General features: G+C 33.7%; 2 protein-coding genes across 11 annotated transcripts; both read left to right on the forward strand.

Moving 5' to 3' along the window:
• Positions 1 to 3,952: 3,952 nt before the first annotated feature.
• LOC124370829 (hexokinase type 2) lies at positions 3,953 to 66,804 on the forward strand. 6 transcript variants are annotated; one of them, XM_046829161.1, is made up of 10 exons: positions 3,953 to 4,089; positions 54,037 to 54,199; positions 54,899 to 55,041; positions 56,762 to 56,977; positions 57,746 to 57,845; positions 58,920 to 59,109; positions 60,319 to 60,474; positions 62,859 to 63,135; positions 64,203 to 64,294; positions 65,547 to 66,804. In XM_046829161.1, exons 1-9 carry the CDS (start codon positions 4,063 to 4,065, stop codon positions 64,290 to 64,292), a joined length of 1,362 nt encoding a protein of 453 aa, XP_046685117.1. In that variant the 5' UTR covers positions 3,953 to 4,062; the 3' UTR covers positions 64,293 to 64,294; positions 65,547 to 66,804. The 6 variants fall into 6 exon arrangements, with proteins under 6 accessions (XP_046685117.1, XP_046685099.1, XP_046685110.1 ...); XM_046829143.1 differs by lacking the exon at positions 3,953 to 4,089 and adding an exon at positions 27,912 to 28,088; XM_046829154.1 differs by lacking the exon at positions 3,953 to 4,089 and adding an exon at positions 37,376 to 37,432.
• Positions 66,805 to 76,374: 9,570 nt separating this feature from the next.
• On the forward strand, positions 76,375 to 102,474 carry LOC124370863 (putative transmembrane protein INAFM2). 5 transcript variants are annotated; one of them, XM_046829170.1, is made up of 4 exons: positions 83,370 to 83,537; positions 89,314 to 89,974; positions 96,592 to 96,826; positions 100,249 to 102,474. In XM_046829170.1, exons 2-3 carry the CDS (start codon positions 89,689 to 89,691, stop codon positions 96,822 to 96,824), a joined length of 519 nt encoding a protein of 172 aa, XP_046685126.1. In that variant the 5' UTR covers positions 83,370 to 83,537; positions 89,314 to 89,688; the 3' UTR covers positions 96,825 to 96,826; positions 100,249 to 102,474. The 5 variants fall into 5 exon arrangements, with proteins under 5 accessions (XP_046685149.1, XP_046685126.1, XP_046685144.1 ...); XM_046829188.1 differs by having other exon boundaries at positions 89,547 to 89,974; XM_046829181.1 differs by having other exon boundaries at positions 83,389 to 83,455.
• Positions 102,475 to 107,349: the final 4,875 nt, after the last annotated feature.

Raw genomic sequence — 107,349 nt, forward strand, 5'->3', positions numbered from 1 at the left:
AAAGATTGTTTGAAATGTCATTTAAAAATAATGTGCTCATGGTGGCCCTGCTTGTCAACAGGAAATTTCGTGCAAAACCCCGGGTAATTGCTAGTATTTTATAAAAACCAAATCATTATAACAGGACACAAGTATGTTTATTGTGTTAGTATCAAATAAAAAAATAAGCTAACATACCTGGCAGTAACAATACAATTACAAAAGGTTACTCTCTATATCAGAGAGCTGACTGAAATCACTTAATTTTGAAAAGGAGATTTGTTAATTACTGATTCAATATCTTTCGGGTTGATATGAGAACTCAGTCATTCCCACCACATATCTGATATTTAGAATTGCACTCCTTAGAATTTAGAAATGCACTTCTTAATATTTAGAATGCATTTCTTAAATATAAGGCTATAATGTATCGTTCCTATCTCAAAATAAGCACACACACACACACACATATATACAAAAACAATTAGTAGTTAACATACTACTGTTTAAAGTCTTTACCACGTTTAATCAGTAAAGTGTTTTATAATCTATTCAAGAACGTCAGAATGTCTGCGACAGGCTCCGCCCGGTGACAAGATTGTGTAAGCCTGGAATTCAGGATATTTGAGAACATTTGAGCCTTGGGTTCTTCAGCCTCGACAAGAGAATCGTGCACACAAGTCCGGGATCCCTGTGGTATAAATAACGCTACTATTTTACTGTAGCTGGAGTAATAGTCTTACTGGCCAAAAAAGGACTTACTTACTTATCAAAAGTATTTGTCTTTGAGGTACTCGTTGTTTTCATCGTGAAAATTGGAATATGCAAGTCTTAAGCCCTTGTACAACAAGCCCTAAACAACTAAAAAAATCCTTTCTTGCACCAGTTTCATTTTATGAAAATGATTTAATAGGCTCAGATAAACCTATTTTATCTGATTTTGAACTGATCTGATCAGAAGTACTCACGGGCCTGGGCACTATCTTGAGTTACATACAGTGATATTTAAACCTATTCAAACATTTTGTTTTTAGTATACAATTATTCAATTAGCTTGCTCCGATAATTAAAAAACAATCAATCAACAGTTTGATTAATTAGACCAATTAGTGAGCCTTATCTAATTCAAATGTGTTCAGGCGCTGCAATCAATTTACTAAAGAATAAAACTAAACCATATTAATCATAAACTTTTAATGTACTTCACTATCTAAACTTACTAAAGTCAATCTTACCTAATATGACAAGCACATATATCTCATATATGAGCGTTGTATATTAGGTTTGTACTCAGTTATTATGTGTTACTGAACTGAAAAATGTACAAAACTTAAAAAGTCAAAATTCTAGGTACCAGGAAAAAATAAGAATATGAATCTAATATATTAAAAAAATATTATGTAAATTAGATGTAATACAATAGAATATGTGAGGTGTAAATATTCTGATTATAAAAAAGCTCTTAGTTAAAATATATTTTGTAATAAGAACCCAAAACATGCTCGATGAAACATTACAGATCTGAAACATTTTAAGGCATACGTGAATTGGCGTTAAATATAACTTTTACTGAGTACATAAATACACTAAGTATATGAAAAATGTTAGAAAGTTATGGTTGGCTGAGCGTATAGTATTTAGTAAAGTTATTAGTAATAGTATTTCTGCCCATCTTTGTGTACGATAAATATAAAACGAGCTCACCTCAAATGTTGAAATTTAGTGTAAAACTCTAACTCTACATCACTATTTAAAATGGTAATCATCAGTCCATTGCGAGCTCACTTCTTTGTGTCACAAAAGTGACTCTGGTTACATTGATTTTATGACTATCGATGTTGGCAACGAGGAAAACACAGAATAAATAAATTTGTAAACAGAGTTACTGTGCAGGATAATCACAAAATTTTCCAGTAATGTATCAACACACGTGATGAAATCACTTCGTTGGATTGGATTCATACAAACTTTAACATTTTAGCTTAGCCTGCAATGCCATTTTCATGACAATGTTTATTGCTGTTTTATGTTTACTGGTATCTCTGACGAGAAATGGAGGAAGAGTGGATCTTATAAGTGGTAGTTCGTTAGTCTATTAACTACTATCTGGTCTGTCTGTTTAGTACTACCTGATATTTTGTTGATTTTATACTAATTTTGTGAGGACCTGATTCTTAAAATATGGAATACAGCTCAAAACCGGATAAAAGTGAGTTAATATGCAATTTTCTGCTTTACATAGTAAACACTCGTTTGTACCTATTTGAGTGTTTGCATTCTTCTAAGACAATGCCTTTAAAATAGAGTACAGAATAAGTACAGATGGTGTACAAAGAAATGTCTGCATAACTTAAAACAGAACCTCCTGCTTCCTGAAATTCAATAGATGTTTGTTACTGGATAAAGGTGTTTTTATTTATTTGCATGGTTTTGCAGACGCATGTGAACTCTGTTTGTAACTAATTGTATACGAATGCACAACGAAATGTAACTTTGAACTTAGCCATTGCAAAATCTGCCCTTAAAACGTGACATATTCAAAATTATACAAAACCAAGTTTAATTGGCTGAGCATTTAACGTTATTTCCTTCACTAGTTGGTGGTAAAAGCAGTATTTGTGTGTCAGTCTATGTACACGATACCTTTCAAATGGGTTACTTGATAGATACATTTTGTTTGAAACTCCTCTTACTCGTATATTATCTCTATATCGGATGTTGTCCGCTGCGGGCGAACGTGAAGCCTCCTACACTGATTTGAAAATTTGTCAAATATTTTAAAAGAACTGAAATAGATTTTAAAATTTCGTATAAAACTATATTTAATTGTTATAAATATATATATATATATATATATATATATATATATATATATATATATTCAACTTTATTTTTGAAATAGAATAGCGTTATAAGTTCAAAATATTCAAACAATACTAACAGTTTCTTTTTTAACGTATTTTTTACATTTTGCACGTGAAAATGCACTCACGTTATAAAAATACAAAGATTTGGTTAAAAATTGTCCCATAATGTTAAAATATGCCCAAAAAATTAATTATAACGAACATTTAAATGTTTTAAAATATTCCTGGATTGGATTCCAGAATAAAGATTTCATATTCTTTTTAAATATGGAAACGTATTCAGATCTTTTTTTATACACGTTTTAGCTAACTCACAAAGGCCCAAACATGACAAAAGTATGACCGGTATTTTAGAAAAATGTAAATGTCTTTAAACACTGTTGAATAGAATATCAGTTCAAAGATGTGTTCTCTTAGTAAACCTAAAATTACACTCATGTAATTAAAACCAAAAAGCTGTGGTTGCTAGATGCTCAAATATTCTCAATATTTATTTGTTGCAGGCTTACAGTGTGTGAATTACTTTAATGGTGAATCAAAATACCATTTTACAAAATATATTCCTGAATTCATCTCAAAATCTCTATACTTCAAAAATGTATATATTTCTTAGTTTTATGCAATATAACCCGGTAAGCCCGATACAATTAATACGTGGAGAGATTTACTATGATAATTTTGACACCTTGATTCTAATCAAGAATACAAGTAAACATACTTATAAATAATTCCTTAAAATTATATTAAACATAGTGTAATTGTGCAGTTATCAAAATCTATTGTGTTTTATACAATTTAATCGTACATTGTGTTATATGTATATTGCATATACGAATGCAGTGGTGGTACCGTGGTGATATATGAATGTGTAGGAACTATCTATTTAAAACAATAGATAAAAATAAATACCTTTACCTTGGTGTTGACTCCCTATACTTACGCAAGAACCATAACGCTAACCAATTAGTGACTCGGGAAGAAACAGCCAAGGCTACTCCTCATTCATCCATTACGCTGATCATTCATTCACAGCTGGAAGTCGGTACTTCCCCTCTACGACGTGTGACGTCATAGTCACAACGTCATCTTATCTGGCCGAGGTAGTTGGCAAGGCGGCAGTAACACGTCTTGGAATAGCTCGGGCCATCGCCACCGCTGCCGTGATCGTGTAGTAACCTCGTGTTCACGTACCCGCGCTCACCGCTCACCGCTCACCATGTCTGCCCTCCAAGCTACAGATGCCGTGAGTTTAACTTGCCCTCTACTTTAGTTTTTGAAACTAACTACTGGAACTAGATTTGACAATATTAAAAAACAAAATCAAATATATTGTTCAAGTTTTGATATTTTAACTACTCTGATAAGAATATTTTTTCAACCACTTTAAAAAAACCATATAATCAAATAAAATGTTATATCCGAAGCTGATATTTCAAATTATAAGACAATCCGAGCTTTAAACAGTTATCGTTGTAGCAGTTGGATGTCCAACATTAGGTCGAGATGAATAGAAGACACGGTTGATTATTAGATTGAATATTAAGATCAGCTGTTGAAGATGCCCTCTAGTCTAAATCCATTCATGTACACAGTTGGCAACAACACAAGATTACTCTATGTGACAGAATATAGAAACGCACTCCGATGTCAAACGTGACACAACCAACATTGTCGTCTTTGAACGTCCTTTACTACACGCCCACAAGCGTCCAGTTTGTTCTATTCTCCTTCTGGTTTTAGTTTCATTCATTTTCTTATATATATATATATATAGGGAATTTTTTACAGATCTTCATAGCAAGAATTACAATTCGTCTCTGGTAAAATACGAAAACGTTTGAATCGTTCCGCGAAATTATGATGTATGCAATAAATTATAAATATACTAATGTACATTCAGTAATTTCTTATAGGCCTATAAAAACCCCTATTTTCGTCATATATATAGTTCAAATTTTATTTTCACTTTATTGCATAATGCGCTCTTTTATAAACTTAAAGTTAGTGGAAGCAAACTTTAACTGGGTTACGAGTTCCTTTTCTTGACGGTACTTCTTGTAACATAACCATAATTTCAATGTTGCTGCCAACCTGATAACGTTGCCACTACGCTAGGCTCGTATGTTATCAAATAGGTATAGTCACATAACATTCATTTGGGTGTTTGCTTTCAGTTTTACACCTCTCTATGTTTATAGATGGTGGTTTCGTTTTTATCACGGCAAGATAGCGTGTCAAATGTCCCTGTTATAGAAGGTAGACTATTAATGTTTACGTATATATATATATATATATATATATATATATATATATATATATATATATACTTACAATAATAATTCATTCCAATTCTTATGTAAACCTTTCTGATATTTTTTAGATAGTGTCTTGTTTGTCTCCATTCTTTGCGGAATTGAAGTCGTATCTGTTAATTAATTAAATTTACCGTTATTCTTTACTTTGGATGAGATACAAGGTATTTAGCGTGTTATCGACATAACAAGATACGGGTACGCTACACAACGTTGTTTCGGTGCTTAACAGGCTTCACCGAGTTTGCGTGCCAAATTTTAAAGTCTATAGATCATTTCATTCTCAAGATGTCCTGCAGACAGAAAAGACATATTTTACATTCCCCGGCAGACAACCAAGAAATTGTGTCAGCCTACTGAGTGATAGGCTTCAATGACACTCATACCCCTTGACAAAACCTATTTTTGTGTATGTAGAAATACAGTTTCATGCAAAGACTACAGATAAAATCCTTCTCTAAATATCTTATTACATTATAAATCCACATTTTTATTCATTAAGTTGGATTTCATAGTAATGTTTAAATAATACTTGTTTCGGTGCCTAACAGTTCCCCGCAGCTTTGCACGTAATTTCTTAGGCTTTGCACATACACACACTTCTGGTTCCTGTGATTTATATTTTGGATGAGTTTGTCTGGTAGTCGAGACCATGAAAATATGTCAAATGTGTATATTCATGGCCATTGTAATTTACTTCGGTATTCGTATATTTTTACCCACAATTTATTTATCCTTGATTCCCCGATCAAGAAAACCTGTATACTGTACATACACAGGTCTGAAAAGCCTATTTCTGTCAAAAGACAACTAAGATTGGTTTTATAACAGTCTTGAAATTTATAGTAAAAGTTAGATAATAATTTGTCTTTGACATCTGCACAACAGTACTCAGTAAGCACCGCATACTTAATTTTGAATTTGCTAAAGTTTACAGACAGTAAAGTTAAAAGAATATTTATATTAAAAACCTTTAATTTTCTTGTCTAGATATTTTCTTACTTTGTGCTCAACAGCGGTTGTGGAAGATACAGAGTGTATCAAAATTCTACATAAACTTTAGGATATTTGTGCATGGGCAAAAACTAAATTACACCAATGGTCTATCTATTTTAGTTTAATGTTTATCTGTCTGTGTGTCTTTCAGTTTTAATTTTTTTTATTCCAAAACGAGTAAGATATAAAACTAAAATTTGGTACACTTATTTTTATTACAGTCTCAAATCAAGAGAAAAATTAATATTTTATTATTTTGTAAAATTTCAAGATGACAGACGGTTGTTTTTAAAGGATTATGGACATGTTTAAAGAATAATAAAAGTTACTACGTATAAATTACAAACTTTTTGACACTTGGATCATAAAGTTCGTCTGTAAATAATGTAGCGTTTAATGGTTGTAAGCTGTTAATGGTTAATGGTGCCGTAAATATGTAAATAATGACAATTTTGCCGTTCATTACAAACGCCAAAGCTTGTATATAGATTAATTACAGACCAATATTCATGATCTAGGTGTCGAAATGTTTCTAATTAAATTTCACATCTTTTATTATTCTTCTAATAAGATGTCATAATCTTATTAATTTTTAAATTAGGATTTAAAAATTCAACCACCGCCATCTTGAAACGTGATATGATAGTACAATATTAAATTTTCTCTTCCTTTGAACCTGCAAAGAAAATATTTGTACCAAATTTGAGTTTTGTATCCTTACTGGTTTCTGAAATAAAAAATTAAAGCTAAGAACACATACATACAGAGACTGTAAACGAAAGGATATAAAGACAGGCGGAATTTCGCTTAACCTGTGATCCTCCTGAAATACACCATAAGTGCTTTTACTAAGAAGGCAATGAACCTCATTTTTAAAATTACTTGCCACGGCACGGGTAATAAATAGTTTGTAATGTAAGCTACAGATTATATTGTGATTTTCTGTAATCCGTACTCTAACTGTATATTTAAACGTATATACAGATTTATTAATACTATTAATAACAACAATTAGTAATTAATAAAATGAAATAATGAACAAATAAAATAATAAATTAATAATATTAATACTCTAAACAAGATTCCAGTGTAAACATGGTAATAGCTATGCTATGTAACTATCAGTGGTTGCGAGTGTCGTGACGTAAGTATTGTAAGTGTCGTACTTGTATTGTCACAAGTCAAATATTGTATTCATATTCGCATAGCTGGGGGGACGTGGTTAGTTGAGTTACACCATAATAAACTAGGCTGGGCCCGTCAATTAAAATTTAGTTTACTAAGTTAGGGCGAATATGATAGTAAACTATTTGGCAATATCTCATAGAGAAAGGAAAGGTTCGGAAAACGTAAGAAATCTCAACCTTGTTGTCAGTGGAAATTCTCTGACAGGATATCTGAGATTGTAAGCAATTTCCTTTTCCTCATCTTTGCGGCTGAGGTTAGAAGATTGGCTGAATGAGTCATGTTTGTCTTGGTTCGACTGAGCTCTGTTGTCTTTTAAGCTGCCAAGTTTCCCACCACAGACTGTATATAGATATAGCCTGTCTATTATTTATTACCTTAATGGTTATCTCGATACTGCGCCTTTTCCGCAATACATCTCACACAGGAACGTCACTTACAACCCGCGTGTCAACAACAACAACATTAGGTTTGCCTTCCAAGATCCTATCACAATTCTGAGTTTATAGTGATCATGCCAAAATAACTTTTTAGTCCTCACATTTGTGGAGCCGACATTTGTCACTTATTCTCTATTAGTGTTCATGGTCTGGCCTTTCACCTGGTCACCTCTGTAGTCCTGCTATCTTCTATTCAGGGAATGCTCCTCTGTTTTCTTAAGCCCCGACACTTGTTCCACACCCCAGTGTACTAATCAATTTCTTAAGTTTTATTTTCAGCTTCTTCTTAATCTTCCTTTCTACATAGCTGTTCTATCGTACTTTAAAACTACCCAAATCAAAAGAATCATACCCAAAACACATGAAGACACTACGTGCATTTACGTATTTCCAATAGTGGTATCCTAAACAAACCTACACTATACTACATATTTTAGGATATACTCAAGACATTTCCAGCCATATCCTGCTACCTAATCCGTTTGTATCCTTTTTAATGAAGTTACTAAGTCCATACTTTCAATCCTTCCTCCTTAATAGTATAACTACATTACGCATAACACAGCTATGGTGAGAAGGGTTGATTCATTGCGAATATTGGGTTTAGTTCAGACAAACGTGGATATATTCGTTAAGTTTGTGGCAGTGTCAGATATCAGACAGTGCACAAGTGGAAGATGAAGTAGAGCTAAACTCAACATTCGATTAATTATTGTACTTCACTTAATCATTGGACCTAGTCCTGCCCCTCACACGTTATTGTTTTATCTTCCTACTAACTTCTCCACATCTCTGTCAACGGTCACGTAAATCACGTTTTCTGCCATTGCAAACCGTTTCTCCCAAAAAGTCATACTCCACGAAGCTATCTTCCCACCTCTATGGTCTTCACTATCTACCCTGTCGCTCATCAAGAAATTTTTACTAATGTGCCACACTCATCTCCCATATTATAGTATCAGTATACGTTCCTATAAAGCCTTCATATGTCTAAAATTTTTAAACCAAATTTTACAATATATTCAAACATTACCTTAATGAATGGTAGAGTACATTCGCATTTAAAATATTTAAGGTGAGAGGTAAAACTGGAATCATGAATAGAAACTAATAATCTAAATTAAATATACAATACATGATATGGCATAAAATTTCTCAGAACTTTGAGTGACATAAAAAATGTTTTAATTTACTTTTAAACAAAATTTTCCTGCTGTTTTCGTAACATCCAACTCATGAAAAGAATACTATTAGGGTTTTAAGTTCCTTTGTATCACATAACGTTATCAAATTTCCGGATTCCCTTTATGATTTCAAAATCTATTGTTAATTAATACGTTTTAGACAAAGAAACAAACGATGAAATCTCTTAGGTGGTTGACTTTGACCATTGTAAAACAGAATATTCAAGAATCGAACTAAATATCCTGGTTTTGTCAAAATTCTCCAGAGTTGATATTTTAATGTATTAAATTTGTTATAAAGGTTAAGAAGATATACCGCCCATTCTTTATTTTCTATCTGCAACAGTTATACAAAGTGTTCTGTAACGGAGATCATTCCAACCAAGACATTTATTCCAGGAAATTGCTTCCGGATATCACAATTTTAAGAATCAAATGGAGTAGGCCTATATGTTCTAAAATTCTTTGATTTCTCTCTGCCTATATGTATGTGATTTGATTTGTATAAAACTATTTTTACACGTTGAGCTATACTTTAGTATCCTTAAGATTTTTTGTTAAAGTGTATTTTTGACGATGAATCGTTTGAACAAATAACAGACTTTCGGTCATTAGCCAATGTTATATTTTACAAAATAGAAAACTGTTTTTCCTGGATTGTAATATATCCTTTTCCTCAGTAGTAAAAAAACCTTGAAGCATGAGACCAAACAACATGACATTTAAACACTCTTCAATGTATGACAATGAACTCACTAGTTAAACTTAGCAACAGAACAAGTTTACGGCAATGTTCAAGTATATAATTGTAAGTTAGCACTGGTAAAAATAATTCCAAACAATGTCATGGCACAGAACCAGGAGCATTGCATAGCACAATCCGCACGCACAAGAGAAGATGAGACTCATCATCTGAAAAACAGAGACCAATAATCGGAGGAGGTTACGGGGCAGACGCAAGCGCCTTGCATTTTTCTTAATATGCCTTGCATTTTTCTTAATATTAAAGTCCGTGACGTGTGTTCATATTTTATTACATGTTTGATTGGTACAGTTGGTTTAGATCTTTTAGTTAATTCTTTTTTAATACTGGTAACGGTCGGCATGTGTTTTTTTTCGAAACGTATTGTTTCGAAATGGCAAGTGTTTTAAACTTTTAATAACTTTTTTCTGAAAATTGAAGGATTTTTATTAATGCATAATACATTGAGAAAATATGTACGATTTAATCACAAAACCAACTATATAAAATGTAATTTAATGAATACAATTTGTCAAAATCTCTGAAGGACTATTATAACTAGGAAATCTTACTACTCTATTGAAATACTATTACTTTACAAATCTTACAAATGTTGCCAATATGTAATAAGAAGACAAGTATAAAATATAACTGTACTTCTATGTGGTTTTAATTCACAAAACAATATTACAACCATTTACAGTATAAGAATCGTGTTAATTTTATGGTAGAATAGTATAAGATAACCATTCATAAATGTTATCCAGCTGAGTTGTTCTTTACAAAAATGTCGCTTTCATCAAATTAAACACGATACTCGGACACTGATGGTGCAATGATCCTTTTTTGTTTTGTAAATACCCTTTTAAGAGAACATATAGGTGGTAATTGAATGCGTCAACTCGAGTCTAGTGCAGTAGCTGAAAGTGATTGTTGGACATCAAATTTGAAATATTCCAAACCGTGGAAATAAATCAACCGCTATATTCCAACGTATTGGTGTATGGATTTTTACTAAATTACTTGAAAATTTTCACTAAATTTTCAAGCCGTAGAAAATACGCTGCCAATACCTTACTGAATGAGAACGAGGCTGTAGGGTACCCGTGCGTATGAGGACAAACAGACCTTTAAATTTATTCCTTATCAGTTATATCTATATTAAAGCATATAAGAGCTCCCAGCAAGGTTTAACACTCTGAACCTATCCAGGTCAATATCACTGGATGCTGAGAAAGTGAACGTATATCGACTAGGGGATTCCCCGTGGTTTCCCCCAAGGTACTGTGCTACTTCTTGTCCACCAGGAAAAAGGGAGAACCGGTTAGCGGTCATTCCTCCTTCTGAAATTATACGCTTAGTCCTTTGCACCCATCCTGACTTCAGAAGTAACGCAAAATAAACTATATCCGAATGAAATTTTCATTGCGACTACCAAATAACAAATATATGTTGTGAATATTCATGATATTATTCAGTCAATTTTTAGGCGTTCAGGCAAAACAAGTGTGTTGTAAAATTACTAGTTTGTGTAATAAAAACGTGTTTAATTTATGTTTCAAAACAGTAAATGGGCGAATCCATTACAAAACGAAAGATAATATAATTTCCATTATTAATATTCTGTCTTGTGGAACAAGAAATCAAAGTGACTTTGCATAATATTATTTCTGGTTATACATTTTTAAGAAAGGCCATATGGTTAGTTATATAATTATTTTTTTTGGTATACATGCTCATATAAAAGTGCTCATATTTGTTGAAAAAACGAACGAGCATTTTACTAAAATCCCACAGTACTTTAATTATTGAAAATATAAATTATTAAAAGAATCTACTGAAATCTACTTTAACAATAATACTAAAGTCGAGTTATGTGTAAAAGATGAGATCTGAAATGGATTTAAATTTATGTTTAGAGTATTCTTATATATAGGAAAGGAAGTTTCATAAGAAACCACAATCTATTATGTGGAGTGTAGAATATTTACACCTTGGCTATATGTGCAGCAATGTCTTCATAAATTGTGAATAAATTCCATGACTCAGAGAAGAAGACACCCTGAGTCCGTTTGCTGTGAACAGTTATTGTGACTAAATATGACACAAGTAATCATCACAAATTAGATAATGACGAGGAACTTGCTCAAGGGCATGATGTACTTAAGAGTCACAAAATACAGTACAATTGACACACGTGAACCCATTGTGTTTTCCCTGAGATCCTGGCTAGTAGACAATGTTAGGAAATATAACATTTGTGTGTCACTTTTGATTGGGAAGGACGCAACTTTTCGCCAGTTATGTTGCTGTCATTTCCGCCGACTGACGTGGCCTCAGCTGTCATTGAAGTTCTCCTGACAAGTCTCAGACAGGAGTAAACCACTCTGGAACAGTTGAACTACCCGTGAAGTGAAGGAAAGTCAATCAGGAAGAAACCATGCTAACAAGATACGAGTATGTATTGTAAATATATGATTCTGACTTGGACTGTGAAACTTCGCTTCCCATGAGAGATCTAACGTCCACTTCTGCTGTGTACAATTCTTCCGCTCCTACTTCATCTTTACCATGGTTTAGTACTCTGTTTAGTTTGGTGAATGATATGACAGCTGAGGATGTACATATGAAATTTGTTCATCATGTAGCAGAGAAATTAACAATCTCACTTAAAAATAAATACCCAATAACGACTTAGATAGATGGAAAATTAAAACCTCAAATACCCAAACAGTTGTGGACTATGAGTTTTGATTCGTAAAACCACATGAAGCTTAGGAGCCCGCCGAGAGGACATTAGCAAGATAAGAATATTTACAGTTTTTTATTTGCGATAGGTAGTTTGAAAGGGTAACAGTTTTTCGTATACTTTGTCTTCGTTAATATTACAAAACAGAGCACTATGTTTCGATGACATTAATCTATCCTCTTTATCTGGTGTCAAAGAAACTTAATGTATAAGGTTAATTATGTAAAATAATTAAAAACTAATCCATATATGGCGATGAGAACTAAAGTCATGGTTAAAAATAGAACAAGTTCCACGCCAACAAGCATATACCTGAGGGCGAGTGTGATCAGAGCAAGTACCAACTATGTCACAGCACAGAATGAGCGCACTGAATTTGTCCTCGTATCCCAACCCACCAGAGAGTATGAAAGACTATCGAGGAATAAATAAAATTACAAAATTAACTTTATAGCCTAATGCAGGGGCAAGGCCTCTGCTTCTGAATTTGCTACCCAATTTCTGTAAATGTACAATGAGTAACTGAGACTGAGTTAAAATACTTGTGTTGGAAATCATAGGTACGAGTACTTCACCATCTATTCGTATTTATACAGCATATATATATATATATATATATATATCATATTACAATTATAAAAATATGATAAAACTGATAGAAATAAAATTCAATTCAAAATGTAACCTTCCAGAAAAAACCTTTCCGAATATCACATTCTCTTATTCCGAAAATAAATTACAAAAAATTACAAATTTTGGATTTCGAAATAAATTGCGCGAATTTATATATATATATATATATATATATATATATATATATATATATATATATATATATATATATATATATAAACTCTGTGTACACACGTCACCCGACCTTATGCAGAGTTGCTCATTACAGTCAGAGAATATGGAAAAAACTCTACCCAGTATCCTTCAAACTGTACTTTGTTCATAACATTGAAAATTAAAAACTGTTTTGTCTTAATCAGTTAATACCTACCGGAAAGTAAATAATTGCATACTTTAAATTTGTCTCTTAAATATTCAAATATGTAAATGATATCGTATTATTATTGCCACAATCGGTATGCCCTTGCTACAGTACCGATAGTATTCGATAAGGTCGGTTGTTATTCGATTGTTTGGCACTATTGCCCCCTTATATAAATCGCTCAAAGATAAAAATTATCTCATATTTTAATTGCTAAACGTAATCACCTAATCTATTTTAATCCGCTCACAACCACGCTACTCCCCGCGATAAGCGCGATAATCACCGGCTTCCCTCGAGTGTTTACGCGGTTTGCGATGAGCCAAATTAAAGGATTACTTGTGCGATAACGTGGGGCGGCGCGGCGGCCGAGTCCTTCCCCAACAATGTGGTACTCCACTGATAGCGATGGCTTGTTTATGCCAACATTATGGCAGCAATTACTGTTAGCGTTGAGATTAATGAGGCGATTAAACACTTGGCGCGTTTGATAGTGTCAAAACAGATCTTTACTGACAAGGTTATCGATATCATTATAATGTTTATGAGAATTTGGTATCGGTTAGCAGTAGACTTGCACCGTAAATTCGGACATTTACTTGTATAGTGACAAGACAGACAGTTATTTTTTTCTGCAACTAATCCTAATTAAACAATAAAATAACAATGTGTACAGGTCTTCAAAAACCAAACGAGCCGTGGGATGATAATGAACAAATCACGACCTAATAGGGCACATTGAATTATAGTGATGATTCTGAAGTACATTAATATCACAAATAATTTAAACTACTTAACATTCAAAATTTGTATTTTCTCTTAATATTTTTGTCATGAATATAACAAAATCAGATTTTAATTATTTGGTTACGAAAAATATGTGTAACAAACGAAAAACGGACATAAAGTTTATAGTATAGGAGTCGAAAGCTAATTTGCATTAAATAATCAAATAACTTGGTTTTTCATAAAATTGATATAGGAAATTGCAATATGAAGGACATTTATCGTCAACTACATTAATATTAATAAGAGTTGAATGGACCAGTATACTGGTCCCCGGTTTAAACAATCAAAGGGTTATTTTTATCTGATGACATATTTTAGATTAATACACTAAAGCAACAGTCAGACACGTGAGTATCATTTTCAGCCAATCATGTGAAGACTATTTGTCTTAAAACTTTAATTAACCCCGGCTGGATGTGAAGAAATGGGGATCTGCTCCCTTGGCTTCTGAGGCGCTCATAAACCATTCTCGTTTGACATAAGTTCCATAGAACGTCCATATGCATTGTTTAAACAAATAAACTTGTAAGTCCTGTTCAGTAGTTTTATGCACACATTTTTTATCTCCGCCCATTTGGCGCAAAAGGAACTGAACAAAAAATATGAGCCAAGACTTATCGCATAGACTTTCCGTAGCAATCTTTCACAACCAAAGATCACTAGAACCCTCAGGATTGTTGTGTAGAAAATGGGTTTGATGCAGAAGGTCTAAAGTCGTTTTCAAATTATCCCCACTGGTTATCTGATATTTGAATGAATCTTTTATGTCAATTTTAGTTAACATACTTATAGAAAACAAAGGCGTCTACAGTGGTTGTTTAGAACAAGTTTTCTATGGATCCCCCTCTTCGATCCGTCTGCCTCAAAGAAAAAAATAAAGAATTTGAACTTGCGATTTAGTTTTAGAATGAGCCTGCCAGTTTTTCGTAAATGTTTATTAAGAATGTATAAAGTAATAATAATAGGTATAAGTACGCCACACCACGTGTCGAGGAACTGGGTTGCATTTCGCTGAGGTTGTATGCTATCCTCTCAATGTATCCTCTCATGTAGCCTAACTCTACCTAACAGGCTATTATATAGCTAAGGTACATATGTCACATGCTAAGATGTTATATAATTATACTCAGTTTACGAGTTAATTTGTCCTATCATTTTATCGTTAGCATCACAGTTACAACATAAGACCAATATAACTTTTTTCGCGAACGCTCAGCCAGATCCCATGATGTGCAAAATTTCACACAGGTTAGTTCATTCTAGAAATATAGTGTGGACAGAGATATACAGACAGACAGAAATTACATTTTGCCCAGCGAGGGATAGGCTTTGGTAATGCTCAACCAATAATATACAATATATCCATTAAATTTGTATAAATGCCAATAACCTAATTTAAGTTCAATAAACATTGAATCACAAAAAGTATTTGCTCCACCTCGAACCCGGATATCGCATTTGCCCTTATAGTATACTTATGCACATACTGTACTACCAAGTCGAAGGCAAGCACAAGTTCTTCATAAGATCGGTTTATCATACTACACGAGTCTCAAATTAACACAGCGTTAGACACGATTACATCATATCTTCCTCCTGATGTTTGTTTTACCAAGTAGAGGTATATTTGCCACTTTCTGCTTTGCTATTTCTAGATACAACGTAGCTGTGCTTACTCTTTCTTATCGTGTTGTTTTTAGATAGTGAATTCATTTAAGGGAATGGAAATACAGGTATTTTAAGAGTTGAATGTATAATTTTAACATAACTCGAGACGCTTAAGAATTTTTTCTGGATGCGTTTACTTACGCAAACGCAGGTCTTAACGCAAACTTTTATCGAACTTCCATGGCATCAGCTATGTATTGAAGTGCACAGTTCATAAATGTGTTTCAACTAGAAACTTTTATGAGTATGGAAAGACAATTTTTGGCAGATTATAAGTAAGAAGAATTCAGGGATTTGTTAGGTTGTTATATGTGTTTATAAATAACACTATTTATGTCCAGTTCCATGGTTCCCCTTACACCATAAATCCAAAACAAGATGGACAAATATAATAGTAATTAATAGAGAATTATTCTCAAGACTTAGGTTTTAATTACTTTAGAAGCCGCTAACTTATTGTGATGGTTTACTCCAATTGTTGCTGCGTTTCTGGTTAACAACAGGCTCGGTTCATTCATTCACATTAAGTGACCGTGTCATGGGTTCATATCCTTTTAGGTTATGAGTAAAGAGCGCTAGTTGGGTCCACTGTCGAAAGGGACGATAGGCACAGTACCTCATGTTAGATTTGCTGATGACGGGAATGTTGAGTTTAGCTCTGCTTCACCTTCAGCTTACTGCAGCGACTGAGATTTGAGACGACTTCTGATTCAATATTCGCTTTGAATCAACCCTTAGCACCATAATTGTGTTGCGTTTGGCTGATTATGTTCCATTCTTAATCTTAAGGTATTGACTGAGTTAAATTAATGAATACTATTAGTCATTGTTTACATTATTTTGTTTGCATTACTAAACTGAGTTTATTCACATTGCCATAATTGCTCTTATTTTTTTTGTAAATGTATTGTAACCCACAGGTAACTATACTTACTCAAATTGTTTGTCGCAATTCTCTTATCTTCACTGATACTATCTATGAAATAAATGTTTAAAAAGCAGTAAGCAAAATTAATGTAGTAAAACTAATAGAATATTGATAAATTTTAATTTGGTGCCATGTGGTATATGACGCATATTAGAACCCTCCGTTTCCGGTGAGCTAGAAAGTGTACTACAACGCGAGAACTTGTGATGGCCAAAATGTTCGTACCGAGTTTTAAAACTGACTTTACTATATTTTTTGTTAACTCTGTGGGTAAAAGTGTTGTCAATAAACATACACCACGAGAGGTAGCACAAGTCTCTAATACGACGTCTATGAGCGCAGCGTGAAACTCGCGTAGTTTATTCCTTCTCCACGATAAAGCAAGTTGCACTCAATTACTCTATAACCTTTGATTGTATTAAATTGTGTTACTAATACAATGCAGCAGTGTGCCACACCACGTGTCGCGTAACAGACTTTATAAAGCAAACATTTCAAGTCTATAGCTCATTTTATTTACGTGATGTTATGCGAAAAGATCGACAACCAGGCAACAAAGAAAGAAGAAACCCCAGTTTTCTTGCAATGACTCGCAGTCAAGTACCATGGATACACACGCATCAAGGCAAAATTTAAAGTTTATAGCTAGATCCATTCTTGAGACATCACCCTGCGTCAAAGGCTTTGCTGACGCTCAGTCAAATCCCGTGGATGGACATATACCACCAACTACCACTATCTTGTCTCTACAGAAATAAGAGAAATACGATACGATGGGGTATCGAAGAACCCGATAGAATGTAAGTAAACTTAAGTCTTATCGACCAATCCACCAAATTCCAAATATTGAAATGCCATACGATCGTACTTAGTTGATAAATTTATTTATTCTTTTATGTTTTCGTTCCCAACATGGTTACCCAAAAGACCAATGTTAAGAAGTTCACTAACGCTCTGCCACACCAATGGTGTGACGTGGACCATAATCGAATTCGAAATTGCCTACATAGATATGAAGGTTTATGCAAATTTCTAATCTATAGCTCAATTCGTTTTTGATATATCGTTCGGACAGACTGACAGACAAACAGACTGAAATAAACTTTTTCTAGTCCTCCAGGGCTTCACAAACGCTCAGCTAACGTTCGATGATAATGTAAGTAGTGTAAAAATGTACATTCAGTTATCGACAGTGGCGGTCCAGGGAAACGGTCATGGGGGCTATATGCCCCTCTAAGATCTTATAAAAAGACGCTTCACGAAAAAATAACCACTCTGGTTTTGTAACAAAATACAATTAACTTAACTTAATAGACGTTAACTCAACTTTGAGTATGAGTAAATTTCTACGTAAAAATTGTATATAATGTTACATGAAACGCGAAATCATCTCTTACAAGTTCTGTTGTAAATATTAGGAAATAATAATGTTTGCAAGAAACGAGATTGGTGTTGAAATGTATATAGGTTTGTTAATTAAATTACAGGAAAATGGGATTCTTTTTTACATTTTCTTGCGTTTTAGGTAGCCTATTCTAAGACAAAAATTAGGGCTACTTTTTACTCCTTATTCTTGAAACGGGCTATTGCCATAGTGAGATGTGGCTATTCATACCACATTTTTAAGCCGAACAAATAAACATATGATAGGCTACCTCATTTTAAAAGTTTTGGTCAAAAGAGAAGCCTCGTTGAAAACCTATTAAGTAACCAAACAAAAACTAATTAAGAATATTTCAACCATAGTTCATACAAAAAGGGTTGAAAAAAATATTTGCGTAATATTTTTAAATGTTGGCTTCATGGGATCATTTAAAAGTAGTGGAAATCAATAGTGCAGATTTGAGGGAACAATGCTCGTATGGTCTGTGGTATTTCCGCCTGCAGGATATCGTTATCTCTGTTGTGACTTAGGTACGTGCCTTATCTCAAGGCATGTTATCTTTCTTTTATGTCCATTGTTAGCAGAATTTTGCCCTATAAATCTCGCCTATTATAAGCTTTAATGTTGAATGATTCACTTAAACAAAGCGCAACACCACTGATAACAGTATGAATATGGATATATGGAAAAAGCATATGGATCGCGCATGTTGGAAGTAACAAAAGACGTGTTTGAAATACTAATTTCAAAAATGTATTGATAAAGAGACGAGGAATTAAAAGATAATGCCTTTGGAAATGAACTTTAAATTTATTCATATTTATCTCTAATCACATTGCATTACATTAGGAATGTTCGCTATCCTGCTTTAATGAAGACTATGTATTCGATCATCATTGGGTTACTTTTATTTTAATAGTCACAGCTCTTAAGTATACTTTACCAGATAAAAAGTAATGTTATCATTCAACTAGCAGTTGTATTTAAAGCAGTATAAAACAGATGAAGATAACGATATGAATATTGAATGAAGAGAATGACGTGTTTGTGCATTAAATATAGTTTTCTTTTATTGGGAAAACATGCGGATTCCTTAAATTATACTCTATATATGAGGTATCATTTAAATTATTCATATCCATACGTTAAGATCTTTTCTTTGGCCTGGTTACGGAAATAACTAAAATTACAACTTCTCTACTACATTATCTTGTGCAGTGCTAAGAAATCTATTACTGTCTAGGAAAAAGACATGTATAAAAATGATCACGGTCAAAAACCGATCGCCCCATCTTCTGTAAAGTCCACGGGGTCAGTATCGACCCTCTACAAGTACGACACTTATCTAGCTACATAATTTGCTCCAGACTCTGGGTATGTCAGGGTTAGGTTAATGTCGGTGACAGGCACTTTGTAGTTTTATTTTAAAACAATAAAGTTATACGTTATGTTATATATGAAGTAGTTATTTTCATACTTACGATGAGTCAATTTTTAACAGTTTTAATGCAAAAATATCAACGTATGTAGTTTTATACTTTCGTAAATAAAGTATTTCGAGCATTGTCAAAAATATTAAAAAAATACTACAAAATTGTGACTTCAAAATATTTGCGTATACAGTACCACTAAAACTATGCATAGAAATAAAACATTGTAATTGTCATTCTAAACACGACTAGAAATGTATACTATTTCAAAATTCTACTTCTGCAAAAATCTAATGATACGTTCAAAAGTATTAGTTTAAGTTGTGTCGTTTCGAATGTGGGATTGTAAACTTTGTAGAATTTGAAAAAAAATACTGTGAAATGTTAGGACTTCGTTACTTTCGCTTACAGCGATATAACTGCGTTTATGCTCAAAACAATATTTCATGTTGTGAAATATGATTAGAAAACTTTCAATCCTGAATATGATGTCTGTGTTTGATCATTTCTGAAACAACGTGTCGTCGCTTACACACGTTCAATCTATTCTTGTACTTTAATGTTTTCTTGTGTTTGCAATTAACTATGGACGTACTCGATTTTATTTTACTTAGTATTCACACTAATAAGTGGTTCATATTGAAGCCTGTTAATTAGCAAGTAAAACACGACTATGATATTAATACTATATTTTATTATTTCTTGGGGTATTGTATTTAGAAAATTCTTTTTACTATGGCAACATTCAGTCAAGCCATTGCCTCTAATTTTTTTTATTAACTTTTATTAATGGCTTGGTGTTGATATAAACTTATCTCGGATCAAAGGTATTCAGCACCGGTGTTTCAGTATAATAGACAAACTACAGTACTGTAATGCCATAATAAAAATAACGAGACAGTTAAAATCAATAATTGTATTTAATTTGCGTTTTATCCATATTTATAACAAGTGAATTGTAATGGTAAAGGAAGATATTTATAGTTTTCTCATTGCAGTGAATACGTACTTCGAAAATGTGAAAATTTACTTGCATGAAATTATGAAAAAAGCGTACGGTTAGCAGTAACACAGCATTTAGACCGCGTCAAAAGTCTCCCTTTATACACACTGAACTTAGAAATAAAAAAAATAAAAGAACTCCCGGTATAACCATAGAGTAGAGTACGTAACTGAATTGCACTGTCTTCCTCGTGGCTCTGAAAGCACGTGATCATAATTACTGACTAAGCTTCTGGGAACCCAAACCACTCAATTTCACGTTGCACTGTTGTGAGCGAAATTTCCTTGTTGCGCCTGTAATAGCTTAAGTGGCTTCTCTGGAACTTATCAATGTAAACACATTGGATATTTTTAGCACTTACAACGTTATAACTAATAACAATTGTACAATGTGTATTTATAAACACTCTTTTTTATACCTTGAAACTAGTTTCAAACTTGAATAATTGATCATGTTTTAATATAATTTTGTAATGAGCGTGGATTACTGAGTCTGTAAGAGTTTTATTCAGGATATTGTAATTAGAATCGTTAAACAGAGTGTTTATGAAAGTTAGCACAACTTCTGATAATTATAGTAAACACAAAAACGTTCGTACGAACATAAAGTATCCAATATCTCATCTTTAATGTCTGTCCATAGGCTATATATTTTTAATTTGTTTTAATCACATCCAAAAATGGTTAAAGCGTGTATCTGATTGTTATATTGATGGGTTGTTACAACATTAAATAAATAATATTAGTTTCGTTTTAAAATGTCAGCATATGAAATTTTTCAAAATCAAATATCCCAAAATTTAATTATTGGTTGAAAATGTAATGACTAGTATACCCTAACACCTTATATTTGTATACTTATATTTATGTATACTTATATTTGTAAATGTGTACATAAAATTATAAAATTTAAGTTGTATTTAAACCTGAAATAGTCACTGTACTTAAGTTAAGTCGAGTCCTTAGGTATATAACACGTGTAAAGTGTAGTTTAGATTCAACTAGGCTCACAGAAATATTTAATGTTTTACCTTTGTAACATTAACAACTGTTTTCTGATTAATAACTTAAAACGATTTACTGTTACCAATAATAGTAGTCTACGAAGGTTGTAAACAAGTATGTGGTACTTGGTGTTATTATTATTTTTTGAGGTTGGTTTGATTGATTTTTGTTCATTAACAGTATTTCTTCAGTAAACACTGTAGTAATAGAAACCAATACAACAGAGTACTGAACGATTCGATAGAACGTAACAAAAGTATTACCAACCAATCCACCAAAGTAACTTCATCACATTATTGTGTTACTAGGTCAGATCACAAAATAGTATATGACTGTAACCAGTCTGTTAACAAATCTGTTTATTCTGCGATATTCTCGGTGATATCATTTACCAGTAACACCAATGTAAAATGTTAGACTTATTTTTACTTAATTACTTATTATACTTAATAATTAATTTTGGGGAAAACAGTGCTGAAGCGAAGAGGACTTACATAGAGCGCTTTCGTGACATATTCCTAATCGCAAGGCATTTGATAATCTTCATCGGTAGGTACATTTGTAATTACTTCTAAAGAAATACCTGTTGGACTAAACCTCAAATTTCTAATGTTCTGAACGTTAACCAAACTGCAGTGTGACACACCATTTACTCCAATGACATGCCCAACTTCACCTGGCTTAAATACAAAAATTATTCCTGCTAGACCATCCTCCTACGATTGAATATTGACACTACAAATAGTCCTAAAAATCCAAATCATTTTAGTAAAGTCTTGTGTACAAACGATGCTACACTTTCCAGGGATGTAAACTGTCACAACTATCGAACTTCGGGCACCAAGAAATCATCATGCATGTTCTTCTCCCCGTGTTACCGGAAACGTGTATTTAGAATTTTCGAAAAGAACTTTGCCAGGCTTGTACGTTCAATGTTAAATATGACAAGATATGTCGTTCATGCATCATGACGCGTCGGATCATGCCAACAACGTTGTGACAGATTACCTTGGTGCTATTCGTAGGCTACACAGACTTTGAAATTTATTGGGCATGAAGAACTATTAGTTGCCCAACTAGATCTCAACTCTGAATTATTTTTGGGGGTCACCTGAAGGTTTTAGTATATGGGATACCTAATATACAAGAACTGCACGAAGTCTGGTGGAAGAGGGTGCAATAGTATCACTGCTTCTCTAAGACAAAAACATCCATTGAGCGACACTGGCAAAGTATGTCCGCGGCAGAACCAACCATCCATGAGGAAAGGGCCTCTCAAATCGCTTCCACCGCTGAACTGAAACATTTATTATTGATAGAAGCGATGTGAAAATGCACTGAGCAGATTTATTATTTTAATTTGCAACATGAATTTCATTTGAAATAAATTTCCTTCTTTGTATGTATTTTTATTTTTATTATAAGCACTTTTTAATGATAAAATCAAATTAGCAGTTTCATCTAGGAGCACACTTTTCATATGTATGAAAATGTAAACGACCACTAACTAATTATAATCGTACAGCTATTTATACGCAACTCTTTTATTTTAACAATTGTGGATAAAAATGGTATCCTTAGATTTGTCATTACATTTTTAACAAAACAACAGTTTTGCTAATCTTTCGTATTATTAAAGCTTCTTTTAAACTCTTCAATGTCACCAATTAGGAACGGAAAGTAAACAGTAATTTCAGCTTATCTCAGCAAAGTTGTGATGACGATATAAAATTAAAATGCGACAAAGTACGTTATCTGACAGTCTGGCAAGGAACCAACAATCGTTGACGTCATATCGCCGTTGTCACGTGACCCAGAAACTCAGTTCCATCATTGATAGACTTCTCGGTCTTTATCCTAACCGCGCTGCAGTAATAACATTGACCGATTGAGTTAACTATAAACAAACAATAGGACATGTCGAATATAATAGATGAAGTAATTTATGATTAAACGACCCGAGTAAAAAAAACTCATATTTTTTTACTAGGTTGTGGTAAATTATCTTCAGTTCCGGTATAGATAAGGTTATCTCTTACATTGAGAATTACGAATGACCGTGTCAACCACACGCCTATTTTCGTAACATTGCACTCTTGTACGCGTTGCATTATATTTTAGATTTTTTTATGATTTGGGTACGAATGTAAACATAAGTAGGGTCCCTATATGCACAATGCTACTTATTCTTGGAGGTTTTCTATGTCCAGTATCTTTTGGGATAACATTATTTTGAGAATTCATTATTGTATAGCTGTTCACGAAAGTTAAAGCAGTCAAAGTCAATCGGAACAGTATTTTTGTAAAATTTAAATTGCTTTAAAGTTTTATTGATATTCGTACAACCTCGTATATTGCATTATACAGATGACTTTATAACTTTTAAACAACAATATATCACAACCATATTATGCTAAATTTGGTTGTGATATTTCTTGTCGTTTCAAAGTTATAAGGTCGCACTAGGCGTATAGTATGTTCAAGTAACATATGTATGTAGACGGATAACGCGTTCTCACATTGGAGAAATGGAAATGTGATCATTTCAGTTGCAAGCATGAGATCTGACATTAGAACTGATAAAAATGTATGCACTTCCACTGACTATTTTCTTAAGAAAATTTGATAGTTTTGTTTAACTTTGAATGGTAGGATATTTTTCTTAATTTCAATATAATCTTTAATTTATTAAGATTATAGAGACTGGTAAAACTGAGTTCATGAAGAGAGAAAAGTTGTGTTATACTCAGTTTGAACGTTTCGATAACGTGTCGATAAAGCAGTTGTAGTAATTGATTGTTCCGTCGCTAGATGCCAGTGGCAGTCTGGTGTTGGCGGGTGTAAACGTAACATACACACTGCTGAAAGATAAACGACTGTCACTAGGCCGTGGCCAAGGTGTGTCTCGTGACCTTGCCACTGCCCGAGGTCATTTGGCGGTAACTACTCCCTGTGCAAGTTCTGCTTCTTCTGTACTGCGCAGTTAAATTAGTCTGACGACGTGAAGGTGCATACGAGTGAATATACCAGGCTAAACTGTTACTTTATTTACTTAGAAGATAGTAAGCCCTTTATATACAGGTATATATATAAAACCAAATAATATTGGTAAACTCTTTATGAATTTTCGTACGTCTTTAGCGTACCTCTTCAGACGTAACATTGAATATTGTATAAATATTTACAAAGTTAAATTATTAAACTAACTAAATATAGGCCTAAACAAGAAAAAAGAACTGAAAGAGAATAATAAACAGTGGAAAATACCTCACAGCTGATGTTTCATTAGAAATACCAAAAAGTAAACATACCTAATTTTATAAATTATCGAATGTTGAACCCAAACAAATAGAATCCAAACCAAGAATTAATAACATAATCAAAAAGAATATATGTATGTGTGTAAAAAAATAAAACAAAACACATTTCTTTTACTTTCTGCCTAATAAGCGTCACTTTTCAGGAACAATTTCAAAAGCATAATTTTAAAATAAATACAATTAAAAAGAGAAAGAATGTTATGAAACATTGAGGATAGCCGTATCATATGGTATCCAAAAAAGTAAATGAAACATCTAAATAAATTATACATTACATATCAAGAAATGTCAGAAATTACTTTACCAAAGAATACTATGTCATTTGGCATTCAAGTCACTTCAGAAACATAAAACACGTATGTTTGGAATTCGACGTAGAACTTCGCGCAACTGTTACGGTACAAACTCACATTTGTACATATTTTTTACTTTTAAGTAATTGATAACATATTTTTTTTAAGATTTCCTTAGTCTTGTACTCGGGAGCCAATATAAAAGCTACGACGTTTCAGTCACAAATAACTCTGATATTTTGTGAGTTTTGGTAAGGAATGTACCACAAGCTTGTACTATCTTCAAGTACAGTGTATTATTACAAGCAAGTTGCTATTACAACACATGTTCTTATTGTAACAACACAACGCCAATGATTAAGTAAACAAATGTTTAATTTTATTCACTGTGTCTTTATAGCTGTTGAACTTTTTTCACTCTTTTTCTAATTCTATGTCTACCAAATTCTTTCTGGATTGTTTTTAACAAAAACAGAAAGACCGACCTACATTTTAGCCTTATTCCACTCGTCATCATGGCAAATTCCACAGACTTGTGCGTAGATCATAGCAAATACAATAAAACAGAGAGGCAAAAATAAGTAAAACAGACATTCGTACTATAACATGGAATATGAGTAGTAGTATAAATTGATTATAATACAAGTTTTATGTTTCACACCGCGTCGAATAATAATAACTCTTAACAATTGAAATCTTGAGATACGAGAGATGAGACCTCGTAGACCTCGCTAGAGAACCAGTAGTGCACATTCGCAGACGACTAAAGGGGTTGGCCTTTCATCGTGATTCGTCGAAGATAATTAAACGGGCCGATTTGATCGGCCATTGGTTAAGCTTCAATGATACATTTAAATCATAAATATTTAAGTTGTTTAGTTTCCTAATACCCCTTCTCCATGTTCCCGACGAATACCTATCTTACTATTTCGTATTTACAAAAACGAGGGATTGTTAGATGCATTTAAACTATGAAAACATTTTTATGTTGGCTGTCGTTTTAAATTAGAAATAAAATTACATACATACAAACAATTAAGTCTAACATCCATCAATTAAAATTTCTCCCCTGTGTCAGGTCTGCGTAGTATTCTCAAGCCATAGTTGTTGAAATTAGAGTAACTAAATGACGTGTAAAATATTCTCTTTTATGAAACGAGTGTGGTTTTGAACCAAAATAACACTAGGTGATACAAATGTTTAATTAACTTTTTATTACAAACTCACTGAACACCTCCTGTGTGTTGTACGGTAATAATTTTAGTCCCAGTTTTGCCTGTAACCAATATCCGTTTTGATTAGAGCAGGCAGCAAAACAAATAAAAAATTTAAGCAGTTTAATCAACGTTCTGATCACTTTTTATTTTATGTCCGTTAATATACCGGTTGAAATCAAGATTTATATATGTTAATATTGATTAAACCTCCCAAAATGTCCAACTGTTGTTTTTTATATATAGTACAAACAATTTTGTAAACTGCATCAAATGTTGTTGTGCTTCTTCTGTGGCTGGTTTCAAAATTAGTGTAGCCCCTTACAATTTTGATTCATCCCTACTCTCGTACACATATTTGGAAAAGCAAAATAAAACAACAACAAAATATCTATTGAATATTGTCCAAAAACGACTATTATAAGAGGCCCTGCATAGTGTACGGTCAGTTCCAAAAATCCTTACCAGGCTGGAAATATCAAAGTTATAGGGAGTTTTCATAACCATCCGAAAAGGAATAGCATCCTTCAAGTCAAAGTTTAAAAATCGTTATAGTTATATATAATTAGTTATAAAAAGACATTACAAATCTGCGCATATAATATGTTTATCTCGAAAAACAGACTTTCACAAGTAAGCCATTTATAATGAATGACTTGAGTAACTATTTATATAAAATCACATGTTACAACGCGCTCGATGTAACGTTTGAAATGAATGTTTTGCATAAATTTTCAGTGTGTTTTTACGTACTTACAGTTTGCCAATAAAATAAATATACATTTTATTAACTATCCAAAATACTGGATATTTGAAATTGATATAAAATTAAATTGCATTAAATTGTGTTATTGTGACTATTTGAAAATTTTACATTTATAAAAAAGGGCATGTCTGAAACTTAAATTTTTCAACGAATTTATAAATTACCAACGAAAGGAATGCCATTGAGTGATAACAAGTTATAGGGTACATTAAACTGTTGAAGTTAGGATTATCACGCAACGCGAGTTATAGGAGTTTTCTCTGAATGAATTGCAGACTATTACCATTTTAAGATGTGTTTTTGATATTCTTAGACTTAGACACAAAGGTTATAGTTAGCCTATAATTTAGTATTTTTAAGTACGGTACGCTTATATACTGCCAGGCCAGAACACGTAGTTAAGTGTTGACCCTAATACAGTAATTAATGTTGATACCATCTACAATGTTTCCTTTGTAGTCATGCTCAGTACCCCTGCAGTGGACAGTAACTTGATAACCTGCCGGCACTGATACGATTCGAAGGCAATATTAGACAAGTGGGGGTGGACACGATATTGCACACGGACAAAACGTCTGGGGCGCTCTCTGAAACTGAACAGGTTCGGTTCCTAATCCAGTCCTGGAGGCTCGAGAGGCACGTGTATGACGCAAACGAAGAGGGGGAAACGTGAACAAAACCTGGAGAAAGCCGCGGGCTCGTCCCAGTCAGTTACAGCTAGTTGAGTGAGGTTAGGTTAACCATGCGGCCGACTCCTGATATTTTGGCCGCCCTCTGCGAGCAACAAGTCCAGTGCTTCTGTGATTTCATCGACTGCCACCATCAAACAGTCTCCCCTCAGGTATACACATTATATGTCATGTATATTTTCAATAAAAAATTACGTATTTTGTTTTAAAGATTTAAGCAATTGGAATGACAATGTCGTAATGGAGTTGTTTACACATTACGAATTTTTAATTGATAATTTTGTAAGGTACAGTTTTTATTAGACTTGACCTGCTAGAGCGAATACATTACAACCCATGATTAGCACTAGCCTCTATTTAATCATATTTACTGTTTACTGATCGAAATTGGGCATGCCTGTTAATTGAACTAGTACTTTGTTTACCTGCCCGCTGCCGGTTCCATGATTACAACCAAACATGTCTGCGCTACTACGTTTAGGTCGGATTCCTTGTGAATGACCAGCCGTATCTGCCTCACGAATATAACTATGCCGTGTGTACTAATCCGTAAAAGATTCCTAAAATGTAATGTCGCACTTATAAAGTTCTTATCTTTCTGGAGAGAGCATGGAGCTGAACGTGTGTAGTTCAAGTGGACACAAAATGCATTCGTATATAATTGTCAATTGTGGACACTTGTCAAATCCACTGTTCAAAGAACGACTATTATTTGGACGACATTCTTTATTTCAAATTTTCTATAGTTGATATTGAAACTAGATTAAATGTATTGTGGTGGTACTTAAGGTTGAAACCTAAAGCGCGGCTATAAATACAGTAGGAGTAGGCAATTAGATTGTTGAACTTTTTAAAATGATCACTGTGCTTAGATCCTTGAAATATATCGAATTTTGTAAGTAGACTAATCTCAATTGTGTTTTATTATGCGTCTCGGCTACCTACCGGATATTTATTATTACAAATTTTTCACGACACATCCCTACAATGTTTATTTTATTTACCTTCGGATCATAAAGCATTATTTGAGAAAGTTTAGGTTGAGAGTAGTATACACAAAATACTTAGTCCAAAATATACATTAGTTCAAAAGTGCAGAATATTTTCTTTAAAACTGTTGAAATCAGACTTAATTATTTATTTATTTATAATAACGTCAAACTCAAGCTGCATTAATGAGCTTTTTTCATTTTCTTATCTATATAATAGTTCGTTTAAAATCCAACTATTACAGTTACCTTTATATCAAGTTACGTAACTAAACATATGTTGGTTAAGCAATAAATCACAGCATTTTAATTGCCGTAACAATTCTACGCTGAAATATGAAACAAAAAGTGATGTACCGTTAGTATTGCAATGCAACTTGCAAAAATATTAACAAGTTTTTTTTTGTAGCTCTGTTGCGGCAATCTCAGGTGGTTGCGTGGGTTAGCGACAGTCACAATCACATGTATTTATATTTCCTGGTTGCCTCGCGCCTGGGTGAGCGCGGGATAAAGTTTTTTCCTCTATGGAATGTCGACCAGTTTCTGTGCCAAAACACTGTCTCAAGGTCGTGGGGCGGGGCGCGGGCGAGCCCCTCATCAACCGGCTTCTCCCACTCACTGGAGCCTGGATCCAGTAAACTTCCGTTAGTATCACGTGCAGTGGACAACACTGGTCTAAAGTTACTTAAAACCATTTTACGTGTAGATGATTTAGTAGATCATAGTTCATCATAGGATCATAGTTATTGAGAAATAAATTTAAAGTATGCGTAAATATAAAAATAGAGTGCATGGTTCATATTCCAATGTTACAATCTTTTACAACAAAATCTGCTGATCTGCAAAAACGCTCTTATATTAAGCAAATATTGTATTAGTTTACAATAAGACCTTTTTTAAGGGAGATTGGTCACTAAAAGTGGAACCAGTATTCTAGATATGTATGAATTCACGCAAATAATAGGTCACATAACTCACGGGTCTCTTGATTTGCGCAATACTTTATATTCCGTCTTATCACATCAACGGCGAAACTGCAGCCACGCAACTACTGTAATTTGTATTACTGGGTTAAAGTACACCGATAACATATGTTTATGGTGCATTTTAATGAACGCAACGAATACGTACATTTTAGTTGCTCTGATAATTTTCATTGTATCATAATGTAGCTACAGTGAAAAATTGATGTATATTTTGTATATTTTAATGTGTGATTTCAAAGAAATTTAAGGTTTCTGATTAATTTGTCTAGAAGTAAGGAGATATTAAAAATTATTTGTAGCTTAAATTTTTGTTGTAGGTATCAAGATTTACACGCGCACACGCACAATATAAACGGAATAATAAAGTATGTTTATTTGTATTAGCATTAATCAACTCTTGATGTTACCTACGGACCAGAAAGCGGGAAGAAAACGAATAGTCAATAATTATCGTTTCAAAAATACTGCCCAATAAAATGCGGGTCTATTGTAGAGCGAAACACGCGTGTAACATACATCTCAAGCTTAGAATATAGTACAACTCACATAAGGACAATTGGAACGTGCCTTATGGGTTCGCACGTGAGGAATGCGTTAGTAATAGAGCAGAAAGGTCGACGACATCAGGTGCCAGTGCTGCAACATCGCTGCGGTGTACCACACTACCGCTCGCTCATCCGCTCGTACACATGTTGTGGTCATGCAAGCGGCAGCAGCCTACTCACCTTACCGCTGCTGAACATGCCTACTCACTGTTTTTCACAAACCGCTACTGTTTATAGAAAGGGTGCTCAGGTTTCTGCAGTAGTAGGTACGTAACAGCTGGTCATATTTACGATGTCCCTTACTTTATATAGCAATTTTTAGGCATGTATCATTTTCCAACTCCGGTTTATGGCTATCCAACTGTTTGTTTGGTGTTGTTTAAGTATTTCAACGGTATTGAATCCACCACCAAAGCACCGACAACTTCGTTTGGATAATTCGTTTTCTTACAATCCATTTGAGACACATAATATGAAATACCGTGTATATAACGATGACAGATGTTAAAATGCTGTTATTCTTTTAAAATATGTTCTCCATCGTCAACAATGAGCTGAATGATAAAGAAATTAATATTAAGTTGATTCTTTAGTTATTATCCAAACTCATTTATAAACGCTGTTGTTCCTGTTGTCTCGTGCAATGCGGATTTACACGCAATACTACAAATTGGGTTGCGTTCAATTAATACAGGAGCTGAGAGCCAATTTGCATTATATAAGTACACAAGTTGGTATTTATTGAATTCTCAGAGAAATTTCCCTTACGAAAGAAATCAATCAGTTGCGTTAATTTTGGTGGTGGAAATGGGGATACAGTGAAGGATTATATGAAGTGATAAATTTGTTCTAGGGTTGTAATTGTATTAATTTATACTTTTACAGGCTCACTATTTAGTTGAATATGGTTACTTTCGATCTCTTTATCTAGATATCTTAACGGGGAAATAACTATTGTTTGCGGGTCTGGCGGTAAGTTTTAGGTGTCAAACTAAGAAAAGTATGATGAACTAAGAAAAAATGTCGTTTCATACTTTTAACCCTATATGTTATTTTTATGCCTGCCCAATTTCGACCTCCACGAACACTAGCGCAGCTTACGATTTATTTCCTGATTTAGATGAATTCCTTTATGATTTCAAGAAAGGTTGTATGATTTAAAATGCAAATCGATTCCCAGTTCATAGACTAAAAGTACGCACAATATTGTACTTTCGCCATTGACCTTACATCTGAGAAAGAGCACAGTTCGACACACAAATAATCTTTCCATTACAAAACTTAACCTATGATCAATATTATCATCCATTCTACCTACACAGAGGCATAATGTTTTGCTCGATTACTTGTGGTACATATTGCGTGCATTATAAGGATGTAAATTTAATATTTTCAAAATTTTAACTAAGGAAAGAAATCGCACAATTTTGGGCTATATCATGCACTCCGTTTGTGGAAAATTTTGTGAATTGAATTTTCCGCTACTAAAATAGTGTTTTAAATTACACACTGAAAATCTCAATAGTCAGCTCAGAGCTGATACGCAAAATTAAATTAAATTAATCGATATATAATTATGTAGAGTTTCAAATAAAAATAATTTAGTCCTGTCGGGTTTTAAGACATAAATAATTAAACTGCTTTTGAGACTAAAGGCGAGTATAATTACCGCCCCATTTATTATCACTACAGAAAATAAAGAGTAAAACTGTTGAAAAGTTACATTTATTGAATCACAATTATTGTGCGATAGTTTTAATTCACACACGGATTCTCACTTTCTAGTGTTGTTACCGAGTAATTTGAACTAATATTGCAACTTCTTTTATTTACCACAAGGACAAGAGTTTTAAAGATTATTTTTCGTGTGAATACCGAAAGATGAAAATTTCGTACTATATAGTGTGGAATCGGAGGAGCGTGATACCTTACACGCCTTATAGTTGAGCCTGAACACTTAGACTAATATACACTACTGTACTTATTAACTTGCAATTCACAACGGCACATGTCAGCACACATTGCGTGGACTCCAGTTATGGGTAAGGGGGAGGGGAGGTGGAGCATGCGTCACTCAATAATCGCGACAACCACACCAAGGCTGGGTGTTTCCGACGGTCGTCACTTAACTAATTAATTGTACCGGAAGTCACAACTCACACACAGACAAGAGAGCCCAGATGTGAGCGGTGTCGGTGTCACCGTTTAATTGACTAATTGAATATTTTCCGGTTGAAACCGGATAAATCCAGACGCTTTTAAGAAAACGCCCTTCCATACGTTTACCAAGGTCTAATATGTGTCTTTGCCTTTTGATCGAAGTATCATCTGTCACAAAATTGCAGGATGTATCCCTGAGAATCTACGAACCTTGAATAATATCAAAGAAGGAATCATTTTATTAGTCGCCCCGTAAAGCCTTTTCCTTAAAGCTAGCAGATAGATATTCATCCTAAAACGTATACAATTTGTCAATGTATTCTACTCCAGCAAAGAAAATATTTTACTTATTTGGGGTTTCTGTTTCCATAACTATATTTTGTACTACCCAGAGACGATTTGTATAAAATTAACAACTTTTATTGTTTGTGAACATATTATAACGATTGCTGTCAGGAGTTATGCAGCGTTGAAAATCACCCGAAATATTATATTTACAACCCTGAAGGTTACATGCCGTTTTCAAAATTCGTTTAATTTATAAGAATAACAAGGAGATCAAACATTTTCTATTACTGATTGTATTTATACTAAATTAAATTAAACTATATTAAATTAGATGTAAAGCGCGCGCGCACACACACACACACACACACACACACACACACACACACACACACACACACACACACACACACACGAGCAATGATTTTAAAGGATAACAAGATAACGACCGTTTGCCATCGTCATTCACCACGTCTACTACTTTTCATAATTTGTGGTCCTGTATATGTTAATAGGCAATATATATATATATATATATATATATATATATATATATATATATATATATACAAAATGTGAGATGTTTGATTTGCCTTTGTTACGGTAGGTAGGATTATACTTTTCAGATTTGATCACTTACATTCTCACATTTTTCAAAAAGGATTTGGAGGAACGTTTTGTGCATATGTTTTTGTAATACCTAAATACCTAGCTTTAAAAGGGATTTGCCTAGTAAAAGCCGTATTATTTGAACTGTGAGCCACTAAGTGTGACCATTTCTCTAGGCTACTTCAATCTCAACATTAACTCCATAAATGTTACTACGACAAACAGTGCTAGTAATTCGTAATTACTTTTACAATTACTTCTTTTATACAACCTTAAAAAAATATCCGTCTTCAATTTTTTATTATCTAACGCGAAACTAAAATATAAAAATGTATTTCTCAGTTTAAAAAAGAACTTGCGTTACTGCATATTATAAGGCATTTCTACAGCAATATAATTATAACTTACATTTGTGCGTTATACCTATTATTGATTTTATATTATCTCTAGCGAATCGTCATAAACGTACATTAACGTCACAAGAATGTTAGTCCGCAGTATCCAATTTTGTAATGAAGAACGACAGATCTGTAATGGTTTTATGAAGGGTTTATCAATCGAAGTGTCGTATCGTCGCGTCGTGACAGATGGAGAGGTCACTCATCATCACTATAACAGTACTGTCTCGAGTGCCCCACTGTATCACTGTGTCTTGAGTCATTGCAGAATTAGCCTATTCGCCTAGTTTTGTGTTGCGCAATTAATACGGTTACATTCTCAACCGTCCCCACAGTATTAGCCTACACGATATTCGTAACGTACACGTTCCAATGTAACTGTTCTATGGCCCAAAATGACTCTAAATGCAAAGATTGGACAGCAAAGCTCGAATCTCATGTTTTATTAGTTTAGTTTACGAGAATCTGTATACAGTATTCTGTTTACAGTAACATTCTCTAAAATGTCGATACATAAAAGGCTCGGTAACGGTAATATTCTGCATTTCATCATAAACAATCGCGAAAAACTACATAACACTTACGTAAATGAAGTCACCGGTAAAATTCAATATCTCTATAAATCTTAGAGTTCTGTAGAGGCTCTGACTGTTGTATTTTGCATTTTATCTTAATCAACTGCTAGAACACGCCGCCGTGGAAACCAAGATATTACTTATTTATTATAGAATACTTTGTAAATATTATGCACGTGTAAATGTGCAACGTAGTGTTCGTTACCAGTGTTCGGTAAGGAACTATTTCATCAGTGTGGGAAAGTAACTACAAAATCAGCTGATGTCTTTTAACGAGAGTATTCTTCACATTGAGAAATGAAGATGAAGAGCCCAACAATATGCCTTCTACGGAAACTATATGGTGGCTTTGTTGGCACGCCGTCATAATCAATCTCGGGAGTAGATAGAAAACCGGAATAATTGCACTCACCCGAAACATTGTAAATATTAGCCGCCGTTGCTTCTTGAGTTGCAGTTTAAAACTTTGACGAACTTTTAAGGATTGCTGCCAACTGCGCTCATATTATGATTCCTTATTGTCTTATATGATGTGTTACAAGAATTTTGTTTGTTTGTTTCCATGATCTACGTGGGTATACTAGAGGGTTATATATCAATCTTATCAGATACAGTCCATCTTATATAGCGAATCTAGTAACGTGGTATTGCCGCACAGATGCACACTTAACAACTTCAGGGTTCCAGCACACTGATTTTTATGTATACATTCCAATTTTGGAGTAGCTCTGAGGGCGGTAAAATCAACAGTACCATAACACAAATATACACAATTGTCTGTATCTTTCAATAACGTTAGCCTAACTTATTTGTTGTCTGTGGAATGTCGTTTGAAAGAAAGTTCTGTCAACGTTATACTGTGGAGGAAAGCTTGTGCAGTTAGTAATAAATAACTGCACTTATCCCAACATCTGTGTGTTATGTATGATCGATGGAAAACTATTAAATGTGAAGTAAAATGTATGTATATCAGTAGTGAAATAGCTCATCCTATCGATTAATAACGATTCCAAAACTACTGAAGTAAAAACCAAGATTTTATTTATTAAGTAAGCCTACTACTGGATTTAAAACAAAATGTAAATTAATACAATATTTATGTAAATAATTCAGTGCGCCTTACAATATTGTTGGTTTTTGCATTTACATGGAGCATTTCCTTGTAATTTACTTGAGGAAATAGCCACACTAACACTAGTACTAATATTGTACACTCCTTGTACTGGGGGCTATCTTGATTGGGGGCACTTAAGAACAATGTTCACACATTTACAACCGTATTCAGTTGTTATCGTTTCACTAATATCAGTTCTTAGAAACTCGTGCATTAAGAAACGTTAGTGAAACAGTCTTGAGCGTTTCTCCATAAAAAAACGTTAATTTTGTTCGTAAAACTATCGATACGTTTCATTTTATAATTAAATATTTTTCAGACAATTTTGTACGTTCATAGATATGAATTTTGTTACCACGTCATATAATTACAGTTCCGTTTCAGTTATCTTGATCTGAATGACTATACGTTTCCAATAAACAGTTTGTCTATAATTTTGCACCTTCACCCTCTCATAGTGTAATAGGCTGCAGCCAGGGTCAGTCTGCAACGCAGCGCAACGGTCATCTCCTGCCCTTGTCTCGGCGGAAGTGTATCGGCCTTCCTGTCAAGGCGCGGCCAGTTCCAGGGTCGCCTCACCCTCGACTCCGCCCCTCTGGTCCCTAGAGCACTGTAGTGGCGTGCCTTTCCCCTCGGAAGTCCGGCCTGGCCCGGAGGGCTAGGTCTCAGAAGTGCTGCAGCGACCTCTGCCGTGACCTCGGCGTGTCTGAATCACAGCTGATTGTGGTGGGCTCGCTGCATGGGAGCAACAGATGACGGACGTGATCTACATCCAGGGCAAGGTAGCGCGTGGGATCAAGGGAACGACGGAATTAAGGAACTGTTGTAAATTGCTATTGAAAACTGCTGCTAAATTATTTAGGTACTTTCACTCATGCAAGTACAGACAATGGCTTTGAGGAGCTAAAAATATGCCCTTTTTATGGACGACGATTACAGCCCATTGAAGGGAAATCAAAGTTCATCTTATAATACCGCCGAGGTTTGCGGACCGTGACCATCCCATATTTTATCTTGAAGACGAAAACTGATAATCAATGCGCCTAACATTACTGACGTCACAACACGCGCGTATGTCACGTGACAGTCTATGTGCTATTGCGCATAAGCAAGGCGTGTCCCAAGGTCACCTTCACACCTTTCCGTCAGTCCTCCCCCCTCCCGAGTCCCGCCAGTCACGTCTACAGACTGACGACTCATTATCTGCGGCAGCGTGTCAATTTTCGCATCTCCTTTCGCACATTAGAATAAACGTCATGGTGTTATTTGTATTTAGTTTATTTTCCTATAAGTCGAGACTGTAATAAATAAATACCAGGAAAGGAAAACTTCTTGTTTTACACTAAGTAATCAATCAGTCACGTGTCATATTCTAAACTGATTCTTCTACACACGCAGATAACGTTATCTACTGTAAATTACTTCAGTTTTGCAGTAAAGCTAGATATCTTCAACTGGTTTACGTCAGTGTACGATAATAGCAAGTCGCAGTTCTTTCAGGTCTATACAAACACATTTTAGTTCTGGTTTGAATCATTTCCAGAAATAAACCCATTTACGAATGAGTGTAGTACCGTTCTTTGCTCAACAATATAAATGCGTATGCTAAGTACCTTATCTGAAACATATTATAGGATCATAACTACTAGTGGGTTAGTTAGGCACCTACAGCAAGGAAATTATACAACCATAAATGTTTAAAATTTACTCTTTTCCATGGAAACTTATTATTCGAACAGGTTTTTAAAATTCCTTGTTTAAAAATGTTAGTAAAAAATACTTAATAATATGACATGGGATCATGTTTAGCTCGCTGCAAGAAACCATCTCCCCAAGTAAGACAAACATCTTTATTTTAATTTTCATTATTATTTTATAATATTATCGTTTAAAAGGAACAATAACTTGCTATTCGTGTGTCATATTATGTGGTGGATGAAATGACATTTTCCTTTCGTCACTATGGTAACACACTGGTAGTTTTATATTTTAAATTTTCTCACAGTTTTTTAAGTTCAAATTTCAGATTGCTGGAATACTATATAATACGCGTATAATACAAAACGTATTATAAATAAGTTATACGGTCAATGTAACATGTTTGGTAAATTACGTTATTGGTTGTTTTTAACGTAATTATTGTGGTTAGATTGATAAAAATCTAATGTATATTAAATTCTTGCGTTAATTGAAATAATCTAATGGCATTGAATATAAGTATTACCCTTGATTATACATCAGAAGGATCTATTATCAAAGGTATTACCCAGATATAAAAAGATGTATTATTCTATTCCCAGTACATTCGCGATTGAATCGATTCGTCGTTGACAACAGTCGGCCTTCGTGTATTGTGTGGTATTCATAACGATTATGGACGAGGTCACGATCGAGGTTGTAAAACATACAATACATCTCAGTTCAGTCGTCCAAGCCCGAGTCTAGACCTACGTGACCTGACCTTGGACCTGCAGCTCATCCTCCTACAACCGACGGACCACGACGGCCTCCCCTGGCCAGACACTCTCGTGTTACCCTGCTCCTGACCCACTCGGCCCAAGGGCACAGGCCATTGTCGGTGCTCACGCGTGTGAAGTCACCGAGTGCATTTATCACACTAGTGATTTCCATCGTGCACGATCACTGAAGCGGGATCTAGTCGTTATAGGCAGACACAGTGAGGGTTCTCTGAGACACTAGAGCAGCTGCAGGTACAGCTGGGTATCAGAGCCCTGAGTGAGCTGAGTTACGTCATCTTGTATTACCTTCGATCCCAGCAAGGACAAAGTAGTATTATATGACCTAATACGCATTGGCCTCAGTGGCTTCTATCAATTACCTATTCTCCGAGACTCCACAGTTGCAAGGTACTGCCTGGGTATCAGAATTCCTGTAAATACATAAGCCCTGTGTTAACTGAGTTACGTCATCTTGTATTACCTTCGATCCCAGCAAGGACAAAGTAGTATTATATGACCTAATAACGCATTGGCCTCAGTGGCTTCTATCAGCTACCTATTCTCCGAGACACCAGAGCTGCAGGTACTGCCTGGGTATCAGAGCCCTGAGTGATCTGAGTTACGTCATCTTGTATTACCTTCGATCCCAGCAAGGACAAAGTAGTATAATTTGGCCTAATAAGCATTGGCCTCAGTGGCTTCTATCAGCTACCTATTCTCCGAGACACCAGAGCTGCAAGGTACTGCCTGGGTATCAGAGCCCTGAGTTATCTGTCATCTTGTATTACCTTCGATCCCAGCAAGGACAAAGTAGTATAATTTGCCAAAATTCGCAATGGCCTCAGTGGCTTCTATCAATTACCTATTCTCCGAGACTCCAGAGCTGCAGGTACTGCCTGGGTATCAGAGCTCTTGTAAATACATAAGCCCTGTGTGAACTGAGTTACGTCATCTTGTATTACCTTCGATTCCAGCAAGGAAGGACAAAGTAGTATAATTTTACCAAATTCGCATTGGCCTCAGTGGCTTCTATCAGTTACCGTCTGGCCAGCCGTGGTAATAGGACGAAGCGCTCTTACAGCCCAATCGTTAACTGTCCTCTGAACCACCAGTTTAGATTCATACTTGTCTGGACTAGTTATATTAATTCGTATTTAATTCTTATAATGTGATCGCTCACGTCACCTCCAGGAAAAATCAAGAAAATTAGTCCACGACTGTATTTTTGAAGTAGTCAAGCTGACTGTTACATGTATATTAACTATATTAAAATTATTTCACTGATTCAAAACAGTTATTACATTTCATATGCCTTGTATAAACTAAGTTCCTTCATTTTTCATTAATGTACGTAATATATTTTATAGTATAATTTAAATTAATACATTACCAAATGAAGTAGTTTCTGTACGCTATGGTGTCCAGTAATCACATCAGGCATGTAGTACGAGTATGTAGGCGACTCTCGTGAGAGTGTGCGTAGTGTTAAGGATCTATAATCAATCATACATGAGCATGAGCAACTGCATGCGCCGGACAGTGCCTCTGGTACGGTATAGAGTCGACAATTTTGTCATTTTTCTCGTACACTACTTCTGACAGAATCTCCCTAGTATAGAGATAAGTTGAATGTGTGCTCTCGACTTGACTACAATATCACTTCTTTTTTCATCATATTTGTGGTGAATTAATTATAAATGAAAGTAGTTCACACAGGTATTATCGGTGTAATATAATTTCATACACGATTGTTTTCTTAATTCATATTTTCTCATTATTTCACTTATATAATATTTAATCAACAACAACTACAGTGTGTCGGTGCTTGTATTATGTGTAGGCTATGTATAGATATGTTTGAACTCTTGTACTGGATGATCATCTAATGGTTCGCATCAATTTTGTTTTATTTCTTTATATTTCAAAAATGTACTCTATGTTTCACATAGATTAGTTGAAGTTCCAGATATTCATGTGTTTATGAATTAACCTCCTAGGGCCGGTGGAATGTGTCTAAAAAATGTATCAAAACTATATTTGCGCGATATTTATTTTATAAGAAAACATTATTACTGATTCTGATATAATACACTAATTTTTCAAGACATGGTGAAATTTTCATAACATTTTAGCTACAAGGTGTTTCGCCTTTGATTTTAATACTTTTAAATCAATTCTTCCGTGCTACATATTCATTTTGGTACGTCAAATTTACTTTGTAAACACTCATTTTGATACTTCCAGATCAATCCTCTCGTGTACATATTAATTGTATACTTCTATATCAATCCTACTGTGCTACAAATTCATTTTGATACTTCCAGATCAATCTTACCGTGCTAAATATTCATTTTATACTTCTGTATCAATCCTACCTTGCTACATTTTCATGTTGGTACTTCTATATCAATCCTACTGTGCTACAAATTCATTTTGATACTTCCAGATCAATCTTACCGTGCTAAATATTCATTTTCTGACCACGGACTGGATCTCGGAATGTGGTCGGCGCCAAGGCGATCAGGTGACTGTAATTCCTTTCCCGCGACCGCTCCGGGCCATTTCGACTCCGACTGTTGGTTATTCTATAAAATAATATCGTAACTACGTGACCGTATATAGAAGCTTAACCGCCCATACACGCAACTCAATATCGATCTTGCTAATAATAGAACTACGGGTTGTAACGTACTTTTGTAGTACAGGGGGTTGAACACACGCATATACTAATTGTGAACTGATGTGTGTATTTTAGGATAAGATGGCTTTATCGTTACATCAATTGGACTAAATATACAGGGCGTATACTTCCTTTAAAACTTGTTCATTGCCGTGGAGATCAAGTTGTAATGGTAAAGGAATCGTAGTAGGTTTTGTTTCGCTGCAACACGTATGTTTGTACTACCAACACAAAAAAAAGTAAGGAACCATTTGTCCTCAGATTCAATCACAATACTAGCGACGCGAGTGAGAGACGCCGCGCCGCGCCTAGTCGGTACCTGGTGTTGAGTCAGGTGTGTAAACGTAATAAAGTGCAGGTGCTGTTCCATATGACCTTGAGCATTCGTGTACTACTTACCGGTATTTGACAAACTCTCAATACTTAGAGAGGTTTTCATTCATTTTCTATATTGTTTATTGAAATGAATAAGTAGTCGGCATTTTCTTTTTACACGACAGCATTTAATTTTTTTAAATTTCAATACGGATAAAAAGTTTAGTTGTTTTATTTCTTAAATAATTCTCTACTATTTCTGTGTCAACTGTAGTAAATATTTGTACTATTAAAATATAAAACAAAATGGACGTAATAAACATTGGAGACGATTACAGGACAAAGGCATCGAAAAAATTGAATAAAACAATAAATTATTGTAATTCAAAAATATCGTATGAAGTAAATAAAGTAATTATCTTTCTCTGCCTGCTATTTGTAGGTAGCACGGTAGGATAGATACAGAAGCACCAAAATGAAAGTGTAGCTTGCACGACATTGTTGCTTTTGTAAAACGTTCAATAAATATTTTTTCTTTGTAGTTTGCTCTTTAAAATATTATCTTTAATATCAGGAAACTCCTATTTCCGCATGTTTTCCACCTACAGAATTGCGGATGGTGACGTCATCATTTGAGACTACAAGCTTATATAATAGACGTGTTAGTATTTATTACTAAACTTTAGACTACAGAAAGCATTTTTAATATTGAAGTAGCATATCATTTGAGACTATAAGCTAGCATTGTAGGTTTGCGGAATAGTGCTACAATCTACAACTAACTTCTGGCAGCTATTCGAATAATTTAACCATGAATGTTATTTTTAAATTTTATGTATTAAATATGCATTACATATATCACTTTATTTCAAGAATTATTAATGAACGGACTGCTTATCCACTAACCGCCTTACCTAGTATATAATATACTCGTATAATCCAGATATAGAGATCCTACGTGTTGTAACCAAATATAGTTTTGCAGTCAGCAATTTCACATTTCTCCGTGTCTTACCAGCGCCCCTTGTTCTGGAGGAACGGCTACTTCTGCCTGAGTAAAAAATGTCTGTCGCTTAACATTCCTCATACATCCCTATATCATTTGTATTCGTTGGTAACAACTCGAAGGTGACGATGTTGCAAGACTTACAGGAATGGTCGCTAAGCCATACTGATAATATCTTGTGTCACAAACTAACATATGCATTTAGATAAAGGATAAAGAAAAACGGGTTTCAGGAAATGCGTCACAATGACCGGAACATGGAGTGATAAGTTCTTGTCGCTGATACCATATAACATGCAAATCTACTGGGGCATCATCAGAACAAGGGCTTATCCCAGGACCCTCTTGAATAAAAAATTAAGAACATATAATTGATTATTTAACCTTCCGGGTGGCAGTGGCAATATTTGTGCCAAAACTTAGGCTACTCATAACATCACCGTACGTTTGAGTTTTCCTACAACATTGTTCATACGAATAAATTCACAGCTATGCCGCAGGTTACTTGCTTTTATAGTGCAGATTACCTGAGTTTCTTATTTCACATTTTAAAATTTCATATTTTACCTGAGTTTTACGAGATTAGCTGAGATCTGGCGAGTAATAATTAGTTCTAGAGATATAAACACACTCACAAAAATGTTAAGGCAGTCAGTGGTTGAGGAAATATACAGCGTGAATTTTAAAAGATCTCCATATTTTACATGTATTTTTTTAATTAAAAAAAATTTATGAATACAAGTTTTGACACAAAATTTCGGAGTACTTTGTGGAATATTTCGTTCTCAATCAAAGTAGAGGGTTTTGTAAATAAATGAAAGCCACTTTACGCCAATATTACTTTTTATTCGTTATCAAAATAATGATATAGAAAAATACAAAAATGTTATTTTTATTGATTAAACACCTTTTTTACCCTTTTTAATACTTACAATTTCCGTCCGTCGTGATTGAGAGCAGTCAAAGTGCTCCTACTAAATAATCTGGAGATAATAAATTTTAACGCCGACAAACTTAGGCATCCTCATTTACTGTGGTCAGTCTAATTCATTATAAAGCAATTGAATTTCAATATGCTATAATTTTTGACGTATTTTATTATATGTTGTTCTACTGATAAATAATGTGAGGAAGCTTTGATTATATAAATCAACAATTAATTGAACTAACACTACACTATTTTTCTTTATGCTGTACTAAAACGAACGTTTAAGACGGGAGATACCAAAGTGCACCAATGGCCAGTTTTGTGATGAAAAGTCGGATGAATTAGGTTAAACTTTGAAGTGTTTTTATTGTACATTAAATAACAAATAATAATTTGAACTGCAACGCTTTAAAAGGCTAGTATGGGTTGGGTGGAACGTGTCAAAGAAAAGGGCGGTGGGGTGGCCCGCCCAGTGGTCTACGTGGCGAGCGGCATGTCTGCCTAGTGCCTTCGCCTCGCCTTACACATGTGGGCTGTTTCCGTTTCTGAGATATTTCCACCTCTTTCAAACATCTTAACTTTGGAAAGTTTAGAAAATATTGGGATGCTGCAAGACAATTTTGAGGTTAAAGCACTTCTACGATGTGGAGTAAATTGCAAGGTAATGTAATGGCTTTTGCAATTATTGGACATGGAACTGGAAGAGACATGTCTGATGTTGACATATTTATAAGAGCACCATTCCTATTTATGTAGCAAATGCTAGAAACATGCGGGTTATTTTACACACGAACAGTATTCTGTTAGTTTGGCACTTCCAGCCCAGTGCGCTCCGAGGTCTAGCCTAGACGTTACAACTAGTGACCCAGATAATTAGGCCTACGCTGGAACGCCAGTCTGACGTAATCGAGGCCCCAACTGAAGTGTGAACGAGGCTCAGGTCTCGTAGACCGGCCCCTCGTGGCGCGGCATGCGTCACCATTGACTCCTGCACACCCTCCCGCCAGCCTGTGACGTCATCTGTAGATAGCGTAATATTTGGGTTCTCATCGTTGTACACGACAGTGACGTTGCAAATCGTCCAGTTCCCGTAGGCTATGTTAGTTTTGTCTTTTGTAATAGTGCTGACTATCTCTTTACATGCGTTCCTTTTTTACGATGTATTATTGTGTTGTAATTAGAATTATAACGTGTTATCAATGTTTTTAGAATTTAAATAAACGTAATGTTTCACATTCGTGTTCTCTGGACATTCAGGCAAGGGACGTCAAATTCATAAAAAGAAGAACATGACTTGAGTTTTCAATCTCAAGACAGCCTGACACAAGCTTGCGGATAAAAAATTTTGTATTTTCCAAAGACAACTGTGTCCATATGTAATGGTACTGTTTAAACTGTAGAAATGTTTCATATTACTGTATTACTGATGTAAAAAAAAACAAAATATTTCTTTTTAGCTATTCTTTATATTTGTTTAGTAATGGTAGGTATGCAATGGAATGTTCTCTATATGTAATTTATTGATTTCGTTTCTAACTTCAATAAGATATAACTCAATTCATTTAGCATTTAAATGTTTTGAAATTTTCACTTAAACGTATTTGTTGCCATTTTCATTATCTGTTAAATGTGGCATGGCTTCATAAGTCGTTGTGTAGGTTCATTATTTCTATATAATATCATTGTTACATTTGTATTTTTTCTTAATTTTATACTTTTACGCTTGACGCATTTAAAACTAAACCAGCCAGGTAAATAATTATTATATAGGCCTAACCGTCACCCAAAAAGATAAAGATATTAGGGGGCTTCCAGTTCAGTAAACAATCGGTTTTCATAGTTGGCTGACAAATTAATTTTTATTTGCGTCTTTGGAGGTTAGTTTTAAGTGTATCAAGCTATAAACTTGATCTCAGAAAAATTATTTGATATTTTTAACCAACACTAGAAAGGCTGATGATAATCAATTTCCTTCTTAGGGAAAACAGCGAAAAAAGTAGAGTGCTTAAACAATACCGGTTGGCTCCTAGACTACGATTGGTAGTTCGAGAAGACTGAACTAAACAGTCAGCCAACATCGATTATTCGAATGCCTTGCTATCGTTCTCGAATGGGTTATCTAATTATTCTAATGTTCATCTCTCCAAACGTCACGATAGTTCAGAAGCACTCTAAATAGTCAGGTTGATTGTGATTAGAAAAAATAGAGGCATATAGGGAATATCATAAATCTGTAGGCCCTGGAATTTATATGGAATGTTATCTATCACTGGTAACAATTAAATATTGGCTGGCCTAGAGTCGTTGCATGTGACCTATTCGGTACGGAAAGTTTTGCATCTTCCATTACATTACCATACATTTTCTAAATTCAAGTTTAATTGGCTTAATTCTTACACGCTTCTTCAGTCTACAAAAAATATAATGTAGCCTATTTATTAAAATAACTTGTCTAATAATCAAAATGCGTCGACCCGTGCCTACTAGCTCACCGTAAGTTAATTTTTATTGCAGAGTTATATTGTATATAAGAAAATTGTTGTTTTCGATTTCTTTTATAAGACTTGTGTAGTTTTATGACGGGAGTCTAATTATAACATAAAAAATAATACAAAAATAAATTAACTGTTCATAAACTCTTAAATTAGCTACGTACGACTGTAGGCAAAATCCAGGTTACCCTATAAAGCGCCACGGGCCGGTATCCAAGATATTTGCAGAGCTTAGGAGTCAAATTGCAAAATTGTCAAACAAACATGTTCGTCCGAAGGGCATCTGCTGTGTAACATTCCGTTTTAAGGACATTTATTTTATAACGCTGCGCCATTAGATTGTCTGCCGCGTATGTTTTATGAAGCATGCGATTACGATTACTTTCCTCAACTGTATTATATTCAGTCCAATCCGATGAAAGTAATTGCGGTTGTTTGAGCTACTGAACAGGGTGTCAAGGCAAATGAAGTTAACAAATTGATTATTTTAATTCAAATTCCTGAGTGTAGAGCTTGCCTTCATCATTGTATTGCCTCTCATTTTCACTACGTGTAAAGTATGAAGTTTTTATTCGACACTACATTGACCGCCCCTTTTCTCTATGTGTAAAGGAGGGATATATAGTGCTTATTCTTCACCATAACGTAATCATAATTTTGTCTTTGCGTATACGAGAGCCTGAAGGTGTTTTGTTCATTTAGGAAGACATAAAGATGTGAACTTCGCGGTCATTATATGTATTGTTTGGTTGAACTAAAAACACCCATGAAACCATGTTGGGGTGTATTTCAACTACTGTATTACAATACACTCAGTTTAGTGGGTAGGGAAATAATGTCACTCTAGTATAGAAAGATATAAAAACATCTTTTAAATAAATCTGGTATAAAACTAATATTTTATTTTATTTTTAAAGTCCGTCACGTTCTTTGTATAACCGTGTTGTCCGTCTGTCCGTATCCATCCGTGCAGGTCGTAGAGACTTGAAACTTGGTGTACAGGTTCCTCTCAGTCATATGAAGGATTTTGAAGACAAAATGAAAGGTAAAAATCAAATTCAACATTTAGAATTGATTTTGTTCATGATGGCAACAAGAAAATCACAGAATAAACAGTTTATAAATATACAAACTGAGTAGTGAGTACAATCATATAACATATCATTATGTGTCATAGAAATACATACCGTAACGTGATGAAGTTATTTTATTGAATTGGTTGGTAAGACTTTCAATAGGTTCTGTCCGGATCCTTGGATAAACCGTTATATTGGTTTATTATTTACTTATAACTCAACTTTTACTATTATACCTACTAGAAAAAGATACGTACAGTAGGCCTATTAATATATCTATTAAATTTACACACGCTCATAATTCAAACAGATTACCTAAAATTAAGAGATGCATAATATCGAAAAATGGCCAATTCGGCCTTGTTTTGACCAATTTTATCTATTCTGCACAGCACATATGCAATATAAACACAAGATTTATATTAGGAAAGAAACAGTATCGACGTTCTCAGTATCAGATGCTTTATACCGTTTCGACAAAGTTGTATAATTTTATAGCAGATATATAAAGTGGATTGTCAAAATCAACCACAAATTTCATTTCAGTTCCTAAGTGATCCGATAGGTTTGGCAAATTGGATTAAATTCGTGATTATCCTGCACTTGACTTATTGAATTGTTAACTTGAGTTATATCTACTTGTGACATCACTTTCCTCTTTTCGTCGGGTATCTCGAAAAGGAAGTGCCGAGTCATTTGTGTAGGTGATGAAAGATTTACAACGCTCGAAGGCAGACAGATAGTAGCAATAGTTAGCTTTGTTATCAACGCGTTGTGTTGTGCAAGCGAAGAGACAGAAGAAGAGGTGTGTTCGCCGCTCGCGTGGATCGATGTAGCACACCTCCCTTTTCAGCCAATACGAGCGCGGAACGCGCGGGCTCGCCTGCTCCCACCCTCTATCGGCCAGTCCAGCAACCTCGCGCGCCAGCTACGTCACTTGTACATAACCTCTGCTCTCCCGCCTTCGCTTCGCACTTCAGTGTTTAGTGTTTGTGACTTCTCTCGGAGCGAGTGTCATGTTGATAGCTACCATGGGTTTGAGGAACCTCTTCAGTAAAACACCGGCGCCAGTACCTTTGGTGCCTGTTGAAAAAGTTACGGTAAGTGACGTTCTTCAGCTTCAATACTCATCCTAGATTTGCTCGGAACTTATTTATATAGTTTCAACTTTCAGTAACAGTTCTTAGTTCTTAGATAGTTTAACAGACTTCAACTGTTTTCCGTATTTCACCCGTTTTCCAGCTTAGGGCGTTTCCCAATTTTCAATTGGTCATAACAATTTAGGTTACATGACCTTTCCTACTGGATTCCGTGTTGTCTTTATCATACGTGTTACATCGTCTGCTAGACATCCGGGTTTCTCTCTAAGTTATCTACTAATCGATTATTCTGTTGCCAAATGCATGACTGTTAGTTCTTTCAGTTAATTGCATAGCTATTAATTGTATTCATACATGAAAATCCAGTCAAAGTATGCGATCAGCTACTGACAGCAGCGATAATGTTTTTTTGTATAAACAGACCATTGAGTTTCTGTGATGACGTCACGAGGCCGGTTGCTGGGCAACGTTACCGCTCGTACGTCTTCAGAACTTAGCTTACAGCCTATTGACCGATGCACGCTGGTAAATTTTATAGAAACTCTTAGCTGAGCAGGTGGTCTTGCTAAAACATTTCGTAAAAAATATAATATGGACTGCAGATTAGAAATGCACATCATAAAGGCACCACGCCAAAATAATAAATTAGTTATAGATAATTACAACAAACTGTCTTCCAAATACCTCACGTTCAACAGCAAAATAGCGTACAGTACTGTAGTCCTGAATCATGCCATGATATTTTATTAAACAATGATCAGGCAATATATATTTTGTTGTCAAATTTCAATTTCACTATAATATCATTTCCTCGAAACATAACCACGACTGTCGCAGTTAGTAAATTGTATTGATAAGTTTATATTGTTATGTTTAATCATTGATAGTATTGTTGCAAAAACACCGTACATCGCCTGCAAGTGGAAAATAACCCCAAACGAGATAAAAGAAAATATGAAGAGTTTCTTGATTTGGAATTCCTAGTATTGGATTATCTACTCCCAGGTGAAGTACACGTATTTTCCTCAAAACGAACAAAGCAGTGAATAGACTCTATAATTCAGTTTGACCTACTGAAGGTCACACTTTGAGTGAGTAGGCTGCATTCGCCTTTGTTGTTTTGTTAGGCATGGACCGGGCGTGGGAAATCGATTTTCCGTTCACACTAAAGAGTAATTTTCGCGAGTGTTTTTCTATAGTTGTAGAAATTCCTTTACAAACAATGTTGCGAATAATACGGTATGCGAACTGTTTTATTACAAAATAATTTGTACTGAAATATTTTCGTAATTGTATTATTAATAAGTACAAAATACAAGTCAATGATGTTTAGTCGAATTACTCTTCGATTAGGCTTCTAATTTTTACTTTTTAAAATTAAAAAGTTTCATACAGTGACTGTTCCTGAGGTGGGATTCGCCTGAGAACGCCGGTTTTCAGATATCCTTCCGTGATGTGATCTAAATTACGAGCTAATTATATTCTCTCTTTGGTTCATGGACTAAAAAGAGTCGATTATTCTGTCAATTTTTATTTTAAAGTAAACATTGGTAGCTGTTTCAGCTATAACTTTGTTATCTACAACGTTATACTTATTTATGTTTATTTTCTCACACTATTGGTCTGGTTACCTCTTGCTCAGGTATCTTCACATTTATACAAAATCTTGTAACATGTGTTAAAATTGTGTTCAGTTTCAAATTCGCTGCTCAGTTCGTACCTGTTATGTCATCAGCTAGTACCATGGCGTACAGAAACTACTTTTAAATGGATTTAAATAATTTTATGACTATGGCCACATAGACTGTAATTCAATGCAATATTACAATATAAGTATAAAACTATACTCTGTCCAGTAGACTTTGGCCCCTGGTTATATTACGACCCACGCCAACCCAAACGCACTCACACGCGCAATCGCAGCCCAAGTAGTCTGGTTTTTCAGTTAATGACAATTTATTGCACAGACCTATGTGATCTTCCTGTCAAAGTAATGAGTCCAAATTTTGAATTGTAAAACTGACATTTAAATGTACTCGTATCGCATGTATGCCTGTTTAGATTAAATTTCCTATTTTTTATGGAAATAATAATTTTCAAAATATATTTAATTGTATTTAAACACAGTTTCTGTACGTCAGTTGATGTCTGGAGTGGGCAGATGGTGAGGGTTGCGGCGATCTGCTGAGGGAGTGTGTGAGGTGGTAAGGGTCTGTAAATCCTTCAGGGAGATCATGGCTCTCCGGACAGAGTATAAACATCTTGAACTTAATTTATCATTTAACCATAATTGTTTTCTACAGAACTTTAAGCTTTTCGTCGGTGACGGACTTACCCCTTCCACCAAGTTCTCACACTCCCTGAGATGTCCACAATCCTTTCTATGACCCGACCCTCTTTGGGTCGCTTACCTGCCACTCTTCTTAGAACCGCCCCAAGTGTCCACAATTGTCACTGTAAGCGTTTGCCAGGACATGATGTTAGGCGTATTTGGTTTAGTACTCAGGTAAAGTATGTCCTACCTAAACTTTGTAGTTACTTCCTGAACCTGGCGGTTTCCCTACGATGTACTCCGTCACATTTCTTGTAAAGGTTAATTAGTTGTAATGGCGCGATATATAGGCCGCAGTATAACATGTGTAGATACAAAACAAGTTAGGATATTTAAACTCCTCTAGAGTAAGTTAAAGCCTTCAATATTATGTGATTAATATAAGACGAACTGTCGTGGACTGCCTGTGGCCTGCAAACCTGGATGAAGGGGTAACACTATCAGGCTCATGGTGACGTAAATGGTCACCCTTAATCATTTACGTGAAAATCTCGTCCCTGGGGAACAATCAAACCTCTACAAAACTATGGACGAGGAATATTTAAACTATACTAAACATAAGAGGATCGGAGACGGAAGATTTGGATCTCAGGCTTTTTCGGGTGCTGCAAATTTGAATATAAAAGTACCATATCATTATTGAGTGGACATAAATATTAAATTACTTGTTTATTGCAGTCTAGAATAATATAACTTACAGTATTAAAATTAGTTTATAATAATACGTATAACAATTAAAAATTACTTACAACGACACATTAATTTATTACCGATAGGTCTACTTAATAAAATGTTAGTACGTAGTTTCCGTAAAAATAGGTTACAATAAAATTACACAATTACAACATAAGAACACAATGCCTGAACTGCTAAGAGTCCCTGATAATTTTATACTATCTAAATTTAATATTACTTTCTATATGCATGGGAAAAGGAATTATATGAACTGTTTAGTGAATTTTATGTTACAGAATGAATAACTATCCATGTATATCTGCAAAATTATTTACGTTTATTATCCTTAGCCTATCTCAATCTAAATAGTAAATCTTGCATTTAATGTAAAATTGTAAACAATGAATTGGTTAATTTAGCACAGTTGTTTGCAACAGACGTTGCGGATTTTTATTTTGATTTCGTGATAAATTGTATTTATAGTAATGCAGGCGTGCTCTAGCTTTATAATGTTTTGTAAAAAATACTGAACTCATGTTGGCCATAGGCTATACTAGTAACAGGCCAACATTATTTCCATTTATTACATGTATTTTATATTTACCTTATTTATATGGAAATAAATCATTTATTCATTTATTCACTATTATTAGTTCTTAACTCTTATAAACAGTGGGAGAACTAAACAGCCGGTAGTCCCCATAAGCAAGGCGTACAACTACAGTTTACTTCACTATCTGCTGTAGGCGTTGTTAAAATTTACTTGTCATATTAATCCAATACTGCTTTCTAATAAGCAACGCTTCTACAGCAGGGACGGCAAACATACATCAGACATTTACATTTCCTTGCCACAGCAGCTGCACGTCCACAAACTCGATAACAAAATCACATGACTTCCGGTTAAGAGCTCTAAACGGCCGCAACGTCAAAATGCTTAAAACTATCAGTTCAGTACAATAATATTGTACGTGAAAACTGAGTTCAGGATCACGCTTATATTTATTTTGTGTGTGTCTTACATGCTGTAATTTTTGGATGCACCCACTTCTTTCTGTAAAGTTTTTAATGACCGAGTTTGTTTATCGTATGTGTTTTATGACCTGTGGCTCATAAAATTAGATGATTAGACTGGGTTAAATCAAATTGAAATTATAAAATACTTTACAAAAAAACTAATCATTGCTTAATCTATATTTATGGCATTTTTTGGCCAGTTTGATAAAATTAGAAGAGTTGTAAACAGAACTATTTTCTATATGGTTGGTATTTTATGAGGAATATCTGTTGACAAGGAATATTGAATCGGGATCTGGAGTCTATGGAACTGGTAGGTTATATTGGCCAAAATACTCTTACGGAACAATATCTAATATGTCAAGGTCCAAGGTCGGTTAATACCGACTGTTATAGTCACTGTTATGACAACACTACTTAATTGATGACATTTATGTATTTTAAAATCATAACAACTACAAATTTATCATATCATATCATTTTAGTTGTATACAAACATGATACTGTAATGCCATGCAACAAGTTCTTGTGATAGTAAAAATAAATTTTTAATGTGGATAGCTATTGCCTTCTTTTATTGGCCTTTTAAATCATTTATTACATCTCATTATTTCGGTTATTAAGAAAATTAAAAAAAGTGTTTAAAAGTTTAATGAAACAGAAATATATTTTTTTAAGCTTCAATGTAGTACAAGAAATTCTTGAAATAAAGTGGCAAGTGATGTAAAATATTTGAACACTTATAGGCCTACTTTTAATGTTTACTTTGAAATTCCATTGTACTAAAAATATTGTAAATATTCTCAACAATATAACAATTTTTAACATTGTATTTTAATATATTTAATTTTAAGTAAGTTAAATATTGTTTCAACTCTTGTTCTTATGTACTAACCACTCTGCCATGGTTACAATGTGAAATTTGAACTTAAGTCAATTAAATCTATTTTAGCTTGGAGGCAAATTGATTGCACTATGGATGGAGGTGCAAATCACCACAGGTTCCTCTGTACTTTTAAAGCCTGTTGACTTAATCAGCTTTAAATTGTAATGAGGTATTCAAGAGACTAATGCAATATTTATAATCTGCCCCCAGTGTTTGCAAATGTTGCTGAGAGTTGATTTTGGAATCAGTAAACTTTTCTCTGTAAGCATCTTTTCTCTGTTAATATCATCTAACTGGTTTAATTAAAATGTAAACTATGAAATTTCTGCTGAACATCATTTAGTATATTCAAAATTATTTCCAAATTTGTTAGGTAATTTGCAAAGTTTCAACTCTGGTCTAGATCCTGATTTTGAATAGTAGGCTATTTTTACCGTTTGCTTATGCTGAAATAATAAAATACATCATTGCTGAAATAATAAGATACATAATTGCTGAAATAATATGTTTCTCATGTTTACTTCTATAATTCATGTTACATCATGAGTGTTCTCACTAAGAAAGTTAACAGGCTCTGATTTTAGGATTCCTTCCTCTAGCCTAACATAATTCAAAAGTTACTGAAATATTATTCAATGCAAAAATCATAGAATGTTGCACAGATATTATAATGGAAATATCTTCCAATGACCAGGGCACCCACATATTGGCAAGAGGGATAGTAACTTTTTTCAGGAGTGTTATACCATCTAGAAAACATATGCGTGATGTCTCTGTTATTCAGAAGGGAATAGTGTATAAAACCATAGGTAACGGCTAGTCACTCTACAAATGTTTTACTTTAGTTTAAAATTTGCCTTTTATCTTAGAAAAGTAGTAAATGCAGGAGTTGCTAGGGGTAACAAATTCTTATTTTAACTAATGTCTTTTTTTCCTTTTTACACAAAGGTATTATGTGTCATCAGCATCTTTTCTTTCTGAATCAACATCACAGCAATTCATACAACTAATGTGGGCAGATACAGATCCTTGGGGTGTCTTTGTGGCAGAACATTAGGGTCTTCTATTTTGTCATTACATTAAGAGGCAGTCTTAGAGCAAGCTATTTCTATTGTTTACCACTTATTTGCAGAAAATGTTTTACCATTAAACATATTATTTTCGTCTTAAATACAATTGCTGTTATATTTCATGTCTTCCTGTTGCAGTAAAAAATTCTGTAGGTAATCAAGAAAAAATATATGCTTGTAAATATCAAGATCAATTAGCATCAAGTGCTTTGCAACATTTGTTTATCATACTAGCCTACAGTAGTTCTTGTCCAGATCAGAGAACATTAGAAGAAACTGATCCTGTCTGTCTAGGTGCTGGAGGCGATCAATTTAGAACTGACCAAGACTATCAATAAGTATACCAATCTCGTGTTTTATTATCTTTATTTGTCTTTACTAATCAATAGTATATCTTGTGCAGATCAGAGAACAATGCAAGGATCTGATCCTGTCCGACGAGACACTACACCAGGTGAGGGACAAGATGTTGGATGCTATCAAGCTTGGACTGGCCAAGAGCACCAACAAGGATGCTAGCGTAAAGTGCTTCACCACCTTTGTGCAAGATTTGCCCAATGGAAAAGGTAATTTTATTTATAGAATATTAATATATTAAAAACTAATGCCAGCTATGATAGCTGAGTAGTTAACGTGTTGGCTTACCTACCACAGGTATCCAGGTTCTGGTCCTGGTCTGGGGGAAGAGGGCAGGTTTTCATACACTTTAAATAATCATGAAAAGCTATAAGTAATCATAAAGTTTCAGATCAAAGAATTGCCTTAGGATCCATTCAGACTAAAATACAAGAAATAACCCAATAGAAGTTAATCAGTTATTGCATACAATATTTTATTAATATCTAAATATTGGTTAAGAGTGTGAAGAGATATAAGTAAATTTTCTATTCTATAGCTTACACATTTTTAGAACCAGAGAGTATATTTATTTAGCATGAAATTCCACTTTATTTGAAAAGACTCAAATTACATTAATAGTATAACTTAAAGAATTTTGGATTAAACATTTGTGGTGTCATACAATGCCTTTGTGTTAACTGGTAGAACTCAGCTGAGTTATTTTGCTGCAGGATGATAAGCAATTAACTTTTAAACATTTCAAGTAGGCCTACAAAAAAATTAAAATATAAAAATATTATTGAATTAGTTACAAGTGGAGTGATATACCTGGCTTTGTTAAATACTGATATAACAAACTTATTAATTTATTGCTATATCTGTACAGTTAATTATTTTCCAACTCATACGCCATTTGAATTTTGCAGAACGTGGCAAGTTCCTGGCACTTGATCTTGGAGGAGGTACCAATTTCCGAGTGTTAGTGATCTACCTGGATGAAAATCACTTTGACATGCAGTCCAAAATCTATGCAGTTCCTGAAAATATTATGACTGGATCTGGTGCTCAGGTCTGTATATGAAAATTATGCTGGTAAAGATTAATTGAATTTAGAAAAAGAACATTACATATAAACAATCTACAAAGATGCTAGTTTGTCTAAGAAGTCACAAACAGTTTCTTAATAGGCTGAACATCACTTGGATGTTTGTAAGGCTCACACACAGAGCAGACATAAACAGAGCTAAAATATCAAGAGTTTCTTTAAATTATGTTCATATCATATTTGTATAGTGAGTCTCACACACCCAACATGTACCTCTCCAATCTTTCTTTTGGTGAATGGTACCTGATCGTTAGAAAAACCAAGTGTCCATGTGTGGTCCCTGTGTCCAAAAGTTACATGACATAGTGTGTACGTGTACAAAGTACTTTACAATAATATTTTATTTTTTCTTGTTTCTAAAATTTTGTGTCAACCCTCCGACAGCCATTCAACAGATATCTGTTATTTTCGTTCCTTAAACACCAATCAACAGATATCCGTTGATTTAGGCTGCCCGCATAATTTTATTTGATATAATACATAAACAATCAAGTATCAACCTCATTCATATACCATTGGAACTCTTTAGTTGCCAAACACAGCACAGGTTTTTTATTATTCTGTGAAAGCTGAGTAATTTTAGAGTAGTGTTGCTGTTTTGTCTTTGCAAAAAAAAGTTCCACCTACTTTTTTGTTTTTGTAATTGTTTTATAGTTTTATTACAAAATATTACTATATCTATACATGTAATACTGTACTGAATTTGTGACCTTTATATTACTATTAAATTTTACAAAACCACAAAACATTATTAGAATAACTGTTTTTTACAGGTCATTACTCCTTTTTTAGATACGTATTAAAAAATTTTTGATTTCTACTAACCATAAAAAATAAAACCGTAGAGGTTTTCTCTCAATATTTATTATTATAATGTTTCCCATAATAATGTTTATAGCTTATAACTATTTATAAACATTTTTACAAATTTATGTTTTTGATAACGAAAACTATGCTTCTTGTACTACTTTTAGTTTTTGCTCCAAACTAATTTATTTACTTACAGATTCTAACAAAACTATAAATTTTCTGAAACGAGACTAAATTTGTGACCTTTAGGCTATCTTGGAATTTGAATTTTATATATTGAACTATATTTTCCAGGCACACCTTTCCTCCTTTTTTACATGCAAATAACAAAAACATTTCTTCACTCACCGTAAAAAGTTCAAATTAAAATATTTATCCTAGTTACTTATGACCATTGTATTATACTGTTCATTGTAAACAAAATGATACCGTAGAATACAGTTAGGTTTGCAGTGAAAATACGTTTCTTACAGATAAAAAAATAGCTTGCAAAACATTTAAAAACTACTTGGAGTTTAAGGAAAATACTAAGGGCAGTTGGACGGTAAAAATATTGTGTAATACTAGTATGTTTTGAAATTTTAAGATTATTTAATAGACGTACAATAATTATTATCTTTTTAAATTTTAAGCTTTTTATGTTATTTTCTAACAGGTTTTGAAAAAAGTCATACTATTATTCAAAAACTGAACTGTAAAAGTTAGGGCTATGATTACCTAAAACTTGAGCATAATAACTCTGAACAAAATTAGCAAATGTTAACATTAGGTGGCAAACATTAAACATACGTATTTTAAAACCGAAGGTTAAAAATAATCTATGGTAGCTTACCTAGTTTAGTGTATGGAGTATAAATAAACTGTTTTTCCTCAGCTATTTGACCACATAGCCGAGTGTCTGGCCAACTTCATGTCAGAGAATGACATGTACAATGAGAAACTTCCCCTGGGCTTTACCTTCAGCTTTCCTCTGCAACAAGTCGGGTTGACCAAGGGTATCCTCAAAACTTGGACCAAGGGGTTCTCCTGCAGCGGTGTTGTGGGGCAAGATGTGGTCAGGATGCTGGAGGATGCCATCAGACGTAGAGGGGTGAGTGGATGTAGGACTCTCTTCTGTGGAGCAACATTCCAGTAGTTCTTTGTCCGAGTTACATCTGTGGTAACTTCACATATCAAATCCCAGGCTTGAGTTGATATACAAATGAATTTACATTTAAGCATGGATGTATTTCTTAACAAGTTAATCATAGAGACAAGTCATCAATCTGTATCAGATTTGAAGTTTACACTCTTTCAGTAATAACCCAGTCAAAAAAGTTTAAAAAGTTTGTAGATAGTTATAATGAAACAAATTTTACTTTAAATTTCAACAATTTATTTAGAAAGCAATTTCATTAAATGCAGGTCTAATTTTTGAAAAATGGCAATAAAGCGTCAATTATATTTCTATGGTATTACTCAGGTAAGTCAATTTTTTTGGAATCTAATAGTGCATCCATCCATCTTCCTTGAAATATATGTTCAGATCCAAAATTTTCTCTAAGCCTAATAAAGAGGATTATATCACGTATTGATGCAGTTATTTATGACTACCTATAATTTTTTTGGATTTCACCAGTAATTTAATACTTAAGTTTACTATCATAAAATCCTTACTTTTACTTTTTACTGTATCCAAAATGGATTTACCATACATTTTCATTACAGTAGTCAAACTTTTTAACTAGATGTTATGTAAGAGTGATGTACAGCAAAATGAACTTTGTTCTTTTATAAAATAATATTTCTTATATTCAATATTTAAACAAATTATACATTATCTATATATAACTGAATTTGTTTTGAAATGTTTGTGTAGGATATTGAGATAGAAGTTTGTGGTATCCTGAATGACACAACTGGAACTCTGATGTCCTGTGCATGGAAAAATCGAAACTGTCATGTTGGAGTAATTGTCGGTAAGTAGAGTTAATCCCTAGAGAATTAACTAAACCTTTTTGGTTCTCTTAGGACAAGAGGCTGAGAAACCTCTCATTACACGGAGTGACAGGATATTCAGGATGGGTAAGGTTGAGATCCATAAGGAGGGATAGTGGGCACTATCACAGTCACTCAACCTTTGATGAAGGGGAAACCAGCTCTAAACCAGCCTCTCCAGTTCAGTCCTTATGTACAGGCTAGCAACTGCCTTTAACACTTAGGGAGCTCCATTATCTCCAACAGTCATTCTCTACAGTGGACATCGATACACCCCTGCACCCCAATATCTTGAAATTTTTAGTTAGTGATATGCCGCTCCTGAAAATGGATAGATTTGCCTATATTTAAGTTATCACATCGGTTATACTTTATCCAGTATAGGTTCAACTGAAAGGTATAAACCAGCCAGAAGTGAACACTCATTGGGACAGAATATAAACTTAGTATATGGTGAAGATAATCAGTGTTATCCTGAACAATACAACCAAAACTCTAATAATCCTGTGCATGGAAAAATTTTAATTTCCACTTTGGACTGATTGTTAGTAAGTCATTTAAGGCTATAGAGTACATAAACTTAGTAAACATCGGAGACAGAGCAATGCTATTCTGAATACTGCAACTGGAAGAGTGATCTTTTGTATAGAGAAATCGAAATTACCTTGGGTTAATTATCAGTACTTGTTGAGTTAAAGCCATAGAGAATATAAACTTAGTATATAGAGGAATTACTAATAATAATAAGTTTTCTGAGTACTAGGTGGGGATCTAATGTGATATGTAAAATCATAACTTAGGGTTAAAATTCATTACAGTTTGCAAATTTAATTGTTTTCTTTCTCTGTAACCACTACGTTCCTCATCTTTTCTTTTCTCAATCACTCCAGTTCATTGCTTCTTCTTCAATGTATCTTAAATGAGTGCTACTTTGGATACACTTTAAATAAACTCGTGTTATCTCTTAAGTTGCGTAAAAGAACTAACGTGACGCCTTGTTCTTGAACAGTCAATGAATGAATATAATACTAAGAGAAGATTGTGATGTATTTCAGGCACAGGTTGTAATGCCTGCTACACTGAGAGAGTGGAGAATGTGGAGATGTTTGATGGTGACAGGAGCAAACCTCTCATGATCATCAACCTAGAATGGGCAGCCTTTGGTGACCATGGCGAGTTGGACTTCATCATGACAGAGTATGACAAAGAAGTTGACCGTAACTCCATCAACCCTGGCAAGCAAGTGTAAGTTTAAAAACTGTTCTTAGCTTTGTCACTGCTGTAATATGATAACTGTGATCTGTGATATAAACCAAATGTGGTCAGCTACAGTTTTCCAGACCAGGTTAAAAGTACTAGAAATTCACCCTTCATTACACTACACACTGTAATGACTATGCCATTAACACTGAAAATAATTTGGCAAGATCACTAATACATCAGTTCATTTACAGTTAATTGGTTCACAAGGCATAGAATGCTATGTACAGGATCAATCAACTCTTAGCTCAGAGCTTTTCAAATTTTCCTTTATATCAAAAATTCTTTGAGGCAGAAAAAATGGTTTTTAGATTTTATTGGTTTTATAATGAGATTGCCAGCTTATTCTCCGTTTTACCTGGTCCATTAAATTGCTGGCTTATTCATAGCTTTTTCATTTGGGTGTTAATTATTTGAGAGTTCCAGCTTATTCTCCGTTTTACCTGGTCCATTAAATTGCTGGCTTATTCATAGCTTTTTCAGTTGGGTGTTAATTATTTGAGAGTTGTACATATTTTGAATAACAATTAAGATGCTACAAAATTGTATTACCATGAATTTGGAAAATAATCGAAGCAAATGTATCAATGTTAAGTTCCACCAAATTGTAAATTTGGTATCTAAGAATGTGGTTGATTTAGTTTATTTACTTGACAAAATCATATTCTCACATAAGCACTCAGTGAACCTAAACATAAATCATGTGATGATTGTTAGGTCTGAGGTAGGTTATATTGTAAGTTAACTCAAAGCTAAGTAACTAAGATAAAATGAGGGTGTTTATTATATTGTAGAATAAACTGATTAAATGTAGTAAGTAGGTGAAACTAAATGTTAGTAGAGTATTTCCTTTTTATTTTCTTTCTATAACTGTTTACTTTCTTTTTCTGTTGATTGGCTGTCCACTGAACAACACAATGTAAATGTAATTATTTTAATTAAATAAACAATGTTAACTAAATAAACTTTCTTATTATTCTGACCGTTAACATTAACAATATCTAGTGAGGTGATGACAGGTAAACTAATTTGCCAATTAGAATATATTGAAACTGTGTTAAGAACTCGAACTCAATTATCTAAATACTGTACATTGGGAGATTGCATGACATTCTCTGGACCTATTTCTCAGTTCATTATTTAGCAGTTTAAGAGTAAACATGGAATGATATTCCAATATGGTTGTAATTACAGGTTTGAGAAGATGATCTCCGGAATGTACATGGGTGAAATTGTGCGACAAATTCTCATCAAGTTCACTAAGGAGAAGCTGTTGTTCGATGGCAAGGGATCTGCCCCTCTGTCCACCATTTGGCGGTTCAAGAGTAAATATGTGTCTGAAATTGAAAGGTACTTTTTATTATTGTCATTTCTCTTATAACAATGAATCTATAAAACTACAGTACATAAGAAAAGTGCATACCTGATATCTGGGAAATAAGGTTTATCTGTACCATTAACAGATTAAAAATTAATTTGAATTATACTACAGGGTTTGTCTATAAAGTAATGTAACTTGGTCTGATAAAAATATTTATTGCTTATATCACTAGATCTTTATCTGTTTTTGGGTTAACATTGGTTATGTAAAGTAAATAGGTATTGAGTTTCCTCATTCGATACCTAAAAGTATCAGTTACCCATATTTTTACTAGTCTACAGAATCATTGGGCGTGAGTATACTGCTGCCAACATATCCTCACTGTTTATCAACTTCTTTGACAAGACTCTGTGGCATTTTGATAGAATCAAATTTTAATTTATTTTATTTTAACAGTGAAAATTAGGGTCTAATGACCTATTTTTACATTGAATATATATGTAATTTAAATAAATAAATCAATAATAAACGAAAAACTTAACAATTTCTGGATATAATATTAATAATATCAATGTCTTATGCAATTATCCACATACACACATCTTTCAATGGCACAGTCCAGGGCACTTAGTACGAACCAGTCCCAGTCATCTGTTCAGTTTTATGTTTTACTAACCATATCATTGACACAATCTAAACTCTAAATGCTCTGCCGAGAAGTTACAAGAACATTCATTTTGAAAAATCTAAAATATTTGTATTTAATAATCTGAACTCTAGTCTAATGTAATCTTAAATTTGAAAACACAACAGAAGAGTTTATAACTAGACATGGCAGAAATGGATGTATGATGCAATGGTCTAAGTGGCAGTATAGTAAGGTTACTTCTATGTGTATTCGTCCACAACTCTCAGTAGCTTAGCCACAAGTGCATCAAAGGTATGCGAACAAACAGGATGTTGCTTGACTGTTGGGGTCAGGGATTTTAATGTTTGTCTTCAGGTACTGTAGACGGCAAGAGAAAAGAGTAGTGAGATAAGGAGCACACTAAAGTTTTATTACCAAATTGCTGACCTGTAGTTCTGCACCTAAAGGTCAAACAAGTAGTACTTTAACTTACTATCTATAGTACAACAAAACCAAAAATCTTCTGGACATTCTAAAAATGCATGAGCTGATGCAGATAAGTGTTTCACTGGTAGGTGTCATCATCCCCACTCATCACTCCTGGATTGCCAGGAATATCTTCAAAACAGTGAACTTTCAGTTTTTTATTGAGCATTGGAAACAGGAAAAGTTTTGACAAGCTCACATCAGGTTTGTATGGTGGCTGGGGCAAGGTTGAGTGAACCCTCTATGTGGAGCAGGAGGCGTTCACAACAAAAGTGATGTTGGCTAGAGTGTTGTCATGGTTTGCTTCCAGCCATCAGAAATCTCTGGATGAAACAGAATTGATGGCTCGTCCGGGGATACAAATTCTTTGTATCTCCACTCCAAGTTTGTCAAAAAAGACAATGAAACTTGTATGAAATTAATATTTTACTTGAATATTCTCACTTTCTTAGGGTGTGGGGATTTCAAGATGGGCCACGTCAAATTTTTGCTTTCAGTTTTGGTGTTGTATTGGGACATTCGTAATTCAACACATTTTATTACATCACCTAAATATTTCTGTTCATTTTCTAACTACTATATCGCACAAAAATGTCCTCATCACACAAACCTTTTTGTTCAAAATTTCGGGTATCATTTTGTAAACTTTCATCTTTATATTTTTGAAATTTTCAGCAGTTTTACTATAGTGGCCCTTTTTAATACTGTAAAGACAAACTCCATACAGTTATATATGATTTAGAGAAGATTTTTTGTTTAATTTTAACCTATATCAATTTTTATTTTTTATCCTATCATATCTTCTGTGATACAAAAATAATATAAATAAACTGGACAGTAATAAAAGTAAGTTGAAACGTGTGACATACATAATATATTTGATGAAATACGTTTTAATCCTCTTAATTTTTAAATGTTATGTTTTTTATTAACACTTAATAAGTTTTAAACTTATTTTTAACACATTTATCAATTAATTGCATATTTTATTTAGACATCAACTAACTTAGATTGGTCTGAGCACATGAAATTTAACTTATAGTACTAAATATGGGAAAGGTATATATCAAGAGATAAAAAAGGATACAGGGTCCACCCAGCTCTGATTGCTCACGGTAAATAGTTTTCAGTCGTCTTTCATATAACTTCATATAACGTTTTTGTTGCCTTTTTCTCTCATTTTATTAATTACGAAGTGGATCTACCTCAGTCAGTCAAACAAACAAGAGTTTGGTGAAGGTGAAATTGTTCTTAGCTACAGTTTCAGCAATTTTTACTTAATCATGGCTTTGTTTACAGTGAGAAGGCAGGTATTCACACGGCCTGTCGCACCGTACTGAAGAAACTGGAGTTGGATCATGCTACTGAGCAGGACTGTATCAATGTCCGATACGTGTGTGAGTGCGTGTCCAGACGTGCAGCCTATCTGGTGTCGGCAGGTACTGCCACACTAATCAACAAGATGAGGATCCCCTCAGTGACTGTGGGCGTTGACGGCAGTGTCTACCGCTTCCACCCGTTCTTCCATGACCTCATGATGGAGAAGATCGCCCAACTGATCGACAAAGATCTTAAGGTGAGTTTGAAGATTTAAAAAATCTGTAAGTGTTAAATTAGTAACAAAGTTGAAAGTATTCAAACTGCTGGAAAATATTATTATTTTATAGTAATTTATAAAAGAACTGAAATGGGAACAACTGGACCACAAAATAAGACAACAAATTAACACTGAAAAGAGGGTAGTTATTTTAAATTAGGATGTATTTTTAAATCTTGTAAAATTCTAATTTCATTACTTTTTAACTCTTTCTTTGTTGCTAGATGGTGATTATACTCTGTTTTGAGTATAAACTTTATTAAATAGGAAAACAGAAAATAAAAATAATTAAAGCACCTACTTGTTCTTTTCTTTCTAAAATAGTAGCAAATTATACTATTCATAATGAATGTTCCTAATTATAAAAATAGTCATATGAGGTAAACAAGCTCTTTTTTCTAGTTACACTTTCTATGGAGTTAATTTTTCTTGTTACCAGTAACACAAAGAGGATGACACAAAGGGGAAATGTTGTCTTATTCATTTCCCCAATCTTCCAAGTATGAGGTATGAATTAACTGATCCACAAAGTGCTTGCAGATGTGGTTGTCATCGTGCTTTAACTGCTCTTTTTTGAATGGCCCCTGTGAGAACCATAGTTGTGATTCATCCCACACCAAGTGATAATTGTGCACTATGAGACAATGACGTTATTGGCCTCTATCTTTATATTTGACCCTCTACTTTCACTGTTGTGCCAGGCCCTTGGGGTGTGTTTTTTGATCATAGGATTTCTAAGGCCGGTCCAACTCAGAGAAAAAAAAGAATGGATGGTTATTTCCTGAGCTCGTAGGAAATATGAGAACACGAAACCCAAAATCTAATTAGTTTTTTCAGATGCCTTAAATTTGAGAGATTATGGGAGGCCCAGAGGCCCTTTAAGGACAAATGCAGGGTTTTTGACCTATTCCTCAGAAAGAAAAACACCACTTTCAACTGAATTTATAAAATAAAATACCTTATTCGGTCTTCATCTAAACATCCAGCCTACTAAAAGATTTCTTGAATTTTCTCCACTAGCTAAAAAGCTAACTATTGTATTTTAGTGTACCCTGATGTTGTCAGAGGATGGTAGTGGCAGAGGGGCTGCATTAGTTGCTGCTGTCGCCGTCCGTTGTCGCAGAGAAGCTGCTTAGAAGTATGGCCATGTAACGCATGGTTTTTTAGCATTAGCATGTCACATAACAGTCCACAGTGTTAACTGTCAACTGTGATGCTAGCAAGGATTTCTCCCTTACAGACAAGTGATATGTCATCGTGATGTCAACCTCTCTTATGTTTACCTTACTATCATGAATGTCAGTCCCTCTCCTATCCTTACTATCATTTGGATGTCAACTCCTTTCTTACCTTCACTATCATTGAATTTTTAACATTTTTATTAAAGTGCCGTTCGTATACTTTTGGATAAATTGCATGGTGTTTAAGACAGTTTTAATTGTAAAGTTATGTTTTTCATAGTCTTTTAAGTCTACTTGAAAATGCTTTGTTGGTATGTTACAAATTTGGCTGTGAATTTAATGTAAAAAATTACTGTTAATTGTTTAAACATGATTTGAGACATTTGTAATCGATAACTTATATGTTTCAAAAATAGAACAGTGTTTTGAGAAATGGAGTCTGTCACTCTATCCTCTTCCTTTGTGTTCAAAAACTTAACACGTAAGACTAAGCTCACAAAAATAATGAAATACCAACTAGTGTTTAGTGATGAACTTGCCAAAGCAAAGTCAAACTAGTAATTATTCCAACCAGTGATATGGATTATGCTTCTTCTGGCCACTTTGGAGTTTCAGGTGTAAGCTTGACTTTTTGTTGTGCAACTTGTTCTGTTGTAAATTTTGACTTTGGCCATTGTCATTTTTGCGTGTACAAGATTTTGTTTAATGAAATAAATGTCAAAAGTACAGTTAACTGAAAAAGTGTGTAAGATTTTAGTTGTTTTAATACATACCTGTTTTTTTCCCCGTAATTTTGAAAATTTGGATTAATATCATGAATAAATAAATGTATGAATCAACTCTCTATTTATTTATGGAAAGTTAGAACCCATGGTCTATTTTTATACTTAACATGAAAGAACCAGTACTGGTTTTTTTATTTTGGAAAACTCAAATATTTTTTTTAGAAAAGTAATTTTTGCAGTTTTCTGAATAACAGGTTTAATGTATAGATTTCTATCAGTACATGTCACATGCACCAGGGTAATATTCTGTCTAACTATGGTGAATCAAACCATACAATTATCAATCTATAAATGTAACATGTATTTGACCTAATTTTAACCCTCTGGCTGCCATTAAACGGATATCCTTGTTTTCTTTTTCTTTTTTGTTCCTTAAATGTCAATCAATGGATATCATTATAACAATGTGTGTGACATGTTTCAGTTTGACCTGATGTTGTCAGAAGATGGAAGTGGCCGGGGCGCTGCGCTTGTCGCTGCCGTTGCGTGTCGCTCTCGGTGAGGACCCTCACACAACTCAAGTCACGTAGAGCGCTCGTGCGCTGTTGTTATGTCTCATTATGAGGCACCTTGGCCCATTTCATTTTGATAGTACTTAATATTTATATAATTTTGTGTGATAATTGTGTTAATATGTCGCTGTTGAGCGTCTAAAAAGATTTTATACATTATGTTTTCTGCGGTGAAAAACTTATTTGGTTCAGTTTTGAAAAGCAAAATTGAATCAAATCACTTCTAGCACATTTATGTAATGAAGCTTTAAACGTGATTTCATTTCACTTTAAATGGAACTATCAGATTTAGTTTTTGAAGTACTTGTACTTATAGCTTTCTTTAAAACATTAGTTTTGAACTACTCTTGTTAACTATTAGCTTTGAAAGTGACTAAATAATTCACAAAAATATTTTCTGTTGTTGTTTCCTATTCTATATTATGCTTTAGATTTATGGAATTCAGGAATAAATACCAAGAAGACAATACATGATTACAGCAGCCTGTGAGATGATAGCATAACCTAACCTAGACCATTATTTGTATTGTTCAGCAGTACAAACCACATTGTGTGTGGGCTTGCTACTCCATGTACTCTTCTACTGCCAATTTTTACTTCTAATTTATCTCTATACATTCCAAATTTCTTTAGCCATACACGTTTTGTTTCATTTATAGTAAATGATACAATATTTCATCCCACAGCAATAAAACCAATATCAAAGTCTTTCTCGTAGAGTTGCATTAATACATGTGCTACTCATTTTCTCTTTATTTTTATAAATTCTTGATGCGTGTATGAATAGTAAAATTTATATTTTAAAGTAATTTTTCAGTTATGGAAACAACTGGTGCAATTGGTGTAAAAAGAAAGGTACAGTACGAAAAAGAAACAAGCCTCCCCAACCTCCCCAACAGACATAAATTTGGTCACCACACCTTGTGCTTTTATGTATTTTTTTAGAAATAAAACCCTTACTAGTTTTAGAATTTTGATATTGTAAGCTATTTTCCTACGGCTAGTGTGATCGTTATATTTATAGATGATAACTTTAAAAATATTGTACAGTATTTGAAATTATTGTTGATTAATCAGATATTTTGTTATAAAAATAGTTGTTGCCATTAGTAAGAACAGTTTCACTTTTAAAAAGTGAAGAAGTGGTAAAGTATTAAAAAGAAAAGTAAACTACTTTTATGTGTTTTATTTTCCACATCCCAACCAATTTTCGATCATTATTTCAAAGTGCTTCAAACAGATTTTACTCATAAAATTTATTAGGTAATTTATTTTTTGGACAGAAAACCAAGTTGTAACAGTCAGTTATGTAGCACATGGATAAGCTGGATAAGTTGCACAGTGAGCATGGCATTTAATAAAATGCTGAATGGTGCTTTAATAACATTAATAAAATGCCTTTATAAATTCAAGGTTCTCAAGTACACTGGCTTTTTGAACAACTCATTTCACTGAGAGATCCATAATATTTTTGTACCAATTAGGGGCTTTACACACAATTTTCCAAATCGAAAGCGATAGCTTTCTTAGAGAAAGCATTTGTGATGTAATATGATGGAGCCCTAAAATCTTTTTGAACATAAATAGACATATCAGGTACATATTATTTCAGTATCCATGGCTAAGAAGTTCAAAATGTAAATACAATTTTGACTGGTTCTATTTTAGGTTTTGTTGTATACCTAAAACCTAATTTGGTCGAAAAACCTAAAATTGTTAACTTCCATTTGTTTAGATTACTTTTTTTATCTACGGATTGGTGAAAAACCTAATTTGGTCCAAAAACCTAAAATTGTTAACTTCCATTTGTTTAGATTACTTTTTTTATCTATGGTATTTCAATTACCATAGTTGAGTTTGACTTGTGCATCAACCAAGAGAATATATACCAACAAAAAGAAATGTCAATTAAACAGCGTCTACTTTCAGCTAGCTCTTTTAATTTACTTTCTAATATTTTCCAAGTGCCATAGTGATAGTTTGCTTTTTGTCCCAATAAAGAAAATATGTAACACGTACAACTGAAAATATATTGTGGTCAAAACGAATCAGGTATCACCGATTAAATTCACTTCTGCTATAATTGATTTACGGTTCCACGGTTGAGTTTATGTTGTTTCAGTGACCAAGAAAATGGGTTTTGACATATGTCAGTTTTGGATTCCAAGTTAGATTTAAAATGGTTTATTTGTGGTCTGTGATGTTTCTTGTGTAATGAGTAATATTTGATTTTACCCCGATTAAGGAAATATGTGTGTATGTATGCTTAAAATAAAAAGACTACTTTACTCAAAATGCATGTACTTTCGCTTTTCCTTTAACTACAGTAAAATTGTAAAAGGAGACAACTAGTTTCGATGACCTTATGTGAAAAACATTCACGGCTTTGTTCATCAAGGTGGGATTTAGAACACCGTTAAAATATTATTTTCAATGAGTTAGATAGTTTATTCATCACTGGTGCAATCTAAAATAAATAAAGTGCAATAAAAAGTAGATAGTAACTTTATCTTTGCAATCTGCATAACACTACTGACCAAGCACAGTATAATTATTCAATATTTTCTAAAATTTTAATGTAAACTAATGTTTCTGCCATATTAGTGAACTGAAGCTGAAAGTGTCTAACAGTTGTTTAGGGTCAGTTAACTTTAGATTACGCATTGTAAATATTATAATTATTTTCTAGCATTATAATTATTAGCATATTATAAGTATATTAAAATTATATTACAGTATACAGTATATTATAATTATTAAATACTAGCAGTTACGGCTTTGCACTCAATTTAGTAGGTTTTGTACCTGTATGAGCACTTCTGGTTTGAGTGAATGATATTTCCGACGCCAATGTTGAGTTTGCTTCTTCCCGTGATCAAGAAAATATGTTTAAATATATATATTTATGGGCATTTTTATTTACTCCGGCCTTGGTATTTTTGTTCCAAAGTTGATTTTGCCTCTCTCCCAATCAAGAAAAAAAATTACATACACAGCTCTGAGAAGCTTACTTTTTCAGATAGGTTTCATAAAACTTTACATATAAGAGTACTTTGTATTATTATCTATAATATTTATTACTTTCATATATAGTAAAAGTTTCAACTACTTTGCCTCTAATTTTTGTACTACTAGCAGTTACCCGCTGCTTTGCATGCAATTTAGTATGCATGGCATGTCTATGACTACTGCTGGTTTGAGTGAATTGTATTTCTGACACCAACTTTGAGTTTGCCTTGTTGCCACAGTCAAGAAAATACGCCAAAACGTTAATAATTATGGCCATTGCGATTTACTTCGTTCCATAGTTGATTTTGTTTTGTTTCCCGATCCAGAAAACACAGATCAGAGAAGCCTACTTCTGTTAAAAAAGAACTAAGATGGGTTTTGTATCAGTCTTTAAATTTATAGTAAAAGTTTTTTAATATATTAGAACATTTAGAGCTGAAATTAGTACATAATTCAAAAGAACAGTCCAGTGAAATTTCATCTAGCATATTTCTTTTCAGCTGCTTTAAAGGGAGTCTTTGGAGTCATATTCTGAACTTCTTATGTTTTAGGACAGTTTCTAAGGTGAATTAGTACTTCCCTAATCGCTGAAATCCAAAACATTAAAAATTAAGGTTACTTATTAGAAAATGTATGCACTATAAACGTAAACAAATTAAAAATAATAAACCATGTTTACACAGAACAGTTGATTACATTTCGCAGACTCATTTAATTAATATTACACAACTTCAGAGACCAAGAAAAGATTTTCACTACTTTAAAGACCAGTGGGGCGTAGCCTGGATTTTTCCAAAAAAACATGTTCATCCCAGGAGTACAATTGGTTGAGTAGTTTATGCATGAAAACAAAAACAAACAAAGGTACTTTCGCATTTATAATGTTATTAGGAAACTTTTCCAATGTTTCTCACCTTTTAAACCTTCCTTTGACTTCTACTAATATTTTAAAACCTAAATTAGCCAAATCGGTCCAGCTGTTCTTGAGATTTAGTGAGACTTATAAACATAATTTCATTTTTATATTATAAAGATACATTTATTTATATATGTTCTATATCTGTATCATAAAACTGAATCATTTGTTTCTGATTAGAATTTAATATTGTAATTGATTATTAAGAAATCGTTTATAATGTCATAACCAAATATCACATAAAAGTAATCTTTGTTATAAACTTACTGTAATGTACAAGAAGATAAACACTTTTAATATATTTCTTTTTTTATTTATGAGAAAGAAAATTTTTTATATAATCAAATTAAAATATCACTATAACCAGTATAATTACTACAAAACTAAAAACATTTGCTCATTGAGAGTTCAAAATGATAGCTTGATTTGCTTAAAAAAAATAAATAAAGAAGTTCCATGGTCCTATCTCGCTCATATTAAATAAATTGTAAGTACCTTTAGAAACAAGTTTTATGTACCTTTTTTACAAAGTAAAAAAAAATAAAATGTTGGTTTATATTTTATTTTAAAGTTTGGGCCCTTATCTTTAATATGAGCATACAGTGTTTTATCATATTACAAAATGTAAAAAACAATCTTTTTAAAAAAGTTACTTTTTTAGGTAAAATTTGAGATAAAATTTACTACTAACTTTTAACTTTTCTTTATTTTGGGATTTCCACTGCATAAAATGTGAAGCATAATTTTCTGAACAAAAGTTACCTTGTTATCTTGTGAAAGCGTACTTTCACCGTAAACATTTTTGGAAATTGAAATTTTTGTAAAATATATAAAATTATGAAAGTAAAAATCGTATTTAGTACATTCCTGGACCGCATGATGAGTTTTCCTGCTCTTCATAATGATCCTCAATTTTCCTTTTAGCCAATGTTTGTTTCTTCTGCATTTTTTCAATAACTTGTACCGCTTTGTCTGCTTTCATTCGAATTCTAATCTCATCAACTTTCTTCATTCGCTTAATGCAGTTCTTCCTAGGACATATTCCAATTTTCTTCAGAATCTTACATTTTATAATGTTTCCTCGGTTGTATGAAGCTATGGCTTTTAATAGACACCTAATTCAAGTGTACTTTTTTTGTATAATAGTGCTTTTTGGCACCTGTGGCCATATTATACTGTTTAGCGACTCTGCTGCATTTTGAGTTCCACCATGTAAGCAGCTGCAGAGTACGGCCAAGTCCTTGAATATATGCTTCAATTGTTCCATCCATATGCTCCCAACATAGCTCTACAGATATCTTCCTAGAGTAAATTAAAAGTTTACTGTGTAAAACTTAAAAAATAAACATCAAATTTTCGTGAGGATATGCACTTCCATTTTAGGTCATATATTTTTTAATTAGTAACGGAATAGATTAATCTTTGTGACGTATTTGACCTAAAATTATGTATATTCAACTAAGATAAGAAAAATAATATAGAAGTTTTATGCAGTTTTCACTATCGGACTCTCCACCTTAAGACATGTCAAGTTAGATATTTTAAAATTCATTTTTTGAAGAGGATATACCTTTTTTGAGACATTCAATGATGCAGTTGTGCATTGCCGGGCCAAAATTCGAAAACCCAATCTCACTTGTCACCCTGGGAAAGTACTGCTTCCAATTATTGCAAGTACTTAGTTGAGATGAAAGCCTCAACCAGAATGTAAGCCTCTCAATCAGGTACTGAGGTTCCTCTTAGAGAAAGACCATTGTGGATCAGCAGCTTGTAAGCATCGCATCCTTTTTTTCCTTTGGTAACATGTTAACAGTACATCAATATACATGTGATTGAATTGCCCAAGATTGAAAATATACCAAATGGTCATTTTTGTTAGTTTATGTATTTCCTTTTTAGTTCTCTAGACACTATAAAGTTATCTGGCAATAAATTCTGTAAAGATCTTCTAGCTTGTGTCCAAGGCACAAGGCATGCTGCATAGCATGAGTAACATGGTCAGAGAAAGTAAGGTTGCGGTCCAACACAAGACCAAGAGTTTTGACTTTTCCACACACTACCGGACTCACCATTCAGCAAAACTATCACACCAATTTTATTTAGAATCTGCACTAAGGGGCATAGTACAGTATGAAGAATCATACTTAACCAACATTTAGATTCAGTCCATTAATAACTGATCACCCAAGAACTTCATCTAGATCCAAATTCAGCTGATCAGTGGGTGTTTCCATTTAGCATTGATCGTAAGAGATTTAAAGTTGAGAATCACCCACATACTATAAATGAGCAGTGAGTAACTGCAGATAAACTAAAATGTTTTAACAAATTAGGCAAGTTCGTTACAAGCGTTTAAAAACATCTTTTTTCATGATTAACTGACCTGATGTTTTAACTTCCTTGTCACCTGTCATTATAGTGCATTTTGTCCATAACATATTATGGTGCAGAGAGTCTAGAATAATCTAGCATAATCAGAGAACTAAATTACCTATTGTCTGTTTTATCTAACATGTTAACAGGTTACTAACAGCATTAAGGATACTGTGGATCTTTCTAAAATTTAATTTTAGCATTGTAAACATTTCAGCACAGTTTACATATTTCATAATAAGAATAACGTGTTCGATAGCAGCTGGAGCAGTAGCTTTTGGTATTGGTCATAGTATTTAATTTCCAATAATTAGAGACTGACTGTACCACTTCATAGATTTATGTTTATGAGATTCATAACAATAATTTCGGCTCTAATAACAGAGGGCTAACGAATTCATCTGGATCAAATAACACTTTTTGATCTTATCTCAATCATAGCACCTTTTACTTTACTTTTAATAACTTTCTTAAAACTAAATCCATTCATTAACGCATTTTGTTTGTTGTACTTGAAAATTGCAAAAGCTTAACATCATCACTGTTACATCCAATTTCAGAAAAATATTTATAATCATTTTTGCTCTGAACTAGGTGCAAGATTAACATCTTTTTCGTATTCAGATATAATTTCAGATTTTTATATAAAAGTTCTACCTAGACTAAGAGAAAGTTAAAGTTGCAAAATGGGTATACATGTACTAGTATTGACAAGGAGTAAAATAGAGGATATTATAAAGTTTCCAAATCAATAGACAGGATGAGATATAGAGTACCTGGCAGAGAAACTACTGGAAGTGAATTCCATATGATGAAAATGAATAAAAACTTTAAAGGTCTTCAAAAATTTACTACAGTAAATTTTACTTTACTATAGTATAAAATATCATAATAAGGGCCAAGAAACAAAACTATTCAATTAGAAATAATAGGCTAAGGAAAGCTACCTTAGTGGATAGAGGAATTAGAAAAACTTAAAAATTAAAAGGGGAATATTTTCAGGTGAACTACCTATGTTGAAATTTTAAAGTCCATCTCAGCTTGTCATAGGACCAATCAGTCAGATTAGTCTGATCCTTCTTGGTAAAGACTACAGTACAGAAAAAATTCTAAATAAGCATATTAGGGATGAAACCTTAATAGTATGCCCACTGAGCCTGTTTCAATGTGTCTGTTGAAGACAGATCTATAACAGCTCTATAGTTTTAGTGGACAAATTAGAGAAAACCCTCAAGAAGTGGAAAGCTCTAACAAACTTGTTTATGGATATTGTATATAAGCTTTCGATAAGGTGGCATATGCTTAATTGGAAACAGTAAAGAGGGGAAGAGGTGTTCCTCTAAAAACTATAACTTTCTTAAACATGCCCATGACTAATGATGTTTCAACATTAAAACTGGTCTTGAGCATAAAAAAACAGAAAAGCAAAGATTATTAATGTAAATGACTTTTTTATTATGCTATTAAGCAATCCAGAGGCTAATAAACATGAATAATCAAAGATATATGCCAGGTGGGGATCTCCTATTTCCCAGCAGTTAAATAGTCCTTTGAATTAAACCTATTTAATTTAATTTAAATTTATTTTATGCTCTTCCAGTGTGGTATGCTCTTCAATAATGTAATTAAAGGAAATCAATATATTTATATGGACATTCTTTGTACAAAACCACAAGTTAATAAATGACATTATTATTACATAAATATCATATCATATATATATACGGGTGTACATAAAGTCTGCACTGGTATAATATATATTTTCTAAAACGATAACAGATAAATGAACAAGATTTGGTACATCAATACTACACTAAAAATCTACCTTTTGAAGGAACTATCAGTTTTCTGTAATATCATGGGGACGTCCCGCAAGGAGTCGGAAGGAAATCTTAAATAGGAGCATAGGTCAATATGCACATCATTTTAAAGGGCTTATCTAGCAGAGTTTAATGCCGCAAACCGCACTCAAAAAGATTGATCCAGTACAAAATGGCGGCTGTTCAAAGGTTTTTACTTGGTTACATTTCATTAGTAGCCATAACCCCGGTAAAGCAAAACTGCAACCAAACGAATACTGCAGATAAATACTACATTATGATTGTCAGTTGTACAGAAGTGAATTATGACGTAGGTTATCCTCAAGGGGTACAAATATGGTCCTAATATATTGATAACGGGAAAACCTGATAACAGTAACAATTAAAAAGCTCTTATCTTTGGGTCGCAGTTTGGACTTTCCAATTAGCCAGTCTATTCATAGTAGGCTATTCTAGTTTACTTGTTTTAGTAGTGCTGTCCAACCTTTCTATCAGTGCACTTTAGTACAAAAGAGTTTGTCGTATTGCTTGTAGTTCTTCAACTACACTATGTTGCTTGACGAACGTGAACGTATAACACTTCTTATGATGGTTGGTTGGGGAAACAACAGACGATCACACGAGGAAGCATGCCATTTATTTTCATGACTACTTTCACGAGAGGCAGCCAATTTCTAGAACAACTGTAGGGAGAAACTGTTCAACGCTTTATGGAAACAGGAAAGTGTTTCCGATCGTCATAGGACAGGAAGGCCCGCTACTGCGACAACTGAAGGCAACTCTTTAGATGTATTGCACTCATTTATTGAGAATACGCAAGAGTCCCTACGCTCAGCAACACAAACTCATGACATCTCTGTTACGTCCTGTTTAAAAAGATTCTGAAAGGGTCTAATTTTAAGCCTTATAAAGTTCATTTGGTGCACGAACTCAACGAAGTTGATTTCGATCGACGTATAGAATTTTGTGAAACTATGATGGCCAAAATAGATTGCAACGAAAATTGATGCAAACAATATTGTGTTTTCAGACGATTGTTCATTTATGCTGAATGGAAGTGTAAACAGGCACAATTGCCGTTACGTAACTAGAGTAGCGAAAATCCTCACTGGATGCGGGAAGCACATACGCAGTATTCACTAAAGGTGAATGTCTGGCTTGGTGTGATAGGTACCCAGTTGGTAGGTCCTTTCTTTATTGAAGGAAATTTAAGTGCAATATCATATTAACGTTTGCTAGAAAATGAAATTACACCAGCACTTCGAAACATGTTTGGAGAACATTACCAGAATATCTGGTTTCAACAGGACGGAGCACACCCCCACACTACGGCATTGACGTAAGAGCCTATTTAAACACTGTGTTACCAATATATTAGGACCAAATTTGTAACCCTTGAGGATAACCTACGTCATAATTCACTTCTGTACAACTGACAATCATAATGTAGTATTTATCTGCAGTATTCGTTTGGTTGCAGTTTTGCTTTACCGGGGTTATGGCTACTAATGAAATGTAACCAAGTAAAACCTTTGAACAGCCGCCATTTTGTACTGGATCAATCTTTTTGAGTGCGGTTTGTGGCATTAAACTCTGCTAGATAAGCCCTTTAAAATGATGTGCATATTGACCTATGCTCCTATTTAAGATTTCCTTCCGACTCCTTGCGGGACGTCCCCATGATATTACAGAAAACTGATAGTTCCTTCAAAAAGTAGATTTTTAGGTGTAGTATTGATGTACCAAATCTTGTTCATTTATCTGTTATCGTTTAGAAAATATTATACCAGTGCAGGACTTTATGTACACCCTGTATATATATATATATATATATATATATATATATATATTCTATAGTCAACTGTCACCAAGGAACAACCAATGGAAATCTTGATCAGGTCTCAATGGTTATATTCTGGGTTTATACTCAGAAGCCCTCGTCATCTACTGATCTGCTGATGAGGGATATTGTAAATATATCCCCCAATGAAGAGCAAACAAATTAAGATTTTTTAAATTAATTCACTTTCTCTATAATATTAGATAAACTAAAAAATTGAAAATATGTATACACAGGTACAAATGGTGGGTAAATAACCCAGCATCTCCACATATAAGATCTAAGATCTATAAACTCGCATTCATAATATTAACAGTGTTGACGGCTTCTTAATTATATTACTACATTTTTTAAACTCATAGTTAACAGAATCTAAATCTTCAGTAACCTTCATTATAGTTATGTTCAAAGGTATCTATGTGTGCTATGTGATATATTCTTAGATGGCAAGAAATATTGCCTGTCAATTACAGCCCTATACTTGTTACATTCATAATTATAACATCAGTCTGAATCTCTAATAACCTCTTATTAGCTCGATAGATCTTCTGAGACATCGGTCAATTACTGCCCTATATTTGTTGTTCTTAATTAAGATTGAAAATGAATTTCCAATGACCTCCAGAGAATTATGTTCAAGTGCATCTATGTGCTCGAGGAATGTTCTGAGATGGCGAAGAAAGGGAACAATGTTGTCGGTCAATTACGGGAATTGGTGTCGTGTTGCTGCGGCAGGGTGGGGTGGGGTATAACTGGCTTAGTTAGGGTGGGTTACGCAAGAAGCCACCTAGTAGCACAGAGGCCAGTTTCGACTCAGCAATGACGGAAACTACGGCCAACAACGTGGCCGCGGGCCAACAACAACCCAGGGACGCCGAGGCCAACAAGCCCTCCTCTCCCTCGACCAAACAGGAGCCCAAGAAGATTGTCCGCCTGCTGACCGTCGTCGCCTATATGATGAGTGTCAGCACGGCCGCCATTATGCTCTCAGCCTACTACATCTTCCTGTGGAACCCGAAGGAACAACGACCGCCCGGACCCCTCAGGTTCACCGATCCTTGCCCCGACTGCTTCCTGCCCGGTTAGTACATTTATAGTTACATTCTTATTGCATATGGCGTAATCTTATAACATAATTGTGCGTATTTATTGTGTTAATTACGAAGTGTTCAATTTATGTGTGTATATACGTTTTAATATTTTTGAACCGCTTCATTACTTATGGGTTCCTCTATAAACACAAACAGGTTTGTGAGTACAGTATCTCCCCCCCCCCACTTTTCTTACATTATTTCAAATCTCACCCCATATTGATAAATAATCTTCTATAAGTAGTTGATGTTACAATATATCGAACTAGATTGAGTGAGAAGCGGAGAGCGGTGGTGAAATTGTTCATTTCCCTTTCTAAAAAGCTCGGATTTAGCCAGCTTTGTCACTACTAACCATCGATAAATAAAACTAATTGAATCGTCTAGATCGCGAAAACGAATGTCCGACTCCAGCGGCATTCAACCATTCACAAGACGTCAACTCACGAGGTATATGCTGTCTGAGATATGTCCACTGCCTGCAATTTACCCCCATTTATGTTATTGTTTTATATGCTGTTGGCGCATAATGAGCTTTTCCTATAGATTTACATGTCTTAAAACGTGGTTATAGCATGTGCTTTCTACAACCCCACAAATAAACACAAGAAAGAAAGCGATGTTTCATTTTACTAGTAAGCGTTTCAAACTTTGATATATCTATATATCGCCGTTTATATCGAGAGACTAACTATATACAGAAAGAACAGAATCTTAAATGAGTTATCTGAAAACATATTTTTAGAAATTATGAAATGTAAATGAATGTTAAGATAGCAGGTTAAGATCTAGCGTTGCAGACGCAACATCTAGCACACCTGTGTAAAAATTACCCCCAGTTTGTTGATAACATGCCTACTGTTAAATTGATACGATCCATTGATAATTTGTTCTATTAATTGAATAGGTTGTGATCCATTTATAATAGGAAAGATAAAATTAGCAAATAAATACTGCGAAATCGAACTGTCAGATGGATGCTATACGTTACTTAATAACATTTAAAACATGTAGAATTCAAATTTTGTCGTATATTAAAATGGATATGAAGTAGGTATCAATAATAGTTGACTTTCAAGTACTTACTTAGTTATAGCTTACCTTAGGATCGTATGGAGCTACCAATTTTTATCTTAAAGTAGGGGTTGGTAATGAATACAATCCCAATGTTCGGACATTTCAATGGGCTGTTGAACGTTTAGAAATAGTGTTAGACCACCATAAAATAGTAATTCTTTAATAACCGTTGGTTCGAGCCAACCCACCAGAAATTAGTTTTAAGTTTCTCAGAAAGTGAAGTTAGTAAACAAAATCTTAGTCAATAATACTAATATAAAAATATTATAATAATATAATATAATAAAAATAAAAATATAATAATATAAAAATTATTGTACATACTCGTATAATAAAAACTATGAATATTCTTACTAAAAAGATAATCCTAAATATTCATACAAGGTTGAAACGTTTCCTTATGCGTATTATTTTTACGCGTTTTATGCATACTGAAGGAATCTTGGAAACTATAAGTGATGCAAAGATGAAGTAGACAAAGCTAAGTGCAATAACAAGACAAACAAACCAATTATAACGCTTTTTGCATGGAATTTGCGCGAAAACTTTTCTATTTTTTAAAATATTAGAATGGAATATTTTTTTAAACCAGTTATCAGGAAGTTTAGAGATCAAGATAATTAACGCAAAAAGCCATTTTTTACTTAATAAAAATAAAATATATGTTTTACTGATTTCAAAAATACCATACCGGTATGTCCAAAAAGGAACGGGAATCTTCATTTTTTAAAGTATTTATTCGTCTATATTAATATTATCATACTCAAAATAGTCCTCATTAGATATTATGAACCTGTGCCAGCGTTTCTTCCAATCATCAAACACTTCTCAAACACGATCTTTGGGATAGCCTTTAGCTCTTTCAGCGATGCACTTTGCTTTTTATTAAACCCGACAGCCCTTTCAGGTACTCCTTGTTTTCAGAAATAAAAGTTACACGGAGCTATGTCTGGAGAATATGAAGGATAGCGCGTTACAGTACTGTTTTTGGCCAAAACTTCACGAACAAGCAATGAAGTGTGAGCAGGTGCATGGTCATGGTGCAAAAAACATTAACTTTTTTGCCACAAATCCAGGTTTTTTTCTGATTGCTTCACGCAAACGGTGTTGAACTTGCAGGTAGTACCTACTCCTTATTGATCGTTTGACCTTGTGGCTAGAAATCATGATGCACTATGCCATTAAAACCGAAGCTCAAAGTGAGTATGGAATGAACACACAGAAGAACCTCCACGTTTGACTGCACTTGTCGATCCTTTTTCGGTTTAAGCGATCCAGAATGCCTCCACTGGGAGGACTCGTAAATCCATGTTTCTTCACTTGTTATAACATGTTTCAGTAATTATAATTATATTTATAATGGATTATACATTTCCTGAGAGTCTGATTATATGCCGGAAATTCAAAGAATGTTTTAATTATCCACGTTAAGGTTCACAAATGTACGTACAGGCGGTATATTCAAAACTAAATAAAATAGCAAAAATGGTTTTCCACATCTTATTCACAAATTTTTCACAATTAAACTAATGTAGTTATTTCATATGAAAATTATAATCTCAACTTTTGGGCTGCGAGTTCTGAATCGGTCTTTGTGGTTAGGCCTTGTATTGGACACCAAATATATTGCCGTATTTGGTGATTCACGTTGGCACTTTTGCTCTTCGAGAGCAATTCCCAAAATTCCTTAACCAGTATGTATCCTTAATATATAAACTTCCCTCAATATTTATTGTTCTGTCTGTAATAATGCAAAAATTTTTCATTATACGGAATTCATAATAATAATAAATGGCTAGTTATTCTTCCTTCCTATGAGACACAGCAGACAGCAATTATACGTGTTAAAAGACAATGGTACTGCTCTCGCTCACAAATGAATACCAGCATGACTGACACTGAATCAGCTGTCTACGAAATTTTACAACTAAGTTTGGTCCGATCTAAAATATCTATCGTTGGAAATCATCTGTGGATGAGTTTAAGAGGAGGTTCACGCCAATGAACGGTTTCATCGAGTACAGGTTCTTGATAAATAATGATGTTTATTTTCAATAAACTATAGTTTTAGCTTACAGAATGTAAGGATATAGCCTTCTATGAGTTGTTTTAAAACAGTTACCTCGGGTAATAATGATGAGGTGGTTATTCCAACTCATAGTTCTAGTATAACTCCATCATTCCTACAAATCAAATTAATTCAAATCCAGTATTTTATCATGTCCGTAGGATTACAAAATGCTTTCGAACCTATATAAACTTCTAAGGGAGGAATTATGAGGTCGAATTAAAACCTTTTTTTTAATGAACACGGGTTTTGAGATAATTTTTGACGGTCAATCTGCCGCCACGCTATATGGAACATCCAATTCCAAACTAATATTTTCAAGAAGTTTTCCCTTAGCAACTAAACAAGAGACCACGCTCGTCTGTTTTTTTCTCAAAATAGAAATCTATCATTAACATTTAGGGGTTCCCACTTTCATATAGGTTTCCATCCTCAATAATAACAGAAACTTTAGCACACAGGAAGGGCTGCCATGGTTATTCATGATTAAAATGTATTGTTTAAAAATAACATTCCTCCAGATACAGATGTTATTACTTTAGCCATTGTTATTATAGCAATATTTTTCGAGACACCCTGTATGCCTGACAGTCTCAGAAACAGTGGCATATTTGGAAGGGAGCAGATATGTTGGGTCCTATCTGACCACGAGAAAACATAAATGCAATCCATTGACAAGGGTTTAGGAAATGTACGTGTTTAACATACAATATATTTAATAAAAATAAACAACTTTATAACACTGATCACTGGACTTGTGACCTCAGATTATAAATTTATAGATTTATATACAGGTTTTGAGATAAATATTATAAAACACATGTTAGTGTTTTGTCTACAAATCATTATAGACGATGGGTTATTTGAAAGGGCAAAATATTGCGACATGTGCCATATTTTACAAACATTTATACATTCCGTATCAGGAACTGTTTACGTGTCGAGCCTTAATTTCTCGTAATCATATTTTGTCAATTAACGAAACTGTCTAAAATAAATCAGCAAGGAGAGTTTGTACCAAACATGAAGAAAGCCTTTTTTAATATGTTCTGTGTAATTACACACACACACCACAACATTTTTAAACCATCAAAACATGTTGTGATGAAAACGCTGTTATGTCACGTTAGCGACCGTATTAACTTATGGAAATTCACCAGTGTTCATTCACCTTATACGAGTTCCCATTTTCTAACGCTTTACATTAGTTAGTAGGAAAAGGTAAGACTACAGCTTACTCGGAATGTACTTGACACAAATCTGATGTGTAGCACGAGTAGTACAATAGAACTATGACAAACTGGAACTGTTAGTAGTGGGATATGTTGGAGAATTATTTTATTTTCAACGAGCTTTTTAAATGAGAAGCTGATGGACCAGTGAATAAATATAATTAAAAACAACGCGTATATCATATAGATTCAGAAAGTTATATTTAATTATTATTGCATTCAATCCTTTATTACATGTTACTATTTTATAAAGTGCACAATAACTGCTTAGTATACTAAATACATTTTAAGTTCGTTCCCGGTAACACATATATAAAACATGATAATATACAACAATCTTAAATAACAGTCACAAAAATTTGTTTGAAACGCCAGGCCTTTAATTTCCTCACATTATTTTTCATCATATTAACAAGAAATTTAAATCGTATCAAAATTCCCGTTTAGGTGAAAATCGCGTATTGTAAGGTACATTTCAATCAGGAACACTGTATAAGATACGGTAAAAACTGAACCACCAAGACAAAGAAAACATAATAGATTCGATATTAATTATAAGCTAATAAGGAAGACTGTTGTGAAACAGCAGATTATTTTCACTTGTTCTTTCAACGTAGCGGTTACTGCCTCTGTCAAACTAAACTAGAGGAGAAAGTTAACTCACCAGTGGGGAGAACCTCAAAAGCCTTTTGCGCAGCCCAGGTTTGCCAAGGCATCACCCTTCGTTTACCAAAAACCCTCTTATGATCAGGAACCCAACAAACAGTGACATTGTTGATTCTGTCGAGGAAAGAAACTACATTATGACAATCCTAGTTTAGAGTTAATCATACAAGAGTAATGCCTTCAACGCTGCCTGGCTGTCTATGAAAATACTGATCATCTACTCTAGACCTGTATACCTCAGACGAAGTACTCTATTCCTGAAAAACTGTGGGATAAGGACACATAGTGACCACAGTCTACATGATCTCATGATCTCCTGCAATTCCAGTATCTGTGCCACTTTCTATTTAGGAGCCATCGGTAAACCACTCAAGCTCCGCTTGTGGAAGAGATTTCCTTCCCGCAGACCAAGCCTTCCTAGAAGGTATCACAATCCTGAACGGTTTCTTGAAGGAAAATTTTTTAGGTATATGATCAAAAATCATCTCCCTGATTTAGCATGCTAATCTCATATTGTCCACTGATGCAGCCCGAGACAGCCACCTGCCTGATGCAACGATAAGAACTACAGTATCAAGGTGCTTTTAGGTAGTAGTAAGGATTATGTATATAAATTATTTTCCAACAGTCTTAACAATGTTACTCAATTTTACAGTGTCTGCTGATGATTGTATCTAATAAAACCCAAAATTTGACTGTATACTATACTGTAAACACCCAGTTGCACACTATTAACAAATACTTCAAATAAACTTACGTTAAACAACAGCAAAACTAATACTGTCTACATTAATTTAGGGAATCTCCTCAGATTCATCTTCAGAGTCTTAACAGACTGTTAATTTCAGATACCAAACAAGAATCTTCAGTTAAAGTTCTTTGTATCGACAACAAACTCTGGCGATCAAACTTTAGTTGTATCGACAACTAAAGCGGGCACATGGAATATGTATGCAAAAGGCTTTGAACTACCACATCTTCTCTAAACTGTCTTTCCAAGATCTGTAACAAAGAAAAGTGTATGTTTCACATCTAGAATCAATCTTGAGATGTGAGCACTCCCGAAACTGTGTTTAAGAGTCATAGAGCCGAGGAGGTAACTCTCTTTTTCCTGGAGTTCGAAATTCTTACTATGACTACTGTGGTGATACGAGTTATCTGTTAAATATCTCACACATTTTGTAAATAATGGTTATTACAATGAGTATCGGACATGGTCTATAGCCATACTAACTATGGGCCAATAGGTTTCAGAAGGGGCTATACCAGGTGCTAAAGTTTCTACAGGCTGTTCGAGAACATAAAAAATGAGCAAAATATAGTACAATTACACAAAAATCTGTTTGTTAAACGTTCGTATTGTTTACAAGATTGGTTTGGTTAAGTGTTAGTTTTAATTACTTGACGATGTAATGGCATACTTGTTTTTACGAACTTAAGATCTGTTTTTCTAACTCAAAGACTCAAGAGTTTAACCCTCTACTTAACACTAAATATAACTTAGATAATGGAAGAATACATTAGAACATCACGTGGTACTTTTCTCCACAAAATATTGTCCGAGTAACATTAAGGAGTCTCGTACTGTTGCGCCCCTCTGCGTGTGGAGGTGGAGGTAAAGTCGATACCATCGCGCACGCGCATCACACCCTTAGTTTGTAGTGTCAGTCATATACCAGACTGTGTCGTTTATTATATGTGACGTGATTGTGACATAAACTAGACATCAGTGAGTTAGTCTACCTCAAGCTTCACTTCTTGTCCACCGCGTCGTCCAGAGTCGTTCATTATACCTGATGTCACAGCCTTCAGTAATCAGTTATAATTCAGTAATCGTTTTGTCGTTGTCGATTGTCGATGTTGCCTTAACGTTGGGCTGCACAAATTATTTCATATAGTTTAGAAAAATCGTTTAATTTCCGGTGGCAATAAAAAATATACTCTTTGATTAAGGTGCTAAAGGACAAGGAGACCTATAAATATTTGTATAGCTTTAACAACCTTCAAACCTTAACTTTATTCCCATCAGAGAAATTTAATGTTGCAAATTATGTAACATAGCAAATACCACAATATAATTAAACAGACGATACAATTATACATTGCATATAGATTGTTTATTAATTGATGAATAAATTACAATACAATTGGTCCACTACTTACAAAATCATTAAGAAATGCTGAGCTATCTCAAAATCAAGTATATAAAATATCTTATTTTATTTGAAAAATATGAAATTCGGGCATAAAAACACCAATACTTTTGGCCAAATTAAGAAATGTTTGAAACAATAATGATTTTTAACAATAACCTCTTTGTAATTAACATAGAAGCAGACTGAGCGTAATCAAAGGCTCTCTGCAGGTGGATCGGCAAATCAGTATTTGTCCATGTGATAAGATGCGAACCGATTGAGATACAGGTTGGAAGTTTGACAGAAATATCTATATCAAGGAACATTTCAGGAGTAATTGTCTAAAGGAAGGGCATCTTCGTCCTCAGCAAACCTTGTCCTTATGAACAATTTATATCTTGTGTAACTAGTATAATCAAAGATAGTACTTATCAGTAAAATAGCCAAATTATTAAATCTGAGTAGGCATTAGTACAAAATTTTCGTCTGACCATATAAACCAAGAATAAATTATGTTTTAACAATAACCAATGAAAAGCAACTTTCATACTTGAAAATTATTCTCTCTTTTACGTTCTCAATGTGGTTTTTTTTATGTATTACAGGCTTTAGCCAGACGCTATTTGGAAACAGTTCTTACACATTGGAAAAAATCCTTAATTAGCTTTTTAACAAATTTTGTAATATGACCATAGATTATATCTAGTTTATGGGATGAACTAGAACCTGTAGATTAATTACCTAAACTTGTAAATACATAATTTTTATCTAGAATGTTTAAAGTATCAACACTACTCGTTTATTGATATATCAGTATTGTACACAGATAATCGAAGTAATAGTCTGAGATTTTTCATACAAAATTACATTTATTGATGTTTTTAAAATAATACTAAATTCACAAATATGAGCATCAATGTACAAAAATTGACACATAAGCACGAGTATACCCTAAAACAATTACCTATACGTGTATTAGAACGATTAAATCATTGTCACCTCAGATAACGCCAAACTGATGTATGCTGAGAGTCCCAACACTGGAGTATTAGGGATTTGAAAACGAGAGAAACTTACAGTTTTGAATTAGTTTTAGCAAATCCTTCCTGATAACCTTACAAACAACGAGAAAATGGCTATATTTTTAATTTGAACGTCGCGTCGTGAAGTATTGAATTTATTAGTTGGGTGGTTTAAATTTTAATCTTTTATTTCGCAAAGTACTTGTATGAAAGTAATTAATGCCCGTTAAATAGTTTCTTATTTACAATGTTTTATTTGGGCAAACATAGAATTTATCTAAACACAAAGTGGACAATTCAGTTTAACGTAGTATTAGAGATCTGAGTCGTTTTTTAAGTGTAATTTAAATCTTATAATACAACTTTCCACAAAAGCGACTCCCATTCCAAAACTGACGGATTAGAAAATAATCAGAAAGGTTCTTGAAACGTAAAGCAAACAGATATACCGCTCTAATACCAGGTGTTTACTGCATAAAACAATATTACATCGTAATGCAATCGTCAACCAATATATTCTATTAGAAACAAATTAAAGCTAAAGTAAGATGGCCTTAAAATAAAAAAGTTTACTTTCTCAAGTAATCAATAAACAAATAACTAACAATACTGAAGTACAAAAATAATCAAATCAACGCAAGAACAAGAACAACCAATGGATTGTGCGTTCAACTTAAATTAATTTTGCAGCAAAGCACCCATTCTTAACAAGGACTTACGCACTTATAGTAGATCTTGTTCTCTATTATTCCAGCGGGCCTCTATAATCTCATATACTGAACAGAATGGCTTATTTAGAAGGTCCCAATAAGCGTTTCAGACGAGCTTCAAACGGATTGATTTTTGTAGATTACATTACCACAGGGAATCGTGTGATAGTTTTGACAACACATTTTCGAAAGCTAAATTTCTGTGTTGCTGTGATATACATGTCACAATAGTTGTATATTTTTATATTAATGAAGAGGATGTCTATTGCCAAGCACTGAAGCCTCCCAGACATTCTTGTAGCGTGACAGAATATTTCAATACCTTAATTTGTGTTTAACTCACACGCTTTACTGACACTTTCAACAGACACCCCTCGTCTGCTGATAATAATATCAAATTTTCAATGTTTTAGGTAGGTAGATACTTAAAACACCAGTCGAACAGAGTTTCAGTTTCATATTTAAATATATAAACCCGGAATATAAACTGAGTATTTAAATTTAAGCATTCCTTCACTTTTCTTTTTGGTTTTATCTAAAAACTTGGCAATAGATTTCACATTTTTTAAAAGGAAAAGTTTATTGTAAGATTACGTAATTAAACGAAGACTTAACGTAAAATAACTCACTGACAATCTTTCCAACTGAACTTATTTAGACAAACTAACATCGCCAATATAATTTTTTTCGTTTGTTTGGTTAGAATTATTTAAACCTGAAAATTAAATTAAATTACAGTGTTCTGTAGGAAGTTCTTCTGTTTGTGTTGCATTCAACAAGGTATTTACAGCAAGTACTTGATGTTACGTTTGCACAATTTTATTAATCTCTGTAAAAAAATCTATAAGATTATTTTATTTATTAGTCATTACACTAAAGTGTGAGGCAGTGAGAATTCCACATTTCTTTTAAACCACATATTTAATACTTTTAATAATTTACTGCTAAATAACATATAAATACATCGGTAATACTATGCAATTTTACTTTGTCAAAGCAATTTTTGGAAAACCATATACTTTAAATGACGACCTTGTCATCTTTCCTCAAGACGGCTAAAAAGCCACCTGTCGTAACTACACACCATACTGTCACTTTGGGGCTATTTAAATGCTTGGGTTGAAGCTCTCTGTGGGTTATGGGCACTTCAGCAACGCATTTTATGTTTCATAATATGGCCAGAAAGGTAAAAATGTGCTTTATCAGACATAATCAATAGGTTAAAAAAATAAGGTAACTTATTTTTTAATCAACAATTCAACACAAATCTTCATAGTCTAGCTCTTTAATTTCTTGCACAATTTTGATTTTTTAAGGATAAAATGAAGGCCCTGGTACAAAATCCTCAGCAGGAATCAGTTTCAAAGCCGAAGAGCCAACGCTTGCTTCCTAGCCGACCGCTTTGGACTGCGAGTACAAGGGAAGTTGTACTCTAGGGAAGTTATAGCATGACCGGTGGGATGCGCGTGAGGAGTGGAGGAGTTGAGCGCGTGGGGGCACAATCTAAAGTAGGGGAGGGAATTCGGTGCTACTAACCCTACTGAGAGTTTTCGGCTCCCGGCTCACAGTGGTGGCGGGAGCCGAATATTGTAATGTTTGCCAACATTTTCTAGACCCTTATGTTCTTACCACGGTGGTCTTTTATGATAAGCAATTAAATATAGGAGACCTTGAGAATATTTGAACATTTCTAGACTCTTTTGAAGTTACGGCGACGTTATTGGGACCGGATGTACGTGATCTTAACAATGACTATGTTCTGCCGAAATTGTGTTCATAGCTCACTCTTCTTAATGAGTTCGCAGTAGAGATACCTGGTGGTAAGAAAGGGTTCTCATAAATTGGGAAAGGGTAGGAATTTATATTATTCTTGATCTCCAACGACGACAACAGTTCAGAATTGTAATTGTTACGCTCTGTTAGCCATTAAAATTCAATTTATCATATACTAACCGTGTAAGCTTCAGGATTTACGATAGTAGATACAATTATACACTACAAAATTATACAACTGACATAGCCTAGCTGCTAAATTAAAAATTAATATAAAACTGGTTAAACTAATTTGTCAATATACACAGTAGAATAAGAAAAAACTCAGTTTTATCTACCAACTTGTATCAAGTTAATTTAATGATGTATACTTAAAATAACAATAACGCCAACGGTCCACACGCAATAGTTAACATAACAAAACCCCGTTGTCGATGAACATTATTTATTGTTCTTCGAACTACAACCAAATCAAAATTGTCCAGATTACTTTTAGTATGTTTGCGTTTTCTTACTTTGTTGGGCGTACTAAAAGAATTGCCAATTGGACTTATTTTTTTTCCTCCTTCAAAATTCGTCTCAGCGTACTTTCAGAAATTCCAGTTGCCTCTACGACACGCTGTTGAACTTTCTTCAAATTTATAAGTGTGTTGGTTTCTGCTTCCCGTTTCATAAAATGGGAAGCACTTCTCTTGCTTGGCCGTGTATAACCTTTCTACCTCAAATTTTACTTTTTACATTATGATCCATCTCAAACTCTTTACTTAAAACGTAATGAGCACAACGCAATTAATTCACAAATTGTATTACAACTCGTGAATTGGCACAAGCGAATGTTTTTTGGGCGGCACGTATAGAAGACTGGAGACCGAAGTTCACAAGGCTAAATACGGCAACAAACTGAGCCGCTCCACCCCCCACCACTTTAGTTCCGTCTTTGCCTACGGCGCATCTCGAAGTCACCGGTCATGCTATAAATTCTCTACTAAAAAATTGCAACTCTCACTCTTTCCATATTGTTTGGTGTACGAACAGTTTTAAGACTTCTTCCAATTTTAGTTAGGGAAAAGGCCGTATTTCTAGATAAACTTAACCAGTTTTAATTGTTTTTCGATCTGGAACAGTATTATCGACCAATTTTGAAGTGAATTCTAAACAATCTTTGAGTCTTTACATAAGAATCACTTTCCTTAAGAAACGTTTCTGCAGAAAAATCACGGTGTTCAGGACTCCAAACGCCATGTTTACTAATATGTGTACAGTTCACTTAAGGTTATAAACACAGCAGATAATTCATTGTTGCAATATTTATCACATGACGGCATAAACAAATTGTGGAGTTCTTATTGCTTCACCCTGTACTAATCAACGAATTCTTTAAATTCAAATTCCAAATGTAATAAGCTAAGTGTTCTTACAAATTTCTCAATTATTTCGTCTTTGAGTTAAAAAAAATGTTAGAAGTAGACTGAAGTCCTTAAATAAAACAGAGACATCCACAATTAATAAATCTGTACATTATACATTTTAAAAGAAATGTTCCGAACTAAAATCTACAAAATTACGATCCAAGATTTAATCTAATCGATAATACACACGGAACTTCCAAAACGAAACTGAACACGAGTGATGTTGGTAACATTTAAAGAACCGTATATCTCATTCTAATGCTAATCACATAATTGTATCATGGTGAGCTTTCATTAAACATACAGTAGTTTCTAATCACAGCTCTGGACATGTCTTGTATGCTGATATTTGTATGCACATTCTACTCTGAATTGAAATTACACATTTGAATACCGGTATGTTTCCTATCGTTTCCAAGTTTAAAGTAATAAAATATAAAGATCAATTCAAATTCTTATTTCATACTACTTTCTATTCCTATAACTTTACCATTCTATACTTTTACGAATGGCACACTACAGTAATTTTATTATTCAGGATATGGTGTAGAGGGCGAGACGATTATGAGTGCGAGGAGTATAGAAACGTGAGTCTCCCACGACAGCACCAGCCTGGCCTTGAGCTCCTAAGAAGTTTGAATTTAGATCTGTTTGAACTGAGCCTCGTAAAGTTGCAAACAAAATTCGAATTAATTAAATAAGTTGAAAGAGAATTGGTTGTGACTACTGATAACAAAATTACATAATTCGTACTGGACGAAACATTTACAGCGTAGATATATGAAACAACACACACATAGAGCATCACATGAGACTGAAGATACAATAAAGGAAATCGTATGATCTGGACACAGTAGAAGCGGCTGTGGAGGCGGGAATAGCCTTGTTTACCTAGAGACAGGGCTCGGACGATATGAGTGCGCGAAGCACCACCCAGAGCGCTTCCGGCAGCGTTCGCGGCAGCATCAAGTTCGCGGGCGAGGAGGCCAAGGATAAGATGTACGAGCCGAAACACAAAAAGAAGGTTGTGCGGGTGTTGACGGTGATAGCGTACGTGTTCTCGGTGTCACTAGCCGCCATCATGCTCAGTATGTATTACATCTTTATCTGGCAAGGCACAAAACCCAACCAGCAGAATCATCACAACCACCTCCAACACAGCGCTGCCGTAGGCTCGGTGCCGGAGTGCCGGGTGCCAGGTGAGTATCGTCTGACTGCACGGTTTCAGAAACTTGCTGATACTTTCGTATATTTCCCTGATTTCAATACTTATTTTGCAAATGTATAAACAAGTTCCTGAGTTCTTTCCTCTCTAATTGGAAGCGTACAACGACAATACTGAACGTTAGGGTCCAATTCAGTCAGGTCTTATTTTATAAGACTATAATTTATCTCCGTAAGTACTAAATGAAATCACGCCCTTGAATTTATCCATGAAAAGAGAGCGTGTTAAGCACAATAACCCATATATAAATTTAGATACGTCACCCTGACCGTGACTCTACTTTCATTTATGTGTCATCAATGAAAGTAGAGTCACCACACCATATATTGTCAAGAAAACAGTTAATGTGGGGTACATAAATACAAAATTAGATGCCGGAGAATTATTTCGTTTTAACACATGCATATACCATACATACTCATACTCTTACATTCTCAGCATTCAGTTACGTTCGACGTAGACGTGTGTTCCCAATGAGTCTGCTACCAGACCTAGAAGTTTGTACTTCAGTTGTGCATCAAACTAAAAATACTTCTCTTTACGACCATTGATGCTATTACTAACGACAAAAACTTGGAGAAATTAGGGATAAAGATACTGGATTAGTTAATTCAGCGCATTCATAGAATTTAACCACGTGCGAAATCAAAGATACCTACATTAACGTCGAAAGTGTTTAGATCCCAGATTTTCTTTATTACTGTAAAATAACAAACAAAAAAACACAAAATTGTTAGACCTCCTAAAAGAACAAGAAGCTACAAAAAAGTAAGTGAGAGGTAACTTAAAAATTAGTTATTCCTTTGTTAGGAATCCTAATGGTATTATAAATGCGAAGTGTCTTTATTTGTTTGTCTTACTTTCACGCGTAAACTATTCAATCGATTGTAGTGGAATTTTACATGGATATTATTAAGGACCCAGGGACATATTCTTATTTCGAAAATCCCTCTGGGCTACGCCCCACTGGTCTTTAAAACAGCGAAAATCCCATCTTGGTTTCTAAAGTTGTGAAACATTAATTTAAAGAGCATGTCATATGAATCAACTGTTCTGTGTAAAGATTGTTTTATGACAACACAACCATATGTCTAATTAATTTAACCACTATTTTCAATTTGTTTGCATTAGCGTGTAAATTTTCTAAGGAGTAACCATTAGTTTTCATGCTGTTTTTTCAGCGATTAGGTAAGTAAGCATCTACCTTAGAAAATATCCTAAAACATAAGATGGCTTGAGTTTGTCTCCGAAGACTTTTTGAAGCAGTCGGCAAGAATTATGCTGCATGAAAGTTTGATGGACTTTGATTTGTAACTAATGTACCAATTCCAGCTCTAAATGTTCAAAATATTAAAAATATTTTTCAGTTTATAAAGAAACAAACTGTGTCACGTGAATGTACTCTTAACTATTAACTGTACATTTGATCAAATATTAAGTATTAGATATAAAAAAACAAAGGTACTATCTAACTTTTAATATAAATTTAAAACTATTAAAAACCCAACTTAGTTGTATTTTGAAAGATAGGATTCTCTGATCCGTGATATGTATTTTCTTGATCGGGAAACAAGGTAAAATCAACTATGGAACAATAAATACTAAAATACTAAGTAAATTACAATGGCGATAAAATACACTTTTGACGTATCTCCTTGATCGTCGCAACAAGTCAAATTCAACATTAGCATCGGAAATATAATTCACTTGAACCAGAAGTGCACATACAGATGCAAAACATTCTTAATTGCGTGCAAAGCCGCTGTTTTCTGTTAGTATAAGATCAATTTCAACTCGATATAACAAATAAACAACATTATATCCTTAATTTACCAACAAACTCTCCAATAACTATGAAATGTCATAATGATTGGAATGATTGTTTATAAATTAAGTATTTGTTTCCAATAAGAAGAAGTTGATAGAATGTAACATTCTATCCGTTTATATCGTATATTTTACCATTATATAGTAACCACAATTGCAAACATAGGGTAAACAAATATAAAGTCAACCTATTTCACTTAAGTTACTTATTACTTACGTAATTTAATAACATATTCGTATGTTCTTGTACTGTACCGTATTCTATACAATATTTGTTTGAAATAGCTGAAGAGGTAAAATCATTTTTGGTGCAGACATCTTAGGGATTTCTCAAGTTAATTCTAAACCTTTTTCAATAAAAACGTAGCTAAGATAGCCGTATAAAACTGTGCAAAATGTATAGATTTTGATCTGTAATGACTTAAAAAGTATAAGTGGTTTCCTGACTTAATATTTTTTTTAGCAAATAGAATCGCAAAGCGAATCCACCTGACATAAAATACAATTTATAGAGGACCAAAAAAATTATTGACCAGGCAGCGGGTCTGTTCCGCACTACCGAGAGATTCAACTCTAATTTTCTACTCCGAATTGAAAAAATAGGGTAGCAGAAATCGGGAAGCAATAATATATACTGTATTGAATCTGATTCACAGATATTCATACTTTTCAAGAACAAAAACAGAGTAGCCTACAAACGATAACAACGGGCCAGGTGGCCGGCGAGGCAGGCACACGTGTCTTCTAGGGGATTACCCTAATCGTAAATATTATAATGTGATAGTTTGAATGTTTGTTTTTCTGTCACGCAAAAAACTGCTAAGTACGATTGTGTAGTGTTTGATATTTTCATGCCATCCTTGTTATACAGCCGAAAATTGCGCGCAATACCTAGGGCAACAGCTATTGTAATACTATAGTATACATTTAGTATTAATAGTAAAAATAGACAACAGTATATTGTAAAAATAACCCTCTTCGTTCTAGTTCTGTAACGTGAAGCGTACAATATTCGTTGGCATTCTCTGAATGGTGTCGATTGTTGATGTGAGTGTTGGGATGTTTGGAGTGGTTAGGGTATAAACATTTCTGAAGGTCTTCCAGAAATAGCAGAGAGGCTATTGATGGTGGATTGTGCTACTACATATTCACCTACTCCTAGTGCAAGGTAAATTCGGCCATTGCTCATTATTTAAAATACCTTCGATTATCTTAGCAGCTTTACCGTCTGACGCTAATTAGGAGAAGTAAGCTCAGATTTTGGTCATTTGTGGAAAAAGAAGAATGACATGTTTTGAAAACTAATGTTACTGTAAATCAGGATTTTAAACCCTAAAATGCCTACAAATAACTTACAATTGGAACTTACAAGCACTAATATGAATGATAACATAACAATTGGTTACCGCTAACTTCTCGGCAGCCTTCTTCTTTCTTTCAAAAATTATCTTAAATAACTTGTTTTGAACTATCAATCTTTTTTGTCATAGAATATCTAAACACGACAAAACCACATTTGTAAAAATACCATTTTGTGCAAGAGTATTATTCTTTTCATTAAGGGTATGGTCCCTTATTTATAACCATATGACTGTTTAGATGTACGACAAATGTTATTATGAACTGACATTTTATAAATCTCTAATATTATGGGTACTACGAAATAAAAGGCAATCGTAAATGCATCGGGATGTTACCTTTGTGAAATGCTAGCATCTTAAATACTAAGTGGTAATAGTACAATAATTTCAAATAAATTAAAACGAGTTAAATTATACATAAATGCTAACTAAGTTTAAAATATTTTACTTACTTAATAAGGTTTATCCGAATTATATATATAATAATAATAATAATTACATAGTAAGTAATGATACATCATTACATAGTAATAATATTTAATCATTACACATTATTCAGAAATTCCTCATTTTTCTAAGTGTGCTCTCTGTTTTCAATATTACCCTCTTCCTTTCTGCTGTATACAATGGTGCTGAGTCTGCAGAAGGTATAGAACGTGAAGATCATATGTTGAAGAATTTGTTTGTCCTTTCTTAACTGCTGTTATGTAGTTTCTGGTACAACGCGCGTGTCTTCTTGTTTGCTGTATACCAAAATGTGTGTATCGTTACTTCAGTCCAGACCAAAGAAATGTATCTATAGGTGTTTAGTGTGATTGGTGCCCCTGATCAGTATCTGTAATTCTGCCCACAGCTTGTTTCTTTCATAGAGTAATTATAATTAATGAATTGCATGAGAGAAGGCTAAGTAGTCGCTTTGAGGTGTCAAATCGGAACAGTAGACAAAATAGTGTATTAGAATTGTCTCTAGTGAGTAAAACTCTTCTTAGAGTACAACAATAAAACATATTCACCTTAAACATATGTAATTATGTTACTTCCTACAAATAACATGACTGTGTTTAAATTTATGAATACAACTTTTATTTTATCTAAGAGATAGACATGCTCTTCTAGTTCCGTGTTTATACAGTATGTTTCTATTAGATTTAACATGTCAGTTCTTTTGTAAAAGAGCGAGTGTAAAACTGAACTCAAAATATTTAGAACAGTACAAACTCCACAGTTATTTCAAAATACAAGTGCATTATTCTAAAACAGAACGAGTTGACCACACTTCAATAAATAGAAACATTGTGACTCTATCAGCGACCAAATATAAACTTGAAACGTGATAGTAACCTTGTTCCAGCAGGAATGCTTTGACTTTCCTTCCAGAAGATAAATCGCAGCTCTTACTTAAGGAGGCAGGTCATTAAATAAATCCATTCCGTTGTGTACAAGAGACGGTTCTGGAAGAAATTAGTTTTGTATAGAAGAATTTTAATGGCATCCCTATTTCTTAACGTATACTCATAGTCTCACATTTGTAGAGATGTTTTTTTGTTCCGAAAAAATAGAAGAGTAATTTAAGTTATAAATGTAAGGGAATTTAAAATTTTAGTAAATCTTGTAGACTTGCCAAAACATGTTCTAATAGCCTTTTTGGAATTTTGATGTAAAATAACTTGTAGTATTTTAGTATCCCTAGATGGGAACAGCATAAGCTAGAAAGATATATATATTAAACAGTAATATGCTGTTAATAGAACTTTAGAATCTAAAAATATAGATGAATGTCGTAAAACAAAGATTCTGGAACGTTGACCCCAAAGAAACCAAATGTATTTAAGAGTATCTTATCTTGAAGTTAAGCATTACACATGGGCTTTTGTGAAATCAAAATGTACAAAGAGATTCATTTCTTCTATCTAGAGTGTTAACAAGTGATGACAGTGCAGATTTATGACTGCAGATTTATCACTAATGAAGCCATATTAGTTCAGACAGAAAATAATATTTTCATTACGAAAATAAGGAAATTTTTAACCAGTGTATTTAAGAATGTGTTTAAAATGTCTTAATTGTATGTCTGTATTTTTCTCAATCCAATCTACATCTGTTCTTGTGGAGGTAGGATGAGTAGGCTCCGTTCTTGTATTTCAGTACTTCGGGAGTATTCTTTTTTTAAATTAATTATTTTTTAGGAATGTAAGAAGTGTAGAAATCGTTCAGATTATAGTAGCTGTTTTAGGCTTAAGAGATTAAATTACCTCTAGGATCTCCATCTCGGCCGTCGCAAACAACAATAGTGAATCCGAGTAATACTTGCTACATAGAATTTAAAATTTTATTTTAGATCTAAGTAACCGATTATAGTCAAAAATTAGGATGGAATAATGTTTATTTAAAACATCGGGAATTCTAAACTTTGTTATGTGTTGCGGTATCATTTTGTAGTGTAAAAATATACCGTTTTCCTCTTTATATGATGTGGGATTTTTTTGAATGTAGAACAAACCTTCCATATACTATCTTAGCAGGGGATCCACAGCAAGATGTTTTGTCTTAGAGTAATGAAACTCTAGTCTAGTCTGTCTCTGAGTTGAGGTACTTCGTCTCTGAAAGCAACCTTTAATAGTGATCTTCTGCGTTTCCTTTTCTCAGCAATGTTAAATGTACATAAAATAATGCTTGGCTGTACTATAGAAGCTTTAAGTTAAGGTTTAAAATCATGACTATTATAGATACCATCCCAACTATCACTTTTTGGAAAAAATCTAAATGTTTTAATTTTCTCAGTAGAAAAAACACGATTTCCTCTATACTTCGGACTATCAGAAACAGACTGCGACGAAATCTTAAGACAGCTTTCTGTCCGTAAAGATAGGTAACGCAGCAATTGATCGCTCGAGATAAAATTTTCCCCTACTCGTATACTGAGATATATATATATATATATATATATATATATATATATATATATATATATATATATATATATCGTATATTGTCGATAATCGATTAAGTCTTTTTAACTGTCCTAGTTAATGTTTCGATTACGAAACGGAGACCAAAGGGAGCCGTTGTATGTATAAATTCTCTATTTGATAATGTTTAATTTAAGATATCGATGTGTTGAAGTCGCCAATACCAGAACTTGTGGAGAGAAATGAGAGAATTAATACACTCTCCTATAAGGGAATCCTCACAGTTGTAACCAGGAATTCAGTAAATCACAAGAACGAAAAGCAGTTGTTCAATATAACCCTTGCAGCTGGCAACTGACAATAGCATTCAGATCAGAACTCAGATAAATCAACTTCATCATATTAAACTATTGTACCTCAAGATTACACAAACAACAAAATATGTAAAGGTTGTTTTATTACAAGTTTTCAGAGAGTTTCATTGTATGTTTCAGGTGGAGGTATGAGTCACGGACAGAACTTGGCACAAATCCCATTGTACAACGAGAGCCAGATGGCCGAGACTCCAAGAGCTCTTCCTGCCCAAGAGATCCTGCCGTCCACCACACCTCTCGCCAAGTTGGCCCGTCAGTATCTGGAGATGAGACAGCACCCCCTCTCACAGCCGGAGGAACCGTACTTGGAGCAGGATGACAACTACACTCTTCCTGTACCAATCTACAGTTGAAGGTAATTGGTCTTGTAAATTTCATAAAAGAATTATGTGTTAGAGTCCTCATATACTCGTACAAGATAGGTGGACTTACCTTCTTGCTTTACGAGAATAAATGAAATTTTATGTTCTTTGTTGCGTGAAACCTCTTCCCTTTCTCTCTTCCTCCCGCACTCTCTTTCCCTTCCTCCTTCTTCTATATCTCTTACTTTCCCTACATCCGTTTCTTTTGTGTTTTTGTTTTCTGACACTCATGCGTTCACAAAAGAATTATACGATTTTAAAATTTTGTCTTTGTTTACTTGTTTGTACTTGTATATTGTATTAGCTCATTCAAACCCCGACGAAAATGTCCAATGCTTATATAAATACCGTCAGTAATTTAATTGTTTAGTTAATTTTATTACGGTAATAACATAATTTATATGAATAAATACAAATTCATAAATGCTATCTGATGAGCAGCGATTCTTTAAACTCAAAAGAGATCTAGTAGCATCGGAATGAATAAGTTTCAGTTGTTTGACACTTAGGGTCGGTCGCTCTCTGATATGGAAGTATTTACTCATTTTCCATATTTCTAGAAAACTCGTTAAGCTATTAATGTATCAGTTGAGTGCATCTAAAACACACGATTTATTGCTTTGATTATTTAAATAGATATACTAACAATACCAACGGCTTATGATTTTATTTCGATTATTTCTCATTTAAATTCTTCGTCAGTAATATGTAAGAAATTTAAATCGAGTGATAGATTATTTCTGTTTCTTAATTCTTAGGCTTACACGGCCGGTGTCATAACTAACATCAATGGCTTCCGTTTAACACCGCGGCGAACATTGCTTATACCATTAACTTATATAAATATTTTGCCTTCGCTGTGGAGCCTTCTTTAGTCAACAGATGCATTTCATTTAACAAACTTATTTGATCTGCCATCTTCGCTACCATTATTAACATTAATTTGTTTATATAGGTAGTTAACTTTTATTATTTGTGTGATCACTTTAAAATTTATATTATTACCAATTTTACATTGTTTCGAACAAATATACAAGTTTTTTGAACTAGTATTCAAATTTATAATTGTTTGCATTCCACACTAAACCACTTAAATACTTCAAACTCGGTTTCATTCTTCAAATTTACACTGTGCCAAATATTTCACTGTATGAATTGAACTTTAATTTTGTTCTTACTCGTTTTATGTATGGCAATACTTCTCAATAGAAGCTCTTCTTTCTGTTTTTTTTTTGTGAATAACATACTCTTACTAATTATTTTAACAATTTAATTTACGTTTTAGTAAATTCTCCCACGCTGTAAAAAAGATCAAGCTTAACATGATACCACTTAATTATAGTACATAATTCGAGCAATTCGATTATAATAGCATGAGCAGCATTAAACTTTGAACTGTTTTTATAAGAAATTATTTTATTTTAAATGTTTTTCCTTCTCTCATAAATTAAACAGCAGTAGAGCTTATGGTTCATCATCTTCACCTCTCCAATGTTTATTATATTTTATGTAGCACCGGTCTTCTTATCTTCGAGCGTTCTGTTGTCAATAATGTGAAAGTCGGTTCGGTTACCAGTTGTACTGAAATAGTCTAAAAAGTAGTAAATAGTCTTTTGCTTCATATCACTTTCTGGACAGTAAATCAATGTTTGTTTTGCCTGAAAGCGAATCATAGCTACAAGTATAATACACTCACCAGTGGGTGACTTCCTTGCGATAAAATATAAACTACTGTCCTTTCAATTTCAGGACAACACAAAGAAGCTCGATAGCCTATTATCCGCCCCATGTCTTTAGAGAATGTATGCTTTCATAAGCCATAGTTTACTCTATGCAAAGGTCCACATCTTCCGTTTGACTGTCTTTACGTATAAGTGCACCCTGGTATGCTATAGTATGTAACAATGTTGCCAGTAATACATGAAGCCAGGTCTCATTAATCCACAACATATCAAAATCAATATCACACACAAGCAGGCAAGCACCTTGTGTTTAACAATTTAAAGATACACAATACAAATTACCTCGTATTCAGATGATGATAATCTGGGCTTTTTATACACCACACGAAATGTTTCTATTATTTTTCAACCATCATTTGTCCTTTCCGCTTTCATCCTCCTCAGTAACAAAACATAGACAAAATTAATTGTTTGAGGAGTAACGTGTTTTAGGTATTGTATTACAAATACAGCCCATTGCAAATCTGATCTGTTCGCGTCAAGTTTACCTGCTTAGTTTGCTCTAATAAACCAAGTTAAAACTAATGTTGTAATCGGTTCCTAACAGGATGAACTATATTGATTGTCTTGGTTAATCTTGGCGGCATTTTAACAATAATTATATAATTTACGTTTTCTTTTACTACGTTAAAACTACGTCTGAAAATGCTAATCATTTTTTTTTAATCTTGAGATATTTTAGTCTCGTTGTGGAGGCGTGATTACCTAAGTCAATAAAAATAAGCTATAAATAGTAGGATCAGTGTTGCACATCCTCGGGGGAGTGAAGGGGTGGAGCTTTACGGTTTTACCGTGATTGGCTAAAGCTCGAGCAATCGCCCATCAATCTGATCAGTTAACGTTCAATATGATGTCTTACGCCTGGCAGGTTTTAAAATGTGACGCTTTACTCTTCGGTGAAATGATTTTCTTTCTTGAGTATTCTACGGTTTCTCTGATAATCCTGTTATAATAATGTGACATTTTCCCAAGTTCTTTAGTTCTGTCTAATGTTATTGCATGCTTGGTTTTAAAACTATATTCTATGAATGTTGAGTTTAGGTCCAGTTCACCTTCCTATTATTGCAGCGTCTGAAATCTGACGCTGTCACAGACTTGACTCCTGGAATCTGGAGTCATGTTCGTCTGAACAGATCCAAAAACGACGTGTGAGGTAGCGTCGGTTTTCAATGCTGCACTAAGGGAAAGGTGAACTTCAGCTAAACTCAACATTGACATTGAATCAACCTATCCCACTATAGCTATGTTGTGTGTAGAAAACTATATTCTCGTGTTTCGCGTGCCTAATTTATTTAACCGTGTGGATACCAAACAGGAGTTTCTCTGATATAGGCTATACTGAGCCACTACTACCAGAACATCGTAGACTCTATGCGTACATTGTGGAATCGTGCCCTTTATTGCTCTCGAGCAGTTTTGATCTGAGGGATTTAACCCTTTTATTCACCTGCAGATGTGCGTCAATGATCCTACCAGTTTTTGTTCAGCATTTTTTCACCGAGAAAGGCGAGACCGAAGTATTTTAAAATTTATCTGTTGCAATTTTACGACACGGTGTGAGTCATAAAACTTAGATGATAACCATGACACCGGCTAGGAATGCATAAGTATTAAGTTTAGTATAACTTCTGTTCACTGAAAATCTGTTTATGTGATGTAACTTATGTTCACAGACAAGCTGCTGTTGGCTCTAACTTAATGGTGACGCTGTCTTCGTGGTTGTTTTACACTCTTGAAGGAGAGGGTGCTTCGAACTCTCAACAGAACACATTCTGTCTCAGTCTGTGGAAGAACGGGAAGTTTATAGTGTTCCATAAATACATAAGTTTTTCAACGTCAACCTTAAAAATATCTTCCTAAAGTGTTCCAATTAAATTTTTATTGTTTGAAATCTTCTATAAAAGTTTTTTCCAATTTAGTGTAGATTTGGATAGAAAATGTCTTTATGCCTAGATCTAATGTATAGATACTGTCTATAATTTTTTATTCTAGACATAAACAAGGAACTGTTGATAAAGGTTTAAGCTCACTACGCAACTTTCGTTAAAATGGCACAGTTTCAAATTTATTTCATACCTGCTCATGATTCTGTGAAAGTAGCTTCAAGATTACTCACTATTTAACAAAATATAGCCATATTATGTTAAAGCTGTTTTCAAAATTTACCCTTTCAAAATCCTACTGTCATCTTGCCGCTTGGTTGAACCGCACAGACAATCGGCGCTGTTAGTTTTCTCTGGCATCATTGAGTCACATCTCTAAACAGATCGGGGTACGAACAGATTGTGAGTGATTGTGTCTCATCTATAGGAAAAATGTATGAAGGTGAGGAGATAGTGGATTCATAGTAGTCCCTAATATTCCAAGAGAAACTTATTTTGAGAACTGGGGATAACGTTCCATCGATATAGGTAAAATTTTAATTAATAACTTAAAATGTCTAGAATGATCAGTGAATTAATGTAATTCATAATTAAGATTCAAATGGACAGGATATTCTGAACTGCCGTCTGAATTTTGTTGTATGGCTGGAAAATTCAATTGCGTTCACTGTAGACATTTATGTATCTAATTTAAGTTCACATTTCAACAAAGAATTGAACATTTTTAAGTCTGAGGTTTCTTGTGAAAATCCTGATGTTACCACGGGAATTCATTCACTGAAACTGCGTAAACTTGTTTGTTGCTGTGTTGTAACTATTTGAAGGCTTTAATGTACGTAACCATTTTCTATTTTTCATTTGTTCCTTAAGCATTGAATATGATTACGATTAATTATAAAACAAAGTTTGATTTAATAGATCTTTACTGTGATTGAAGCTCAACATTTGTTTGCTAATTTCAAGCAAACAATTTGGAAGGGAATTGCAAACTGTTTATTACCTAATTAATACCTGTCTATGTAATAAACTGGGCTTTACATTAAACACGTGAATGCTACAATCATATAAGACAACATATTGAGAATCGAGTAGTGTCATATTAACTGTTTAAAATTTTCGGTGGTAGTAATCTTTGCACCAAAAGCATAATAACGAATATTACAAGGACGCAAAGTTTAATCAACTTTACCTTTAGTGAAATCAGCACGGTCAACATATTTATATTTTTATTTACGCATATATTTTATTTTAGTTTTTATTCAAACTTAGTACCTCGAAAACGTTATGTGTAAAATATATTTACATTTATTTTAGTGAAAATATGTTGTTGGATGTTAAGGTGATTTAAAATATATTTATTGCTGTTTTTAATATAATTATATTGTATATTTGTTAGCCAAAGTTACAATTATTAAGTGAAACGGCATTTGTTGTTAATTTATTAGTGTTAAATTGTATGTCATGTTTAGATTTTGAAAATAAATTATAACTAATAATATAATGTTTAATTTTTAAATGCATTTGTTGTGAAATATAATGTGATGTATTTTTAAGATTTTATCTTGTGTATATAAATTTATCGTTCCATATTTTATTGTTAATATTTTTATAACAGATTTACATAAACTGATATTTAAAAGTTTTGAATACATTACTTCTGTACTCCACTGTCTTGTTAATATCAGATGTCGGTGTACAATCCATTATCATTAATTTCTAATGTATAGTGTTTTAGATAAAGATCATTTTACTTTTCTAAACAACCTATCAATTAAGGAATTTACAGTAAATACAATATGAATATGTTTATTTTCATACAAAATGACCATTATTATTTAGTGTAAATTAGATGATTAGTATTGTACTAGTCATACAATATGATTCTTGTGTAAAAGCTCATAAAATCATCTTCAGGTCGCTTTTTGTTTATAATTAAGTATTCAAATGTAATAATACTCACAATATGATGCAGTATTGATATACCATTCTGTAAAAATAAATAAATAATTAGACAAGTCTGAGTGTGCATCATACCTTGAGTGTGTTTCTGATATTTAAGTTGGTCCATACAGTGATTGATTTTCGTTGCCTGGTAACAGGGATTTGAAAAATCAGCTGCCGCACAATTGATGCATTTTTCAGTGTGCTAACATCAAACTTGGTTATTATTTCAGTATGAGTAAATAACAGTTGTTTTTATATCAGCTCAGCTATGACTGTGATACGTTATTATTTATTAAAACAAATGCCTTTTATTTTGTTATGAATTTGATAAAAACGTTGTTCATCACATGGAGCAAAAGTGTCTCTCCGCATGTAATCAATCGTAAAGCACGATTTCGCAAAGAAAACCATAAATTTAGCTTCTTGTGAAGAAAATAAGTATCACAGCTTCCTAAATTGGATTGACCCTTGATATAGTAAATTTTGTTCAACTTAAACTATTATAGTATGCTACTTAAATATCGTATTATACTTAAACAGCCATTATAATAACTATAAATTAGGTTTCTTGTCCACATATCGCATCGAAACTGTGGATGCGGATGGCATTATTGATAGCTTCGTTATTGCGTGTTATTGGATGTGTACTAATGAGTTGCACTATTATATACTTACGTCTAGAGGGTAGAATTACTTAAGTCAATCCCCTGACAACGCTATTCCTGTTTCTCTTTGTTATCATCCCCTGCTCATCTCAAATTTTACATGATTAATGTTTAAAAGGTTATGTTGCCTTTGTTTTCTTTCTATTCTGACTGCTCATGTCGGTTTACTGAAACCTTACCTTGTCATCTGATTAAAAGTTTACTTATCAATTTATGGCATTAAAAAGTATTAATTTTAACGATACATTATGAAATTTGATCAAGTACATGCTTCATATTTTTGACGGAAGAAATTAACTTTTCTTCCATTTTGAGATCTAACCTCCATCTTTGAGTAGAAGCGTGTGTTACTGAAGACTGCAAAGTAATGTTGAAGATAGAGCTTGTATTGGCTACTATTAACTTAATTACATTTAAAACGCACAACACCAATACTTATAAACGTTTTTTGTGAGTTTTTTCGATAGTAAAGCTATCTTCGTCTTTTGTGATGTGTCTGACGAAGATAGCCTTGCTATCGAAAGGCTTCACAAAAATTAAAGTTTTTAAGTATTGGTTTTGTGTGTTTTAGATGTAATTAAGTTACTGTAATTTAATATACTGTAAACAAGTTGTAGTCAGAGCGTATGTACCCAGGTAAGGTTTGTTGTGCTACTAACTGTATTTGCCGACCGAAGCACTGCGAGAGTGAGGTAGTGCCTGTCGGTTAGCTAATCACGGATAATCTCGGATTACGGAGTTATGTCGCAATCACGCAGGCCTAAGTCAGGAGGAAGCCTCTCATGATGGTCAATTGGATCACGAGGCTAGTGAAATGTAACTCTCACGCGCTTATGTAACATTTGTAACAAACAGTAGGGATGATCAATCAATCCATCATAAAATCAGAACTACTAATGCAAATGACTAAACCAGTTAATATCAATATTCATACTGTTTTTAATCGTTATAAAATCCACTTTACATAATATAATTAAAACAAGTAGGCCGGCTAAAGTTAGAATTTTAATGTGATGTAAATCCTCCAATTCCTATAAAAATAGGAGGGAGAGAGAGAGAGAGAGAGAGAGAGAGAGAGAGAGAGAGAGAGAGAGAATCTTTTGAAATTGATACAGGTGCTTCTGTAAGCGTAATCAGTGAATCCTTTTATCACGAGAATCTAAAGTTCCTTAACTTGTTACCTACTGATGTAAAGCTTAGTTCTTACACTAATGTACCCATACTTCCAATAGGTAGGTTAGAAGTAAATGTTAAGTATGAAAGTCAAAATAAAGTCCTGAGTTTATTTGTAATTCAAAATGGTGCACATCCACTCATGGGAAGAGATTGGATCAAGGAGTTAGGGGTTGTAATTTCTTTCAAGAATAAAGAAGAGTTATTTGTAGCTAAAAATGACGATGATGTAAAATATAATAACTTAGTAAAGACGTTAGTTTCAGAGTATCCAGAAGTGTTCTCTAAAGAGTTAGGTCAGTGTAATCATGATCCTATCAGACTGGTGCTGAAGGAAAATAGTAAACCCAAATATACTAGTCCTAGACCATTGCCTTTCACATTAAAAGCTAAGGTAGAGCAAGAGTTAGAGCGTCTAGTAAACGCTAATGTTTTGATGCCTGTAAGTAGTTCAGAGTATGGATCTCCTATAGTTCCAGTACCAAAGAAAGATGGCAGCATTAGAATTTGTGGCGACTTTCGTTATTTAAATTCTCAGCTAGAGATAGATCGTTATCCAATACCTAGAGTAGAGGATCTTTTCGCAGAAATGCAAAAGGGTGAATTGTTCAGCAAAATCGATTTGAGTCAAGCATATATGCAATTGAGACTAGATGAGTTTTCACAGAAATGATGTACAATTTCAACTCACAAGGGGTTGTTTGCCTATAAAAGACTTCCTTATGGAATAGCTAGTGCAGTATGAATTTTTGAAAAAGTAATCGAGCAAACTTTACAAGGCTTACAAGGTGTGAAGTGTTTTTTGGACGATATCATCATTTCCGGTCCAAATGATGAGACTCATTTTAGTAGACTAAGAGAAGTTTGTGAACGACTTCGAAGGGTCGGTTTTACAGTAAAACAAGATAAGTGTAAATTCTTTGCTTCTAAAATAGAGTTCCTCGGATTTACAATTGACAAAACCGGACTACACACCTCGGAAGCCAAAATAAAAGCTATTGTAGAGACTCCAGAACCTAAGAATGTAACAGAAGTAAAATCCTTTGTAGGATTAGTCAACTACTATGGCAAGTTTGTACCAAATATATCAACAGTTCTACGACCATTGTACAATCTGTTAAGAAAAGATGTAGAATTTTCCTTTGATAAAGAATGTGTAAAATCCTTTAAGCAAATCAAAGAGCTATTGTGTACAGCTCCAGTGTTAGCACACTATGATCCGCAAGCTCCAGATGATGGTTAAAAACCGAAACACGTGTATGTAATATAAAGATTTTTAAAAGGGCTTTAGTTACTTTCATTACATTAATACTACAGCTTAATTCGTTCTTGAAATAACTATATCTATCTGCAAACAGACAGACATAAATTAAATTTTCAGCTTTCTATGTGGTTTCTTTATTCCTCAGCCAATTCTTAATGCCAGTTATACATGCTGGAAATTTTTATCTGTACTTGATAAGTACTGTCTGAGGAATGTGTTTCGATCCTTGAATGAAAAATTGCAATAATGCATTTAGAGTTTGTAATTTAAAAGGTAAACATGTACTCAAATAAACATTCTCCCCGTGTTTTGAAAATAATGAAAACGTACTTTTTATCGAAAGCCAAAGATTATGTCTCTAAAATTTGTACGTAGAATCCATTTCAAATAAATGGTAATTGAAAAATGTATTGTTAATAAAACACTTGAACATTTAGAAGTGTAGCAGAACCCATTTTGTCGTTCTGTTGGATATGGATATTATTAAACTTTACATTATAGTTTTAAACGGCTGCGATTTTGAAAACACTTGGAGAGAGATATAGAGAAAAAAGAGAGAGAGAGAGAGAGCGTGTTTTTTGTTTAAATATTGATGGAATCAATAATGTTATCTGCTCGTCGCGTATCTGTAGTTTCATTTATTATATAGGTGTACAGTTTTAACTGTGTCATAAACTTAAAATATCTATTTAATACAAAAATTTTTCACTTAGATTTATTTTTCCTGTGATCATTCACCCAATTATAGTGAAATCAAAGGTTTAACATTCAACGATACAAACAAAGCAGTTAAATAAAGCCAATTCATTATGTTATTTTACATACATTAACTATGGAGAAAACGAATAAAATTACAAAAAGGTAAATGTTGTTTACTGAGCCGGTTTGGCTGCAACGTGGTATTATAATAAGTTATGACATCTTTTGGTCATTCATTACCAGAAAAATAATCACTACCCTGTATTTCTTTTAGAGAGCAAGCTGCTGATACAGTTTATATTTTGGTCCTCGAAATGATCATTTTGTTGGTCTGAGAACAATTAATTGTTTGCATCTTCCTCATTTTATAAATGCTCAACCACTCAGACCTACCATAAAATTGTTAATATGGTTACAATCCAATGCGGTATTGACCAACTGTTGCAATAGTAATGCTGCTCAGTACTAAAGAAACCGCTAGTTCGGATATGTGGTTCATGCAGTCGGTCGAGCGGCTGGTGATGTAAAGCTACCACCCGCGGGATTATGTCTGAACGCATATTCCACGAAATGGGCGCCGAAAACCAAGAAAGTCTCGCAAGTGAAGCCTCGAAAAAATGTGACTTTACTACGCAGTGACGTTCATCATGGCGGATTATCTATAACAAGCCGGTAGACGCATTCCATAAGTGCGTGGCTCAGTCATTTGTGATCTTATCCGTTCCGACATTTGGCTTAATTCGAGTTTGGTGTCGGGACTCGAAATCGTTCTATATGAAATATGAATGGCGTTACGCATTATTCTTTATGCCTTGTTTGGTAAAATTATGTAGAAATGTTTGGTAACTGCTACCATGAGATTTTATGAAACACAATAAGCAGCACTACTTGATTAGGAAAAATTTCAATGTGTTAATTTATTTCTGATTGTTTTACTTAATAATACTCTAGGAGAGTGAATTGCAGAAAAATGCTTTTTTATTTTCTTAAGTGTATTATGTAGATATTATAGTAATAATTCAACCAATAAATACTACAAAATAGAGTTTTGCTTTGCAGTTGGCATCAATATTTACATTATTTGATAAGAAAGTTAATAGATGTGGTTCATGCAGTCGGTCGAGCGGCTGGCGATCTAAAGCTACC

The sequence above is a fragment of the Homalodisca vitripennis genome, chromosome 1 (assembly GCF_021130785.1).
Source record: "Homalodisca vitripennis isolate AUS2020 chromosome 1, UT_GWSS_2.1, whole genome shotgun sequence".
NCBI classification, from domain to species: Eukaryota; Metazoa; Arthropoda; class Insecta; order Hemiptera; family Cicadellidae; genus Homalodisca; species Homalodisca vitripennis.

What these genes read in the sequence shown, in the direction of transcription:
- LOC124370863 (XM_046829170.1), top strand. Translation starts at nt 89,689, where the DNA reads ATGAGTGCGCGAAGCACCACCCAGAGCGCTTCCGGCAGCGTTCGCGGC. An exon ending in GCCGGAGTGCCGGGTGCCAG is followed by an intron (nt 89,975 to 96,591) that starts GTGAGTATCGTC and finishes TGTATGTTTCAG; the next exon opens with GTGGAGGTATGAGTCACGGA.
- LOC124370829 (XM_046829132.1), top strand. Translation starts at nt 50,037, where the DNA reads ATGACCCGACCCTCTTTGGGTCGCTTACCTGCCACTCTTCTTAGAACC. An exon ending in AGATTTGCCCAATGGAAAAG is followed by an intron (nt 54,200 to 54,898) that starts GTAATTTTATTT and finishes TGAATTTTGCAG; the next exon opens with AACGTGGCAAGTTCCTGGCA. An exon ending in TGATCGACAAAGATCTTAAG is followed by an intron (nt 63,136 to 64,202) that starts GTGAGTTTGAAG and finishes ATTGTATTTTAG; the next exon opens with TGTACCCTGATGTTGTCAGA.